At 45.3% G+C, this 144179-nt stretch overlaps 5 protein-coding genes and 2 pseudogenes across 5 annotated transcripts; 2 read left to right on the top strand and 5 right to left on the bottom strand.

The window, feature by feature from the left end:
- Positions 1–15492: 15492 nt before the first annotated feature.
- On the bottom strand, positions 15493–16491 carry LOC103307056 (olfactory receptor 6B1-like; annotated as a pseudogene).
- A 17766-nt stretch (positions 16492–34257) lies between these two features.
- LOC103307055 (olfactory receptor 11A1-like) lies at positions 34258–35241 on the top strand. The gene has a single exon (XM_008177073.3). It carries the CDS (start codon positions 34258–34260, stop codon positions 35239–35241), a length of 984 nt encoding a protein of 327 aa, XP_008175295.3.
- Positions 35242–55273: 20032 nt separating this feature from the next.
- LOC103307053 (olfactory receptor 5V1-like) lies at positions 55274–102212 on the top strand. Its single transcript, XM_065565182.1, has 2 exons — positions 55274–55607; positions 101581–102212. The coding sequence occupies exons 1-2, from the start codon at positions 55274–55276 to the stop codon at positions 102210–102212; spliced, it is 966 nt and encodes a 321-aa protein (XP_065421254.1).
- Positions 63486–65685, bottom strand: LOC101950190 (olfactory receptor 11A1-like). Its single transcript, XM_005313329.2, has 2 exons — positions 65678–65685; positions 63486–64443 (listed from the first exon to the last, which is right to left on the bottom strand). The coding sequence occupies exons 1-2, from the start codon at positions 65683–65685 to the stop codon at positions 63486–63488; spliced, it is 966 nt and encodes a 321-aa protein (XP_005313386.2).
- Positions 102213–106806: 4594 nt separating the features above from the next.
- On the bottom strand, positions 106807–107769 carry LOC101949902 (olfactory receptor 6F1-like). Its single transcript, XM_005313328.4, has one exon. It carries the CDS (start codon positions 107767–107769, stop codon positions 106807–106809), a length of 963 nt encoding a protein of 320 aa, XP_005313385.4.
- An 11494-nt stretch (positions 107770–119263) lies between these two features.
- On the bottom strand, positions 119264–120244 carry LOC135975129 (olfactory receptor 6F1-like). The gene has a single exon (XM_065565180.1). It carries the CDS (start codon positions 120242–120244, stop codon positions 119264–119266), a length of 981 nt encoding a protein of 326 aa, XP_065421252.1.
- Positions 120245–139100: 18856 nt separating this feature from the next.
- LOC135975128 (olfactory receptor 6F1-like) lies at positions 139101–139929 on the bottom strand (annotated as a pseudogene).
- Between the last annotated feature and the right edge of the window lie 4250 nt (positions 139930–144179).

The raw sequence follows: 144179 nt of genomic DNA, 5'->3' as shown, positions 1-144179 counted from the left end.
TATGAAAAAAATTGGGATCATCCTGGTTTGGCACACAGAGGTTGGCAAAGATGATATAGAATTGCCAATTTCAGCCATGAGGACAGTAACTCGGCCCTCACTGTGAGACATTATGCTCAGAATATTAACATTCTATTTTTTTAATCCATTAGTATAGCAACTCCCCTTGCTTTAGAATTAAAACAGCTAATAATGGAGAGGCCTTCCCAATCCCTGTTCAATTTACAAGCTTCAAGTACTGTTAGATGTCTGTCCTGGAGCAAGGCAATGCCAACATTCTCTTGTAAGCATCGAATATGTATTTTTTCTTTTCATATTGTTATAAAAAAACCAGAAATGATAGTGGAGCGAGAAATACACATCAGTACCATACAGTCAAAAAGGAGACTCTGTTGAAACAGTCCAAAAATACACACTTGACACCCAGATGGGGCAGCCAGATCAGGTGAAACTTTACGATCCTTACTGCACCTGGGCCCCCAAATGTTATATTACAGCTCTTTGAAATCCTCTTCCACTTCAGAAATTCTGGGTTCTGCTTCACCTATCCATCTGGATAGAGCTTGTAGCACACTCTGAATCTCAGTCATGGTGGTCTGTAGGGTCTGTAGATTTAATTTCAACAGAATCTGTGGCCACCAGTTGCAGAACAGCCATCAGCTACATTCCATTAGGCTCAGGTGCCATTTTGTTTGTAGAAGTGAGGTAGGCAGATCTCCTCTGTTTTTTTCATTGCTTTTGGATTTGGAGAGGAAGGTGCAGAGCATCGTGGGGGTTTCAGTAGATAGGAACAATATTTCTTGGGATTGGATGGTGCATTTTAGGCAACAAAGTTTGGGGATTCCCCAAGGCCATGTCAGGGCTCAAGCAACCTACATCCACCTCGGTCTCAGTGCCCACTGGTGTCTCCTTTTCAACCTTTTTTAAAACTAAGATAGATTTCCAAAGGAAACATTCCAAACGAATAGTTGAAATGTTTCTGTCTGAAATGATAGACAGAAACGCTTTTATTTTTTTTAAAGAAAATGCCATTTTTTGAGAGAAAACTATTAAATGAATTCAGTCTGGATTCATGAATACCTTCTGTGCTCTGAAAAAATGTATTTTTGAAAAAAATTCTGTGTTGAAATGAAATCACCCAGCTCTAGCTATGAGTTCTAGACTCCTTCAGATCTTTGCAAGATATCACTCTCTCTCTCACACACACACACACACACACAGGAAAACCATCATGATCTTCCCAGATACAAAGGTGTGCAGGATCTAGCAATCCAGAACATCAAGAAAAGGAGTTGAACCCATCCACAGCACTAGGTCAGTGCCTTGTAAAATTTGGAGTATCAGAACACAGAAGCAAAGGAAACAGGTAGCTGTTATTCCTACATTACTCAAGGATCATACAATTAACGTGATCTAGGGGCAACCTCGATGCTACCTCGCTTGCTGGCTAAACCACACAGGTTGACTCCCCTATCGGTCAATCCATCCGAATTTTTGTGAGTGCCGCATAGTTTGGATGACTTTCCTCATGGCTTCCTTGACCTCTCTATTTCTCAGTCTGTAGATGAGGGGGTGGGCCATTGGAGTCAGGACGGTGTAGAAGACAGAGAGCACTTTGTTCAGGTCTCTCAGTGTAGCAACGTCTGGGAGTATATAGACAATGATCAGGGTCCCATAGAAAATTGTTACAACCATGAGGTAAAAGGAGCAGGTGGAAAATGCTTTTTCCCTCCCGGTGGTGGAAGGGATTCTCAGGATGGTGGTGATGATTGAAATATAGGATGTTACTGTTAATATACATGTGGAAAGCACCTCTGTGGAGCAGAGTATGAAACTCACCAGTATGACCAGGTTGGTATCATTACAAGAAAGCTTAATCATTGGGGTGAAGTCACAAAAGAAATGGTCCGTTTCATTGGGGCCACAGAATGTTAATTGTGAAATCAAACATACAAGCAAAGTAGTACTAGCCACAAATGCCAACAGCCATGACCCAGCTGCTAGCTGGAGAAAGAAGCTGCCTTTCATAATGGTTGAATAATGCAGAGATTTACATATGGCTAAATACCAGACATAAGACATCACTGCTAGAAGACAACATTCTGCACCTACTAGAGAACCAGATAAATATAATTGCACAATACAGCCACCAATAGAAATGGTTCTGTCCCCAGTAAGGAGACTGGTCAGCATCCTGGGCAGGACGGTGGAGGTGTAGCAGGTCTCCAAGCAGGACAAGTTCCCCAGGAAGAAATACATAGGGGTGTGTAGGCGCTGATCAGCCACAACTAGCACAACAATGAGGATGTTTCCAGCCATGTTCACCACATAGATCACTAGAAACACCAGGAAGAGAAGAACCTGCAGTTCTGGGACATTCCCAAATCCTAGAAGGATGAACTTGGTGATGGATGTTCGATTTTCCCCTTCTCCTTTCCCCATGGGACGTATCTAGTAGGAGGAAGGAAACAAGAAACAGTGGAGATTTTTTTCTCTCTCACTTGTTAAATTCTATAAAGAAGCATCCATATGATTACAGAAAATTACCAACGGGACTCCGAGAAGGTCATTTACTGTCTTCTAAGGCTGAAACCTTTGAGACTTGGTAAGGGACATAGAATCATAGATCATAGAATCATAGACATGGGCATTGCCACACCAGAACAATCCATCTAATCTGGTTTCTTTCATAGTGTGCCTTTATTAGTGGGCAGTCTCGGATTCTACAGAGAAGCTATAAACTCCCATAATGGATACTGATGCAACAGCATCTACATGGAGAATTGTTTGGCCAGGCAATTAATTGTTGGCCTCCTGTCCAGTACTATGAAAGAGATACTATGTATCTCTTGTACATTTTTAACCGAGCTAGTGCAACTATGTGTATGCATTTATCTTAGGTCCTCATATGGCCCCCATAATCAAAGTATCTGACCACCTCGTGTTCTATAACGCACTTACCCTCACAGCACCTCCTGGGAAGTAGGAAAATGCCATTATGCCTTTTTTACACAAAGGGTCAGATGTTCAAAGGCATGTAGGCACTAAAGATGTAGGTAATTGCTTACCGGATTTTCAAAAGCCTCCGAGCATGTTAGGTACCAGAGTTGCATTGAAGTCACGGACTTAGGTGCCTAAACAGCTTAGATTATTTTGAAAATCCCATTAGTCGCGTATCTGCTGCTATAGGTTGTTAAACATCTTTGAAACTGTGGCCATAAGTGGGTTGCTATGGTCATACAGGTGTTTGTAATGGAGCAGGGAAATTATCCCCGGTCCTCCAAGGTCACACAGGAATTACTTTGGGGGCGTTCTATGGCCTAGAGCTGTGGTTTTCATTTGTGAACCTCTAAAAATTTTGAATGGAGTTGCGGACCCCTTTGGAAATTTTAGACATAGTCTGCGCACCCCCAGGGATCTGCAGAACACAGGTTAAAAACCACTTTCTGTGGTAACAACAACCTTTCACAGACCCCTTAGCCATAGTCTGCTGACCCCCTGGGGTCCATGGATTACAGATTGAAAACCACTGGCCTAGATGTTCAGAGTAACTGATCACAATGGTCCCTTCTGGCCTTGGCATCTATGAATCAATGAAGTTCTAAGTTAGTGCTCATGGCAAATCTATCTATCTATCTATCTATCTATCTATCTATCTATCTATCTATCTATCCCCTACACACCGTGCCTCATGCACAAGGGACACCCCAAGGAGACATGCACACAGATCCCTCACACTCTTATGAACTTCATGAGTCAGCTAGAAACCCTCACACACATTCTGTCCCCAGCTCCACCCAGCAGCCCAGCTGATGTGTCTGTGTCTGTCAGGGACGGGGAGGGACTGAAGGGGACATCAGTGCTGTGCCCTGCTGCAGTACAGCAGCCACAATGCCATCCCCCCAGCAGCGCTCTGCATTAGGAGCTGTGCTGAGACGTGTCAAGGAGGGAACAGGCAGTGCCACAGAGCAGTAAGTGCACGGTTACAGGGCGGGCCTGAGTGACTGCTCCGGCCGCTCTGCTTCCCAACATGCCGACTTTTCCTTCCTAACTGAACCCTCCAGCCCTTGTCCCAGGAATCATAGAATTGTAGAAGATTAAGATTGGAGGAGACCTCAGGCGGTCAATCGGAATTATCCAATTTACCTTTAATCCTCAGCATCTGGTGGCGACCTCTCCCTCAAGGGCACCCGCTGTCCTCACTGTCTCATGCATTCTCCTTTGCTCAGCAAAGCCACCTCATTTTTGCTGCTGGCCTGGGCTGCTCTTACTTGTGCGGATTACACAGAACCCCAATGTTTCCTGGGGTGGATTCTTACAGGGTTTATAGGGGAACTCCTGCTGCTAGGCAGGTCTCCTCCCAGATTGCTGATTGTGATCACTTTTAAATGGACCTCCGGGGGGAATTAACCCCATGTTCCTTGTTAAAACAGTGTGAATGCGGAGGTCAGTGCAACCCCATGGGAAGCCTCCCTCTTTGTCATGCCCTGTGTGTATCAGGAGCCCGGGTGAATGAGAAATACACATCCATTGCTTTACTAGGTGTACTTACACAGTGCGCAACAATTTTATTCCACACATTTTCAAAGTACTCATTACATGTCTGTGAATGCCAATTTCACAGACGGGAAAACTGAGGCTTGGGAAGGGAAAGTGACTTGCCCAAGGTCAGCCACAAGATCAGTGGCAGAGAAGCCATGTCTCCTTGTATCAAGGCACGTGGCAGATCCTCCGTTTAATGCAGCAAGTTAACTTCTCTTGTTAGGTGAAACAAGAGACAAACTTTGTCCTTTGTCCTCACCCACAACTATTTCACATTTGGGGACAATTTATACCTTCAAGTCAGCGGCACTGCTATGGGTACCCGCATGGCCCCACAGTATGCCAACATTTTTATGGCTGACATAGAACAACACTTCCTTAGCTCTCGTCCCCTAACGCCCCTACTCTACTCGCGTTACATTGATGACATCTTCATCATCCGGACTCATGGAAAAGAAACCCTTGAGGAATTCCACCATGATTTCAATAATTTCCATCCCACCATCAACTTCAGCCTAGATCAATACACACAAGCAGTCCATTTCCTGGACACTACTGTGCTAATAAGCGATGGTCACATAAATACCACCCTATACCGGAAACCTACTGACCGCTACACTTACCTACATGCCTCCAGCTTCCATCCAGGACACACCACACGATCCATTGTCTACAGCCAAGCTCTAAGATATAACTGCATTTGCTCCAATCCCTCAGACAGAGACAAGCACCTACAAGATCTCTATCAAGCATTCTTAAAACTACAATACCCACCTGCTGAAGTGAAAAAACAGATTGACAGAGCCAGACGAGTACCCAGAAGTCACCTCCTACAAGACAGGCCCAACAAAGAAAATAACAGAACACCACTAGCTGTCACCTTCAGCCCCCAACTAAAATCTCTCCAGAGCATCATCAAAGATCTACAACCTATCCTGAAAGATGATCCCTCACTCTCACAGATCTTGGGAGACAGACCTGTCCTCGCTTACAGACAACCCCCCAACCTAAAGCAAATACTCACCAGCAACCACACATCACTGAATAAAAACACTGACCCAGGAACCTATCCTTGTAACAAAGCCCGATGCCAATTCTGTCCACATATCTATTCAAGTGACATCATCATAGGACCTAATCACATCAGCCATACCATCAGGGGCTCATTCACCTGCACATCTACCAATGTGATATATGCCATCAGGTGAGCAATCGTTTCTCAGGTGAGCAATCGTTGCTCAGGTGAGCAATCATTTCCATGTTCTCTCTACAGGTACTAATGTGGAGAGTGGATTAGATGACCCATCTGAGGGAAGGGAGCAGAAGGAGACTCCACCGATTGGAAGGAAAAAGATGCACTGTCCTAGGGATGGGGGTTCCACAACCACCACCCCCAAGAGGAGGAGGGGGGTGGTGGTGGTCGGGGACTCCCTCCTCAGGGGGACTGAGTCATCTATCTGCTGCCCCGACCGGGAAAACCGAGAGGTCTGCTGCTTGCCAGGAGCTAGGATACACGATGTGACGGAGAGATTGCCGAGATTCATCAAGCCCTCGGATCGCTACCCCTTCCTGCTTCTCTACGTGGGCACCAATGATACTGCCAAGAATGACCTTGAGCGGATCACTGAAGACTACGTGGCTCTGGGAAGAAGGATAAAGGAGTTTGAGGCGCAAGTGGTGTTCTCGTCCATCCTCCCTGTGCAAGGAAAAGGCCTGGGTAGAGACCGTCGAATCGTGGAAGTCAACGAATGGCTACGCAGGTGGTGTCGGAGAGAAGGCTTTGGATTCTTCGACCATGGGATGGTGTTCCAAGAAGGAGGAGTGCTAGGCAGAGACGGGCTCCACCTAACGAAGAGAGGGAAGAGCATCTTCGCCAGCAGGCTGGCTAACCTAGTGAGGAGGGCTTTAAACTAGGTTCACCGGGGGAAGGAGACCAAAGCCCTGAGGTAAGTGGGGAAATGGGATCCTGGGAGGAAGCACAAGCAGGAGAGCACAAGAGGGGAGGACTCCTGTCTCATGCTGAGAAAGAGGGACGATCGATGAGTTATCTTAAGTGCTATACACAAATGCAAGAAGCCTGGGAAACAAGCAAGGAGAACATGACTGGAGTACTGTCATGGATGGATATAAACTGTTCAGGAAGGACAGGCAGGGCAGAAAAGGTGGGGGAGTTGCATTGTATGTAAGAGAGGAGTATGACTGCTCAGAGCTCTGGTATGAAACTGCAGAAAAACCTGAGAGTCTCTGGATAAAGTTGAGAAGTTTGAGCAACAAGGGTGATGTCGTGTTTGCAGTCTGCTATAGACCAGGGGGATGAGGTGGACGAGGCTTTCTTCTGGCAACTAGCAGAAGTTGCTAGATCGCAGGCCCTGGTTCTCATGGGAGACTTTAATCACCCTGATATCTGCTGGGAGAGCAATACAGCGGTGCACAGACAATTCAGGAAGTTTTTGGAAAGTGTAGGGGACAATTTCCTGGTGCAAGTGCTGGAGGAACCAACCAGGGCAGAGCTTTTCTTGACCTGCTGCTCACAAACAGGGAAGAATTAGTAGGGGAAGCAAAAGTGGATGGGAAACTGGGAGGCAGTGACCATGAGATGGTCGAGTTCAGGATCCTGACACAAAGAAGAAAGGAGAGCAGCAGAATACGGACCCTGGACTTCAAAAAAGCAGACTTTGACTCCCTCAGGGAACGGATGGGCAGGATCCCCTGGGAGAATAACATGAGGGGGAAAGGAGTCCAGGAGAGCTGGCTGTATTTTAAAGAATCCTTACTGAGGTTGCAGGAAAAAATCATCCCAATGTGTAGAAAGAATACTAAATATGGCAGGAGACCAGCTTGGCTTAACGGTGAAATCCTTGCTGATCTTAAACACAAAAAAGAAGCTTACAAGAAGTGCAAGATTGGACAAATGACCAGGGAGGAGTATAAAAATATTGCTTAGGCATGCAGGAGTGAAATTTGGAAGGCCAAATCACACTTTGAGTTGCAGCTAGCAAGGGATGTTAAGAGTAACAAGAAGGGTTTCTTCAGGTACGTTAGCAACAAGAAGAAAGTCAAAGAAAGTGTGGGCCCCTTATTGAATGGGGGAGGCAACCCAGTGACAGAGGATGTGGAAAAAGCTAATGCACTCAATGCTTTTTTTTGCCTCTGTTTTCACGAACGAGGTCAGCTCCCAGACTGCTGCACTGGGCAGCATAGTATCGGGAGGAGATGACCAGCCCTCTGTGGAGAAAGAAGTGTTTCAGGACTATTTAGAAAAACTGGACGAGCACAAGTCCATGGGGCCGGATGCACTGCATCCAAGGGTGCTAAATTGGCGACTGTGATTGCAGAGCCATTGGCCATTATCTTTGAAAACTCGTGGCGATCGGAGGAGGTTCGGGATGACTGGAAAAAGGCTAATGTAGTGCCCATCTTTAAAAAAGGGAAGAAGGAGGATCCGGGGAACTACAGGCCAGTCAGCCTCACCTCAGTCCCTGGAAAAATCATGGAGCAGGTCTTCAAGGAATCAATTCTGAAGCACTTAGAGGAGAGGAAAGTGATCAGGAACAGTCATGATGGATTCACCAAGGGCAAGTCATGCCTGACTAACCTAATTGCCTTCTATGAGGAGATAACTGGGTCTGTGGATGAGGGGAAAGCAGTGGATGTGTTATTCCTTGACTTTAGCAAAGCTTTTGATATGGTCTCCCACAGTATTCTTGCCACCAAGTTAAAGAAGTACGGGCTGGATGAATGGACTATAAGGTGGATAGAAAGCTGGCTAGATCGACGGACTCAACAGGTAGTGATCAATGGCTCCATGTCTAAAGTTGGCAGCCGGTATCAAGTGGAGTGCCCCAAGGGTCGGTCCTGGGGCCGGTTTTGTTCAATATCTTCATTAATAATCTGGAGGATGGCGTGGACTGCACTCTCAGCAAGTTTGCAGATGACACTAAACTGGGTAGATCATTCCCCTCTATTCAACATTGGTGAGGCCTCATCTGTAGTACTGTGTCCAGTTTTGGGCCCCACACTACAAGAAGGATGTGGAAAAATTGGAAACCGTCCAGCGGAGTGCCACAAAAATGATTAGGGGGCTGGAGCACATGACTTATGAGGAGAGGCTGAGGGAACTGGGATTGTTTAGTCTGCAGAAGAGAAGAATGAGAGGGGATTTGATAGCTGCTTTCAACTACCTGAAAGGGGGTTCCAAAGAGAATGGATCTAGACTGTTCTCAGTGGTAGCAGATGACAGAACAAGGAGTAATGGTCTCAAGTTGCAGTGGGGGAGGTTTAGGTTGGATATTAGGGAAAACTTTTTCACTAGGAGGGTGGTGAAGCACTAGAATGGGTTACCTAGGAGGTGGTGGGATCTCTTTCCTTAGAGGTTTTTAAGGTCAGGCTTGACAAAGCCTTGGCTGGGATGATTTAGTTGGGAATTGGTCCTGATTTGAGCAGGAGGTTGGACTAGATGACCTCCTGAGGTCCCTTCCAACCCTGATATTCTTTGATTCTATGAAGATAATGCAGTGGCTGATATGGGACTCAGTTAATAAAGAGTGAAATAGTAATGTAATGAATGCCAATCAACATAAGTTTATAAAAAAATATATCCCGTTAAAATAACTTGGTACCTTATTTTGATGAGATTACAAGTTTGGTTGATAAAGGTGATAGAGTTTACTCAATATACTGAGATTTCTGTAATGCATTTGACTAGATATCAGATGGCATTTTGATTAAAAAAAATAGAATATTGTAAAATTAACATGGCACACATTAAATGAATTAAAAACTGGCTAACTGATAGGTCTCAAACTGTAACTGTAAACATGGAATCATCATCAAGTGGGTGTGTTTCAGTTAGATCCCACAGGGATCGGTTCTTGACCTTCTTCACCTTACACTATTTAACATTTTTATCCATGACCTGAAAGTAAACAAAATCATAATTGATAAAGCAAGCAGAAGACAGAAAAATTGGGGGAGTGGTAAATAATGAAGTGGACAAGTCACTGATACAGAGCCATCTGGATTGCTTGGTAAACTGGGCAAAAACAAACAATTTGAGTTTTAATGTGGCTACATGGAAATGTGCACATTTAGGAACAAAGAATGGAGGCCATAGTTAGAAGAAAAAGTCTCTATGCTGAGAAGCAGTGACTGAAAAAGATTTGCAGGGTCGTGGTGGATAATCACCTGCACATAAGCTCACAGCGCAGTGCTGTGACCAAAAGAGCTAATACAATCTTTGGATGCATAAACATGGCAATCTCAAAAAGGAGTAGTGAGGTCATTTTTCTTCTGTGTTTGGCACTGGTGTGACTGCTGCTGGAAAACCATTTTCAGTTGTGGTGCCCACAGTACAAGAAGGATGTTGGTAATTGGAGAGGGTTCATAGAAAAGACACAAGAATGATTAAAAGATTAGAAAACAGGTCTCATGGTGTTTGACTCAAAGAGCTCAATCTATTTTGCTTAACAAAGAGAAGGTTAAGGGGTGATTTAATTGAAGTCTATAAGTATCTACATGGGAAACAAATATTTAATAACACATCCTTCCCATGGGACCGTCCTGCCTGGCCCTTGAGCTCCCAGCTGGGGAGGCTAGTCTCCAGCCCCTCCCCCGCCGCCGCACGGGCAGCACTCTGGGCTGTGAGCTCCTGCCGAGCTCTAAGCAGCAAGATAAGGGGGCCGGGACCGGGGCCAGGGGGCTTAGATAAGGGGCAGAGGTTTCCGCGGGGCAGTCAGGGGACAGGGAGCAAGGGCCGGTTGAATGGGGCTGAGGTTCTTGGGGGGGGGCGGTCAGGGGATGGGGAACAGGGGGGTTGGATAGGAGTGGGGTCCCAGGGGGCCTGTCAGGGGGCGGGGGTGTGGATAGAGGTTGGGTGACTGGGCGCAGGGGTTGGATATGGGGTGAGGTCCCGGGGGGCGGCTAGGGGTGGGAGTCCTGGGAGGAGGCGGTTAGGGGACAAGAAGCAAGGGGGGCTGGATGGGTTGGAGGTTCTGAGGGGGACATTCAGGGGGCGGGAAGTGAGAGGGGGCTGTTTGGGGAGGCCCAGCCTTCCCTACCAGCGCTCCATACAGTTTTTCAACCCCAATATGGCCCTCGGGCCAAAAGGTTTGCCCACTCCTGGACAAGATGATCACAATGGTCCCTTCTGGTCTTGGAATCTTTGAATCTATGAATCTAGTTTTAATTGATCCTGCCTAAGCACAGGGGGCTGGACTTGATCTCTTGAGGTCCCTTCCTGCCCAACATTTGTATGAATCTATGAAAAGGCTAGAAGGAACCACTGTGATCATCTCTAGTCTGACCGCCTGTGTCACACATTCCACAGGGCATCCCTGAGTTCATGCCTGTAAAACAAAGCATATTTTTAAGACAGATGTCCAATCTTGTTTTTAAAAAATCTCCAGTGATGGAGAATCCACCACGACCCTTGATAAATTGTTCCAATGGTTAATTACACTGGTCTACAATTTTTGAGAAATCGTCTGCTTCAGAGATAAAATATGCTATTTATTATGTATTTTGATGTGCTGAATTCAAATATGACAATTAAAACAACTGATTGGCTACTGTTTCTAAGATATTTAAGTTTTTACATGTTATGTCTATGTATATTGTGTAGATAGTAGAGTTCTAATCATAAATTGTAAACCTAGGTCTTTTCATGTGTTTATGGTTGCTTTACATGATAATATTTCACCTGTCCTGTTTATGTAACACTTTAAAAATCAGCAAAAGGGTTATATAAATACAATTTATTATGAAACAAAAGGCAAAAAACTATTATGTACGTAGTTTAGTCCTATTCAGTGTCTACTCGGCGCTTCTTGGCTTCTCTCTTGTATTCATTAAATGGAGCATCTCTTGTCACTGTCCAGCAATAGTCTGCAAGCATTGATGGCTCCATTTGCCCTGATAGCGTTTCTCTATTGTTGCAATGTCCTGGTGAAATCGCTCGCCGTGCTTGTCGCTCACTACTCCGCAGTTCGGTGGAAAAAAATCTAGATGAGAGTGCAAAAAATGTATCTAGATGAGAGTGCAAAAATGTGACATGTTGCAACCAAGGCTTTTGTATGCCTTGAGGAGGTTTTCCACCAACAACCTGTAGTTGTCTGCCTTGTTGTTTCTGAGAAAATTTATTGCCACTAACTGGAAGGCTTTCCATGCCGTCTTTTCCTTGCCACGCAGTGCATGGTCAAATGCATCATCTCGAAGAAGTTCATGAATCTGAGGACCAACAAACACACCTTCCTTTATCTTAGCTTCACTTAACCTTGGAAATTTTCAACGGAGATACTTGAAAGCTGCTTGTGTTTTGTTAATGACCTTGACAAAGTTCTTCATCAGACCCAGCTTGATGTGTAAGGGTGGTAACAAAATCTTCCTTGATTCAACAAGTGGTGGATGCTGAACGCTTTTCCTCCCAGGCTCCAATGACTGTCGGAGTGGCCAATCTTTCTTGATGTAGTGGGAATCTCTTGCATAACTATCCCATTCGCAGAGAAAACAGCAGTACTTTGTGTATCCAGTCTGCAGACCAAGCAAGAGAGCAACAACCTTCAAATCTCCACAAAGGTGCCACTGATGTTGGTCATAGTTTATACACCTCAAAAGTTGTTACATGTTGTCATAGGTTTCCTTCTTATGGACTGCATGACCAACTGGAATTGATGGCAAAACATTGCTATTAGGCAGTAAAATAGCTTTAAGCCTCGTCTTCGATGAATCAATGAACAGTCTCCACTCATCTGGATCGTGAACGATGTTGAGGGCTGCCATCACACCATTGATGTTGTTGCAGGCTACAAGATCACCTTCCATGAAGAAGAATGGGACAAGATCCTTTTGACGGTCACAGAACATGGAAACCCTAACATCACCGGCCAGGAGATTCCACTGCTGTAGTCTGGAGCCCAACAGCTCTGCCTTACTCTTGGGTAGTTCCAAATCCCTGACAAGGTCATTCAGTTCACCTTGTGTTATGAGGTGTGGTTCAGAGGTGGAGGATGGGAGAAAATGTGTGTCCTGTGACATTGATGGTTCAGGACCAGAAGTTTCATCCTCTTCCTCGTCTGACTCAAGTGAGAATGATTGTGGTGCATCAGGAACCGGCAGTCCTTCTCCGTGGGGTACTGGGCGTATAGCTGATGGAATGTTTGGATAATGCACAGTCCACTTTTTCTTCTTTGACACACCTTTCCCAACTGGAGGCACCATGCAGAAGTAACAATTGCTGGTATGATCTGTTGGATCTCTCCAAAACATTGGCACTGCAAAAGGCATAGATTTCCTTTTCCTGTTCAACCACTGGTGAAGATTTGTTTCACAAGTGTTGCAGCATATGTGTGGGGCCCACCTCTTGTCCTGATCTCCAATTTTGCAGCCAAAATAAAGTTGATAGGCTTTCTTAACCATAGTGGTTAGACTGCGCTTTTGTGATGCAAAAGTCACTTCACCACAAACATAGCGGAAGTTATCTGCACTGTTCACACTAGTATGAGGCATCTCTGCTCACTTTGGCTAAACAGAAATGTGTCCCTTTGCAAAATCAAACACTGACAAATAAGAAAGCACGACACTGTATGATTTCTAGAGCTGATATAGGGCAATTTGTTCAGCAGAGTGATGTAAGCTTCGTTATGATTACATCATCCATGACTTCTAGGAATAACATGATGCAATTCATATCATGTGTGATGCAATACCAGCTTCAGATTGCATCATTCATTGTTTTGCCTAAAAAGCAAGTACTGTCCAAACCCAGTCATAGATTTATTCATAGATCCAGTCAAAGATGTATTTTAGTCATTTCTGGTTTAAATTGAGATCCCTTCCCTTTATAACTCACTTATCCTCTGCCATTCCCAAGTCAAGGTCATATATACTGACCCAATAGCATATCTTGAAAACTAGAGGAAATCAACACTTTTAAGCATCATTTTCATTCTCAGTGACCCAGAATTAGTAAAGTTTAACTACATTTATTTCAGAAGCATTTTGGCTTTAGATCAGTGTTACCTTCTCTGATAAAAATGTGTTCCTTTAGTCTGTCACTCTAAGGTAGGTTTTCCAATCCCTTAAACATTCTCATTGCACTTCTCTGAACCCTCTCCAACTTATTAACATCCTTCTTGAATTGTGCTCAGCAGAACGAGACAAGTTATTCCAGTGGTGGTTATGCCAGTGACAAATACAGAGGCAGTATATCCTACTTACTCTTACTCGAGATTCCCCTGTTTATACAGCCAAGGATCATATTATCCTCTTGGTCAAAGCACTGCACTGGGAGCTCATGTTTAGCTAATCATCCAAATCTTTTTCCAAGTCTCTGCTTCCCAGGATGAAGTCCCTCATGCTGTAATTATGGCCTATGGTTTTGCTCCTAGATGTACCACTTTACATTTGACCGTATTTGAATGTATTTTTATTGATTGTGCCTAATTTACCAAGAAATACTGATTTCTCTGCATAGGCGGTCTGTCCTTTTCATTATTTACCCACTCACCCAATCTTTGAGTCATCTGAAAACTTTACCAGTGAAGATTTTATGGGTTTTTCAAAAAGGGTTAAACGCCTTAAGGCTTGCAGGGCACCTCTAGAAACACGCCCACTAGGTGATGATTTCCCATTTATAATTACATTTTGAGACTTGTCAGTTAGCCAGTTTTTAATCCATTTAGTGTGTGCCATGTTAATTTTGTATCAAGCTAGGTTTCTAATTAAAACTGAGCTGTGAAGATGTTATTTACAGGGGACCCTGCTCAGTTATATGGCTCTTCTGCCCAGGCTGGGAAAAGACAGATCAAAAAGACAGATACAGTTTAAAAAAGAGAGAGAGAGAGAGAGAGAGAGAGAGAGTTGTCAGGGGCTCTTTGGAGGTAAACAGACTGACACATAGGGCTTGTCTATACTTAAGGATAAATCGGCACTGCTGCGATCGATGCAGTGGTGTTGATTTAGTGGATATGATGAAGACAAGCTAAGTCGATGGCAGAATGGTCTCCCATGGACCTCTTTACTCCACCTCCCTGAGAGGTGGAAGGTAAGTCGACAGGAGAGTGTCTCCTGTCAACACAGCGTGGTGTAGACATCACTGTCAATCTACCTAAGTTACGTGGACTTAAATTACATAATGTACATAACTGAAGTAGCGTAACTTAGGTCAACTTACAGCTTTAGTGTAGACCAGTCCATAGACAGGCTCTTCCAGATGGGGCTAAAACAACTGGTGCATCCTAAGCTTTTCCGGAGATGGTAAGCTCTAGGTTAGACAGACAAGCCTATAGGATTTTGATTGTTTTAAAATCCACATTAGTTAAAGAAATAGGTCTGTATGATGCACAGTTGGTAAGATCTTTTCCTTCTTTGGGAATGACCATATTGGATACTTTGAAAACTCCTACCCACACTATCCAATTTTACATACCCTGCACAAAGTTTTATCTAACACAAAGAGCTGTTTGAAAAATGGTAAAGATTTCTCATAAAAACCCAAGCTCTTAATAATCATTTTCTTTCAGCATATTTTGAAAGGGACTACATTTTAATTTATCAAAAATTGTCATGACATTTATTATTGAAATATGGAGTTGAAGAAATCATTTACTATGTGGTCTGATGTTTGTTTCTTGCTTTTTCCACAATCTCTCTAGATTTTTCCCTTTCCTTTCCCCTTTATTCCCCTTCCCCATGTTTTTCTTTTTCCTATTTTGCCACTGAAAAGGGGGATTTAGGGGAAAAGGGGGAAGAAAAGGGAAAAAAAGAAGTGAAAAAGTGAAAAATAAAGATAAAACAAACAAACAAACAAACAAACAAAAACAACAAATTCTCATGGCAAGTTCCAATGGAAAAAAGAAAGAAGAAAATTTCAAAAACAAATGAACTAAATTTTTTCTGAACAATTTAGTTTCTGAAAAATTGTCATTTTTTTGTTTAAATATAAGCTGGGTTCTTTCAACTTGGTGTTATCCTGAATGGATTAGCTCTGATTGTCTGAATTCTTGGGAAAGCCAAAAACATACTGGCATATTTTTTCAGAGCCTGCTTTACATCTTTGTTTCTCAGGCTATATATAAGGGGATTGACCATAGGAGTTAAGACAGTGTAGAAGACAGAAAACAATTTGTTTAAATCTCTGAGTGTGTTTTTCGGTAACACATAGACAATTATTAGTGTCCCGTAGAAAATTGTAACAACTATGAGGTGAGAGGAGCAGGTGGAAAATGCCTTTTGCTTTCCAGTGATGGAAGAGATTCTCAGGATGGTGGGTATAATAAGAACATAGGAGATAATGGTTAATAGAAATGGGGGCAGAGTGAAAAAATAGGCAAATAGGAACGTTACAAATTCTACGACGTTGGTGTCACTTCAGGAGAGTTTTACCACTGGGGTGAGCTCACAAAAGAAATGGTCAATTTCATTGGGGCCACAGAAAGTTAACTGTGACACGAACCATACTATTATGCTCATAGCCAGTAATGCACTTATCCAAGACCCAGCTGTGAGCTGAAGGCAGAACCTGCCTGTCATACAGGTTGCATAATGCAGTGGTTTACATATTGCCAGATACCGATCATAAGACATTGCTGCGAGGAGGTAACATTCTGTAGCTGCCAAAGAACCAAAAAAATACATTTGTGTAATACAGCCCATGACAGAGATGGTTCTGTCCCCAGTCAGGAGACTGGCCAGCAGCCTGGGCAGGATGATGGAGGTGTAGCAGGTCTCCAAGCAGGCCAAATTCCCTAGGAAGAAGTACATGGGGGTGTGAAGGTGCTGAGCAGCCATAACTAGGGCGATGATGAGCACGTTCACGATCACGGTCACAATGTAGATCACTAGAAATACGAGGAAGAGAAGAACCTGCAATTCCTGAATATTCTCAAATCCCAGGAAGATGAATTCTGTGATTATCGATTGATTTCCCCACTCAGTGTTTGCCGCTGATTGCATCTAGGGGAAAGAAAATAATCTCAGCCATTTAAATTTAAGGAGATACTTTTAAATTTTAGCCAAGCATCTTTTATTTAATCCCAGGAATACCAAAATCCTCACCTTTCTTCTGGGATCTGGGTTCTTTACCCAAGTGCTGGGCTATTTACTTTCCCAATAGGTGGGTCAAGACCCCAGATCAGAAAGGTGAACTTCCCGTACCTTGACATTTTAACCAACCATGTATTTGGCTCCCAGCAGTTTGAATGTCTGATATTCCCACTATACAAATTCATTATAATTCTGGTAACCAATCTCCTCTTGTGAGAGTTCAAGCAGATGCTCTGTTTATCCACACACCTGGCTGGTGCCATCCAAACTCTTTCATCTTCTTTGGTGTCCTATCTCCTCACAGTGGAATATGAGTACTCAACTGCCTTAGACAATTTTTACAATCCCAAACTCTAAAGTCAATATTCATTTTTCCTTCCGTGACATTCCCCAGGGTACAATCCGGACTGTTGAACAGCTGTGTCCCCTCCATTCTCCAATCTGGGGTGCCTTTTACACTACTTCACTGTGAATGCCACCACACCTAGTCTGTTCACACACAATCTCCAGCATGTAAATCACTCCCAGCTATATTGTACGACTGCTATAACCAGCCACTCTTGAATTACACTTCAGAACACCTGCAAACTCCCAGTCCCTGACTTCCCCCCAGAAATGTGCGTCTTGTACAGCCCAGCTCTCTCCTTCTAGATAAGCTCATATAAAGTCTGTCACTTCATCAATAGAAAGGTGGAGGTGGTGGAATCTCCATCCTTAGAGGTTTTTAAGGCCTGGCTTGACAAAGCCCTGGCTGGGATGATTTGGTTGGGGTTGTCCTGCTTTGAGCAGGGGGTTGGACTAGATGACCTCCTGAGGTCTCTTCCAACCCTAATCTTCTATGATTCTATGAAACTGATACACTCAAATCCCGTTATCTAAAATGGAGTTGCCAAACACTTCAATCCAAATACATTGGTTTAGATAAAATAATAAAACAAATTTATTAACCACAGCAAGATAGATTTTAAGTCATTACAGATAAGGCTGTGAGTTGGTCATGGAGGTCACAGAAGTCATGGATTCCATGACTTTCCAGGACCTCTGTGACATCTGCATTGGCCGGTGCGACTGGCCTGGGGGCCGCATGAGTAGCTCGGGCAGCCCCGTGACAAGCCGCACCGCCCGCTGCTGCGGGAGTCTCGAGCCATCACGCTCCCCCTCCCAGCAGCAGCAGGTGTTAGAGTGTGGGAGGGGGCTCAAGGCTAGTGCAGGGGGTTGGGGCACGGAAGGGTTTGTGGATTCTGGGCAGCGCTTACCTTATGAGGATCTCTGGAAGCGGCGACATGTCCCTCCCTTGGCTCCTAGGTGGAGGCGCAGCCAGGCGGCTCTGCACACTGCCTCCCCCTGCAGGTGCTGCCCCTGCAGCTCCCATTGGCCATGGTTCCCAGCCAATGGGAGCTGCGGAGCCATCGCTCAGGGTGGAGGCAGCACGCGTATCCCCCTGGCTGTGCCTCTGCCTAGGAGCCGAGGGACATGTCACCGCTTCCAGGGAGCTGGAGCCAGGTAGGGAGCCCGCCAACCCCCCACAGCAGCAGCAGGGGTCCCTGGCTGGCACCCCCAGAGCACCCAGGCCATCCCCAGGCCACCCCCCCAGAGCACCCATATTTAGTCAGGGGTATATAGTACAAGTCATGGACAGGTCATGGGCCGTGATTTTTTGTCGCCCATGACCTGTATATGACTTTTACTAAAAATACCAGTGACTAAAATGTAGCCTTAATTACAAGTAATGAGGGATACAGCTCAGGAATGGTTACAAAGAAATAAATATCGATAAACTAGGCAAATACAATTTAGATGGGGCTACTATAAGGTGGGTGCATAACTGGCTGGATAACCATACTCAGAGAGTTGTTATTAATGGTTCCCAATCCTGCTGGAAAGGCATAATGAGTGGGGTTCCGCAGGGGTCCGTTTTGGGACCGGCTCTGTTCAATATCTTCATTAACGACTTAGGGTACATCTACACTACGGGGGGAGTCGATTTAAGATATGCAAATTCAGCTACGTGAATAGCGTAGCTGAATTCGACGTATCGCAGCCGACTTACCCCGCTGTGAGGACGGCGGCAAAATCGACTTCTGCGGCTTCCTGTCGACGGCGCTTACTCCCACCTCCACTGGTGGAGTAAGAGCGTCGATTCGGGGATTGATTGTCGCGTCCCGACGGGACGCGATAAATCGATCCCCGAGAGGTCGATTTCTACCCGCCAATTCAGGCGGGTAGTGTAGACCTAGCCTAAGATATTGGCATAGATAGTACGCTTATTAAGTTTGCAGATGATACCAAACTGGGAGGGATTGCAACTGCTTTGGAGGACAGGGTCATAATTCAAAATGATCTGGACAAATTGGAGAAATGGTCTGAGTTAAACAGGATGAAGTTTAACAAAGACAAATGCAAAGTGCTCCACTTAGGAAGAAAAAATCAGTTTCACACATACAGAATGGGAAGAGACTGTCTAGGAAGGGGTATGGCAGAAAGGGATCTAGGGGTTATAGTGGACCACAAGCTAAATATGAGTCAACAGTGTGATGCTGTTGCAAAAAAAGCAAACATGATCCTGAGATGTATTAACAGGTGTGTTGTGAGCAAGACATGAGAAGTCATTCTTCCGCTCTACTCTGCTCTGGTTAGGCCTCAGCTGGAGTATTGTGTCCAGTTCTGGGCACCGCATTTCAAGAAAGATGTGGAGAAATTGGAAAGGGTCCAGAGAAGAGCAACAAGAATGATTAAAGGTCTTGAGAACATGACCTATGAAGGAAGGCTGAAAGAATTGGGTTTATTTAGTTTGGAAAAGAGAAGACTGAGAGGGGACATGATAGCAGTTTTCAGATATCTAAAAGGATGTCATAAGGAGGAGGGAGAAAACTTGTTCACCTTAGCCTCTAAGGATAGAACAAGAAGCAATGGGCTTAAACTGCAGCAAGGGAGGTCTAGGTTGGACATTAGGAAAAAGTTCCTAACTGTCAGGGTGATTAAACACTGGAATAAATTGCCTAGGGAGGATGTGGAATCTCCATCTCTGGAGATATTTAAGAGTAGGTTAGATAAATGTCTATCAGGAATAGTCTAGACAGCATGTGGTCCTGCCATGCGGGCAGGGGACTGGACTTGATGACCTCTCGAGGTCCCTTCCAGTCCTAGAATCTATGAATCTATGAATCTATGAAAAAGGTAAAACAAAACTAATATTTAACTTAACAAGCTAAGTGAATTCAAAACAAAGGTCTCTCTCACCACAAGTTGCAACAGTCTTACTGGCTGAATCTTTCAGTCAGGATCCCTCCCCAAGTCCAATTCTGCTCCTTTGTTCTTCAGGTATTGCTGATGCTGTTGGAAGAGAGAAAGGGAGAGATGATTTTGGTTGTCTGCTCTCACCTTGTATTGTTATGTCTCTTGAACAAGAATCATCTCCCGTTCAGGTTCAGGAGACAGAAAGTTTGTGTGGACAAGAAGCTTAAGCTGCTTCTTTTTCAAAATGTAGTTTTTTTGCCGACATCCTCTCTCCTGCCAAAAAGTGGCCACTTAATCTGTTGATGGCCCATTTGATCCTGTGGTCACCTGGCTGAGCTCTTGGCTAGCCTTTTGTCTCTGTAACTGGTTTGTGACTGTCCTCCATAATATGTTGGAACATGTCTTGGTAACATCATACAGTGTAATCTTATAACCCTACATACAATGCTACCCCACATATTTTACCAAAACAATAATAATCAGCAGATTATGAGTTTACAAACAATACCTCACAAGGCCTACTTTGTACAAGATTTATCGTAGTCCTTTAAAAGGGGTCAATATAGGGTTACAGACTGTCATACCTTCCGAGTAGAGTTGGTCAGTTAATGCCATAAATCATGAAGTGCAACACATCCCCATGAGTGGTCAGTACTAGATGTTTCAGATGAAGAGCTTCAATGGAGTTACTCCTGATTTACACCCAATCCCATTGCTTCCTCTGAGCCAGTAAAAAATAGGTCATAGTTTCCAAAGGTGTTATGCACAGTTTTTAATGCACACACTTTCCCTTCAGTTTAAGTTAAAAAAAACCCAGTTCTCTGTCATCATGGCTATAGCTGTTTTGTATCAGAGAATCAGCGGAGAGTTAGGCTTGAGCAATTCTTTTCTTTCTTCAGTGAGGATTTGCAGATCTAGTTTCCTTCCTGCTAACACCACCCATTTGTTTCTTTCAGCCATTCTTGTGCCTGCCTTTTCTGCTTCAGGTGGGATATCAATGATTTCTCCCAGACATAATCAGAGATGTCCGAAGCTGAAAATTAGTTTGTCAGGACATAGATTCTACAGTGATTTGTATAATAAATAATAATAATAATAAAACAACCTAAAAGAGAAAGAGCATGAGAATGAGAGTGGAATCACCTAAATAAGTGACTAGATTTTCAAAAGTCTTCAGCCTCCAGGAGCAAATATTTCTCTCCCTGACTAGGAATTTCAAAGGAGCCTAAGGGAGTTAGGCTCCTATGGACAGCTTTTCAAATGTATTTAGGTACCTAAAGGGGCCGATAGGAGCCTAGTGGGATTGACAAAAATGCCTAAGCACATCATGGGCCTGACTCCCATTGAACAGAATGACCCAACTGTCTACAATGTGTAAGAAAAAAAAATGAATGATCACAGGGGACTCCAATTTGAGTGACATTTGCTGCAGGTCTCATGCTAAAACATCCCTTGAATTTCTAAACATTATAGATGATAATTCCCGAATGCAAAAGGTGTTGAATCCTATATTGGGGAATTCTATATTAGACCTTGTATTGACAGATAAAGAGGAACTGATCACAGAACTAAAAATTCATGGTAACTTAAGTACAAGTGATCATGACTTAACCACACATACAATGTGCAAAAAGTATAACGTTTAGAGCAGTCATATATATGTATACTTGGGGCTTTAACAGGGCCAACTATACAAAGTTGAAAACAGTTATGAGCCAAATCAGCTGGGAGGAATGATTTAGTTAGAAAAATGTGAATGATAATTGGGAATCATTTAAGGATGCTTTACTAGTCACCCAAAAAGACACACTTAAGGAAGAAATAGGTATTAGCTAAAAAAAAACCCTGACTTGGTTTAGAGGGAAGTGAAGACAGTTTTCAGCTTCATCAGTGGAAGAAAACATAAAATCTTCACTGAGAAAGTTTTCAGGCGAAAAAAAAATTGGGGGAGTGGTAAATAAGAAGAGGAAAAGCCACTGATACAGAATGATCTGGATCACTTGGTAAACTGGGCACAAGCAATTTGCATTTTAATATGGCTAAATGTAAATATATGCATCTAGGAACAAAGAATGGTGGCCATACTTACAGGATGTGGGGCTGTATCCTGGGAAGGACTGACTCAGAAAAAGATTGGAGTGGTGGTGGATAATCAAGTGCAGATGTGCTCCTAGTGCAGTGCTGTGGCCAAAAGGGCTAATGCAATCCTTGGATGCATAAATAGGGGAATCTTGAGTAGGAGTAGAGAGGTTATTTTACCTCTGTATTTGACACTGGTGTGGCCACTGCTGGAATCCTGTGTCCAGTTCTGTTGCCCACAGTGCAAGAAAGATGTTGACAAATTGGAGAGGGTTCAGAGAAGAGCCCTGAGAATGATTAAAGGATTAGAAAACCTGCTTTATAGAGATAGACTCAAGGAGCTCAATCTATTTAGCTTAACAAAGAGAAGGTTAAGAGGTGACATGATGACAGTGTGTAAATACCTATGTGGGGAACAAATATGTAATAATGGGCTCTTCAACTTAGCAGAGAAAGGTCTAACACTATCCAGTTGCTGGAATTTGAGCCTAGACAAATTCAGACTGGAAATAAGGTGTAAATTTTTAACAGTGAGAGTAATTAACAAGTAGAACAATTTACCATGGGTCATGGTGGATTCTCCATCACTGGTAATTTTAAAATCAAGATTGGATGTTTATCTAAAAGATCTGCTCTAGGAATTATTTTTGGGAAAGTTCTATTGCCTGTGTTATGCAGGAGGTCAGACTAGATGCTCACAATGGCCCCTTCTGGCCTTGGAATCTATCAATGCTTAAGGCTGAAATTTTCATTGGAGACTGAAGCCCTTTACAGCTGTTTACCATATAATCATATCTATCCAGGGCCTCAATATGATAAAATATGAAGGAAGTGCAACAATATGATAAAATCCTGCTCTGGGGCGGGGTGGTGGTAATGGATGAACAAGATCACTTAATCCCTCAATTTCATTTCCCTATCTGATTCTCATATTTGCAAATAAAAGGAGTTATTAAATGGTTACTTTACCTTTCAGAATGATGGACACAATATTTAAACCCTGATCTGACTCCTTCACTCAGTATCACATATGCCATTTCTGCAGGCTGTCTGGACTCCCCATCTATCTCATGTGCTTCAATTCTCTCAGAAATGAGACCTGATTCTCTTGTCCCATGTGGTATGTCTTGTGTTATATCCAGTGACAGCAAATGAGTGCCTTTCCTAACTCAATATTTATCCTTCCAATAGGAAGGTGCATCTTGACTCTTTTGCTGCTGAGTTTTCAAAATTAATGAGAAGGGGAATGTTAATAACATGCTTATTCGCTAGACTGTACAAACAGCCAAAGGAATAGACTTCAATCCTCAAAAGGAAAGTAAAGGAGAGAGGAGAACTGCTAAGATAAACATGTCCTTCTTTCCATCACCCTCACTCACCACCTGGTCAGTTTACAGCTAGTTGAAATGTTTGGAGTTTCACATTTTGTTACTGACATTTTCCATCAATTTGAAATGCCGATACAAAGAAATAGATAATTGTTCATGCTTGTGGGCATGAAAAATTTGTCCTATTTTTCTGGTTGAAAATGTTGTATTTCAAAACATTGATGAAAAAAGGTGAAATTCTGATGAGGGGAAAAAAGGTTAATTTTGTCACAAATTTGAAATGCTTTTGAAATTCTAATCCTCAAACACATAAATGAGGATTTAGGCGCCCACATGTATTTTCTTACTTTAGACATTTTTTGCCTAAGGTTAAAATTGTCCAAAGCAACTAAGTGACTTAGAATCCCAAGTCCCATTTTCAAAATTATCCTTGGACCATGTCTACAAAGGTATTTAGGTAGCTAAAGATGCAGATAGGCATGTAGGGCCAGATTTTTAAAGGTATCTAGGTGCCTAAAGGGATTTTCAAAAATACCTATGCACGTAACACCCATTGAAATCACCCATTGTTAAGCAGCTAGATGCTTTTGAAAATTTCATTAGGCACCAAAGTACCTTTAAAAATCTGGCCCTATATGACTTGCCTAAGGTCACAAGTGAATCTTTGGCAGAGCTGGTCTCTCAAGTCTCCTCCAAGTCTCCTGAACCACAAGACCATCCTTCCCTTGGTTAACTGAGGGAATGTGCCTACCAGTTGTTACCTGAGTTCAGAACTGGAGGTAGGGACCCCTCTTCTGAGCTGTGGACCCCTCTATAACTTGGTCAGCTCCAAAGCAGATTACTATGATGCACTCTATAGTGGGTCACAACTGAAATCTACTCTCAAGTTGAAGGTCATGCAAGTTACATGAGGCCAGTTGGTAAGCAGAGTAGCTCTTCCTGAGAACACTTTTCCTAGTTCATGTCTTTGACCATGTCACCCTTCTCTTTGCATCCGTTCATAGGCTTCCTATTCTCCATCACATCAAACATAATCTATTGGTCTTCATTTTCAAGACCCTTCCTGGCCTATCCCCATCTTTCTTTAGACTCATAGACTCATAGACTCAAAGGTCAGAAGGGACCATTATGATCATCTAGTCTGACCTCTCGCATGATGCAGGCCACAAAACCTGACCCACCCACTCCTGGAAGAATTCTCTCCCTTGACTTAGCTGTAGAACTCCCAAATCATTATTTAAAGACTTCTAGTCGCTCAGAATCCTCCAGCAAGTGACCCCTGCCCCATGCTGCGGAGGAAGGCGAAAAACCTCCAGGGCCTCTGCCAATCTACCCCGGAGGAAAATTCCTTCCCGACCCCAAATATGGCGATCAGCTGATCCCCGAGCATTGCGGGCAAGATTCTCTAGCCAGACCTTCTGGAAAAGTTCTCTGTAGTAACTTTTAATATCCCAACATTGACCATTGTTATCGACCTATTGACTAAAATCACTGTATCCCATCAAACCATCCCCTCCATAAACTTATCAAGCTTGATCTTAAAGCCAGAGAGGTCTTTCTCCCCCACTGTTTCCCTCGGAAGGCTATTCCAAAACTTCACCCCTCTGATGGTTAGAAACCTTCGTCTAATTTCAAGCCTAAACTTCTCGACGGCCAGTTTATATCCATTCGTTCTAGTGTCCACATTAGTACTGAGCTGAAATAATTCCTCTCCCTCCCTGATATTTATCCCTGTGATATATTTAAAGAGAGCAATCATATCCCCCCTCAGCCTTCTTTTGGTTAAGGTAAACAAACCGAGCTCCTCGAGTCTCCTTTCATACGACAGATTTTCCATTCCTCGGACCATCCTAGTGGCCCTTTTCTGTACCCGTTCCAGTTTGATTTCATCCTTTTTAAACATGGGAGACCAGAACTGTACACAGTACTCCAAATGAGGTCTCACCAGTGCCTTGTATAACGGAACCAGCACCTCCCTATCCCTACTAGAAATACCTCGCCTAATGCATCCCAAGACCGCATTAGCTTTTTTCATGGCCCCGTCACATTGCCGACTCATAGTCATCCTGCGATCAACCAGGACTCCGAGGTCCTTCTCCTCTTCCGTTACTTCCAACCGATGCGTCCCCAGCTTATAACTAAAATTCTTGTTAGTTATCCCTAAATGCATAACCTTACACTTCTCACTATTAAATTTCATCTTATTACTATTACTCCAGTTTACAAGGTCATCTAAATCTCCCTGCAGGATATCCCGATCCTTCTCCGAATTAGCAATACCTCCCAACTTTGTGTCATCCACAAACTTTATCAGCCCACTCCTACATTTGGTTCCGAGGTCATTAATGAATAGATTAAATAAAATAGGACCCAAAACCGAACCTTGAGGAACTCCACTGGTAACCTCCCTCCAGCCTGACACTATCAAGATGTCGACTCCCACCTCTGATCAGCCCATCAATGCCAGCCTCCATTGCCCTCTTGTTAAGTTTTCAAACAAGCAGCTTCATGTTTTCTCCCATGCTGCCCCTCATGCCTGGGGGAGCCCCCATAAACATCCACAAAGCAACCTCATTATCCTCCTTCACATTCCTGCTTTAAAATCTCCTTTACCGTAATATCTGCAAAAAAACGTGACGACAGTTAGGAAACTGGGGAGCTGAGACCACTACCTATGACGCTGACCAATATTATCTCATTGTTTCCTTGTACTCCCCTGCTGGTCTATCTGTATCCATCTGTTGTCTCTTGTCTTGTACTTACATTGAAAGCTCCTTGGGTAAGGATATTCTTTTTGTTATATGTTTGTACAGCACCTAGCACAATGGTGTCTTGGTCCATGACTGGGGACCAAGGTGCTATTGCAATACAAAACATCATCATCATCATCATCACATGTCAACATACCAGTGTTAGCTTTAATCTAGCTAGCATTAGTACCAAGGGAAGCCACAATAACATGCACTTCAGCGTGGTGCTGACTAATAGTACAGCCAATTGATTGAACACGAACATCTTGGTCAACTCTGAACTGAATCCGAACCAACTATGGTAGATGCAGATATCTAATGCACAAATGGAAAATCAAGGAGTCCCCAGCATGGTGGGGCAGATCCCCATGACAGACAATCAAACATATCACCACCTACTGCCCAGTTTATATATATATGAAGGAGGCATCACTGCAATAAATTCTGTCACTCCTGATGGTGCCATCTGGCTTGATCGACCTCAGGGGACATGGTAGTGCATGCTCTGCACCAGCCAAACAAAAGAAGAAGAAGATTGAACACATGTGTAGTTCATGATGATAAATGTTCAGAAGACCAAATAACCAACATACCTTAATTTATTGCTAAAAGTCAATAATAGTGCAGTACCTGAAAGAGTTACTATATTACTGATCCTTCTGGGAAACTATTCCATGTACCATGTTGGTTCATCTTGCACAGAAGGTACACTCCCAAAGTATGCCCCCACCCCTGAATTAGTTATATTGATAGATACCAGTTACAAGAACTCTATAGATCACCCAAGACAAGAATTCACCAATCAGCTTTTTATTTAAGAACATAAGAACAGCCATAGTGGATCAGACCAAAGGTCCATCTAGCCCAGTATCCTGTCTCCTGACAGTGGCCAATGCCAGGGGCCCCAGAGGAAATGAACAGAACAGGCAGTCATCAAGTGATCCATCCCTTCTCGCCCATTCCCAGCTTCTGGCAAACAGAGGCTAAGGACACCATCCCTGTCCATCCTGGCTCATAGCCATTGATGGACCTATCCTCCACGAACATATCTAGTTCTTTTTTGAACCCTGTTATAGTTTTGGCCTTCATGATTGTGACGGGTTCGGTCACAGAGACCTCCTTGGGACTGTCACCTGATGTGCTGAGACTACCTCTGAGCCCATTTTCTCTGCCAGTTTGGGACTCCAGAACCCTGTCTTGTTGAGCCAGACACGCAAGCCTGCTGCAACACAGACCCATGGTCTGAACCACACCCCCAAAGCTGCAGACTTAACTGAAAACAGCTTAACAAGTGCTCCTCTCTCCAGTACCCAGACACCCAGCTCCCAATGGGATCCAAATCCCAAATAAATCCATTTTACTTTGTATAAAGCTTATACAGGGTAAACTCATAAATTGTCCACCCTCTAAAACACTGATAGAGAGATAAGCACAGCTGTTTGCTGCCCCAGGTATTCATCACTTACTCTGGGTTAATTAATACCAAAAGTGAGTTTATTAAGTATATAAGGTAGGATTTAAGTGGTTTCAAGTAATAACAGACAGAACAAAGTAAATTACCAAGCAAAATAAAACAAAACATGCAAGTGTAAGCCTAATACATTAAGAAACTGATTACAGATAAAATCTCACCCTCAGAGATGTTCCAATAAGCTTCTTTCACAGATTGTACTCCTTCCCAGTCTGGGCCCAATTCTTTCCTTGGTACAGTTCTTGTTAGCTCCAGCTCAGGTGGTAACTAGGGGACTTCTCATGACTGGAACCCTCTTTCTTCTGTTCTATCACCTTATATATCTTTGGCACAAAGCGGGAATCCTTCATCTCTCTCTGGGTTCCCATCCATCTTTCTAAATGGAAAAGCACCAGGTTAAAGATGGATTCCAGTGATCACATGTCACTGTAAGACTTCATTACCCACTTGCTGGCACCCACGTATACAAAAAGGCTTACAAGTAAACAGAGCCATTTACAACCAATTGTCTTGGTTAATGGGAGTCATCAAGATTCCAAACCACCATTAATGGCCCACACTTTGCATAATTACAATAGGACCTTAGAATTATATTTCATATTTCTAGTTTCAGATACAAGAATGATACATGCATACAAATAGGATGAACACACTAAGTAGATTATAAGCTTTGTAATGATACCTTACAAGAGACCTTTTGCATGAAGCATATTCCAGTTCATTATATTCACACTCATTAGCATATTTTCATAAAATCATATGGTGTGCAACATCACAATGATATCCTCTGGCAAGGAGTTCCACAGGTTGACTGTGTGTTGTGTGAAAAATACTTCCTTTTGTTTATTTTAAATCTGCTGCCTATTAATTTCCTTTGGTAACCCCCTAGTTCTTGTGTTATGCAAAGGAGTAAATAACACTTCCTTATTTACTTTGTCCACACTAGTCATGATTTTATACTTTGTTTTTTCTGGTACCATGATGTACCCTATAGCTCTTATTTTTGAACACAGCATTCCAAACCAGTGAGGCATGAAGGCATTCCTTAACTTGTACCAGGGTAGAACACTCACATATCCTGATTTTGACAGGATTTATATTCTCTAGTGCCAAACACTCCATTTAGCCTTGCTGTGTATTATGGGACATATAGCTCTTGTCACAAGGGAGCAAGAGTGAACCTAATACAATGTAGCATAACTTTGTGCTAATGTTTATCATGTGATGTGTAATACATATAAATGTAGTGTGCAGTACGTATAACATTTCTCTTGGCCAACAGCAGGCTAACCACCCAAGTATGTACCCAGAGTCCTGGGCCAGGTTTGTACAGCCCATGCTGCCCCTGCTTCATGGCTTTTGGTCCTTAAGCTCGCTAGATAAAAGATAGAGTGGGTATATCTACCCCTGCTGCCGTCACTCTCTGTGATTGCAGTGTAAACATACTCTAAAATCCTCAGGCTTAAGGGGGAATGTGAGTGGGACATGAGTCTGTCTTGGCCATTGCTACAGATGAATTTCACTCTGTCTGTGACCCTGCTGCAGTCACGATCACAACGGTGGTGGAATGCTTGAAAATGTGACCACATACACCAAAAGGCTCAGAAACAAGAATGCAAATAAAAAGCACCCTGCAATTTCTGTTTGGCTTTTGTTTATCTCATGATTTTCAACCAACCTCATGCGATTTTTGGGGCTGACTCATGATTTTTGAATGGTTGGGGTTGGCAATCCTAGTGTGTGTGTGTGTGTGTGTGTATGTTTGTGTGTGTTTGTGTGTGTTTGTGTGTGTGTGATTTGTTGTGTTTCTTTCTGTGTGTATATGAGTGTGTCTTTGTGTCTGTCATTGGGTAGGATCTGCTGCTGCTTTATTTTTGGTTTTGGCAGGATGGCCAATCCCAAGTGTTAAAAATAAGTGAGTTAGGTCACAGAAAATAGAATCATAGGACTGGAAGGGACCTTGAGAGGCCATCTAGCCCAGTGCCTGCACTCATGCACTCAATAATAATTACATTATTTATTATTAATTATTATTATTATTATTATTAATATAAAACCATGGGGCTGCATAAAATTATGAATATCAAGCAAGATGTGGAGATGTTGTACATCCGATGATATGATACAGAGGTTCCCAAAGTGGGGTTCGTGAACCCCTGGGGGTTTGCAAAATGTTACAGGGGGTTCTCAGGAAAAAAATCCCTAATGGCGGACAGAGCTGTCCCTAGGGACCCCGGGCAGCACAGGGAAGGCAGCCCGGAGCCCCTAGACTTCCAAGAGCTAAGCAGATCAAAGCAAACATATCTATCACACTGAGGAGATTTAAACTTCAAGACTCCTTATAAGAAATGGAAAGGGAGGTGGATATTTTTTGCTGTTTTTAAAATTAAATAGGCAGCTAGTATTCTTTTAAAAATTATTATGAAGAATAAGTTTAAGCTTTGTTGTAACGTGCGTTGCTTGCCTGGATTGCTCAAGACCTGAATGCTTGTGTAGGAGGGACTCTTTGAGTTGGCTTTTTACATACCTTCATGCTGTTTTACACCTGATACTCCTTGATGAAACATAAGAGCCTTATCTTATAACAGGCTTATTCAAAGTGATACAAGCTATGAAAGTGAGATCTTGGAAGAGTGTTGCCATTTTCATAATGTTATACAAATACTGTAATGATAAATAATAAATAGTGTGTAATAAGCATGTCATAAAAACAACTTTTATATTTCCAAGATCACTGCTTTTATAATTTATACTCAGGTAAAAGAGAAAATCCCTGGAAATATTCATTTTTAGGAGGGGGGTTGCGAGACTTGACATTTTAGTGAAAGGGGTTCACAGGTTGTTAAAGTTTGGGACCACTGTGATAGAGGGAAAAGTCTGCTATCTGTGGAGGAAGCAATTAAAAATGAAGAATATAACATCAATTCTGTGAGGAGTCAGTCAGAGTGAAAGGTCATGATACCAAGCGATGGCCAAGTGTGCATCCCAGGCCAAGAAAGCATAAAGGAGAGAAGAAAGCAAATCTCTTAAGAAAGACTGGAAAGATTTACACAGAAATCAACACACGGTCTTGAGGAGCCTCCAGGTACAGACACATAACCTTCATGGATTTGCTGAGCTCTCGTCTGTGCCCACTGTAGATGTGATGGGTGGGAGGCACAGTTTGCCCTGTCCTATCTCTGCATTTCCCTTCTCATTGCTGCTCACCAGCTTCCTTTGTGACTTCTTGAGACTCCCATCTCCTGTGAGATGCTGTCAGGGACCCCCCCACACACACTGTTATGACCTTCCCACCTCGATGCACATGCTGGAAGGGGAAGGGAAGTGCAGAGACATGACATGGCACCAAAGGGGGTTGGGTAAAGGTCTGTTAATTGGCAGGGATGGGATGGGAGCTCTTCTTAACTGACATGCTGGCCAGGTGCTCAGGGAAGCCACTGAGAAAGTTACCTGAGCTGTCATCTCATCTACCTAATAAAAACAAAGACATCCTTTGAGTTAGAAGTTCTTCTCACGCCTTAATTTTCCCTTTGAGTTTAGAAGTTGACTCCATTCCCACCTCTGCTGATACTGTCTAGAGAGTATAGATATGATTAGCTTTTCCCCTTTGGCTTATTTCAAGCACCTATCAGCCGAAGTGCCAAGGGAGATGCCTCCTTCTCACATGAAGGATAAATAATGAATCACAATAGACACAGGCTCTTTAGTACTACATACAAGGCACAGAAAACCAAGCAGGCCATCTGGACCATTGCTGAGAGAATGAAGACAAGTGAAGAAGATGGTGACTGACTGCTGAGAATGCAATCTGCACCCGGCTCTCCAAAAGGCTGACTGAAGAGGTTATATCAGAGATTCAAGATCATGCAGATCAGTCTTAAAGGTAAAGCAATCTTTCCCCCCCTTCCTATTTGAAATGATAGAAACAGATCAGGAAATAAAAATACAACCATTCATAGATTCCAAGGCCAGAAGGTACCATGGTGAACATCTAGTCTGACCTCATGTAAAACACAGGCCTTTGGAACTTCCCCAAATTAATTTCTGCAGCACCCACTAATAAAAGAAAATGCTTCTGTGTGCAATACAGTGTCAGCCTGAAATATGTTCTCATCTGAAACTGAAATGTAGCTGGATTTCCAAAACACGCAGATATTTATATGGCCAGCAATACCAAATTTGCATTCACAGCGATACAGTCATGGTTTATGGCTGTGATGATTTGGGGAATTTATCTGTGCAATTTATGAATTCTGGTTGATGCTATGAAGTTGTTATAAAATGGATGTATCCAGGAATGCCTCTAAGTGGATGTGGACACCACTTGCTAACACTGGCAGAAGGATGTACCTACCGGGCAATGGAGAGTTGTTAACCTTAATGGGTGAACTCTGACTCAACAATTGGTATGCTGAGGAAGTGGGCTGGTGCTTGGAGAAACTACTTCCTCCAGATTGTTGCAGGGGGGCTGGTGATGAAGGATTTGGAAAAACACCAGGAGCAGAACAAAGGAACCAGGTTTTGGTAGGGGGACATATACATTCAAGACACTTGCTAAGACAGGAAGACGAAGTTTTGGGTAGGAGAGGAGAAGACACAGAGAAACTTTTGTAGTGGAGATCCTGTTTAGCTGCAGACTAGCTGTCATAACTATAAAGGGAAGGGTAATAGCTGTCCTGGGTACAGTACTATAAAACCCCTCCTGGCCAGAGACTCCAAAATCCTTTTCCCTGTAAAGGGTTAAGAAGCTCAGGTAACCTGGCTGGCATCTGACCTAAAGGACCAATAAGGGGACAAGATACTTTCAAATCTTGGGGGGGAGGAAGGCTGTTGTTTGTGTTCTTTGTTTGGGAGTGTGTTCGTTCTCGGGACTGAGAGGGACCAGACATCAATACAGGTTCTCCACATCTTTCTAAACAAGTCTCTCCTATTTCAAACTTGTAAGTAAATAGCCAGGCAAGGTGTGTTAGTTTTCCTTTGTTTTTCTCAACTTGTAAATGTACCTTTTACTAGAGTGTTTATCTTTGTTTGCTGTACTTTGAACCTGAGACTAGAGGGGAGTCCTCTGAGCTCTTTAAGTTTGATTACCCTGTAAGGTTAATTTCCATACTGATTTTACAGAGATGATTTTTACCTTTTTCTTTAATTAAAAGCCTTCTTTTTAAGAACCTGATTGATTTTTCCTTGTTTTAAGATCCAAGGGTTTTGGATCTTGATTCACCAGGAGTTGGTGGGAGGAAGGAGGGGGGATGGTTAATTTCTCCCTGTTGTAGATCCCAGGGGGGTTGGAACTTGATTCACCAGGAGTTGGTGGGAGGAAGGAGGGGGAATGGTTAATTTCTCCTTGTTTTAAGATCCAAGGGGTTTGGATTTGTTTTCACCAGGGATTTGGTGAAGGTTTTTCAAGGCTTCCCAGGAAGCGAATCCATTGAAATGGTGGCAGCCGAACCAGAGCTAAGCTGGTAGTTAAGCTTAGAAGTTTTTCATGCAGGCCCCTACATTTGTACCCTAAAGTTCAAAGTGGGGATCCAGCCTTGACACTAGCCAAGTCAGAGAAGGCTGGCTGGGGTAGAGAAGTCATGAGCCACCAACAAAGGATCCTGTACACCCAAGCCCAGAGAACTCTCCAGGGTGCGGAGAAAGCTGAGACAGGGAAATGTGGATCGGTGAGTTGATTGTTTTGTATAGCTCTGTGTATCTCTCGTGCTGTTAAGGAAAGAGCAATGGGGTTTTAGAATCCTGTACAAAGTCTGTCTGTGCATCTGCTGGCTCTCACCAGAGGGCTCACACCTTTAGTGGCATTGTGGGGAATGCAGAAGAGCTGCTGGGGAAGCCTGAGGAGCTGATGCTAGTTTCAGGGCCTGGGCAATTGGATCTGGCAAGAGGGGTGCCAGACAAAAGTTCTGAACCTGGAGTCCCAAAGCCAGGGACAGTGCCTAAACTTGGCCCAGCACCAGCAAGCTAAGAGCATATGTCATTCAGCATTTGGAACCCCTGACAACATTCTGACGTGTGTCCAACACGGGGAGCGTGACTAGATCCCTGACAATGGCGTTACACAGATGTTGGTGTTATCCTTGTCACTTCTATTCAGGTAAGTATCCCGCACCAATCACTATCATATCACAGCACCTACAAGAGTGAAAAACACTAAAGAGCAATAAGGAAATCCCCAAAAGTATCAAATAATAAACATCATCAGCAGTGGAGTCTTCACTGAAGGAAAGCATTTTTCTGCTCCTATATTTAACGCGTGACAGAAGGTGAGCAAATAATCTGAACTGTTATGACAACACTTAGGTCTCTGCATACTGCTAGGGAAAACTTTTTCACTGAGGTGCTTCTTTTGAAGCAAAATGGCTTTTTAAATTGAATGGAATATTTTGTGAAAATTTCCATATTCTGCTAAATTTCTGTTTTTTTTTTCTTTTGAAGAACCAAAACCCCAAACACTGAAAACAATGAGCAAAAATTGTAGATGAAAATTTTTTTTTTCTTTTTCAACTTTTTTTTCCCCAGGTAAACAACAAAACAAAGAAATTTCCCAACCACCTCTAAGTTGGGTAGCCTGAGCCATTATTTGATCTTTTACTGGTGGAGTTTGCATGGCAGAATATGCATGTTTTGTTCCGCAATGAGAGATACCAGGCAAATAAATACCATGGTCTGGGGTTTTGATCCAATTGTTGGAAAGGTAAATAGCAGGGAATGATGAGTTTTGAACATTTCTGGAATTTAAAAGAAGATATGGTTTAGATTTATTCTTTTCAAGTTGTATTTTTGGATTTGTTTGTGTTCCCTAGATATGACAATGACAAATGCAGAGTGGAGAAATCAAACAACCATCATAGAATTCATCCTCCTGGGATTTGGGGATCTCCCCGCATTGCAGATTCTTCTCTTCCAATTGTTGCTAGTGATCTATATTGTGACCTTGGCTGGGAACATCCTCATCATTGTGTTAGTTGTGGTTGATCAGCACCTTCACACCCCCATGTACTTCTTCCTGGGGAACTTGTCCTGCTTGGAGACCTGCTACACCTCCACCATCCTGCCCAGGATGCTGGCCAGTCTCCTGACTGGGGACAGAACCATTTCTGTTAGCGGCTGCTTGGTACAATTATATTTCTTTGGTTCTCTAGTAGGTACAGAATGTTACCTACTAGCTGCTATGTCTTATGATCGGTATTTAGCAATATGTAAACCACTGCATTATTCAACCCATATGAATGACAGGTTCTGCCTCCACCTAGCAGCTGGGTCTTGGCTAAGTGCATTTTTGGTTGTTACCATAATAATATTTTTAATGTCACAATTAACTTTCTGTGGCCCCAAAGAAATGGACCATTTCTTTTGTGATCTCACTCCAGTGATAAAACTGTCCTGTAGTGTCACCCACCAGATGGAACTTGTGACCTTCTTGGGCTCCTTCCTATTCACTTTACCACCATTTCTATTAACCCTGACATCCTACGTTTGTATAATAACTGCCATCCTGAGAATCTCTTCTAGCACTGGGAGGCAAAAAGCATTTTCCACCTGCTCTTCTCACCTTATTGTGGTGACTACTTTTTATGGCACGCTAATCATTGTGTATATTTTACCAAAAACCAAGGTGCTGCGAGAGCTTAACAAAGTGTTCTCTGTCTTCTACACCATCCTGACTCCCCTGGCCAACCCCCTCATCTACAGCCTGAGAAATAAAGAGGTCATGGAGGCCCTGAGAAAAGCTGTCAGGAACTCTGTGGCTTTCATGAGTTCATTTATAGAGGGTGACATTAAATGTAGTGTATGATCTATCAAATGTATTTGGGCCTAAGCTTTCATGGGCTAAACCCACTTCATCAGATGCATGGAGTGGAAAATACAGTAGGCAGGTATAAATACACAGTACATTAGAAGATTGGAGTTGCCTTACCAAGTGAGGGGTCAGTGCTAACAAGACAATTCAATTAAGGTGGAAGTGGGCTATTCTCAACAGTAGAATACCAAGGGAGGAAAAAACACTTTTGTAGTGGTAATGAGGCCAATGTAGTCAGGGTGGCGCATTTCAAACAGTTGACAAGAAGATGTGAGTAACAGTAGGGGGAAATTAGATTTGTAGTGACCCATCCACTCCCAGTCTTTATTCAGGCCTAGTTTGATAGTGTCCAGTTTGCAAATTAATTCCAGTTCTGCAGTTTCTAGTTGGAGTCTGTTTCTGAAGATTTTTTGTCGAAGAATTGCCACTTTTAAGTCTGCTATTGAGTGTTCAGGGAGAGTGAAGTGTTCTCTGACTGGTTTTTGAATGTTATAATTCTTGATGTCTGATTTGTGTCCAATTATTCTTTTGCGTAGAGACTCTCCGGTTTGGCCAATGTCCATGGCAGAGGGGCATTGCTGGCACATGATGGCATATATCATATTGGTAGATGTGCAGGTGAACGAGCCCCTGATGGTGTGGCTGATGTGGTTAGGTCCTATGATGGTGTCCCGTAAATAGATATGCGGACAGAGTTGGCAACAGGGTTTGTTGCAGGGATAGGTTCCTGGGTTAGTTAGAACGCCACTAGCCGTCACCTTCAGCCCCCAACTAAAACCTCTCCAGCACATCATAAAGGATCTACAACCTATCCCGAAGGACGATCCCTCACTCTCACAGACCTTGCGAGACAGGCTAGTCCTTGCTTACAGACAACGCCTCAACCTGAAGCTAATACTCACCAGCAACTACACACCACACAACAAAAACACTAACCCAGGAACCTATCCTTGCAACAAACCCCATTGCCAACAATATCAGCTACAGTGACTGTCAATACAGGGATTTCCTTTATAAATGATTTTATGTCCCATATCCCCCATGACTTTAATGAATCTTTGCTGGTTACTCCAGTTGGGGATTTGACCATTAAAACTGAAGTATAACTCCCCCTCTGCCACCATTTTCATTTGTTTTTGGAACTTTTTCACACACAAACCCCAATATTTTGATTTTAAAAGTTTTCAAGTTTTTGTTGTTTACAGAAAAACTGAGTTTTAAGTGACTAAAACATAAAAGGTTTGAAGATTTCACAAATTACAAAATTATTACAATTCGATAAATTGTGCAGGAAATTAAAGTTTTCAAAATTATTCATAGTTTTTAATTATAAATATATAAACTAGTTTTTTTAAAACTATATACTTTTAAAAAAAAAGATTTCTTTCTAAAATGTGAATGCAAATCTTATAAAATATTTGACAAAAATAACAAAAATAATTGACAGACTCAGCAGTTTTTGTTAAAACTTTTAATTTAAAAAAGGCCATTTGTCATTCGGGTGAGACACTTTTCCTTTGAAGAACGCTGACCAGCTAAAAAGTAAAGAAAATGGGAAAAGGGAGATTGTTAAAATGAAATGATCATTAACTTTTGTGACAAAGGTGCATGCCAGGTTTCAGAGGGTTAACGTGATAAATCTGTTCTTGTTTTCTGCGTCCTGGCTGCCGCACCTTGTAGGTTACTTCCCCCACGGGTTCAACCACCTCATAGGGCCCCTGCCATTGGGCCAGAAGTTTGCTTTCTGCCGTGGGTACCAACACCATAACCTGATCCCCTGGTTGGAACTGTTGCACTTTTGCCTGGCGATTGTAATGGGTTCGCTGGGCCTCCTGTGCCTTCTCCAAATGTTCCCGTACAATAGGGGTGACCCGGGCTATCTGGTCTCGCATCCGCATTACATGCTCTATTATATTTCTCCCCTCATTTGGTTCCTCTTCCCAGATCTCTTTGGCGATATCTAGTATGCCACGGGGGTGACGCCCGTATAATAACTCGAAGGGGGAAAACCCAGTTGAGGCCTGAGGTATCTCCCGGATAGCGAACATAAGGTAGGGTAGTAAGGTGTCCCAATCCTTCCCGTCCCAACTTACTACCTTCCTTATCATAGCCTTCAGGGTTCAGTTAAACCTTTCTACCAACCCATCAGTCTGCGGATGGTAGACCGAAGTTCTCAGGTTATGTATATGGAGCAGCGTACAGAGGTCCTTCTTTAGCTTTGACATAAATGGGGTTCCTTGGTCGGTTAATATCTCCTTCGGTAGCCCCATTCGGGCAAAGATCCCCACCAGCTCTTTGGCTATAGTTTTAGAGGCCGTGTTCTGCAGGGGGACGGCTTCTGGGTAGCGAGTAGCATAGTCCAAAACAACAAGTATATATTGGTGGCCCCGAGCCGTCTTCTCCAGGGGTCCCACTAGGTCCATGGCTATTCGCTCGAAGGGGCCCACTATGATGGGAAGAGGTACTAAAGGTGCCCTCAAGTGGGGACGGGGACTGTGCAGCTGACACTCTGAGCAGGAGGCACAGTACCGCCTCACTTCTTCATGTACTCCAGGCCAGGGTCTTCTCTACCCCCAAATGCCCCCCAAAAAGATGACTATGAGCAAGACTTAATACAGCGTTCTGGTGTTTTTGAGGTACTAGGATCTGCTGTACCTTCTGCCCCTGTACTGGTGCAACCCGGTATAAGAGATCCTTCTTCATTATGAAGTAGGGTCCTGGTCCCTGGGTTTTCCCTTCCACGGGGACCCCATCTATTTCAGTCACCTCCTTCCTAATGTTGTCATACCTTGTGTCTTCTGCCTAGTCCCGTCCAAAATTTCCTCTCCCGGGGCTAATCTGCCCAAGATCTAGGGGTCCAGTCTCTGTTGCCTCTACTGGTTCAGAAGCATTAGGGTGGGGCTCAGACTCAGGTGCTTCTCCCTCCTGCGTGGCCTCTTTTTCAGCTGCACGGGTCCGCCTACCTACAAGAGTGACCCTCTGGCTTTGGGTCAGTATTCGGGTTCCCAAGGCCTTAGCTGCCCTTCTTTCCCTTTTTGTCTTTCTACCCTGTCTGGGAGTGGAGAACAAATCTGGGGATATTTCAGAGAAGATTGGGGGTTGACAGTCTGCTGTGGATGCTTCACCAATTTTAGGGTCCCCATCTTTCTCCAATCCCCCTACTGGGAGTAAGTTTCCAAACCCTGGGATATCCCTCCCTATGAGCACCGGGTATGGGAGTTTAGGGACTACACCTGCTGCTACCTCAGTAGTGTTCCCTTGGATCTCGATTTTTACTGGGATGGTGGGGTAGTAACTTACTGTCCCATGGACACATGTTATCCCCGTACGTTTAGCCTGCAGCAGCTGACTACGCTTCACGAGCTTCCCTGAGATAAGCGTGATAGCACTCCCCAAATCATCCAGTGCTGTGGTCCCTACCCCATTTAGTTTCACTGATCTGGTATACATATGTGGGGTTAGTGAGACCCCCACAAGGTGGATTAGGGAGCATGGATCGGCCCATTTCCCCAGGTTACACTGCATAGGCTCCTCAGCACTGGGACACTGTGCAGCTATGTGTCCCCACTCCCCACAGGCATAACATCTGTATGGAGCCCTAGGCGTTCCCTGGTCTCTTGGTTTGGGCAGTCTAACATCACGATCCTCTTCTCCCTCAGTGCTCCGACTCTTTGTGGCCTCTGATGGGCCTTCAGCCTCTCTCTTTTTCCACCTGGGCCCTCCTGGTGGCCCAGTCACCCGAACTTTAGGACTTGGTGCTGCTAGTTTAACCTGGGGTGCCTCTTCCTTAACTGGTCGGGTCAGCTCCCTCGCTGACCTTCACCTCTCTACCAGGGCAACAACCTCGTCATAGGTGGAGGGTTCGTTCTGGCTTACCCAGACATGAAGGTCTGGTGGTAGTCCCCTCATGTATCGGTCGATGACCAGAACCGCTAGTATCTCTTCCGGACTCCGGGACTCTGTCTGCAACCACTTTCGTGTGAGATGGATGAGGTCATACAATTGGGACCGCGGGGTTTTGTCTTCCTGGTACCTCCAACCATGATACTGCTGGGCCTGCACTGCTGTCGTTACGCCAGATCTGGCCAGGATCTCTGCTTTCAGCTCGGGGTAGACCACTGATCTCGAGGCCAAGCCTCCCGTAGGGCTGTCCTCTCAAAGGCCAGAAGATATGCCTCTACATCATCCTCCCGTGTCATTTTCTGCAGCCAATGGCTGGCCCATATGAGCCGCGTCCCATCATGGCCATGATTCAGCTCTGTAAGGGACTTTATCTGGTTTACCAGTTCCCACAACATAGCTCGGTCTTGAGCAGCCTGGTCCATCAGCAGGCGATTAGTCTCTTGCTGCAGCCGTACTGCCTCCTGTTGGGCTGCTGCCTGGACACGGGTAACCTCCTGCTGGGCTGCCGTAGCTTGTATCAGTGCCCGCACTACGTCATCCATTGTGGGGGAAAAAAAATAAACCCTCTCCCTTTTTGTTTGTTCTTGTTGTTGTTGTTGTTTAAATCACCCTCCTTCTTCCGCCGCGCTGTGCACCCCAAGATCCCACCCCTGACACCAGTGTGACAAAGTTCCTCCTCTATCTTGGTGGGTCCTGCGCTTATTGGTGGATTTTCTTGCCTCAGAGATTCACCATGTGGGTTGTGGAACAGCCCAGAGACCTTCCCCTCTGGAAGAACCCACAGTCCAGGTCAATTGGGAGGTTTTGGGGGGAACCCAGGCCCGCCCCCTACTCCGGGTTTCAGCCCAGGGACCTGTGGACTGCAGCTGTCTATAGTGCCTCTTGTAACAGCTGCATGACAGCTACAACTCCCTGGGCTACTTCCCCATGGCCTCCTCCAAACACCTTCCTTATTCTCACCACAGGACCTTCTTCCTGGTGTCTGATAACGCTTGTGCTCCTCAGTCCTCCAGCAGTACAACCTCTCGCTCTCAGCTCCTTGTGCCTCTTGCTCCCAGCTCCTCACACTCGCACCACAAACTGAAGTGAGCTCCTTTTAAAACCCAGGTGCCCTGATTAGCCTGCCTTAATTGATTCTAGCAGCTTCTTCTTAATTGACTCCAGGTGTCCCAATTAGCCTGCCTGCCTTAACTGGTTCTAGCAGGTTCCTGATTACTCTAGTGCAGCCCCTGCTCTGGTCACTCAGGGAACAGAAAACTACTCATCCAGTGACCAGTATATTTGCCCTCCACCAGACTCCTGTACCCCACTGGTCTGGGTCTGTCACACTTTATAAGTTTCAAATATTTTAACTGTTTCCTTCCTTTTCTGCCTATATAGTAATATAATAAAATAATTGTTAATGGTCTTTGTTACAATGGGAATAAAAAAACAACAATGTTAATTGATCTGAATGGCAGGTCAGACTGAGCTGTTCAATATTTTCGCAATGAGCATGGTTTTTAAACCAATAATATTCACTTTTGAGTCTATGACACCCACCCTGAATAATACATCTGACCTTTCACAAGTTCTTGGAGCAAAGAGAACATAAGAACATCCATATTAGGTGAGACCAAAGGTCCATCTAGCCCATTATCTTGTCTTCTGACAATGGCCAATGCCAGGTGCTATGGAGGGAATGAACAGAACAGGCAGCAATCAAGTGATCCATCCCCCATTCATAGCTTCTGGCAAACAGAGGCTAAGGACAATATCCATGCCCATCCTGGCATGGACTTATTCTCCATGAACTTATTTAGTTCTTTTTTGAAACCTGTTAGTGTCCTGGACTTCACAACATCCTCTGGCAAAGAGTTCCACAGGTTGACTGGGTGTTGTGTGAAGAAATACTTCCTTTTGTTTGTTTTAAACCTGCTGTCTATTAATTTCATTTGGTGACTCCTGGTTCTTGTGTTATGAGAAGGAGTAAATAACACTTCCTTATTTACTTTCTCCATACCACTCATGATTTTATAGACTTCTATCATATTCCCCCCTTAGTCATCCTTTTTCCAAGCTGATAAGTCCCAGTCTTATTAATCTCTCCTCATATGGAAGCTGTTCCATAACCCTAATCATTTTTGTTGCCCTTTTCTGTACCTTTTCCAATCCCAGTATATCTTTTTTGAGATGGGGTGACCAGATCTTCACACAGTCTTCAAGATGACTGGACAATTGGAGAAAGGCAAATATAGTGCCCATCCTTAAAAAAGGGAAGAAGGAGAACCCGGGGAACTACAGACTGGTCAGCCTCACCTCAGTCCCTAGAAAAATCATGGAGCAGGTCCTCAAGGAAACCATTTTGAAGCACTTGGAGGAGAGGAAGGTGATCAGGAACAGTCAACATGGATTCACCAAGGGCAAGTTATGCCTGACCAGCCTGATTGCCTTCTATGATGAGATAACTGGCTCTGTGGATATGGGGAAAGCAGTCAATGTGATCTATCTAGACTTTAGCAAAGCTTTTGATACAGTCTCTCACAGTATTCTTACCAGCAAGTTAAAAAAGTATGGATTGGATGAATGGACTATAAGGTGGATAGAAATCTGGCTAGATTGTTGGGTTCAATGGGCAGTGACCAAAGGCTCGATGTCTAGTTGGCAGCCGGCATGAAGCAGAGTGCCTCAGGGGTTGGTCCTGGGGCCGGTTTTGTTCAACATCTTTATTAATTATCAAAGGGGTAGCCATGTTAGTCTCGTGCTGTAAAAGCAGCAAAGAGTCCTGTGGCACCTTATAGACTAACAGACGTTTGGGAGCATGCGCTTTCGTGGGTGAATACCCACTTCTTCGGATGCATGTCTGAAGAAGTGAGTATTCACCCACGAAAGTTCATGTTCCAAAATGTCTGTTAGTCTATAAGGTGCCACAGGACTCTTTGCATCTTTATTAATTATCTGGATGATGGGATGGATTGCACTCTCAGCAAGTTCGCAGATGACACTAAGATGGGGGGAGAGGCAGATACAGTGGAGGGTAGGAATAGGGTCCAGAGTGATCTAGACAAATTGGAGGATTGGGCCAAAAGAAATCTGATGAGTTTCAACAAGGACAAGTGCAGAGTCCTGCACTTAGGACCGAAGAATCTCATGCACTGCAACAGGCTGAGGATTGACTGGCTAAGCAGCAGTTCTGCAGAAAAGGATCTGGGGATTACAGTGGATGAGAAGCTGGATATAAGTCAGCAGTGTGTCCATGTTGCAAAGAAGGCTAATGGCATATTGGGATGTATTAGTAAGAGCATTGCCAGCAGACCGAGGGAAGTGATTATTCCCCTCTATTCAGCACTGGTGAGGCCACATCTGGAGTATTGCGTCCAGTTTTGGGCCCCCCAATTACAGAAAGGATGTGGACAAATTGGAGAGAGTCCAGCAGAGGGCAACGAAAATGGTCAGGGGCTGGGGCACATGACTTACGAGAAGAGGCTGAGGGAAATGGGCTTGTTTAGTCTGCAGAAGAGAAGAGTGAGGGGGGATTTGATAGCAGCCTTCAACTACATGAAGAGGGGTTCCAAAGAGGATGGAAATCAGCTGTTCTCAGTGGTGGCAGATGACAGAACAAGGAGTAATGGTCTCAAGTTGCAGTGGGGGAGGTCTAGGTTGGATATTAGGAGGGTGGTGAAGCACTGGAATGGGTTACCTAGGGAGGTGGTGGAATCTCCATCCTTAGAGGTTTTTAAGGCCTGGCTTGACAAAGCCCTGGCTGTAATGATTTAGTTGGGATTGGTCCTGCTTTGAGCAGGGGGTTGTACTAGATGACCTCCTGAGGTCTCTTCCAACCCTGATATTCTATGATTCTATGATTCTATGAGGGCGTACCATGGATTTATATAGAGGCAATGTGATATTTTCTGTCTTATTTCTATCTCTTTCCTAACGATTCCCTACATTCGGTTAATGTTTTGACTGCTGCTGCACATCGAATGGATGTTTTCAGAGAACTATCCACAAGGACTCCAAGATCTCTTTCTTGAGTGGTAACAGCTAATTTAGACTCCATCATTTTATATCCATAGTTGGGATTATGTTTTCCAATATGCATTACCTTGCAAGAGGATGCACGGAGGTTTCTGACTACGGTACTCCTCACGAAGGGCTAACTTTGGATAGTGAATCAGGTCAATAAACCCACCTGCCTATTCACTTGTGTCTCTAATAGAAGCTTGGGAACAGATTGCACTATACAAGTCTAATAATTTCACTAGCTAAATCAGCAACAAGGACTTAACCTAGAACATCTCTTGGTTAAAAGCATGAGCCTCTACTGTATGAGATAAAGGAACAACTGTCAGCTTGGAGCCTGGAGCGGACACAGAAATCTCTGTAATCAGTCTAGCCACTAAAAGGGAGCAGAGAGCTGCAATTTGCTAGCTTGTGTTAAACGTGTATGGGCAGTAGCACCGGAACCTGGGGGTCAGGGGCCATGGCCCTCCCACTTTTAAAGGGGACTGACCTAGTCCATCCACTTTTCGCCAGGGCGGATCCTGCCCCATTCCCCATCTCTTCCCCCTGAGGCCTTAACCCCCAGCCAGGCCAGTGTGGAGGTGGACCCTCCACCTGACACTGGTGCAGGGTGCCTGCTAAGAGCAACCCCTGGTCCATGTCCCTGCCAAACCAGGCTCCTTGCCTGGCCCAGGGCAGGTGCATGTGGAGGGTCCTCGACTCTGTTCTGTCTCCCCACAGCTGCCCACGTGGCTCCCCCCAACCCAGCCGCAGCCCAGCCATGTTAAGAGCTTCACAGATAGCTTTGGGAAGCCGCGGACACTCCACCTGCCCTGCGCAGCAGGCAGGGACACTGGATGGGGACTGTGCTCTCACCACTCGCAGGTGGAGGGTCCTCCATGGCTCCTCACAGCTGCCTGTCTGGCTCTTACCATGGCTGGGTTGCAGCTCCAAGGCCCCCCCAAGCCAGAGCCAGATTGGGGACAGCCATGCAGGCAGCTGTAAGGAGCCTGGGTCTCTCCACCTGCCCTGAGCTGAGGGCTCAAAGGGTGGTGACACAGGTTGGGAGCGGGGGGAGAGGGGATCCCTGATTCTTCACCAGCTTCTGTCTAGGGCAGGACCTCGGGGTGGGGAGGGCAGAATTACTTTTGGGAAGGCTCCGGCGCCCTTGAGTATGGGCCATAGACATCACTATCTTGCAGTTTACTTTTAATATAAAGAAGACACATCTTCTCCCACTCTGCCCTCCAGCTATTGGATAGAGCAGTGGTTCTCAAACTGTTTACCATTGTGGGCTGAATATGCAGCTCTCTATGTGTTGTGTGGGCCATCTCCACACAATATATCTATATAGGGTGACCATAATTACTGTTTTGGCTGGGACAATCCCTTTTTTTAAGTCCTGTCCCAACTGTGCAAACTTTTTTGACAAGAGCAAATGGGACAAATGCCCTTTTTTGCCAAAAAAGTGGGGTGCGGAGGAATGTGCGGGGGGAGGTGAGCAGTGATGCCAGTGAGCTAGCACTCAGGTGAGGGGCATGCAGGGCTCAGACAAGCAGCAACTATAGTCCCATACTGTTGTGGGGGGGCATGGACAAGCAGCTCAGTCCAGCCCCGTGTGAGGCGGGGGAGAGTTCGGGCTAGCCCCATGTGGTGTCCCATTTTCCCTTTGGGAAATATGGCCACCCTATATATATACTACCTGTATGGCCCCGAGGATGTCACATGGGCTACAGCTGTATTTTGATTGGGCCGCAAGTGGCCCATGGGCCGCGGGTTGTGAACCACTGGGCTAGGGAAACACATACTTCCTTAGAGTTGTCACAGATTGCCTCCAGCATTCAATGGGCAAGAAACACATGATCTGGCTTCTAAGCTGAACTTTTTGCTTTGGCAAGTTATTATTTCACAATCATAGGAAATCTCATCCCATCTCATCCCTGGAAAAGAGGAATATTTCTTATGTGTTCAGAAGCTTTCCTCTTTCTGTTAATTCTGTTTTGAGTTTTCACGTTGATTCCATTCCCACAGCTGCTTCCGCTGTCTGGAAAATAAAGATATAATTAACTTCCCCTGCCTCATTAGTTATAAGTTCCAGTCTGTCAAGGAAGTATTTCACCTTCTCACATGAAGGATAAACAACGATTCAGGAGAGACACCATGCTCCCTGGCATTCAATACAATGTTCCAAGCAGGACAGCACAACCAGATTTCTTCATTGACAGAACCAAAGCTCAGACAGAATATGGCGATAGAAGAACCTATATCCTGGCTTATGAAGCAATGAATGAAGGTTATGTTCAAGACTTGGGCTCTTGTGCACCCATCTTAAAGGTAAACCAACCTTTCCCACATGTTTACATAGATTGTTTTCTCTCTCTCTTAAATCGTTGTCATCTTGTGTTTACTGAGAAGTCTGTATTGGCATATCTCTTAATGCAGTTACACTAGTGTGAATTTTCCTCATCTAGATGAGCCCTCTTCCTTTAAGGACTTTCTTAATTGTCACTCCAGAATTCCTCTGACACAAACGTGGAGCAGAGATGTTGCTTGTACAATCTTTCAGTTCTATGAGGCTGCAGTAGTTAAAAAGTCAACAAACTCTTTTATGTTAATAGCCTTATTGGCACATCTGAAATGTCTCTTTGTTTTAGTATTAGTGTCAGTCAGAGAGAGAGAGAGAGAGAGAGAGAGAATGAATGTCTGGGGATAGATAGATAGATAGATAGATAGATAGATAGATAGATAGATAGATAGATAGATAGATAATGATCTCTGGAACTATAATGCATCAAAAGGTACCAAATAATTTTATAACCATAAAATAATATATTTCTTTTTGCCTCAAGGAGTCAACCTGAAAAAGCCCTCTTCCCAAATCCAGAATTATTTTATAACTTTATGGGCAATAATAAACTACGTACTGTCTGAGCCCATCACAAGTATTTATTTATTTATTTGCCATGACAACACACCTCTGAGCAGGAGCGCTGAAACAATTCTTATAGTGGGGGTGCTGAGAGCCATTGAACCAAACTGTAAACCCTGCACCTATGCCTCCGAGGTAGATCAGTATTTGTGACAAAATATGACCATAGGTATTAATGCATACTTCGATGTGTAGCCCAAACCATGATTTATGTCCTTGACTTCCAAGATGATGAGTTAGGCTAACAAAGAGGAACAGAGAGTTCCAACTCCCTCACCTACCCCAGGCTAATGTTTACACCCATAGAGACTGATGACCAAACAATGGTACTGCCATCATCATGGGGGTGTTCTTTTGGGTAGATCTTGGTGGATGCTATGGCTGGCTAGAAAATCATAATTTGACTAGCATGGGTCAAAGAGAAGAAAGGTGAGAGACCCTCACCAACTAGCGATGAGAAAGGAAGAACAATAGGGCAAGCTGTCAATGGGGAGTCAATGGGCTGGCCTGGTGAATGTAACATGGCCAAGATCTGTTCCTGTAATTTCAGAGGAAGCCTTAGTTAGTGCAGTGTAAGATGGGATAAGATTATATATGGGTAAAGGCTGTTCTCTGTTTTAAAATCCTTTTTCTAGCTGATAAATAAAAATATTGTAAGGCGGTGGTTAGTCAATATATTACCGTTCACAGATTCCCAAAGGGACGAAATGCAGGTGTCCAAAACCCGGTCAAAGCACACCTAACCTCCTCCTCCTCCTCATGGGTTAGGCATGCTTTGAGAACACCTACCAGATCAGGCGAGATAGGCAGGGGAAAGCTTTCTTTGTGAATCCCACCTGGGTTTAGGCGCCAGCTGCATCAAGACAGAGGTAGCTGTGCGCATGCCACCAGCAGATGTTTAGGGACTTTAGGTGCCTTTAGGGTTAGGCAGAGTGGGTTTCCAGATGATCTCAGTGGCACTTCAGTGTTGGACTTAGGCCCCTAAAGTGGCAGTGAAGGGTCTAAGTCCCTTAGTGGATCTACTTTCAAAGGCAACTTTGAAAATCCCAGCCTAAGTGAATTGTCCAAGGTAACGCTGTGAGCCTTTCACAGAGAAAGACGTCCAAACCCTGCTCTCCAGCTTACCAGGTTGATACCTTAGCCACAAAATCACCGTGCCCATATTATCCTCTCTCCCTAAAAAATGTAATCCCTTGTAAAGATAGATGTCACAGACTGAACAACAGTGTGTGCTTGCAGGAGGATTTCCTCCATATGCAGAACACTGACATATTTGTAATGAACATTAAAGTGCATCAAGGGTTGTTTAATTATATATGCACCCAATAAAACATCACCTGGTGACTACCAGAAGCTATGGAAACGCATCTGAAGAAGGGCATTTTTCAGCTTGGGAGGTAGAATATATAAGAAAATCAATAGCTGATGTAAAAATTCATGGCATTAGTCAAGTCTCTGATTAGCAAAGTGCTTGTTTTTTTGTTTCTTTCTTTTTTTTTTTTTTGGAGGAAGTAGGATACCAGAATTTTTAAAATCTACTCAATGAGTTGAAAGATGAGGAAGGTACATTTCCTAGTCTGAGTTCTTGACCTAATTTTGGGAAATATAAACAGCAAAGAATTGATATAGAAATATTGCATCAAAATATAACATGATGTTTTTTAAATTAAATTCAGTTTCTTTTATAACCCATAGATGCAGCACAAGGCAAACATGGATTGGAGGAATCAATCAACCAGCACAGAATTCATCCTCCTGGGATTCAGGGATCTCCCTGAACTACAGATTCTTCTCTTCCTGTTTTTCCTAGTGATCTACATTGAGACAGTGGTCGGGAACATCCTCTGTGTTGCGGTAGTTGTGGCTGATCAGCACCTTCACACCCTCATGTACTTCTTCCTTGGAAACTTGTCCTGCTTTGAGACCTGCTACAGCTCCACCATCCTGCCCAGGATACTGGCCAGTTTCCTGACTGGGGTCAGAACCATTTCTGTTAGCGGTTGTATTGTGCAATTATATTTCTTTGGATTCCTTGCGTGTATAGAGTGTTATTTTCTAGCTGTGATGTCTTATGACCGGTATTGAGCGATATGTAACCCCCTGCATTATGCAGTCCTTATGAATGGCAGGTTGTGCTTTCAGCTAGCAGCTAGGTCTTGGTTCAGTGCATTTCTACCTATTAGCATAATAATATTTCTAATGTCACCTTTAACTTTCTGTGGCCCCAATGAAATTGACCATTTCTTTTGTGCTGCCCAGTGCAGTAGTCTGGGAGCTGACCTTGTTTGTGAAGACAGAGGCAACAAAATTATTGAGTACATTAGCTTATTCCACATCCTCTGTCACTAAGTTGCCTCCTTCATTCAGTAAGGGGCCCACACTTTCCTTGACTTTCTTCTTGTTGCTAACATACCAGAAGAAACCCTTCTTGTTACTCTTAACATCTCTTGCTAGCTGCAACTCCAAGTGTGATTTGGCCTTCCTGATTTCACTCCTGCATGGATTTTACTGTTAAACCAAGCTGGTTGCCTGCCATATTTACTGTTCTTTCTACACATCAGGATGATTTTTTCCTGCAACCTCAATAAGGATTCTTTAAAATACAGCCAGCTCTCCTGAACTCCTTTCTCCCCCCATGTTATTCTCCCAGGGGATCCTGCCCATCAGTTCCCCGAGGGAGTCAAAGTCTGCTTTTCTGAAGTCCAGGGTTCGTATTCTGCTGCTCTCCTTTCTTCCTTGTGTCAGGATCCTGAACTCGAAAATCTCATGGTCACTGCCTCCCAGGTTCCCATCCACTTTTGCTTCTCCTACTAATTCTTCACGGTTTGTGAGCAGCAGGTCTAGAAGAGCTGTGCCCCTAGTTGGTTCCTCCAGCACTTGCACCAGGAAATTGTCCCCTACACTTTCCAAAAACTTCCTGGATTGTCTGTGCACCGCTGTATTGCTCTCCCAGCAGATATCAGGGTGATTAAAGTCTCCCATGAGAACCAGAGCCTGTGATCTAGTAACTTCTGCTAGTTGCCAGAAGAAAGCCTCATCCAGCTCATCCCCCTGGTCTGGTGGTCTATAGCAGACTCCCACCACGACCTCACCCTTCTTGCTCACAGTTCTCAACTTTATCCAGAGACTCTCAGGTTTTTTTGCAGTTTCATACCGGAGCTCTCAGTAGTCATACTCCTCTCTTACATACAATGCAACTCCCCCACCTTTTCTGCCCCGCCTGTCCTTCCTGAACAGTTTATATTCATCCATGACAGTACTCCAGTCATGTGAGTTATCCCACCAAGTCTCTGTTATTCCAGTCACATCATAGTTCCTTGACTGTGCCAGGACTTCCAGTTCTCCCTGCTTGTTTCCCAGGCTTCTTGCATTTGTGTATAGGCACTTAAGATAACTCACTGATCGTCCTGCTTTCTCAGTCTGAGACAGGACTCCTCCCCTCTTGCACTCTCCTGCTCGTGCTTCCTCCCGGTATCGCATTTCCCCTCTTACCTCAGGGTTTTGGTCTCCTTCCCCCGGTGAACCTAGTTTAAAGCCCTCCTCACTAGGTTAGCCAGCCTGCTTGCGAAGATGCTCTTCCCTTTCTTTGTTAGGTGGAGCCCGTCTCTGCCTAGCACTCCTCCTTCTTGGAACACCATCCCATGGTCGAAGAATCCAAAGCCTTCTCTCCGACACCACCTGCGTAGCCATTCGTTGACTTCCACAATTCGACGGTCTCTACCCAGGCCTTTTCCCTGCACAGGGAGGATGGACGAAAACACCACTTGCACCTCATACTCCTTTATCCTTCTTTCCAGAGCCATGTAGTCTGCAGTGATCAGCTCAAGGTCATTCTTGGCAGTATCATTGGTGCCCACGTATAGAAGCAGGAAGGGGTAGCAATCTGAGGCTTGATGAGTCTCAGCAGTCTCTCCGTCACATCGTGTATCCTAGCTCCTGGCAAGCAGCAGACCTCTCGGTTTTCTCGGTCGGGGCAGCAGATAGATGACTCATTCCCCCTGAGAAGGGAGTCCCTGACCACCACCACCCTCCTCCTTCTCTTGGGAGCGGTGTTTGTGGAACCCCCATCCCTAGGACAGTGCATCTCATGCCTTCCAATCGGTGGAGTCTCCTTCTGCTCCCTTCCCTCAGATGTATCATCTAGTCCACTCTCTGCATTAGTACCTGTGGAGAGAACATGAAAATGGTTGCTCACCTGTATATCCATCGCTGGTACATGGACGTTCCTCTTTCTTCTTCTGGAGGTCACATGCTGCCAAATTTCTTCACCGTTCCTCAGTCCCCTCTGAACAGCCTGCTCCGATTCTTCAGAACATTGTGCCCATAGAAGCATATCCTGACATCTGTCCAGGACATCTTAATTTTCTCGTATGCAACACAGGGTCAATAGTTGTTTCTCCAGACCTCAAACCTTTTCTTCCAATATGGAGACCAGCTTGCACTTTGTACAGACAAAGTCGCTTCTGTCCTATGGAAGAAAGACAAACAACCTGTGCAGGTTACAACAGCTGAACGCTCACCTTAAATAATTTCTTCCTTCTAAGAGCTTCCTCAGCTGTTGCAGCAACTCAGAGAAGCCTGCAAGATGAAAGCCTCAGTATGCTTTCCCCAGGTGAACTCCTAGCAAACTCCCTCTGTTAGCCTCCGCTGTTCGCCACTCAGCTGGTTCGCTGCTGACTGCCTTTTTATAACAGTCAGGCCCACTCAATGCCCACCTGGAACAAAGCACTCCCAATTCACACTGTTCAAACAAACAATCAAGCACACGGTCAAACTGACAAACTGTCCCCTGCAACAGACACTCAGATATTCACCAACACAGCCCCCCTAATGCAGCACTTCGCGTTCCTCCTCTCGGACAGCTCCCAGGCAAACTCCCTCTGTTAGCCTCCGCCATTCGCCGCTCTTTAGGTGCCCAAAAGAGACTAAGGGAGTTAGGTGCTCAACAATTGGAATTGGGTTCCTAACTCCCTTTGTCTTCTTAGAATAGCCCAGCTTCAGGCATGTTCAGATTCAGTGGCTGACGACCTTATTTGTGGCCTCTGACCTGGGTAAATGTCGCTCTGAGGCTGAGGAGGGTGGCACTAGCTGAAAATGTGCAGAGACTGGTGATAGAGTGAAAGGGTCTCTGATATTTGACACAAGGCAAATGTAATTAAGCTGCGGGGACGGATCCATGTGCATGTGACGGGGTAGGAATATCACAATAGCAAATTTAATAAAATGAAAAAAAAATTGACCAAATATGTCTAACATCCTTTTTGTGATCTTCCACCACTCTGTTTTTTTCTTGCTTTCTTAGACTGTATTTTCCCTAATACTCTTTGATAGGCATCTTTATGAGTTCCACTTCTACCTGTGGGTGTGTATACACAGCAACTGAGTTAGACATTCCTGCACTAGCTTTGATCAAGCAAACCAGCTAAAAAGAGAAGAGTAGCTTTGGCAGCACAGGCTAGCAGAATCCCACAGGGACCCTAGCAATGACCCTAGCAACAGCCCACCCTGTTGCTACACTAACACCTCCAGCTGCAGTGTAGACATTCTGTAAAAATGACTTAACTTTCATCTCTTCAAACTATCTACTTCTATGTCTATGCTTAACCTAGTGTTAGGGCATCCTTGGATGGGTCATCTTGGGAACTGATCATAAGACCTCTGGATCTAAAAACATGTATGTCTACTGATTGAACTAAAGTACCAGCCGTGCCAACTTGGAAGCAATAGCAGACTGGTAAACAGCTGTACATGGTCTAGCTCTTACGTGGAGGTAAAGGGCCCCCTCTGTTACACTAGGGTCTGCATGACTACTTTGTATTTATAAACATAACCCTACAATAAATCTATCCCTATATTACCGAGGGTGGGATTTTTCAAGGCCACATATGAGGCTCAACTTCTTTTAATTTCTAACAGGAACTGTGCAGTCAACACAGGTTGATTTCCCCTCCAGAGCCCCACAGTCTCAAGCATGGGTGGGAATTGAGTTGATAGCTCACATTCCCCTCTATTTGTCACTGGTGAGGCCAAACCTGGAGTATTGTGTCCAGTTTTGGTCCCCCCACTACAGAAGGAATGTGGACAAATTGGAGAGAGTCCAGAGGAGGGTAATGAAAATGATTAGGAGGCTGGGGCACATGACTTACAAGGAGAGGCTGAAGGAACTGGGGTTATTTAGTCTGCAGAAGAGAAGAGTGAGGGTGGAATTTATAGCAGCCTTCAACTACCTGAAGTGGGGTTCCAAAGAGGATGGAGCTAGGCTGTTCTCAGTGGTGGCATATGACAGAATAAGAAGCAATGGTCTAAAATTGCAGTGGTGGTCTAGGTTGGATATTAGGAAACAATATTTCTCACTAGGAGGGTGGTGAAGCACTGGAATGGGTTCCCTAGGGAGGTGGTGGAATCTCCATCCTTAGAGGTTTTTAAAGCCCGGCTTGTCTTGACAAAGCTCTGGCTGGGATTGGTCCTGCTTTGAGCAGGGGATTGGACTAGATGACCTCCTGAGGTCTCTTCCAACCCTAATATTCTATGATTCTGACACTCTTGCACTTGTAATACCAACAGATCACAGTCCTCAGCAGGCAGGATTGAACTTGGGACCTCTGAAGCTTAATACATGAGCCTCTACTGCAGGAGCTAAAAGCCATGCCCCTTTTAGCTAAGGTTGTAGCAAACTCATTAATCTCTAGATGGTCTAGGTGCTAGTAGACAGGGGCAAAGTGCCACACCAAGCAGGCAATGGGTTACTCACTCACTTGATAGGCATTTTTACTGACTCTTATGCATGTGGGGCATTTTATGCCTAAATTCAATGGGATTACTCATGTGTTAAGCTAATGACATGCATAAGTGTTTTTCACTAGTACAGCAGGAATACAGTGGGGTTGGCATGTTTCAGTGAGGATTTCACGCTGAAGACTACTCTCTGCATCCACTAGAGACCTCCCATAATGGACTAGTTATTGCAATACTGCTTCATCTGAGGTTACAATTATAATTAAAATTGCTGTTTACTCAATCTTCAAAACAAAACAATTATTAGCTCTCCAGCTCAGTAATTCTTATGCCGTTCAAGAGCATTAAGGGAGATCTTGCTGTCTGCTATAAATATCACATCATTATGTAGAAGGAGAGGTTACTTTTTTGTGTGTTGGCTACCAGTCAGAATGATACTTGAAGACAAGAGGTTCAAATCTATCCTCTTCATTCTCTCCTTCTATCTGCAATTCTTATGGAAAGAAGAGGAAACATCAGGAAGGAAAGGTGACTGATAACTGTCCTGAATAATTACTGAACATGTGACTCTGATCAGGGCCTATATAGTGCATTTCTACAAAGAAAACACAGGCCAGATTCTGATCTCATTTGCACTGGTGTAAAAATGAATTGCCTCTACTGGCGTTAGTGGATTTAAATTGGGTAAGAATCTGGCCAGGTATGACGGGAAGTTAAAGTATTGACAAACATTTAATCCTGATTTTTTTTTGTCCAAAAAACTGAAATTCAGAAAATGTCAACCAGCTCTAGTAAGAGTCCATGACTGCAGCTGAAGTAATTGGTATCAGCATCTCTAAAGCTCATAGCCCCACACTGCGATTTCCAAAGTGGATGAAGGTTGCATAAACAATGGGCCACTTGCTAAAGTCCTAGTTCAAGCAAACTTATGATAACTTCAGTGGGAATTTGGCTGTATAAACCAGGAGAAAAAAATAGAGTAACAGTTTCAGGCTTTGATCTTTGAGCTCTGCGAGTGGCTTTTCAAGAAAGGCTTCAATTTTGTCATCCTTTGTCATTTTGAATAGCACTTGGGACTAGTCATGGGGTAGAATATCACTCAGTGGATGAAATGATTGCATGAAATGGATGTGCAGATTGTCCAGCAAAAAGCCTATGCACTACAAAGTCCCAAGTTTAATTTAAATGATGCATAAATGTGTAACATACATGACAATTTCCTGCAATATCCTGGTCAAACCTTACTGAATTACGCTAAACCCTATTGAACTAAATAATTTTAGAAGTTCATTGTATTAAAAATGCAAATGTTTATGTATTATCGTGGGATGAATGTAACGTCTCTAAGGAGGAAACCTAACTAATGAAAATCTTGGGAAGTGTTATGAGCTTCAAAGAACTATTTGGAACAATGTGAACTTTTTAAGTTAATTGAGTTTCCCAGGAAATCTCTAGGCAGAGGTGTATGCTAATGTAACCCCCCACTCAGAGAAGAGGTGACCCTTTCTCTGCAGATCAGCTGTTATATGATGACAGGTCAAAGACCCAAACTGTATAGAGAAGTGACTCATATTTGCATGGGTGTACTTGTTCTGAGCCAAGACAGTTATGAATTTGTAAGCACAAAAAAAACCCCACAATCCCTCAGTGGTGTTTGAAGGACCAGCCAGTGCCCTGGTTGGAGTTGGGGTGGTCTCTAGTGAGGTCATTAGCAGGTGAGTAGCTTTGTTTTATGGGTTCAAAAAAGAACTAGATAAGTTCATGGAGGATAGGTCCATCAATGGCTATTAGCCAGGATGCGCAGAGATGGTGTCCCTAGCCCGTGTTTGCTAGAAGCTGGGAATTGGCGATAGGAGATGAATCACTTGATGATTACCTGTTCTGTTCATTCCCTCTGAAGCACCTGACATTGGCCACTGTCAGAAGTACTGGAGTAGATGGACCTTTGGTCTGACCCAGTATGGCCGTTCTTATGTTCTTAGTGTTTTTATATGTTTTCTCTGTAATGCTTTCACCTTCAGAATCAATGCACCTGCTTAGAAAGGGCGGTGTGGTAATTGAACAGTGAGCAATTATACTGTTTATAGCTTCTGAGGAATGAAAGCAAAGCAGGCCTGGTGAGGCAGATGGTCTTGCTGGGGAATTCACTGCACAGTCAGGGAACTGTGCAGCCTGGAAATATGCTGGGGGTCAGGAGGGTGGGAGACACGCGTCTCTGCCCAAGAAAGAGGAGCCAGGAGCCATAGAGTGGGTGCCCCCGCTGGACCACAGATGGGGATGAACTGTATCAAAGTGCACTTGGGGCTGAAGTGTAGAATAGCTCATATGCTGGCCCCTGTGCACAGGGGTGAATTTCACCAAACGAGTCAGGCCAGAATCTAGCCCTTACTGAGGAATGAGTAAAGACAGAGTAAGAACTTCATATTTGTCTCCGTAATACTTGCATTATCATGTTGTTTTTCTCCAGCTAAATCCTATATGGCAAAGCTCCTCCCATGGAATGAAATGTTGGTCACGGAGTTCATACTGTTGGGATTTTCAGAGAGCCATGAAATACAGTGCCTACTCTTTGCGTTGTTTTTACTTTTCTACCTCGTAGCCCTGGCAGGAAACATTCTCCTGCTCATCACACTGGCTGCTGAGTGGAGCCTTCATACCCCCATGTACTTTTTCCTGGGTAAACTCTACTTCCTCGAGATCTGCTACACAACCAACATATTCCCCTGTATGTTAGCCAGCTTCCTTTCTGAGGCAAAATCGATCTCTTTCAATGGCTGTATGGCCCAGTTTTATCTGTTCGGTTCCTTGGGTGGTACCGAATGTTCTTAGATCTGTCAATGAGTCACTGTGTGACCTTTGGTATTTCAAATAACCTCTCTATGACTCAGTTTCCTCCTCTATAATACTGCCTTATTCCTTTAATAGTTATCGGACACCTGTAACGAAGTGAGGGTGATGTTTTTAATGTTTTGTCTGACTAGTGTGTGTGCCTCAGTTTCCCCTGTGTGTTCCCCCAGTATCTATGTGGTGGGACAAGGGTGTGTTGATCATTGCAGAGATGCCTAGCGGACAGGTGTGACTGTCATCTGGCTGCCTGGGCACAGACAATGGCTGACACTCTGTATCCTGACAACTCTGCAAGAGTCAGCTGGAGGTGTTGGAGAACAAAGCAAGAAGTGGAAGCCAGGTGACCAGTTTGCCCGGGAAAGAGACAAAGGATGTAGGAGGGGCAACTGGACATGACTGAGGGTGGGCTGCTAGAAGTGAGTCAGTTTCCTTTTGGGACTCAGGGGAGAGCCCAGGGCTCTGGATTCCCCAAGATGGACTTTGCTGAGCTTCTGTGCTACCAATATCTGTTCTACGCTGTGTCCCAGTTGACTAATAAACCCTTCTGTTTTACAATGCTGGCTGAGAGTCACTACTGACTGAAAAGTTGGGGCGCGCAGCCCGACTGAGGGGGGTGTTGTAAGGCTTCCCCTGGTATCTCATTCAGGCAGACTCACTGTGTGGATCTTACAGTGCAAAAAGAAGAATACTGAACGCTCTGAGGTCAGACCCAGGAGGCGCTGAAAGCAAGGAGGCTTGCCCCAGTGAGAGTGTGCTCAGAGGGGTTATCACACTACACCAGAGGGGTCCCATCTGAACTTCATTCTAATGATTCCAAGAGCACCGAGGCTGCGCACTCCATGACAACACCACGATATAGGAATCTTAGTGCAATAGATAGATAGATAGATAGATAGATAGATAGATAGATAGATAGATAGATAGATAGATAGATAGATAGATAGATATTCAACCTGTGGAACTCTTTGCCAGTGGACGTTGTGAAGGTCAAGACTATAAAAAAGGGTTCAAAAAACAAACTAGGTAAGTTCATGTAGGATAGGTCCATCAATGGCTATTAGCCAGGATGGGCAGGGATGGCGTCCCTATTAAACCCTCTCTTGTCAGAAGCTGGGAAACGGTGACAGGGATGGATCACTCAATGACTGACTGTTCTGTTCATTCCCTCTGAAGCACCTGGCTGCTGATGGACCTGTGGTCTGATCCACTATGACCATTTGTTATGTTCTTTTATGGCTTTGTAGATTTACACCTCCCAGCTTGCTCAACACTAACTCTCCATATGGACAAGCCCTTAGGGTCCCTTTAGCCTAGAAAGTCACACTTTATTGCTTATATGTTGGGTGGAACTGGCTGAGTGGGGCTGGGAAGGGAGATGTGGGGAAAAGTTACCAGAAAAATTAGGAGAAGCCTGATTTTCGCTAAAATTCAGGCCCACAGAATTCCCCTTTAGCGGTCGAGGGAGAGAAGAAGCTCTCTGATCCTCTCAACCCTCCAGCCCCCAAGAACACTGAATCATAGAATCATAGAATATCAGGGTTCGAAGGGACCTCAGGAGGTCATCTAGTCCAATCCCCTGCTCAAAGTAGGACCAATCCCCAACTAAATCATCCCAGCCAGCGCTTTGTCAAGCCTGATCTTAAAAACCTCTAAGGAAGGAGATTCCACCACCTCCCTAGGTAACCCCCATTCCAGTGCTTCACCACCCTCCTAGTGAAAAAGTTTTTCCTAATATCCAACCTAACCCCCCCCCCACTGCAACTTGAGACCATTACTCCTTGTTCTGTCATCTGCTACCACTGAGAACAGTCTAGATCCATCCTCTTTGGAACCCCCTTTCAGGTAGTTGAAAGCAGCTATCAAATCCCCCCTCATTCTTCTCTTCTGCAGACTAAATAATTCCAGTTCCCTCAGCCTCTCCTCAAAAGTCATGTGTCCAGCCCCCTAATAATTTTTGTTGCCCTCCGCTTGACTCTTTCCAATTTTTCCACATCCTTCATTTAGTGTAGGGCCCAAAACTGGAAACAGTACTGCAGATGAGGTCTCACCAATGTCGAATAGAGGGGAATGATCATGTCCCTCGATCTGCTGGTAATGTCCCTACTTTATACAGCCCAAAAAAATGCCATTAGCCTTTTTGACAGCAAGGGCACACTGTTGACTCATATCCAGCTTCTCGTCCACTGTAACTGCCTAGGTCCTTTTCTGCAGAACTGCTGCCTAGCCATTCGGTCCCTTCCTAGTATGTATCAGTGCATGGGATTCTTCCATCCTAAGTGCAGGACTCTGCACTTGTCCTTGTTGAACCTCATCAGTTTTCTTTTGGCCCAATCCTCTAATTTGTCTAGGTCCCTCTGTATCCTATCCCTATCCTCCAGCGTATCTTCTACCACTCCTCCCAGTTTAGTATCATCTGCAAACTTGCTGAGGGTGCAGTCCAAGCCATCCCCTAGATCATTAATGAAGATATTGAACATAACCGGCCCCAGGACCGACCCTTGGGGCACTCCACTTGATACCAGCTGCCAACTTTAGACATGGAGCCATTGATCACTACCTGTTGAGCCCGATGATGTAGCCTGCTTTCTATCCACCTTATAGTCCATTCGTCCACTTCAGGCCCCTAATCCCTCTCCCTTTAAACCAGGGGTCGGCAACCTTCAGCACGTGGCCCATCAGGGTAATACATTGGCAGGCCCCGAGACATTTTGTTTACATTGCCCGTCCCCAGTCACAGCACCTCGCAGCTTCCCGCAGCTCCCATTGGCTGGGAACAGCGAACTGCGGCCACTGTGAGCTGCAGGAGGCCATGCCTGTGGACGGTCAACGTAAACAAAATGTCTTGCGGACCGCCAGTGGATTACCCTGATGGGTCTTGTGTGCTGAAGGTTGCTGGCCCCTGCTTTAAACCCTAACCCTGAGGACACTGTGCCTCACCCCTCTATCCAGATCCTATGTAAATCACATTGATTCAGATATGAGTGGAAATTAAAGCAGATTAAAAATGTTCAAGATGGAACATTTTTCTGACAGAAAAATATTGTTAATTAAAATGAAAACTTGCAGGTCAATTTCAGTTAAAGTTTGTTTTAAAACAAAAAAATATATAAATTAATAAAGAATGTATAAAAATGTATATGTATTTATTATATATATGATAAAATAAAACAAAAGAATACAAAACTAAAAATACAATAAAAATAAAGGACAAAAACTTAAAAAAAGAAAAATACATAATATTTTTTAAACAGTAAGAAAAAGTTTTTAAAAGTGTAAAAAACTAAAAAAAAAAATGAAATTGAAATGTCTTCAGAGTCTGTGGGACCTGTGCTCCCAAACACACGCCAGGAGCTTTGCTGTGTGCCCCCCCTCTCTCTGCCCCTTGGGGACGGAGCTAGACAGCAGTCTGACTCCGGCCATGCGGCCACCCCAGACTGGGAGTGAGGGGCAGCACCCTCCCGGGCTTCCAGACCCACAGACAAAGCCCGGGGGGAACCACTCCCATTTATACTTGCTGGACACAAGGCTCTTGCTCGTGTTGTACAGGAGGCTAAGCGACCCCCTGTTATACACTGAGCAATGAGGGCTCTCTCCGTGTGGGGCAGAGGCGAGACCTTGCACTCCAAGGACGAGGTAGCTGGTAGACAGACCCCGCCGGAGCGGGGAATGTCGGCAGGCGCAACTCTGCCTTGGACGGAGTCATCTCCACTTGAGCAAGCGAGACTCCCCGCAACCGCCAGGCACCTCTTCCGTCAGTGGACGGTGACCCTGACTCCGGGAGAGACCCCCGGGAGAGTGAGAGAGAGACGGGGTGTCCCTCGGCTGGGCTCCCTGGGGCGAGATTCAGCCCAGCCGCAACGGGGTACACAAGGAACTAGGTGGAGAGGGGAAGGAGAGAGAGAGCCAGGCTGGAGACCTCCGGGCTCAGCTCCTCTGTCTGCACCAGCCTGAGAACCCCCACTCAGGGCTTTTCCCAGCGTGTACCCAGCTCACACAACTTTGTGACACAGGTCCAGGCCAAGCCTTTGGAATGAGGGGAGAGAAAAGGGCAACGCTGCCTCTGCCCAGACTGTGCAGGGAATCACCCCGCCCTCCTGGAACTGCCCTCTGGGGACCCAGCTGGGATTGTAGCTCATTGAGTCTATGTCCTCACTACGGGGGGGAGGGGGGTCGTTTTAAGATACGCAAATTCAGCTACGCAAATAGCGTAGCTGAATTCAACGTATCCGAGCCAACTTACCCCGCTGTGAGGATGGCAGCAAATCAACCTCCGCGGCTCCCCCGTCGACGACGCTTACACCTACCTGCGCTGGTGGAGTACAAGCGTCGATTCAGGGATCGATTGTCGCGTCCCAACGAGACGCGATAATTCAATACCCGAGAAATCGATTTTTACCTGCCAATTCAGGCAGGTAGTGTAGACGTAGCCTGGGACCTCCAGAGCCTGGCCCCATTGCAGTTACACCATTAAAGTGAAGAGGAAAATGAGCCTTAACATAACATTTTCATTTTAAACAGCAGAAAACAAAACAAAAACCTAAAGTGTATGGGTTTACCTGAAAATTTTCAGTTTAGGGCATTTGGTTGAAAAGTCGAACATGTTCCTGGAAAGCAGGCAGCTTCTTTGAAAGTTTGTGTTTTCCGTTAAAAAGATGTCTAGGTGGACATTTTTTGACCAGCCTTAAACCACAGACAGAGTTTTTCTGTGCTTAGTTTTTTTTACAACGTGCCTATTACCAACATTACTGTGAATTTTTCTTGTCCTTTCTAACATACTCAGGGAAATGAGTTGTGGGGCAAATATTTTAAAGTAGAAAAACCTAAAGAGTTACAGCTGAATCCAGAAACAATATTGCCCAGTCACAGGGGAGACTGAGTCCTTAAAGCCCATTAATTGCCCCTCTAAGAGGACAGCTGGTCTCTATAAAGAGCCAGAAACGAACCAAAAAGAGCAAGTAGAAGTTGTAGCCAAGGTTGCTGGAGACGGGGAGTGAGTACAAGGCTCCTGCTGGAGACCCATGAGTAGGAGAATGGTTTGTGCTTCAAAGAACACTCCAGCTCTCAAGGGCTGATGAAAACCGGCACTGAAATTTTATAGAATCTCCTAGAACTGGAAGGGACCCTGAAAGGTCATCGAGTCCAGCCCCCTGCCTTCACTAGCGGGACCAAGTACTGATTTTGCCTCAGATACCTAAGTGGCTCCCTCAAGGACTGAACTCACAACCCTGGGTTTAGAACAGGCCAATGCTCAAACCACTGAGCTTATCCCTCCCCCCATCATTATTTTTATGACCATGAATGTTAAGATTCAAAAAGTTTAAAGCTTTGTATTTGTTAACACACACAGACTTGTCAACATCACACATCTAACTTTACAAAGAAAAGAAATATATCCCCTTAACTCAAATTCATAAGTAATTCTCAAGCAGCATTTTTCTTACTTTGCCTACCTGGAAATTTTGATTATTGATGATGGCATTTTCCTCACTGCAGTTTTGCATGTATGTGTATGATTAAATCAATGTTTATCAACATTCACTGATTAAAATCTAATCCTTACAAGCCTCTGTATATTTATGCTTTGTCTAGCAAATCCAGCATGGCTCCTTGTCTCCCACTTTGGTCAATTCCACCCAGCCAGGCCCTTCCCTTCCATGATGTTCTCCCCCACTCTGGCCATCCCCTCAAGCCATCCCCTTGCCCCACCGGTCCAGACAGTTCCTCCAACAGGGCCCCTACCCCTCTAGCCAGGCTCTCCACCCCACCGCTCCAGCCAGCCAGACCTCCTTGCATCCAGCTAGGAAGAGGGAATTGGACTGTCTGGGCAAGGAGACTGGGACTGGGATGACAAGCCTTAAGCAGTGGAGACCTGGGACTGAGTGGGCAAGTAGAATGGGACTGGGACAAGGAGCCAGGGGTGGGTTTTTTGGTCTGTTATCTCCCAATTTTTAAGTGCTCAGCCATTTAGACTTTCAGAATTACACTCATGTCACAGCATGTGCTTTCAGCTACATTCAGCCCAGGAGTCCTAGACTGTTGTGATATTGGAGGTATTTCAACCAACCACCACCCTACAGCTATTTTGCATGCAGCAATTTCATTGGCTGTACAGAGGATGAATTATTTGACTCAGCTGCCTCAGTTCATGACAGCATGGGCTCTCAGTTGCTAGTAAGTATATCTACAGTTACTCGGTACATCACTTCCATTGTACTGTAGTAGTAATTGTAACAACAAATGGGGGACCTGGGTAGTGCAAGTAGTTCAAAAGACTGTATTGAAATGTGCCAGACTGGCATGGACTTTTGGGAAAATATAAGCTCTAAGTGGGTTTCCTGGGGCATCCCTGGGGGTGGGTTAATGAAAATTGAACAATCCCAGCTATGCCCTTGATGAAGAACGGGTAACTGGCTGGTGATTACCTATTCCAAGGGGCCGGAGATCAAAGGCCATAGCAGCATCAAGAAACAGATGAACTGTCCAGTTGGGGTCTGATTCCTGGTTTAAAAACTGACATGTACTTATAATGAAGGGGACAAAACCAGTTGTGGGGGTTGCAAATCTGACACTTACCACAGCCTAGACAGGAGCATGGGGGTGACCTCTGATAAACTTTTGGCATGCATATAGATCAGTGGTTCTCAACCTATTTATCATTGTGGGACGCATATGTGGGCCACAATGTGTTATCTGGGCTGCATGTTGAGAACCACAGCGTGTCCCCCCAGCTCCGTCCCCCCACAGATCCTCTATGCCCAGTGCCTCCCAGCCAGAGATCCCTCCACAAAGTGGGGTCAGGAGTGCAGGAACCCTGGATCCCTCTGTGCAGGGTGCGGCAGCAGCCTGGACACTGGGATTGGCCACATGGGGCCAGGGCAGCCGGGCAGCAGCCTCGGATCCTGACCACGAGGACCAGCTGGCAGCCCCAACGCTGACCCCGGACCCTCTGTGGTGCCAGCCAGGCAGCAGTGCCAGACTCCGCCATTCGGCACTGGCTGGGCAGCAGTGCCAGAGCCTGCCATGTGGGCTGCAGGTGTGTGCTAATTGGGGTGCATGTGGCCTGCAGGCTGTGGGTTGAGAACCACTCATATAGACTCTTTTATTGTTTCTTATATGTTTTCTCTGTAATGCTTTTGCTCTAAGAATAAATGTATTTTGCTTTTTGAAGGCGGGTTGGCAACTCTGCTATACACTGTTATAGCCTCTGGAGAAAGAGTTAACCACTGGTTCTCGACACTGGTCAGACCTACTGAAGTGCAGGGGACTGCAAGTTTTAAACCCCCCAGTTTAAAGCAGTTACAGCTGGGAAGCCTTAATCCTTAAGTAGATGCCTCAAGGAAGGCTGGAGGTGTGGGGGAAGAGGGCCAATGTTGCATTTAACCCTGAAACTGTGACAACAACAACAATAATATTAATATATAATGTCCTCTCTATAAAGTCTAATACACAAGGATTTTAAAGCTATACATTACAGAGATTAATAACAATACATTTTACAAATATGGAAACTGAGGCACTGAGAAAGGAAGTGACTTGCAAAATGAGACTGCCAACTGAGTCAAGACCAGCACCAAAATCTCTTAACTCTCAGTCCTCTGTTTTAGCTACAGGGCCATTCTTAATTTACAATCAACGTCCCCAGTGTTTCTACCATTATAGCTCCAGAAATCCTCCACCACAGGTTCCTCACCAAATCTCCTAACGGTCAAGGTTTTCAAGGTCATTGAAATGTTTGTGGCTGATTTCAAGAGGGGTTAAAAAAGAAGGATGGTCACCCCCAGACATCATGGTGTAGGGGGTATTGGATAGATAGATTAGAGTAGATAGATAGAAGCTCCTATTCTTATTTGCATAATGGGATCTTCAATTTGCCGCCCTTCAAAACCATTGCTCTTAGGAGTTTCTTCACACTCTCTCGAACTTCCTGATTTCTGAGGCTGTATATGATGGGATTAAACATGGGAGTCACTGTGGTGTACAGCAGGGAGAAGACCTTGTTAAGAGCTGGTGAATCGTTTGCTGAGGGGGCCACGTACATGACAATCAGGGTCCCGTAGAAAGTGGTGACCACAATGAGGTGGGAGGAGCAGGTGGAGAAGGCCTTTTGCTTCCCGGTGGTGGAAGGGATACTCAGGATGGCCCTGAGGATGTGAGTGTAGGACACCAGGATTAAGAGAAATGGGACCATGGTTACAGCTGAGGACAAGATACAAACAGTGTTTTCGACTGAGTAGGAGTCCGTGCAGGAGAGTTTTACGAGAGGTTTGAAATCACAGAAGAAATGGTTGATTTCATTGGGACCACAGAATGTCAGATGGGACATCACAGATACTGTTATCGTGGGTATCAGAAAACCACATGCCCAGGAACCAGCTGCTAACTGGGTGCAGACCCTGCCAGTCATGACAGCTGCATAGTGCAGCGGATAGCATATAGCCAGGTACCGATCATAAGCCATCATACCAAGGAGCAAGCACTCCGTGGTTCCCAATGAACAAAAGAGGTAGAACTGTATCATGCAGCCAGGGAATGATATTATACTCTTCTCCAACAGGAAACCAAGTAGCATCCTGGGGACAATATTTGTGGTGTAGCAGATTTCCAGGAAGGACAAATTGCTGAGGAACCAGTACATGGGGGTATGAAGGCGATGCTGGGACAGAACTGTTACCACAATCAAGATATTTCCTGTGATCGTTGCAATGTAAATAATGAAAAAAGACAGAAAGAGCAGCACCTGAGACTCGCAGAGATCGGAGAATCCTAAGAGGATGAATCCGTCGATGGCTGTTTGATTTAGCCTGAGCAGTTTAACCATGTTTGGTTTAAGAGAGGCGTCCTTGAACCTTTGAACCTCAGTCCTGGGAGACATTGCAAGACACACTTTTGTGATCACCCTTTCATGATCAAATAATGTTATAATCATAGAATTATAAGACTGGAAGAGACCTCGAGAGGTCATCTAATTCAGTCCCCTGCACTCATAGCAGGACTAAGTATTATCTAAGCCATTCCTGACAGGTGTTTGTCTAACCTGCTCTTAAAAAATCCTCAATGATGGATATTCCACAACCTTCCTAGGCAATTTATTCCAGTGCTTAACCACCCTGACAGTTAGGAAGTTTTTCCTAATGTCCAAACTAAACCTCCCTTGTGCAATTTAAGCCTATTGCTTCTTGTCCTATCCTCAGAGGTTAAGAAGTACAATTTTCCTCCCTTCTCCTTGTAACAATCTTTTATGTACTTGAAAACTGTTATCATGTCCCCCCTCAGTCTTCTCTTCTCCAGACTAAACAAACCCAGCTTTTTTCAATCTTCCCTCACAGGTCATGTTTTCTAGACCTTTAATCATTTTTGATTTTTCCACATCTCACCAGCTAGTAGCTCCTCAACTGGCATCCTCATTCTCTCTAATGCATCATCATTCTTCTCTCTAACTTCCTTATCCTTTTCTCCCTCTTTTTCTTCTTCCTCATTTTCCTCTTCTTCTTCTTCCTCCTTATTAGTTTCCATCTCATACAGATTAAGATGTTAACCCAAAATTATTATCTAACTCTGCAATAAGATGACCCTAGAGCTAGTCGGAAAAGTCTGAAATTGGGATTTTCAAAGGAGCCTCAGAGAGTTAGGTGCTCAGCTCCCATTGAAATTAAGCAGAATTCCCATTGAATTCCTATGGTAGGATTTTCCAAGCAGCAAGGCAAATTAGGCATTAAACTGTCCTCATACTCCTTTGAAAATTCCAGCTTGAATATTTCAAAATTTTGATTAAAATTCAGGATAAATCCACTTTTGTTTTTACTTTTGTAAAAAAATAAAATCACTACAAAAAATGGAGCAGAGAAGGAAATTTATGTTCTTTTTTTTTGACCAGTTCTCAATTTTCCTTTTTCTTTTCCATATGAAATATTGACAAAATTTTTGGAGCAATTTGAATACTAAAGTCTAAACTTTTCCAGCCACTGTTGTTCATTCATATTGATTGAAGTTTTTGAGGCTACCTGAGTACTTATCTTTTGTTGTGGCATCCCTCACCCCTGCATGCACATAACCTGCTTAGTCTGAGCAGGGCGGTGAAAAGTTTTCCAATAGAAATTTTTTTAAAGGAAAATTGGACTGTCTCATTTATTTGATTTTCAGCCCAAAATTTCCAGTTTTCAGTTTGGGGATGAAAAGGACAAATTTTCTTCTGAAAATTTTGATGAAATTCCCCCCCCCCCATATTTTTGCAGAAAAAAATAACGAGCCATTTTTTGAACAGCTTTAACCTGAATAAGACCCAAATAAAGACCCCTTGGGTTTGACCCTACACGTTTTCTTTCTCAGCAACAAATTCAATCATATTCACCTTTCATGATGCTTTAGAACATCTTCCACTTTTCTTAGGTATTTGCTGATCACCGACAGGTATCTTTAGTTCCCCTTTTATTGCTTTTTCTTGTGATGCCTTCAATCTCTTCCCAGAGTCATGTATTGTCTGCTTTCTGCTATCGAGAATTTAGGCAGATAATATTTTCCCAGGTTTTGGGTCTTTTATAGGTTCTGACGCATCTTCCTGTACAAGCCTCACACTCTAATTTGCTTCCCCAAGGGCTTCATTAAAATGTTTCTTTTTCTAGCATGTGCAAGTCACCTTTGAATGCTGGTCCCTCTTCAGACAATGGAATCCAGATACATGGATGGAGTAAATCGGCATACATCCATTTACAACAGCTGGGGATTTGATCCATTGACCCAATGGAGCTATGGCTGATTTACCCTATCTGAAACAAGTTGGGGGTATGTGATGCAGAGCTGAAAGCTCTACTATCTATTCTGAAAGGTAGTTAGATGCGTAGTGGGATTTTCAGAAATATCTAGGCACCTAACTCCCATTGATATCAATGAGTTTTGGGCACATAGGTGCTTTTGAAAATCCCATTAGGTTCCAAAATGCCAGAACAATGATGCCTAGCAACCAACAATCAAGAAGGAGGTTTTTTCCCACTTCTCAATAGGGAAGTGAAGGAGAGACCCAGCCTGAGAACAGAGAGGTGACAGAAGGGAGAGGTACTTAGGTGCCTAAATCCCAATTTTCATCTCCACTATGAATCACAAAACTCCCAATGAGCCCTATAGGCACCGAAACTCACCCAGTGCCCAAGTTTTCTTAGTAGCAGTTCCCTTAGCACCTAAGTTTTTCACTCTGGTCATGTGCATTGCTGCCTCACCTCCCACATAAGCTCCAGAGGGATCCATGAACTGGGGGAAGATAGGCATTTATCTGCCCAACTTGCATAAGGGACCCAATCCATCTCAAAGACCACTTACCAGATTGGGCCTGTCTGTTGCTGTTTCCCTAATAGCTTTTCCTCAGTGGTTGGAGCATTCACCTGGGATGTGGGAGGTTCAATTCTCCCTCATCCAAGGTGGCTGTATTTTAAAGAAGCCTTATTGAAGGCGCAGGGACAAATCATCCCGATGTGCAGAAAGAATAACAAATATGGCAGGCGAACAGCTTGGCTTAACAGAGAAGTCTTAGGTGAGCTTAAACACAAAAAGGAAGCTTACAAGAAGTGGAAACTTGGCCCTGGTCTACACTACGAGTTTAGGTCGACTTTAGCAGGGTTAAATCAAATTAAGCCTGGACACGTCCACACGACGAAGCCCTTTCTTTTGACTTAAAGGGCCCTTTAAACCGGTTTCTTTACTCCACCTCCAGCGAGGGGATTAGCGCTAAAATCGGCCTTTGCGGATCGGATTTGGGGTAGTGTGTACGGAATCCGATGTTATTGGCCTCCGGAAGCTATCCCACAGTGCTTCATTGTGACCACTCTGGACAGCGCTCTCAACTCAGATGCACTGACCAGGTAGACAGGAAAAGCCCCGTGAACTTTTGAATTTCATTTCCTGTTTGCCCAGCGTGGAGAGCACAGGTGACCATGCAGAGCTCATCAGCACAGGTAGCCATGATAGAGTCCCAGGATCGCAAAAGAGCTCCAACATGGACAGAACGGGAGGTACGGGATCTGCTTGCCATATGGGGAGACGAATCAGTGCTAGCTGAACTCCGTAGCAGTAAACGAAATGGCAAAATATTAGAAAAGGTCTCAAAGGCCATGAAGGACAGAGGCCATAATAGGGACGCACAGCAGTGCCGTGTGAAAATTAAGGAGCTAAGGCAAGCCAACTACAAAGCCAGAGAGGCAAACGGAAGGTCTGAGGCAGAGCCGCAAACATGCCGCTTCTACGCGGAGCTGCATGCAATCCTAGGGGGTTCAGCCACCTCTACCCTAACCGTGTGCTATGACTCCGTCAATGGAGAAACACGCAACAGGGAAGCGGGTTTGGGGTACGAGAAAGATGATGATGATGATGATGATGAAGACAATGAAGATACCTCACAGCAAGGAAGCGGAGAAACCGGTTTCCCCAACAGCCAGGATATGTTTATCACCCTGGACCTGGAAACAGTAACCCCTGAACTCACCCAAGGCGTGCTCCCAGACCCTGAGGGCACACAAGGGACCTCTGGTGAGTGTACCTTTGTAAATATCACACATGGTTTAAAAGCAAGCGTGTTTAATGATTAATGATTAATTTGCCCTGACAATCGCGGCCAGTACAGCTACTGGAAAAGTCTGTTAACGTGTATGGGGATGAAGCAGAAATCCTCCAGGGACATCTCCAGAAAGCTCTCCTTCATGTACTCCCAAAGCCTTTGCAGAAGGTTTCTGGGGAGGGCTGCCTTGTCCCGTCCGCCATGGTAGGACACTTTACCACACCAGGCCAGTAGCACGTAGTCTGGAATCATTGCATAACAAAGCATGGCAGCGTATGGTCCCGGTGTTTGCTGGCATGCAGACAACATCCATTCCTTATCTCTCTTTGTTATCCTCAGGAGAGTGATATCATTCACGGTCACCTGGTTGAAATGGGGTGATTTTATTAAGGGGGCATTCAGAGGTGCCTGTTCCTGCTCGGCTGAACAGGAATGTTCCCCACTGTTAGCCACGGGTGGGGGGGGGGGAGGGGTGAAGAGATCATCCCATGGACGTGCACAAGTCCATGGGGCTGGATGCGCTGCTTCCGAGGGTGCTAAAGAAGTTGGCGGATGAGATTGCAGAGCCATTAGCCATTATTTTTTAAAACTCAGGGCGATCGGGAGAGGTCCCAGATGACTGGAAAAAGGCTAATGTAGTGCCCATCTTTAAAAAAGGGAAGAAGGAGGATCCGGGGAACTACAGGCCAGTCAGCCTCACTTCAGTCTCTGGAAAAATCATGGAGCAGGTCCTCAAGGAATCAATTATGAAACACTTAGAGGAGCAGAAAGTAATCAGAAACAGTCAGCATGGATTCACTATGGGGAAGTCGTGCCTGACTAACCTAATTGCCTTCTATGATGAGATAACTGGCTCTGTGGATGAGGGGAAAGCAGTGGATGTTATTCCTTAACTTTAGCAAAGATTTTGATACGGTCTCCCACAGTATTCTTGCAGCCAAGTTAAAGAAGTATGGGCTGGATGAATGGACTGTAAGGTGGATAGAAAGCTGGCTAGATCGTTGGGCTCAACGGGTAGTGATCAATGGCTCCATGTCTAGTTGGCAGCCGGTTTCAAGCGGAGTGCCCCAAGGGTCGGTCCTGGGGCCAGTTTTGTTTAATATCTTTATTAATGATATGGAGGATGGTGTGGACTACACTTTCAGCAAGTTTGCAGATGACACTAAACTAGGAGGCGTGGTAGATACACTAGGGGATAGGGATTGGATACAGAGGGACCTAGACAAATCAGAGGATTGGGCCAAAAAAAACCTGATGAGGTTCAACAAGGACAAGTGCAGAGTCCTGCACTTAGGACGGAAGAATCCCATGCACTGCTACAGACTAGGGACCGAATGGCTAGGTAGCAGTTCCGCAGAAAAGGACCTAGGGGTCACAGTGGACGAGAAGCTAGATATGAGTCAACTTGGCAAGAAGTGCTCTTCTTGCCAAGAAGGCTAACAGATTTTGGGCTGTATAAGTAGGGGCATTGCCAGCAGATCGAGGAACGTGATCGTTCCCCTTTATTCGACATTGGTTAGGCCTCATCTGGAATACTGTGTCCACTTTTGAGCCCCACACTACAAGAAGGATGTGGAAAAATTGGAAAGAGTCCAGTGGAGGGCAACAAAAATGATTAGGGGTCTGGAGCACATGACTTATGAGGAAAGGCTGAGGGAACTGGGATTGTTTAGTCTCCAGAAGGGAAGAATGAGGGGGGATTTGATAGCAGCCTTCAACTACCTGAAGGGGGGTTCCAAAGAGGTTGGAGCTCGGCTGTTCTCAGTGGTAGCAGATGACAGAACAAGGAGCAATGGTCTCAAGTTGCAATGGGGGAGGTCCAGGTTGGATATTAGGAAACACTATTTCATAGAATCATAGAATATCAGGGTTGGAAGGGACCTCAAGAGGTCATCTAGTCCAACCCCCTGCTCAAAGCAGGACCATTTCCCAACTAAATCATCCCAGCCAGGGCTTTGTCAAGCCAGGCCTTAAAAACCTCCAAGAAAGGAGACTCCACCACCTCCCTAGGTAACGCATTCCAGTGCTTCACCACCCTCCTAGTGTTTCCTAATATACAACCTAGACCTCCCCCACTGCAACTTGAGACCATTGTTCCTTGTTCTGTCATCTGCCACCACTGAGAACAGCCTAGCTCCATCCTCTTTGAAACCCCCTTTCAAGTATTTGAAGGCTGCTATCAAATCCTCCCTCACTGCAGAACTGCTGTGGGTGGGGGGGTGAGGGATCATTTTCCAGGAAAGGTTTAAGATCTACAAAATGAAGTAACTCCCTGCTCTCCATGTATCAGTATATAATGCCTGCATCTGTAACTTTCACTCTACGAAAGCTTATGCCCAAATAAATCTGTTTTTCTTTAAGGTGCCACCAGACTCTTTGTCGTTTTAATAGTGTTTCCCAGGCTGTAGCAGACTCATTAATCTCTCTCTAAGTGGTCTCGGTGCCACTACATGAGACAGAGCAACAAACCCAGGTTCTTACCCATGAAAGCTTATGCTCCCAATACTTCTGTTAGTTTTAAAGGTGCCACAGGACCCTCTGTTGCTAACGACAAAACTGATACACATATACAGATAGCATAATTATAATCAGCCAATCAGAACCTCTCCAGAGACCCCTTCCACGACAACCTTTATATAATATTGGCTGCAAATATATAACAGTGGTTGCAACGGTGATCTATACAGTTACAGATTATGTCAATAGTGTCACAGGAGGTGACACAGCATCAGTGAGACTGGTATTGGAATACTGCATCCAGTTTTGGTGTCCTCCTTTGAAAAAGATGTTGTGAAATTGGAGCTGGGGCAGCAAAGAGCCACTAAATGTTCTGAGGGCTGGAGAAAAATGCCTTCTAGTGAGCGATTGACAGAGCTCAACCTGTTTAGCTTATCAAAAGAAGATTGAAAGGTGACTTCATTGAAGTGTTGAAGTGCCTTAATGGAGAGAAAAGATTGGATATTAAAGGGCTTTTTAATCGAGCAGAGAAAGGCAGAACAAGACCCAGTGGCTGAAAGGTGAAAAGAAACAAATTCATATTACAAATAAAGCACAAATATTCAACAGCGAGAATGATTCACCACAGGAACAAGCTACCAAGGAAAGTGGTGGATTCTCCATCTCTTGATGTCATTGAATGAAGACTAGATGCCTTTCTGGAATGTGTTTGCCCCCAAAGTAGCTATGGTGTCATACAGGAGGCCTGTGACATGCAGGGGGTCAGATTAGTTGCTCTAATGGTCTCTTTTGGCCATCAAGTCTACTAATTTCTGAAAAACTGAGTGTAGCATTGGGAGCAGCGTCTGAGGTTTTACTGTCTAGTCGGCTTGCTTCCTAAAATGAACACGCCTTGAGTGGGGTGATCCACAGGGAGTAGCTCAAACCTCCCAAGTGCCTGGCCAGGGGCAGGACATTAGCACAGCAAGGGAAGGGCATGGCAGTGACATCACAAAGGCCTTTTGCGGGGGCGGCACGGCATGGCCGGAGGAGCCATGGGGGGGCCGAGGGGGTGGCATGGCATGGCCGGAGAAGCCATGGGGGGGGCACGGCCGGAGGAGCCATGGGGGGGCCGCAGGGGCGGAACGGCACGGCCGGAGGAGCCATTTGGGGGGGCCTGCGGGGGCGGCACGGCATGGCCGGAGGAGCCCTGGGGGGCTGCGGGGGCGGAACGGCACGGCCGGAGGAGCCATAGGGGGGGCGGCGGGAGCACAACGGCACGGCCGGAGGAGGTATGGGGGGCCGCGGGGGCAGAATGGCATGGCCGGAGGAGCCATTTGTGGGGCCGCGGGGGCAGCACGGCATGGCTGGAGGAGCCATGGGGGAGGCCAAGGGGGTGGCACGGCATGGCCGGAGGAGCCATGGGGGGCTGAGGGGCGGCATGGCATGGCCGGAGGAGCCATGGGGGGGGCCGCGGGGGCAGAACGGCACGGCCGGAGGAGCCATGGGGGGGCTACGCCACTGATCCCCACCAGTGACCTGGGCCATCCTTTGGGCTCTCTGGTGAGAACCCTCAGCCTCCCATCCTCAGCCTCTACCCTGACTGGCTGAGCAGGGGGTTATTGATAGGGAGGAGACTCAGGTCCTTGTTCTCTTTTAAGACTAAGTAAATAAGTCATAAGCAGTTTTAGGTTTGATGAATTTTGCTGCTTCTCTGCATTAATTGTCTCTGAGCAGCTCATGAGTCTCTCTACCATTGCAGTTCTCCTAAAATACTTGCTGAATAATTACTGTGCACTGTTGTTGGTCTGGAACTCATCTGAGAGCACTTTATTCAGGTCATTCAATGTATGAAATTCAAGATCCGATGGTTAGTTTGAAAATCAGGGCTCTTGGGTCCTAGTCCCAACTCTGCCACTGACTGGCTGTGTGACCTAAGACAAGTCAATTCTCCTTTCTCCGCCTTAGCTTCTCCCTCTTTCAAGTAGGGATAATAATGCTCCGCTCCTACCTACCTCACGGTGGGTGGAGGATGGGGATCCATTGGAGAGTGTCACTAGGAGCAGTGCATAAGATGAGGTGTCCTATCATGTTTACTCAGATCAGATTGTGACATAATAGAATAGCTGAAATAGTTGATTTTATTTGTATTTTTTTATTTTGAAATTGATAAGAGCAGCAACTACTTAGCTCAGACTGAGGCATCTTATCTTATTCTCGAGATCTAAGTGCCTCCTCTTGGTGTGCGAGGAGACAATTTAACACACTGTGACAAACAGTAGATGCTTTTGCAACAAAATCTTTTTGCAAAGAACTTTCATCCCACTTTTTATGAGTTCAAGAAACAAAGTGGTTTAGTCTGAATGGGATTTACTGACAGAAACGGTTTCAATGAAATTTCCCCACCATCTCGATTCCTGGGCTCTATCCCTGCCCAGGGGTGAAAGGAACTTAAAGGATTTACTGTTACGCCGGAGTCCTGAGCGGGGGTGTGGCCTCAACCGGAAGAGGCTGGGAGCCCCAGGGCCTTTAAATCACCGCTTGAGCCCAGCTCCGGCAGCGCTTTAAAGGGCCCGGGGCTCCCCGCAGCGGCAGGAGCTCCGGCCCCTTAAAGAACCGCGGGAGCCCGGCTGCCGGAGCTCCGGCAGTGCTTTAAAGGGCCCAGGGCTTCCCGCAGCGGCAGGAGCACCGGCCATTTAAATCACCGCTTGAGCCCAGCTGCCGGAGCTCCGGCGGTGCTTTAAAGGGCCCGGGACTCCCCGCAGCGGCCAAAGCTCCGGGCTCTTTAAATCCCCATCCGAGCCCAGCTGCCGGAGCTCCAGAGGCACTTTAAAGGTCCCGGGGCTCCCCGCAGCGGCTGGAGCCCTGGGCCCTTTAAATCACTGCTGCAGAAGCCAGTCCAGTCCGGCACGGCACACTGGCTCTTCCCGGTACGCTGTACCAGACCGGACCAGCTTACTTTCCCCTCTGCCGTGCCTCTGGGGTGTTTGTTTTCCATTAGAACAGGAGTCAGGACTGGTGGCTTCTCTTTCTGGCTCTGCCACTGCCTTGCTGTCTAGGCCCTTGGATAGGTCCCTTCCCTTTTCTGTAGCTCAGGCTCCTCCCCATCTGTCCAATGCGAACAGGGACAATTCTCAAACTCTGGGCAGTCCTGAGCCTAAGTGAGATAAGGGGCGTTAAAGCCTCTGTGAAGGAGAAAGGGGAATTTCTCAGTGTTTAGCACCAAGGAATTCTAAAGTTTGCTAAAATATCTAGTCTGCGGAAACAAGAAATGGTGGGGGCCAAATTTTTTAAGCATTGTCATTTTAAAAGCCCATTCAGGGATGTGAGGCCCTGTCTTTTAGGTACCTGGGGTTCTTTGCCAGCAGGAGAGAAGAGGTTCCTGCCTCCATTTTTGTGGCCTTAACAAAGCAGGTGCTGTGCCCCAGTTCTCGTCTGAGATCCCTGAAAAAGAACATCTTCCCATGCATTAACAAGACAGGACCTATCTGTAAAAGGGGAACAAAGAGAACCCTGGGACTTACAGACTAGCCAGCCTCACTTCCATAGCTGGAGAGAGACTGGACTACATCATTAAACAATCCCTTTGTCAGCACCTACAGGATAATTTGGTTCTTAGGACTAGTGAGCATGGACTTGTCAAGAACAAATCATTCCAAACCAATCCTAGCTCCTTCTTTGGCAGGGTTCCGGGCCTAGTGGAGGTGGGTAAACAGTAGATGTGATCTCTCTTGGTGTCACTAAGTTTTTGAAACAGTCCCATGGGACATTCTCACAAGCGAACGAGGGAAATGTGGTCTAGATGTAATCAGTGTAATGGGAGTGCAGAGCTGGTTGAAAGCCCAGACTCCAAGAGCCCTTCTGCATGTCTGGCTGTCCAATGGAGAGGGTGTACCTACTGGGTCTGGCAGGGATCCGTCCGGGGGCCGGTACTATTCAATATTTTCCTTAAGGATTTGGAAAATGGAGTGGAGAGCATGCTTCTACAATTTGCAAATGACACCAAGCACTTTGGAGCACAGGATTGGAATTCAAAACGCCCTTAACAAATTGGAGACTTGGTCTTCTTGAGCCAGACTCCATGGCTGGGCCCCTCTCTCTAGACTGGGCTGAAGTGAAACCCCAGAGCCAAACACTCCTCCTCCTGGGCAGTGCGCTCCCACCTTCAATGGCAGATGCTGCTTAGCGCTGTCAGAGCAGCTTTTGCTGGGGGCTTCTCCCAGCATTTTCCAATAGTGGGAAATTATTAAATCCCCATTTGACTGCTGGGGACAGAGCCAGATAGGGGGGAGCAATTTGCTCAAAGTCCCACAGGGAAAGGAAAACACGCAGCAGTGGAACGAACAGGAAACCCAGCAATGGAAGTCAGGAGTCCTGACTCCCAATCCCCTGGTCCAGTCACTCCAGCTGAGCACACTCCCTCTCAAAGCAGGGGGAGCGGATGTGAGGGCCTGGTTGTAATTGCCAGCTGTGGGAGGGAGTGTGCAGCAGTGGTTAGCGAAGGGGCCTGGAAAGAAGGCCTGCTGGGTCCCATCCATTCTTCTGACATTTGGTATGACTCGGAGCCAGTAACTTCCCCTCCCCAGGCCTGGTTCTCATCAGTGGGGTTGGGGTCGCAGTCCCGACAGCCCAGGGGAGTTGGGAGGCTCCAGGAAGGTGTGTAAAGTGCTGGGATGTGGGGATCCCGGACGCGCTGTCACCCCCGCACTAGGGCGGTGTCCAGCACCCCCTGCTGCTGGCCGAGTTTCTCTGTCCCTTGGCAATAAGACAGACTCTTGTTTTCACAGCCAGCCAATCGCCCCATGCCATCACCCTGCCTGCTTGCTGGGCAGGGTAACTCCTCAGCTCACCACCACCCTCTCCAGCCTGCCTTGGGCTTGGAGAGTGAGCAGAAGGGCAAGGGACGACCCTGAACATCCTCCATCCATCGCTCCATCACCAGAGGAAGTGAGTGGCATTAGGATTCCTCGGCGGCGTCCCCTGTCTGTCCGGGGAGAGGCAGAAAGAGGGGGAGAGAATCTCTCCCAAAGGAGATTGGATTTGCAAACAGCCCCCAGGAACCCGTTGCTCTAAGACCGGGGAGGGGCTTGTCCAGAGCCATCTCCAGTGTGTTTGGCAAGGTCCCAGCAATGCGGCTCCCAGCCCTTCCCTTGTGGGAGACTGTTCCCCAGGCTGAGAGTCTCTGAGCTGGGCCAGACCCGGTGAGCTGCTGAGCCTGGAAATCAATGGGAACCGAGGTGGCCCTGGCCTTGTATGCCTAGGGACTTTGAAGTGGGGAATGGTTTCCCAGAAGAAGTCCGGACTCCTAGGTTCAGGGCTGGCTTTAGCAAGTGCGGGGCCCGATTCCTGGGGATGCACTTCGGATTGCCGTCTGGGGGAGGGGGCCCCGCGGGGCTTGCCGCACTCCGTCTGGAGGTCTGGCTGGGCTCGTGGGGCTGTGACGGTCCAGCCGGGGTTGCGGGGCTGCGGTGCTGCTGCGGTCCGGCTGCGGTCGTGGTGGTGCTGCACTCCAGTCAGGGTCACGGGGACACAGTGCTGCTGTGCTCCTGCCTGGGTTGCGGGGTACGGGGCTGCCGTGCTCCAGCTGGTGCTCTGGCCAGGGGAGCGGGGCCCGGAAGACGACTGCCGCCGGGGTGAGTGCGCGGTGCCCTCTTAGGCGTGGGGCCCAATTCCGGGGAATTGGGCGAATCGTCCTAAATCCGGCCCTGCCTGGGTTCTGTTCCTTCTCTAGCCTGGGCCGGGGGTGGGGGGGTGTGAGTGTGGTCTGGGGTGGCAGGAGGGAGCTGCCTGTCCAAAGTGACCAGTGGTCTTTGTGACTGACCCCAGTGCTCGAAAAGGACGAGACTCCCCGGTTCTTGCAGCCCCAGGGATGACGAGGGGGAGCGTTGAGGGGGAGCAGAGCATGCAATGAACTCCTGCCAGTGTGTGTAGCTTGCCCTCCCTGCACCCCTGTGGGGAGAGCAGGAGCTCCTCCGGCTGGGGCAGGGATGGGGAGGGACCAAACAGGCCGGTTAGTGAGAGGCTGCCTTGACCCCAGACTCACGCCTGCTCCCCGCTGGGTTCCAGGATGGCCAGGCTCCTGAGGATGTTCAGGAAGAAGGCTCTGCAGGTGGCCCCAGAGCCTGAGGGAAGCAGCCACCATCTTCCCCAGGAGCGGAGCGGCCCCTCCATCCCCGCTGGCGGGGAAGCAGATCCCGGCCGCTCCAGGAGGTGGAAGTGCCCAGCCTTCTGGAGGAGGAAACCCACTCCCGGCACAGGTGCCGAGGTGGGAGCATCACCTCCCAGACCAAAATGGAGCTGGGCCAGGCTGCGGCTGGGCAGGCAGGACCCAGCCCAGGGGCGGAACTGGGCAGGGTGGCTCTGGGGCTTGTTGTTGTGTGGGCAGCAGCGGCCCCAGGAGCCCAGCCCCAACTTCCAACAGGGGGCATCGCCCTGCTCGGTCAGTGAGGACCTTCCAGCCTCCCCAGGGCAGGAGGTGGAGGATCCCTCTGCCAGCCCCAGCAGCTCGGGCCGCTCCCCATCTGACAGCAGCAGCGCCTGTGACTCGGACAGCAGCCTGGCCGACGGACGCTTCTGCTTCGTTCAAGGTGAGGAGCCAGGCTGGGTTCAGGGAGGAGTGAGGAGGAGGCTGTGAACACCTGGGCCCAGGCCCTCGAGCAGTATTATGGGGGTGGGTCTCCAGCCCAGGTGTCTGGCCTGAGCCATGTGAACCCCACCGACACTAGATGCTGCTACTTTGGTCCTTGGTGCTCCATTTTGCGTGGGAGTTGGGGAGGGGAGGCACCTCCAAGGGAGTCCAGGACAGTGGGGGGTCTCTTTGCTATAGGCTCCTGAAGGAGATGGGGGCTGACGACATCACTGAGAGGGGGTAGTGTGGGGCCCAATCTGCCCTATGTCCCGGAGGTGGGAAGGGGACACATTGTCCCACCATGCCCCTGTCCTTCCCCCGAGTGGCAGCAGGCGTCACCCTGTCCCCATCTCTCCCTGGTGCAGCATCCGACAGGCACTCCGAGGATGAGGAGGAGGAGGAGAAGGAGGAAGAAGAATGGATTGACTTAGTAACAGAGGAGGCTGCTCTCATGAACATCCGAGAGCAGCTCCATGGCCGAGAAAAGGTACAAATGTTCCCCAGCAGTGCTGAAACTGAGATTGTCCTGCTCCTTCCCAGCATCCCGACCCCCTGCAGAAGGTCTTGGCCCTAATGGAGACCTTTCTCCTTCATGATCTGGTACCCCCAAGATGGGGGTCTCCTCCCCCCACAGGCACTGTCCCAGTTCCTGACCCTTATTGTGGAGGAGTCGTGGGTGATTTGGACAATAGGCGGGTCCCCACTATCCCCCATTCAGGCCTAAGTCCTGCAGCTGGTTTGGCTGGGGCAGGGAGGTCCCTGGCTAACTGGCTCTCTCTCCCCTAACCCCACTCCTGGTGGGTGCAGGACCAGGCGCAGCAGCTCGATTTCCTGCACGCCATCTACCCCGCGTGCCTCGCTGCCCAGCAGAGAGGGGAGGACACATTGGAGCCACACAGCTCAAAGGCGGCTGTGGCAGAGAGGATTGTGGTGAGTGAGACACGGCGCCCGGCAGCTGGAGGGTGGATAGAGACATGGGAGGGGCAGGGGTCTCCCCGGGCCGATGGTTGGGGGATGGCTGGTGCTGGAGGGCAGCTGAGGGCAGGGATTGCTGGGGCTGAAGATTGGGGAGAAGAGACGGGAGAACTAGTGGGCAGGAATTGGAGGAGCGGGAGGCAGCTGGGAGGATCCTGCTGGCTGTGTAATCTCCTCCTTGGGGAGTGTCAGTGAGGCCCGAATCTCACCCGCTCCTTTGTCTCCTTTGCGTCTCACAGGAGCTCATTGAGGAGCTTCCTCCTGACTCTCCACCCAGCGCCGTCCTGGCCAACTCCCTCATTGCTGTGGCCAACCTCAGGTACCGAGACCCTCCCGCCCGGTTCCCCTAACCCTGGTGCTGCTCAGGCCCGTGACTGGGAGTCACTGCCCCTCCCACTCCCAGCTCACCTCCGAAGCTGGCGGGGGGGGTCCTCTGACAGAGGTGGGGGGAAGGGTCACTCCCACTCCTGGCTGCTGTGGTCTTTTCACTCCAGTCACATTGCAATGGCTTTGGGGAGAGGCTGACTCCCAGGATCAGACATAGGAGGGGCAGCAGGGTCCAGGGAACAGGCGCTATTCCTGCCCTGCCACTGTCGGTCTGGGAAACCTCGGCCTTATCATTCCCTGGCTCGGTGCCTCAGTTTCCATTCTCGCCAGCCTCTGCCTATTTCCCTGCAGTTTCACGTCCGTGTCGGTGCCAGTCCCACCCCCGCACTGCACAGTCTAATACCGGCTCCACTCTCTTGCCAGCACCATGACACCTGCTCTGGAGCCGGAGCTGGAGACCCACCTCCTCCAAGCCGCCCTGCATGCCGTCTTCACCCTGGGCATGGAGAAGGGCACCACTCAAGTCCAGGTAGATAGTTAAATCATGGATTGAAGAACCAGCTGTCATCCTGCCTGAATACTTGCTAATTGCCTGCAGTGGGATGTGAATGAGAGAGGCCAGGATATGTGTTTGGGGGTCTCACCAGTACTTCCCAGAGACCCCTCTTCCCATCCTGTGGCAGGTGTAGCCCCAGTTTCCCTAAGTCTGACCCATGGCTCTCCCTTGCTTTGCAGGATCTGCATAGGGTCATACCACACCTTCTGGACGCCATGCTGGGGAATCTGCTGGCAAACATCCCAGACACGGACAAGCTACACTACATCTTGGAGGTGAGCCCGATGAGCGGAGTGGGGGCAATTTGACCTTCACTCTTAGATCCATTTTCCAGTCTATCCTCCTAGCTGGGTCCCCAGTGGCCGTGCTTGGTCAGGGCAGTCAGTGCAATGCAGGATCAGGCCCTTCCTCCTTGAAGGACAGAGGAAGGAGCTGGGATTTCACCCAGAGCTCTGGCTGGTTGTGTCGAGCACTAAGCATAGGGCCGCTGGCTGGCTTGGGGAGTGAGAGTCTGAACCCCTCGTGGGAGATCCAGAAGATGGTCCTCAGAGAAGAGCCACAGCCTCATTCCTAGAGAAACAGGAGGGCCCCAGAGAATCAGCCCTTGTCTCTGATGGGCCCCGAGATTCCTGGGGGGATTGTGCTCACACTCAGTCCCTTCACCCAGCCAAGGACTTGAGAACCAGGGAGTGGGGAGGGGTCTGTCTCCTTCCTGGGGAGCTGTTCAAGAATCAGGAGTTCAGGGAGGATGGGACCAGCCCCGACACTGAGCATTGTCCCAATCTAGAGAGACAATGACAAGCTGTGACCTGCAGGATACAAGCATCGTCCTGGGGGCAAGAGTCCCCTTCTAAAGCTCTGCGGTGAATGAATCTGATATTCCACCCCCACCGCATACAATGTCTTAGCCCCCTTGGGATGGGGGCGGGCCATTAGCACTACACATGCACCCCCTCATCAATCCTGAGCTGCCTCCTTTCCCCACAGCACATTAACTACTGGACCGTGTCCAGGGTGCCACAAGAGAGAGCCAGGGACATCAGGAGCAGCGCGGCCCTGCTCATGTCCGTCATCACCCTCCCTGACTTTGACGTAAGTGGCCTCTGAGCCCAGCTTCCTGACTCCAGGCATAGGGGGGCTGGCTCCAACGGGCTGGAGGATCTGCTGCTGCAGGGGCTGTGGGCTAGGAGTGTTCCTCTTGGGGAGGCAGAGTCAGAGCAGAGAATGAGCCTGGCTTGAGTCAAGTTCTTCTTGTCCTGGTTAAGTGGCAACTCTCACTTGTAAGGGGAGCAGGCCCAAGGTTCTTGCCTTCTTGTCATTCTGGAGCAGCTGGGGAAGCAAATCCTCATGAAGGGCCCTGCCCGTATCCCTGTTCTCCGGGCTCCCTTGCGGGCAGAGATAATTAAGGATCCAGCTCTAGCTCCTATCCTCTAGCATCTCCTGCAGAGGGGCTGAGGGGAAGGAGAGTCCTGGCCCACGCGGGGACTGGGAGCTGACAGGAAAATGCTGATGGAGTCCCCTCTCCCTCTCCCTTCCATTAGAACTCAGCCGAATTCCCCAGGATGGGCCACCACGTGGCACAGCTGGCTCTGTCCATCAGTGACCCAGACCAGGACATCAGCCAGCAGGCCAGGGAGGGGGTTTACCGGCTCTCCCAGCTCCTGCTGCGCCAGAGGGGTAAGGAACCCGGCTAGATGAGTGAGACTGGGACCCCAGCCAATTTCTCTCCGAGTGACCCCGGCTGGCGGATAAGTCTCTCTCTATCTCTTTCTGTGTTCTCCACCACCCCTGCAGTTCTGTTGGGCTCTGCCCACTGTGCAGCCACCAATGGGATTGGAAGGACACAAGCCCTGCAACCAGAATGACCAATGTCTATGTGTCTCTCACTTTCCAAGACCTGAACATCCATGAGGTCGAAGAACTTTGGTGCTGGGACTGGCACCAGGACAGCAGGCTACTGGGCTATAAGAACACCGCCAGGGTGGGGGAGGTAAGGACACTCTGCCAGGGCACAGCACAGCTCTGCAAGGCAGGTGGCTGCCTCCTGGAGCCACGTGACGGAGTTGCCGTTCTAGGCCAGGATTTGGAGCCTGGTTCTGGGCAATCTGCTGAAGCCTCACATCTGGTTGGTTTCAGGTCTCTGGCAAATTCTTCTCCGAGGGGCAGAGAAGATTCTTCCTGCAGACAGCAGTGCTAGCCATGCACGACCCCCTGCTGCGTGTCAGCCAGGCTGGGCTGCTCCTCACTTACTCCCTCCTGGGGCAAGCCCAGCAGCTGATGGGGGCCAAGGTGAGCAGCTGCATTAGACTCAGGAGATTGGGGCGGGGCCCAGGCCTCATTCCCATCCTCTGGCCATTCGCCGGCCTGGCAGCAAGGCGACTGGTGGGGAATGAGAGTGAGAGCAGCTGCTCCTGGGAAGGGAGATGAATTCACCTCCATGAGCAGGAGGGAGCCAGGTTGTCCCCGGAGCAGTTCCAGCCCAGCTCTTTAGCAAGGCTAATGAATGACAAGCATTGCCTCAGCACGGACTTCTGTTCTTGGGAAGGGCAGCAGAGTCCTCTACGTGCCCTCTGCGAGCCTCTCCTGTCACCCGCGCCACCACCCAGAGTTGTTCCCGTCACTGGCAGCCTGGGAGGCCAAGGACTGAGGGGTGATGGCGACTGACTGGGCAGTTCTGAGGCACATGGGCGGGGGAAGCTCGTCCTGCTGCTGGCAAGGCTGGACTCGCTCTAGAGAGAACGGGAGGATTCAGTCAGCAGGGGCTGCCCCATTCACCAGGGCTGTCATCCTGTGGCTTCAGCCTCAGTGGCTGGGATGACTTGGGGAAAGGTCTCAAGCTCCCCACATCCCACTTCACTGCTGCCAGAATCCCTCGTCCGCCCCCGCGTTAGAGCCCCCTCCCTCCCCAACCTGGGTGGGGGTGGAAGAGAGGGGTCGGAGAACTTGAGCTGTGGATTGGCAGTGGAACAGCTGTCAGGGGCACTGGGCGGGAGGTGGCAGGAGCTCCCCCTACAAGGAGGGGGGTTGGCACTGGAGGTCCCTAGAAGGACTCCATTCTGGGGGTCAGGAGGGGGACTCCATCCCTCAGAGGTGCACGGGTGCTGGGTGGAAATGCTGCTGGTCCCAGGTGCCCTTAATTCCCCCTGATTCCGCGGGGCCTCTGAGTCTCTGACAGGTCCTCGTTCCCTTGCAGCAGGAGGACGTCACGGCCAACATAATGAACCAACTTCACATCATCCGGCACTTGCGCCAAGTGCCAGATGCGCTGCAGGAGTTCTGCCTCCAAGGCCACCAGCAACTCCCGCTCCCTCTAAACGGGGAGTGTAATGAGACTGAGTGGCCTCCCTCCGAGCAGGAGAGCGAGGGCCCCTCTACACGCCCCTTGTAGGGCGGAGCCTATATGGCCCTGCCCCCTTCGCCTATTGGACTGTTTGTCGCCCAACCACCGGGGCCTCTGGTACACTCTGTTGCGACTGAGTGGCCTCCCTCTCAGCAGGAGAGCGAGGGATCCCCTACACGCCTCTTGGAGGGCGGAGACTATATCGCCCCGCCCCCCTCACCTGGAGGACTGTTTGTTGGCTAGCCACCAGAGCCTCTGACGGACTCTCTGGAGACTGAGTGGCCTCTCTCTGAGCAGCAGAGCGAGGGATCCCCTACACGCCCCTTGGAGGGCGGAGCCTATATCGCCCCACACCCTCGCCATAAGGACCGGGGCGTGGGGCCGGAAATATAAAAGGCCGGCCCTGCACCACAGTTGGGGGACAGCCAGCAACAGAGGAGGACACTTGGCCTGTTCTCCAGAGGCCCTTAACCCTAACCCCAGGCATGCACGAGGACTGGCCCGGAGTACCCACTGCGGTTTACCCCAAGGAGCCAGAAGAGGCCTGGAGGCCACAGCTACGAAACCCCAGCCGGGGAGGCAGGAAGTAGCCCCGGGGCAGCCTGGGAGCTGCTGGCTGCAGAGCCCGGCGCGACTCAGTCAGCGTGTTGCGGCTGGATCCCCGCTGACGCAGGGGCAACCAATCCTGCCCCTGCCAGCGCCTTGGGTAGGGACGCGGGGGAGGAGGGTGGGACCGCGTCCCCCTGCCACTCCACCCCGGGTGGCTGACCCCCTACACGGTGCAAGGAGGCTGTAGCCCTGGACAGGAACTGTTTGTTGGCTGGCCACCGGGGCCCCGCCCAGGCTAGAGTCAAGTCTGTCTGCTTGCTGGCTGCCAGGGTTCCACCCAGGCCAGGGACCGCCCTTGAAGTTTGGTTGTTTGTGGGGTGCTTGGGCCCCACCCAGGCCTGAGCCACCCCCGATACACTGTGTTGAGGGGCTGACCACATGAGCGACCTCAGCCCAGCAGGGCTGGCTCATCCATTTTTGCCGCCTCAAACAATCCCCCCCCCAAAAAAACAACACTCGGACTGCCAAAGCGAGCAAAAAGAAAACCAAAAAAACCCCCACCACTTGGACTGCCGCCACCCGAACTGCCGAAACAGAAAAAAAAAAAAAAACCAACAACGCTCGGACTGCCGCCGCCTGAACTGCCGAAGTGCAAAAAACAAAAAAGTCACCCGGACTGTGCTGCCCCAAGAATGGACAGAATGCCGCCCCAGGCGTGTGCGTCCCCCAGTGGTGCCTGGAGCCGGCCTCGCACCCGATTGCGAGAGCTGATCGCTGAGGTGGGGCGGCTGCTCAGGCTAGCAGCCAGAGCGGCTGCACAGACTAGCAGCCAATCAGAGACGGGCCAAACGAGAGCCAATCAGGGCCGAGATTAGAGCCAGCCAATCAGGGCTAGGCTAGGCCCTAAATAAAGGCTGCCCAGGCGAGCAGCAGACAGTCTGTCCCAGACCTTTGTGGGAGAAGGTCTGTCTTCAGAGCAGGAGACCAGCATCTCCAAAAGAGCAGTGCTGGGCAGGCTCAAGGGAGCATACTACAGCTCCGGCCTAAGACCTGCCAGACTGCGGGCCCTGATGGAAAGGGCCTAGAGGACCCGGAATGGAAGTGGCCCAGGGACAGTTGGACAAGGGAAGAGCAGGGAGGCTGCCACTGGAGGATCCCTGGGTTGGGACCCAGACTAGTGGGTAGGCCTGGGTCCTTATCTTCTCTCTTGTACTGCACCTGGCCATCCGGTGGCTGAGTCAAACTGCTACTGGCCCATGAGACAAGAGGCTAGACTTCGGGGGTTGTGGTTGGCCACTGAGGCAGGTGTAAGGACTGTGGCTAACCTGATTCCCCCCTTCCCCGCTGGAAGGAGTTGAGGATGAAATAGAGGGCCCGGAGGGCAGTGGCCTGAAGAAGGACACTGTCAAGCGGACTAGGCAGATTGTGCCACACTGAGATACAAAATGATGGAGAAAAGAGACTTCTATTGGAGGGCCTGGGCGGCTCGGCTTGCCAAGCAGCAGATGGAGTTGTTCTGGCCGCTGTAGAGGGCGGCACCCAGATCAAACAAGAGATCCGGCATGAAGGGCGAGAGGCTGGGGCCGGGAACGCTGAACTGCTTTGCCTATAGGCGATGGGGACACTAAAGGAGGGAGAGTCCCTACTGGGAAGGGGCAGAGAGGCCCCACTCAGAAAAGGCACCCCCTGTGAGAGTAACAGGGGGGGGCCCCCAGCTTGTTGGGTCTGTGGGGAGCCAGGGCACCTGAAGAGAGAGTCCCCCTACAGGACTCCCAAGGCCCGGGCCAGCCCAGAAGGAAGGGCTAGGGCCCAAACAAGCAGGACTAGGGACGTGGCAGGGGAAAGACCCAGAAAGTGCTTCCACTGCCACCAAGGGGGACATTTAAAGAGGCACTGCCCCCTGAGGCAGAAAGGGGGAGTGTCCGAGACAAGGGCTCGGTCAGAGACCAGCCCCAGGGAAGAGGTGGTGAAGACGGAGGCCCCTAGAGAGAAAGGGGCTGGGGCAGAGAGGCCCTACCGAAATGAGGGAACCCATGTGTGACAATGCGGTTCTGGCGGAACCCAACTGAGAGTGCCAACTCAGGACAAATTGCTTAAATAGGGCAGTTACAGCCCAAGGCTGGGGTTTTTTCCACCTCTAAGGCAAACCAAACCAGCCAGACTAAGAGGACTTCGGTCTCACCCCACTGGCTAAGCGCAAGTCTCACAAGCAATCTCCTTAGACACTCCAGTTTCCCAGTATTACCACCAGTGCCACTCGTTATGGGGACAAATGGTTATGAAAACCAATACCCCAGTAAAAGAAAAAGGTTCTCCTTATCCCAAAGGACCAAGCCGCAGACCCAGGTCAACATACAAATCAGATCTTACCCACAAATCACGCTGTTGCCAATCCTTTAGAATCTAAAATCTAAAGGTTTATTCATAAAAGGAAAAAGATAGAGATGAGAGTTAGAATTGGTTAAATGGAATCAATTACATACAGTAATGGCAAAGTTCTTGGTTCAAGCTTGCAGCAGCGATGGAATAAACTGCAGGTTCAAATCAAGTCTCTGGAATACATCCCCCGCTGGGATGGGTCCTCAGTCCTTTGTTCAAAGCTTCAGCTTGTAGCAAAGTTCCTCCAGAGGTATGAAGCAGGATTGAAGACAAGATGGAGATGAGGCATCAGCCTTATATAGTCTTTTCCAGGTGTAAATACACCTCTTTGTTCTTACTGTGGAAAATTACAGCAAAATGGAGTCTGGAGTCACATGGGCAAGTTCCTGCATACTTTGCTGAGTCTCAAGGCATATTTGCCTTCTCTCAATGGGTCCATTGTATAGCTGATGGTCCTTAATGGGCCATCAAGCAGGCTAGGCAGAGCTAACACCAGTTTGTCTGGGATGTCACCCAGCAGCATAGCATAAGTTTGAAATACAGACAGTATAGAGCCAATATTTATAACTTCAACTACAAAATTGATACACACATATAGACAGCATAATCATAACCAGTAAACCATAACTTTGTCTTAGACACCCCATTTGACCCCCTTTATACAAGATTTGCATGCCACTACAGGACCTTGGTTGCAACAATGATCTATATGGTCCCAGATTATATCAATAACATCACACCATGTAGAAACCCAAACAGAAGTAGGAACCCACATAGGACCAGGGCATTCTACAGTGGGAACCCAGACCCTAGAGGTGGGAAGCAGGTGGTGCCAGACTTTGGAGGGCCTGCAGGAGGAAAGGGATGCCCTGCAGGCACCTCTGCAAAGGAAGCTGGGGCCATAGGAACCCTTCCCTCCCCTCCCCCGTGAGCATTTTTAAGGGGAGGGTTTGTGGTGGGGCAGGGTTTGTGGTGGGGCAGCTGCCCCACCCCTATGTGAGAGAGGGCTAGAGTAGGCCAGAATAGCTGTGCAAGCCAGCAGCCAATCAGGGAAGGGCCTACTGAGAGCCAATCAGGGATAGGCTAGGCCCTATATAATGGCTGCCCAGGAGAGCAGCAGGTAGTCTGTCCTATAACTTCATGGGGGAAGGTCTGTCTCCAGAGCAGGAGACCAGCACCTCGGGCTGGGCAGTACTGCACCTGGCCATCCGATGGCCGAGACAAATTGTAACCGGCCCTTGAGACAAGGGGCTAGACTTTGGGGATTGTGGTTGGCCACTGAGGCAGGTGCAAGGACTGTTGCTAACCTGCTTCCCCCCTCCCCCCGCCCCGGAAGGAGGTGAGGGTGGACTAGGGGCACTGCCGGAGAGTAGTGGCCTGAAGAAGGACACCGTCAAGCGGACTAGGCAGATTGTGCCATACTGAGATACAAAATGGTGGAGAAAAGAGACTTCTATTGGAGAGCCTGGGCGGCTCAGCTTGCCAAGCAGCAGATGGAGTTGTTCTGGCTGCTGTGGAGGTCGTGGTGTTCCCCGGAAGCATAGCACAAGTTTGAAATACAGACAGTATAGAGCCAATATTCATAACGTCAACTACAAAACTCAAGTATCAGAGGGGTAGCCATGTTAGTCTGAATCTGTAAAAAGCAACAGAGGGTCCTGTGGCACCTTTAAGACTTACAGAAGTATTGGGAGCTTTCATGGGTAAGAACCTCACTTCTTCAGATGCAAGGATAGGTGAGGGATCATTTTCCAGGATAGGTTTTAGATCTACAAAGGTTTTAGATCCCTCACCTATCCTGGAAAATGATCCCTCACTCTCACAGACCTTGGGAGGTAGGCCAGTCCTCGCTTACAGACAACCCCCCAACCTGAAGCAAATACTCACCAGCAACTACACACCACACCACAGAAACACCAACCCAGGAACCAATCCCTATAGCAAACCTCGTTGCCTACTCTGTCCCCATATTTACTCTGGCGACACTGTCAGAAGACCCAACCACATCAGCCACACCATCAAGGACTCATTCACCTGCACATCCACTAATGTCATATATGCCATCATGTGCCAGCAATGCCCCTTTGCCATGTACATTGGCCAAACCGGACAGTCCCTCCGCAAAAGAATAAATGGACACAAATCGGACATCAGGAATGGTAACATACATAAGCCAGTAAGTGAACACTTCAATCTCCCTGGTCATTCTATTACAGATTTAAAAGTCACTATCATTGAACAAAAAAACTTCAGAAACAGACTTCAAAGAGAAACAGCAGAACTAAAATTCATTTGCAAATTTAACACTATTAATCTGGGCTTGAATAGGGACTGGGAGTGGCTGGCTCATTACAGAAGCAGCTTTTCCTCTCCTGGAATTGACACCTCCTCATCTATTATTGGGAGTGGACTACATCCACCCTGATTGAATTGGCCCTGTCAACACTGGTTCTCCACTTGCGAAGTAACTCCTTGCTCTCCATATGTCAGTATATAATGCCTGCATCTGTAACTTTCACTCTATGCATCTGAAGAATTGAGATTTTTTACCCACGAAAGCTTATGCCCAAATAAATCTGTTCGTCTTTAAGGTGCCACCAGACTCCTTGTTGTTTTTGTAGATACAGACTAACATGGCTACCCCCTGATACTTGGGATACACTATTGTAGTCTCTGGGGAAAGGCTGACCACAGGTGCTTGACCCTGATCAGTCCTTCTGGGGAAAGGCCAGTGAGGTGCAGAGGGACTGCAAGCCTAAACCTTGGGTCTGGAGGGAGACAAACATGAGACCCCACTGCAGCGATGGCAGCTGGGAGTCTGAAACTTTAAAGAGGTGCCTGTGAAGAAAACCAGGTGTGAGGTGGTCAAAGGTGCAGTCAACTCTGGGTATGTCTACACTACGAAATTAGGTCGAATATATAGAAGATGGTTTTATAGAAATCGATTTTACACAGTCGATTGTGTGTGTCCCCACATAGAATGCTCTAAGTGCATTAAATCAGTGGACCGTGTCCACAGTACCGAGGCTAGTGTCGACTTCCGGAGTGTTGCACTGTGGGTAGCTATCCCACAGTTCCCACAGTCTCCGCCGCCCATTGGAATTCTGGGTTGAGATCCCAATGCCTGATGATGCAAAACCAGTGTCGCGGGGGGGGGAGGGGGGATTCTGGGTACATGTCGTCAGGCCCCTCCCCCTCCGTCAGAGCAACAGCAGACAATCGATTCGCTCCTTTTTACCTGGGTTACCAGTGCAGACAACATACCACGCCAAGCATGGAGTCCGCTCAGCTCAGCTCAGCTCACCGTCACCATATGTCATCTGGGTGCCGGCAGACGTGGTACTGCATTGCTACACAGCAGCAGCTAATTGCCTTTTGGCAGTAGACGGTGCAGTATGACTGGTAGCCGTCATCGGCTATCTGGGTGCTGGCAGACATGGGGCTGCATTGCTATACAGGAGCAGCTCCTTACTTTTTGGCAGTAGATGGTGTATTATGACTGGTATCCATCATCGTCGTATTCCTCAGTGAGTTCGGTCAGAGGCACCTGGGCAGACATGTTTTGTCTCCTGGAGACTCAGTCCTGCCAGCAGTCCTATTGAACCGTCTTGACAATGATGGCTAGCAGTTGTAATACAGCATCTTCTGCCAAGCACCCAGAAGATGCCGATGGCTGTCAGTCATGCTGCACCGTCTGCTGCCAGCATAAAATGTAAAAGATAGATGGACCAGATTTGTTCTGTATTCATTTGCTTCCCCCTCCCTCTGTGAAATCAACGGCCTGTTAAACCCAGGATTTTGAGTTCAATCTTTGGGGGGGGGGGCATTCTGTGTGACAGTTGTTGGTGTTTCTCCTTTGTTGATTTTAATTCCCTGTAAGCCATGTCGTCACTCTCCCCTCCCTCCTCCGTCAGACAATAGTTTTGCGCCTTTTTTCAGCCCAGACGCCATAGCACTGTGATCATAGAGCCCGCTCAGATCACCGCGGCAATTATGAGCACTATGAACACCACGCACATGGTCCTGGAGTACATGCAGAGCCAGAATATGCCAAAGCAAAATCAGGAGTGGAGGCGATTGCAGCGATTGCAGCGATTGCAGTGCGGCGACGAGAGTGATGAGGAAATTGACATGGACATAGACCTCTCACAAAGTACAGGCCCCAGCAATGTACAAATCATGGTTTTACTGGGGGAGGTTCATGGCATGGAACGCTGATTCTGGGCCCGGGAAACAAGCACAGACTGGTGGGACTGCATAGTGTTGCAGGTGTGGGACGATTCCCAGTGGCTGTGAAACTTTTGCATGTGTAAGGGCACTTTTTCATGGAACTTTATGGCTTGCTTTCCCCTGCCCTGAAGTGCCAGAATACCAGGATGAGAGCAGCCCTCACAGTTGAGAAGCGAGTGGCGATAGCCCTGTGGAAGCTTGCAATGCCAGACAGCTACCGGTCAGTCAGGAATCAATTTGGAGTGGGCAAATCTACTGTGGGGGCTGCTGTGATCCAAGGTGCCAGGGCAATCAAAGACCTGCTGATATCAAGGGTAGTGACTCTGGGAAACGTGCAGGTCATAGTGGATGGCTTTGCTGCAATGGGATTCCCTAACTGTGGTGGGGCAATAGACGGAACCCATGTCCCTATCTTGGCACCGGAGCACCAAGCCACCAAGTACATAAACCGCAAGGGGTACTTTTGAATGTTGCTGCAATCCCTGGTGGATCACAAGGGATGTTTCACTAACATCAACGTGGGATGGCCGGGAAAGGTACATGATGCTCGCGTCTTCAGGAACTCTGGTCTGTTTCAAAAGCTGGAGGAAGGGACTTTCTTCTCGGACCAGAAAATAACCCTTGGGGATGTTGAAATGCCTGTAGTTATCCTTGGGGACCCAGCCTACCCCTTAATGCCATGGCTCATGAAGCCGTACACAGGCAGCCTGGACAGGAGTCAGGACCTGTTCAACTATAGGCTGAGCAAGTGCCGAACGGTGGTAGAATATACATTTGGACCTTTAAAAGCACGCCGGCACAGTTTACTGACTCGGATAGATCTCAGCGAAACCAATATTCCAATTGTTATTGCTGCTTGCTGTGCGCTCCACAATATCTGTGAGATTAAGGTGGAGACATTTATAGCGGGGTGGGAGGTTGAGGCAAATTGCCTGGCTGCTGATTATGCGCAGCCAGACACCAGGGTGGTTAGAAGAGTACAGCAGGGTGTGGTACGCATCAGAGAAGCTTTGAAAATGAGTTTTGTGACTGGCCAGGCTACGGTGTGAAATTTCTGTTTGTTTCTCCTTGATGAACCCTCTCCCCCCGCCCCCCCGGTTCACTCTACTTCCCTGTAAACTAACCACCCTCCCCTCCCCCCTTTGAGCACCGCTTGTAGAGACAATAAAGTCATTGTTACTTCACATTCATGCATTCTTTATTAATTCATCACACAACTAGGGGGATAACTGCCAAGGTAGCCCGGGAGGGGTGGGGGAGGAGGGAAGGAAAAGGACACACTGCAGTTTAAAACTTTAAAACTTTAACACTTATTGAAGGCCAGCCTTCCGATGATTGGGCAATCATCTGGGGTGGAGTGGCTGGGTGGCCGGAGGCCCCCCCACCGCATTCTTGGGCGTCTCGGTGAGGAGGCTATAGAACTTGGGGAGGAGGGCTGTTGGTTACACAGGGGCTGTAGCGGCAGTGTCTGCTCCTGCTGCCTTTCCTGCAGCTCAACCATATACTGGAGCATATTAGTTTGATGCTCCAGCAGCCGGAGCATCGACTCTTGCCGTCTGTCAGCAAGCTGATGCCACCTATCCTCTTCAGCCCGCCACTTGCTCTGTTCAGCCCGTGATTCAGCCTGCCACCTCTCCTCTCGTTCATATTGTGCTTTTTTGAACTGTGACATTGACTGCCTCCACGCATTCTGCTGTGCTCTGTCAATGTGGGAGGACATCTGGAGCTCCGAGAACATATCATCCCGAGTCCACTGTTTTCTCCTTCTAATCTTCGCTAGCCTCTGCAAAGGAGAAACATTTGCAGCTGGTGGAGGAGAAGGGAGAGGTGGTTAAAAATGACACATTTTAGAGAACAATGGTGTCAAGGCTGTATCCCCACTTTGAACTTTAAGGTACAAATGTAGGGGCCTGCATGAAAACTTCTAAGCTTAACTACCAGCTTAGCTCTGGTCCGCTGCCACCATCCCAAGGCTAATTCACTTCCCTGGGTAGCCTTGAGAGACCTTCACCAATTCCCTGGTGAATATAGATCCAAACCCCTTGGATCTTAAAACAAGGAGAAATTAACCATTCCCCCTCCTTCCTTTCACCAACTCCTGGTGAATACAGATCCAACCCCCTTGGATCTTAAAACAAGGAAAAATCAATCAGGTTCTTAAAAAGAAGGCTTTTAATTAAAGAAAAAGGTAAGAATCATCTCTGTAAAATCAGTATGGAAAATAACTTTACAGAGTAATCAAACTTAAAGAGCTCAGGGGACTCCCCTCTAGTCTTATGTTCAAAGTACAGCAAACAAAGATAAACACTCTAGTAAAAGGTACATTTACAAGTTGAGAAAACAAAGTAAAACTAAGACGCCTTGCCTGGCTATTTACTTACAAGTTCGAAATAGGAGAGACTTGTTTAGAAAGATGTGGAGAACCTGGATTGATGTCTGGTCCCTCTCAGTCCCAAGAGCGAACGAACACCCAAACAAAGAGCACAAACAAAAGCCTCCCCCCGCCCAAGATTTGAAAGTATCTTGTCCCCTTATTGGTCCTTTGGGTCAGATGCCAGCCAGGTTACCTGAGCTTCTTAACCCTTTACAGGGAAAAGGATTTTGGAGTCTCTGGCCAGGAGGGATTTTATAGTACTGTACACAGGACAGCTGTTACCCTTCCCTTTATAGTTATGATAAATGGGTACATTCTTTCACATTAAATTTTGCTGTTCACATTACGCAGCACATGTGCTTTCGTTACAAGGTCGCATTTTTCCTCTTATATTGAGGGCCTGCCAGTTTGGTGTGAGAGATCACTCACGCAGTGCCAGGCAACAGAATTCGGCTTGCAGGCAGGCATGGTAAGCCACAGTCTTTTGGCTTTTTTAACCTTCATAACATGTGGGAATGGTTTCAAACAGCAACACTCTCATTTCCCACACCAAGCACCCATTGGGTTGGCCATTTAAAATGGGTTTGCAATGTTAAAGGAGGGGCTGGGGTTTCCGGGTTAACATGCAGCACAAACCCAACTACCCCCTCCCCCACACACCCAATTCTCTGGGATGATCACTTCACCCCTCCCCCCACCGTGTGGCTAACAGCAGGGAACATTCATGTTCAGCCAAGCAGGAACGGGCACCTCTGAATGCCCCCTTAATAAAATCACCCCATTTCAACCAGGTGACCGTGAATGATATCACTCTCCTGAGGATAACAAAGAGAGATAAGAGACAATGGATGTTGTCTGCATGCCAGCAAACACTGGGACCATATGCTGCCATGCTTTGTTATGAAATGATTCCAGACTACGTGCTACTGGCCTGGCGTGGTAAAGTGTCCCAGCATGGCGGACGGGATAAGGCAGCCCTCCCCAGAAACCTTTTGCAAAGGCTTTGGGAGTACATGAAGGAGAGCTTTCTGGAGATGTCCCTGGAGGATTTTCGCTCCATCCCCATACACTTTAACAGACTTTTCCAGTAGCTATACTGGCTGCGATTGCCAGGGCAAATTAATCATTAAACACGCTTGCTTTTAAACCATGTGTGATATTTACAAAGGTACACTCACCAGAGGTCCCTTGTGTGCCCTCAGGGTCTGGGAGCATGCTTTGGATGAGTTCGGGGGTTACTGGTTCCAGGTCCAGGGTGATAAACATATCCTGGCTGTTGGGGAAACCGGTTTCTCCGCTTCCTTGCTGTGAGCTATCTTCATTGTCTTCATCATCATCTTTCTCGTACCCCAAACCCGCTTCCCTGTTGCGTGATTCTCCATTGATGGAGTCAAAGCACATGGTTGGGGTAGTGGTGGCTGCACCCCGTAGCATGGCATGCAGCTCACCGTAGAAGTGGCATGTTTGCGGCTCTGCCCCAGACCTTCTGTTTGCCTCTCTGGCTTTGTGGTAGGCTTGCCTTAGCTCCTTAATTTTCACGCGGCACTGCTGTGCATCCCTGTTGAGACTTTTTCTAATATTTTGCCATTTTGTTTACTGCTACGGAGTTCAGCTAGCACTGATTCATCTCCCCATATGGCGAGCAGATCCCGTACCTCCCGTTCGGTCCATGCTGGAGCTCTTTTGCGATCCTGGGACTCTATCATGGTTACCTGTGCTGATGAGCTCTGAGTGGTCACCTGTGCTCTCCACGCTGGGCAAACAGGAAATGAAATTCAAAAGTTTGCGGGGCTTTTCCTGTCTACCTGGTCAGTGCATCTGAGTTGAGAGTGCTGTCCAGAGCGGTCACAATGAAGCACTGTGGGATAGCTCCTGGAGGCCAATAACGTCGAATTCCGTCCACACTACCCCAAATCCTACCCGCAAAGGCCGATTTCAGCGCTAATCCCCTCGTCGGATGTGGAGTAAAGAAATCAGTTTAAAGGGCCCTTTAAGTCGAAAAAAAGGGCATCGTTGTGTGGACATGTCCAGGCTTAATTCGATTTAACGCTGCTAAATTCGACCTAAACTCGTAGTGTAGACCAGGCCTCTGAAAGTGACACCTAGCTTCCCACCTTAGGTACCTAAGTCTAACATTTAGGTGCCACTGAGGTCCTCCAAAACCCTGCTAAGCTGCTGCCTAACCCTGCAGGCCCAAAATACCCCTTGTCACCTATGTTTGGCTGTTAAAGTCCCTGAAGGAGCTTAAATTTGTGCCATTGGGCATGCACCCTGCTGCCTCTCTCATACCTAAGCCCCAGTGGGCTCCTCAAACCAGGTAATACTAGATGTTGCACTGCCCATCTCACTTGATCTGGTAGGTGTTCTCCACCTCACGCCTAACTCCACATAACATGTCTGTTGGGGGCGGGGGGGGGGGGGGGGCGGAGAAGAGGTGTAGGCAATTTCCCTTAGGGAACTCACGTGGGATATGGGCAACCCCCAGTTCAATCCCTTTCTCTGCTTGATGAAGAGTGGGGATTTGAACAGGCAATCCACCTCAAAGGAGAGTGCTTAACCGCTGGATGGACACAGAGCCATTCTTATTCTCCCTTTGGCCCAAAGCATATTTATTTATGCATAGTGAAACCATTTCAACAGGAAGGACTAAGACACCCACCTCAGACTATCTCATATTCCAGTGGTTACAGCACTCACCTAAGAGGTGGAAGTGTTCCAACTTCAAATCCCTTCTCCACATCAGGCAAGGGAGGGAACTGAACTGATGTCTCTCACATCCCTATGTTTGTTCCTTAACCACTAGACTAGGGGCTATAAAGGGGCAGGACTCCTCATTCCTATTTCCCCCCAGTCACTTTGCTTGGGGTTAAATATGGGCTGAAGCCTTTCTTGCAAGGAACAGCCTTGTCACCTGACTCCAGGACAAGGTTCCCAGCTGGGGATCCCAAGCAGAAATAGATGCTTCCCTCTAGCTTGGACTTAGGTGCCTAACTCCCCAAAGGGGTGTGGTTTATGACATATCAGCATCTGCTATTTGCTAGTTTAGGGAGCGTGCTGCTCAGTGTGCTAATTTTTGTGGCTATCGTTGCTAGGTGTCTCTCTTTCCTCATGCAATGTATAGGTAGCCTGGGCACCTTAGCTACAGTTTGTGAATTCACTGGGTAGCTAGGTGCCTAAAAGTTAGGCATTGCAACAGTCAATGGTGCAACACCGAAGTCCCTTTGAGGATCCAGGCCTAACCGTTCTTCCTCCTCTTGCTCTGGGCTGGGTACATGAAATCCTTTTCAGGGATCTATATAATGTACTTTAATAACCTCTAGAAATGATAGAGAAGGAGAGTCTTTCGACACAGTTCCTAAACCATCCCGCAGAATCCAGTAAAATTCTATCCCCACTAAAGGATTCTCTTCTGTTCTATTTGGGTTCTTATAATCATGCTGTAATGGGTGTGGGGGTGCTGGATAACCAACATTGCTCTGGACCCCCAAATACTGGTTTGTGGACAGGATTCCTGAGAAGGAGATCTGGAATGTTGGGAGGAGAAGACAGTTTCAGCACACTCTTCCAGTCACAGGATGTGTGCCTGAAAGCCATTTAGGCCGAATGGGCCTAGTCACCAAACAATGGAGCAAGGGGTATTCTCCTATAGGGCCTGGTAGGCCAACTGGGAGGAACCCTTCTCAGTCAAAAGGAAGACTTTGCACCTAGGCCCTCTATCAAAAGATATTGAGATATGTGGTAGTTGTGCTCAGGTTCACACAGGCAGGGTGGGTCTTTGTGAAAAGGGAGTTTTCTGAGAGGAGGTAACAGTCTGGAGGACACACTGTCTGGGAGAAAACCAGAGACCAGGCTTGGTCCCAAGAGCACCTGGGCTTGCTAAAGAATGTAAGCTGGGACTGTTCTGTTCCTGTGATACAAAGGAAGCTCATGTATCAGAGGGGTAGCCGTGTTAGTCTGGATCTGTAAAAGCAGCAAAGAGTCCTGTGGCACAGGTGTTCAGTCAGATCCGCACAGTAATAAGCAGTTGGCATAGACCGGGTCCTGTACCCAGATCCGCTGGTCTAAAAGTGGGGGGAGTCTGAGACTCCACCCCAAGACACATGAGGATCCAACACCCAACACCTGAGGAGGTGCACATGGAGAGACCAGAAAGAGGATAGAGGTGCAAGCAACCTCGTAACTCTGACTCCAAACTGAACTGTTTTTCCAACAAAAAATTAGGTTTGGGACTAAATGAAAATGTTTTGCAAACTGTGTGCTTTCATCAAAAACATTCAAGTTTTGGTTGGAAAATAGAACACAAGAAAGCTTTTATGGAAGTTTTTGAACAACACTATTTTTCTTTTTCTATGATTTTTTTTGTATATTCAGTTTTATGCCAAAAAATTGTGTTTATGACTGAGAAAAATAGGCCAATGTTCAGTTTTTTTGGTTTTTTGATGCAAAGTTAAAATTTTCTGCAGAACAAACTCAGCATTTTCAGACCAGCATTAATTTTAAATCAATATTTTTTAACATTTTTGTTTCAGAATCAAATTGCGATTAATTATCTAATATTTTAATTTACCCAAAATATGTAAGAGTAACAATGATTATTTTAGGATGGGGAAAAAAAGGAAAATTTGGAAGAGGCAGGCAATTTTTCTGCTAAAAGGTAAGTTTCAGAATAAAATGGGCTTTTTTGTTATAAAAACATTGTGCGAAAAAAATCATCTATTTCATTCTGTTCTACTCTATTCTACTTGTTCATTTAAATGTCTTTTTTTTTCAGAGGTGGAGATTTTCAAAGACACAAATGGCAGCTAGTCACCTAGGAGCATTTGATTTTTCCTGGGAGTCAGGTGCTTAACTGCCATTTGTGCTTTTGAAAAATCTTTCCTGGAGTTGCTGTAGCTTTTTACTGAGCAATCATACACACTGTGCTCTGTCTCTCTCTCTCTCGTGTGAAGAATTGCTTTTATTTGCTTTCACTTTTTTCCCCTTTAATTGAAACTGAAAGCCATTTTGAACTGAAGGTGCATGGCTTGCTCTTTGTGTATAATAAAACGGAAAATGTTGCATGTTTCTTACCACCATCCCTGTCACAGACCAACCTTCAGGGCAAACCCCATGACCTGAACTGGTCCCAGAGCAATTGCATCACACTATGAGCCAGATTTTCAAATGAATTGAGGTGCCTAAAGATGCAGATAGGCATCTATGGCTGGATTCACAAAGGGATTTAGGCTCCTAACTGTACTTTAGATCCTAAATACTAGATTTAGGCTCCACTGGCATTCACTCTTCTCGGCTGGCTCCTCACCTCATAGGCATGTAAACTTATTCAGCACCTAAATTTTCACTGTAAAAGTTCCCTAGGTGCCTACATTTCTGACTTTAGGCATGCAGACTCCTATCTCGCTCTAGGTGTCTAGATGGCTTAGCTCCAGAGTGATCCACAAACCAGGGGAGATAGGTGGGGGACCACCAATCTCACCTGTGGGGCCCAGTCTGACAGGTGTACCAAGAGCAGGCCTACTGAATCTGTGCCCATTCACAGTCCAGCTGGAGGAGGAGCCACCTTATAACTTTTAGCTTTGTGGTGAAAACACTCACCCGGCATTCAGTCCCCCTCTGCCTGATGGGGATAAAGGATTTGGACAAGGAACTTTTACCGCTCAAACGAGCGCTCTAACCATTGGCCTATGGGGTAGCCTGATGTGACTTTCTCTCAATTCCTCCTGTAGAAGCTGTTTTACTCTGGGTTATGTACTCATTGAAGAAGGGGGACTGGAGCCTGGGTTTCCCACCATGGGGTAAACATGAGCTCCTCCATTCTATAAAGTCACTCTCACTCTCACTCACTCTCTTTGGCCCAATGAGTAGTCACGGATTTTATCCAAAGTGGAACAGCTTGGACAAGAGTTACTGAGAACCACCCACTCCAGCATATCCCATAGCCCAGTGGTTAGGGCATGCTTCTCAGAGGTAGGAGATCCAATGATTTATCTCTATTAGGCAGAGGAGGGAATAGAATCCATATCTCCCACATCCCAGGTAAAGGTCTAACCACTGGATAAAGTTATCAGTTACCCCCTCTCGTTCCCTGCTTTTGGCCCTGTGACCTTCACGCCGTCCTTGTTTTTCATTAGTTATCTCCTGAATTCAGTTGAGCCCTGAGTTCAGTAGCTCCACCCCTTAGGCTATGGGAGGGGCCTTCATCTTGTGCCCTCCCACCCCCTGGGAACTCAGTAGGTGGATAGAGTTATCAGGTGACCACCAGCAGCACCTGCTCCTCCTCCAGGGTTTCTCAAAGAAAATCACCTCCCCTAGAGTCAGCTTAAGCAGCTGACTCTAGGAGAGTGTTTATGGTTGTGGGTGCCGAGCAGAAATAGGTGCCAACTTCCCGGAGAGGGGTGGGGCCTAGGACACCCTCCTCTTGTCAGCATCTGGCTTAGTGGGGGAGCCACCCAGGTTGCTGGGTTTTGTGGATCCCATTATTAGGTGCCCATCTCTCTCCGTGCATTACACAGGCAGCCTGGACACCTAATTCAGGCTTTTTTGATTGTCTAGGTGCCCAAAGATTAGACATCATAATGCTCAGCAGTGTGGTTCCTAAGTTCCTTTGGGAATCTATCCCCTAGTGGGTGCGGCAAATGTGGGGAATTCCTGTATGGCTTCTGTACCAGTCCCCTTGGCATTACTACCTCTTAGGGGAAAGAACTGATGATCTCCCTGGGACATGGGAGAGCAGGCTACATGTTGGAGACATAGAGCCACTAGGACTGTCTGGGCTGGAATCAAGACATATCAATGGAGAATCTGGAAAGACAATGGGAAGCCTTAATGGCTGAAAGTTGGGTACTCTCCCCCTCACAGGGAAGCAGAGCAAAAACCCAGAGCTGGGGAGTAAAGGGAGAAGGTGTCAGGTGTCTGTGTTAAGAACTGGGCTCACCGAAACACAGACACTCAGTGGGAACTGAGAGACAAAGGGGATGGGGAGAGACCGAGCCAAAATACACCCTCCAACAGTATGGCTCAGAGGAGCCCTGGCTCTGGCCAGTATGAACTCTCTCTTAGCCTTTGCTTCATAATGCTAACCTAAGGACTTTCAGATGCTGTAGGCCACATGAATGGTCACCTTATTCTGAAAGGGCTGCCTGTTGACACCGCAGATACTGAGAGCATTGTGCTTTGAAGGGGCAGAGCAAATCTGGCTTGGCTGCACTCACTCAGGGAGTCACAGAGAGAGATGGGTATTGCTGATGCTTGCAGGCCCAGTTTCAGAGCGGTGGAGGCCAGAGGCTTTTCCCAGTGAGCCAGTGTGTGTCCTTAGGGTCCAGAACCCTAAAGGGCACTCCCAGGAGACTGGTTAAAGGTTGGGACATAGACCAGACCTTGTCAATCTGTGACAGTGAGATTTTTCATAGGACCTCAGCAAGGCAGTTATGCACTGTTATAAGGTGGGCTCCTCCTCTCATTTGTTATGCACCCAGCAGGATCTTGATCAGGTAAATACCATCAAAAATCTGGTCCTAAGTCACTTAGGGGTTTTTAAATTGTATCTAAATCTAATTGAAAGACAGTGGGAGTTGGGTGCATAAACCCCTCAGACCTCTTAGGAAATCAGACCCTACATTGACTTTAGTGGAGTTATTTCAATGGAGAAACAGTGTGAATGAGAGATCAGTTAGGTCCAGTTTGTTGCAAAACCACCTCTACTTCCCTCCTCAATGTTCCTCATTGCTCTGGAGTGTGGATGATGGGGAGGAATTTAGATAGATAGATAGATAGATAGATAGATAGATAGATAGATAGATAGATAGATAGATAGATAGATAGATGTAGGCACTTTACTATTTTTAAGGACTTTCCAATGTCTCTGAAGGAACGAAATACATGGAGAGCATCTTTGTTGACATCTAAGCATCCCCATCCATGTTGTAATACAGTGGGTTGGGGGAATGTAATCACCTTAATTCCCTTCACATAGCCCATTGTTAGGGTGCTAGCCATCTGCGCAGAGGTGAATCTGGCCTTCTGTAAGGAAGGTAGCCAGATCAAGCCAAAAGGGGAATAATTTTCACCTTTTAACCCGCCACAGCTTAGTGTCTGATCCAGTGGGAACCATTCCATTGAGTTCAAAGGGCTTTGGACCAAGCCCTGAGATATGGTGTCTGGGAGGAGAATATCCTCCAGGGGATCTAGCAGTCTGGTTTAAATAACACTGCTGATCACACTCTATAAATAGTGTAACTAGTCCCTTTTGGGTTATCAAATGAGACAATATGTCTTTATATATTTCTGAGTTGGGACTGCTAATATACAATTCACTGTGTGAAGGTCAAACATGGGGATGATGTATATTTTCATGTAACTCTTATTTACTTTCGAGGACAACATGCTGTGAAAAGAGGGAACCAGAGAAACAAGATTCTGATTGCTGGAGAGGTGAAAGCAAGGGATACAATTACATATAAAGGCCACAGTCAAATCAAAGGTAAAAGTGGCTTCAGTTGTTAATCAGGATAAATATAATCAGACTTTTCTGGCATTTGTGAACAAGAGGCAACTGAACCACAATACAAAATTACAGTAAAACTTTTGGGCTTGATTCTTTCCAATTTTGTATTCTGTGTTGTCATTTACACCTGTTCAAAGCAAATGCATCAGAAGTGTAAAGGGCCACCATGGGTGTAAATGGGTGGAGAATTCAGATTTGGTAGCATTTTACACCTCTTTTGTATTAATTTCTGCATTTCTGCATGGGGATAACTACCATAATAGTCTATATAATATTTAATACTATTGTCTGTATTTGTTTTTCAGTTTCTACTTCATCGTACTTACTGTAGGTATGATAGCTAGCTAGCTAGATAGATAGAGCTATCTTTTGGGTCTCTTCTTAAGCCCTATTGAAGTAGACAAACAATCCTACTAAACTTCCCCCATATTTTCTGATGCTATTGGATGAGCGTATGGGGTGTGTTGAGATTCTTTCTCTTTAATTCTTGTTATTTCTAGGGTTGGAGCTGGGGGTTTGGTTCAGATGAAGCATATTCTTGTCACCTGTACTTCCTTTAAGGGGATTGTAGTTGACTAGGTTCCATTGAATAATAACATTTATTTGAGATACGTTCTAGTTCAAAATGAATTATTTCATTGGTGGTCTCTGGCCTGTGTTAAACAAGAGATCAGACTAGATAATCACAATGGTCTCTTCTGACCTTGAAATCTATGAATCACTTAATTTTCCTTTGTATCCATTTCCTTTTCTTTAGATGGAGCATATGGGTGTAACTGAAAAAGAGAATCAAACAGCCATCACAGAATTCATTCTTCTGGGGTTTGGAGACTTCCATGAAATGCAGCCCTTACTCTTTGTGACATTTTTATTCATTTACACCATAACCATGTCTGGCAACATTGTAATTGTTCTGGTGATAGCAGCTGATCACAATCTACATACCCCCATGTACTTCTTCCTGGGTAACTTATCTTTCCTGGAGATCTGCTACACCACCACCATTGTCCCCAAGATGCTAAGAAGTTTCCTTACAGTGAGGGAAGTGATTTTATTCATGGGTTGTGTAGCCCAGTTGTACATTTTTGGATCTTTGGCAGTCACTGAGTGCCTCCTTTTATCAGTCATGTCCTACGATCGGTATTTAGCGATATGCCATCCGTTGTCTTATGCATCTGTTATGAACTTTAAGGTTTGCCTTCAGCTAGCAGCTGGTTGTTGGATAACTGGCTTCTTGACTCCTATAGCAATGATGGTCTTGACTTTTACATTGCCTTTCTGTGCTTCCAAGGAGGTTGGACATTTCTTTTGTGATTTCATGCCTCTGTTAAAACTCTCCTGCACTGACACCCATTTGGTTGAATTTCTGTCTTTCACAGTGTCTGCCTGTGTGACCCTGGTCCCATTTCTACTAACCTTGACTTCCTACTATAGGATCATCTTGACCATCCGAAGGATCCCTTCCACAACTGGGAAGAAAAAAGCCTTCTCCACCTGCTCTTCACACCTCCTGGTTGTTTCTATTTTCTATGGCACCATCATTATTGTTTATGGAGCCCCTGTAGGTAACCAGTCACCAGCTTTAAACAAGGCCTTCTCCCTGCTCTATACAGTCATCTCTCCCATGTTCAACCCCCTCATCTATAGCCTGAGGAACAAGGAGGTCAAAGGTGCCCTGCGAAAGGTTGGAAGCAAAGTGTTCACTTTCCTAAAGAAGAGCAATATCCCATAAGGTGACTCAAGTGACTGAAATCAGAGAGCAGTGTTCTGGAGGTTCAGTGGAGAGGAGGTCAAGAAGCCCTGAAAAAGTCTGCAGGTATAAGAAATGCTTTCAGAAATTTGATGTCTCTAAAGCAAAATTAGCAATGGATGTTAGCAATCAAGTGTGAATTTCAAAAAACAGTCAAAATGACCAGCTCATGAAAGAACAACCCATAGGCAAAAGAAATTGACCATCCAATTTATTTGGAAAAACATTCAAAGAAATCAACATATATTCACAAATAACTCAATGGAGGAAAGCAAGAACTCCATTCACAATTACCGTTGGATTGACTCTAATGAACCGCTGCGACATGTCTACATGTCTTTTTCAAGAGACCAGAAACTATCCTATGCATCTCTGAACATTTCCTTCTGTGAATACTACTAATATATTTTTCTTTTTTGAAGCTTTTTATTCAGGCAAAGTTGCAATAAAATCTTAACTTATTACATTATACATTACTTATTCAGGGTCAGGTTAATATTCAAAGAATCGGGCTCAAGATTCTGGCTTGCTGGCTGGGGAGCCCGTCTTCTCACAGAATCATAGAGCCATAGGGTTACAAGGGACCACAAGGGTCATCTAGTCTAACCCTGACTAGCCTCACTTTGGTGCTTCTCTTGTGTATGTACTTGGTGTGAAAGCTTTTCAATTACAAGGACAATCCATTTTTGACAATATCCCAGTTCCATAGGAGGAGACATCATATTTTTTCCAATATTGTGCAATATAGAGTATTACTGCTATCAATTAAATAACATAAATTAACATGTTGTTCTATTTAAAATGTAAAGCTTTTACTGGAGCATTAAGTAAGAAGTCCAGGGGATCTCTGGGAAGCTGGCATTTTGTCATAAAGTGAATCTCTTTAATTACTTCCTCCCAAAATCAGCTAATTCCTGTACACAATCATGACATGTGCAAGTATGTTCCCCTTTCCCTGCAACCTGTCCAACAGTGTGACTTCCTAGTAGCAAAAATGTGATGGATCATGACTGGAGTCAAATGCCATACACACATTAATTCATAAGCATTTTCTTTCTGAGCTACAATTGAAGATGTATATCTTCTTTCCTGTGTACAGACCCACTTATCCAGGTCAATTTCTGCTCAATCCAGGTCCAAATCCCTCTCCCATCATTTTATCTGGGTTGTTTTCTTATTAACATCCTTTTCAAACAAAATTGCATGTATCTTACAGATTAAACATTTTGTTCCGACTTGCTCCTGATTTAGCTCCTTAAATGTGGTTAAAAGGCTAAATAGACACGGATTGCACAGTAAAATGTTTGACTTGTAAATATTGAAAATACAGGATCTTTATGTTATTTACATTCTTACATAACTTTTGGTTTGATTTCAAATCAGGATTCAGGAACAACTGTCTGAATTGAGTAATCTCAACTCTTACACACAATGACTGGACTAGATAACCTCTAGTTCTATGATTCTATGAATGCTCACTTTGATATATTCTAGGGATAAATTCCTGATTATTAATGAAAGCCGGTAAGGGAGGGCCTTGGCCTCGGCAACAAAAATTTAAAACAAGTTTGGAATTTTTCCAAAGATGCTAAGGTAGTCTAGATGAATGGGTGATTTTTAAAAAAATGTTGATGACCTAAATTTCTTTTTAACCCAACAATTACTATAAATAGCTATAGTTGTGCTCCAGCCTTGTTTGATTTTTACCCAGTATTTGGCTGGTCTATTGTTAGCCCAGATGATCATGTCTTCGGAAAGGTAATCCACCCCTCTTTGTAGGTTTATACAGAACTTTAGAACTCCCCCTTTGTCTTTTATGTTTCCATATGAATTTTAATAGTGCAACCTGCCATCTTTTTAATGTCATGTCAGGCATACCAACAGGGATGTACTGAAACAAAAATAATAACTTATGGGGGGGAACATTCTTCATTACTGAAACTGCCCTGCCTAGCCAAAAAAAAATCATATTTGTTCAATTCCTGCAAATCTTTTATTATTTTATCCCATAGTGGAGGGTAATTTGCCTTAAACTGATTTTTATGTTTCTCCTCAGTTATTTATTCCTAAATTCTTTAAAGGCATGTTTAGCCATTTAAATGTATGTAGCTGACAATAGTTGCTTTTGACCCTTTCAGGAATATTCATTCCTAAATTTTCAGATTGCTCAGAGTATATTTTGATATCTGATCAATTTCCAAAGTCATCTTTAACAAGGCTTCTGGATCATCCTGCAAATATAAGACATGGCAGCATACAGAGCTATTTTGGGTTCTATACCAGAAGATGCTTTGATATCTGTTACCAAGGGGCTATTTCTCACATGTATTGCAAATGGCTCTATTGCCAATGCAAACAATACGGGGGTAAGAGGCAATCTGGTCTTGTACCCATAAACAATTAAAAGGTGGGGACTGATGACAATTAACCAAATCAGGTTGAATATACAGGACTAATGTGCCCTTAGAAAACTGATTTCCAAAACCAGATCTTACCAAAATATGTCCAAGATACTCCCACTCCAGACCATCAAAGGCTTTCTCGGCAATTCTTCTTTTCTTTTACCCCTCCCCCCAACTTTCCTGACATCTAGAAACTTTATCTGTGATGATTTTATGTTTTCTTCCAGCTCATTGATAAAAATGTTAAATAGTGTAGGGCTAAGAAGTGATCACTCTGGGGCAGGGCCGGCTCCAGGCACCAGCCTAGCAAGCAGGTGCCTGGGGCGGCCAATGAAGAGAGGGGCGGCACGTCCGGCCCTTTCGGCGGCAATTCGGCGGCGGGGCCGTCACTCCCTTTGGGAGCAAAGGACCTGCTGCCGAATTGCCGCCGTAGAATGAAGCGGCGGTAGAGCTGCCGCCGCGATCACAGCTTTTTTTTTTTTTTTTTGCGCTGCTTGGGGTGGCAAAAATGCTAGAGCCGGCCCTGCTCTGGGGACCCCATGAGAAACACACCCACTAGATGACAATTCCCCATTTACAGGTACACTTTGATACCTACCTATCAGCCAATTTTCAATCCATTTCTGTGCCAGGTTAATTTTATATTATTCTAGATTTTTAATCAAAATGTCTTGCAGTACCAAGTCAAACTCTTTAGAAAAGTCTAAGTATATTACATTGACAATATTACTTTTATTAACCAAACACTTTATACACACACACAAATATCAAGTTAGCTTGACTGTATCTATTTGCCATAAAGCCATGTAAATTAGCATTTGATTACATTACCCTCCTTTAAGTCTTTATTAATTGAGACTCATTTCAATCACTTCATTATCTTGCCTGAGACTGGTTATGTTGATTGGCCTATAATTACCCGGGAAATCCTGTTTACCCATTTAAAATTTGGCACAACATTAGCTTTATTCTAATCTTATAGCACTCACCCAGTGCCCTGAGACTTACTGAAAATAAATAGTAAGAGTCCTAAAAGTACCTCAGCCAGCTCTTTTAAAACTCTTGGATGCATGTTATCAGGATGTGCTGATTAAAAATGTCTAACTTTAGTAGCTGCTGTTTAACATCCTCCTGAGATACTAGTGGAAGAGAAAGAGTTTTTTCATGGCCATATGAAAAGACTATATAATGTGTTTTCCCCAAACAGAGAACAGAAATATTTATTGAACACTTTTGCACTTTCTGCATTATTTATTATAATTATAGCTTTTCTATCTAGAAAGAGACAATATCTTTTTGTTCCTAATAATTAACAAACAAACAAACAAACAAACAAACAAACAAACAAACAACTAGTATTGTCCTAAACTCGACTGGCCAAAGATTTCTCATTGTGTCCCTTATCGGCCCATATTAATTTTATACAATTCCTTACTTCTGATTTATACCCAATGCTATCAACTTCCCCTTTCTTTTGTTTGTTATATATTATTTTTTACTTTTTAATTTTTATAACTCCCTTCACTTCCGCTGTAAACCAGGTCAGTTTTTAACTGGTATGGCCTTCTTCCTTGAAGTTCTATGACATCATTTAAGTTCCCACTACTGGAAAACAAGGTTTATATTGTAAACATAAGAAGGGGTGCTCGAGTGTGAAAGATGGACTTTCAAAGCATCTAAGAAAGTTAGAAACCTAACTTCTATTGAAATTCAGTAAGTTTTGGGCAATTAATTCCCATGGGCTGCTTTGAAAATGGCAGCTTGATCTAGATCTAACAACCAATGAGAGTTGGGAACCTAATTCCTTTGGGCATAATTTAATTAACAAAGGGAGCATACACAGAGATCCTGCTAAGTGACACTGAAACCTAGCATCTCGGAATCTTCAGCATAAAACAAGTTGCCTCCTCCCACTTGAGCTCATCTGTGAGTGAATAGCCGGTTGTTATAGTAATTCAGGAAAGCTGTAAAACAAAGACACAGTGACGTACACTATAAGGAATTGTTTCATTTGGGTTTGAGATATGATGCAGGTGTCCACCTTCAATTGAAAGAGAAAAGGAGTGGGCTGTCCTTTGAAAATCTATAACTTAATCCTTTTGCCTCATATTCATTTATATCAATGACCTTCAGACATTTTATTTAATTTTTTGGTCCTTTGGATTACAATTCTACTAAATCCATGGTGTTTCAAAACCACTTAACATCCTTCTTAATGCCTTTCCCATTGCTTCCTTCACCTCTTTGTTTCTTAGAGTGTAAATGAAAGGGTTTAATAGTGGAGTTACAACCGTGTTAAAGATGTTGATTGTTTTGTTCAAATCCAATGAGTTCTGTGCAGAAGGCTTGACATACAGAAAAATGGTGGAGCCGTACCAGATAGTCACAACGGTGAGGTGGGCAGAGCAAGTGGAAAAGGCCTTTTGCCGGCCTTGAGATGATGGGATTCTCAAGATGGTGGAGATGATGTGAATGTAGGAGACCAGGGTTATCACGCATGAGATCACAACAACAATGATTGAGACAATGAACGTTGCAAGCTCAACGAAGCGTGTGTCTGTGCAGGAGAGCGCTATCAAGGCATCAATGTCACAAAGGAAATGATTGATGACTTTAGGGCCACAGAAGGACAATCTGGATATTAGAGCTGCCAGCACAGAGATAGCCAGGAATCCACACAGCCAAGAGAGGAGGGCCAGATGAACAGAGAAAGTTCTGTTCATGAGGGAGCTGTAGCGCAATGGGTGGCATATGGCCAGATAGCGGTCATAGGCCATGACGGCCAGGAGGAAACATTCTGTGGAGCCCATGGAGAGGAGAAAAAACAATTGAAGGAGGCAAACAGTGAATGAAATGGTTTTGCTTGTGCCCAGCATGATGCCAATGGCCTTGGGAACACATGCTGTGGTGTACCAGATCTCCAGGAAGGAGAGATTGCAGAGGAAGAAATACATGGGAGTGTGCAGGTGTGGGTGGGTCCTCACTAGGACTATGATGGACATATTCCCTATGATGGTTAGGAAGTACATAACTGAAAACACCACAATAAGGAATATCTGAAAATACCAAGTGCTGGGAAAGCCCAGGAGGATGAACTCCTGCATGCTGGTTTGGTTTCTTATTTCTGTCCCAGCCATGACATCCATCTGTAAAGACATGAGAGAACATAAGACATGTAAACATGTTGAACACATGTTTGGATGTGCTAAAGTGCAGACTCCAGAAATCTGGGACTAAAGCTAATAGAAGATAAGGGAAAACGGGTGCTACTCAACATCGTCCTTCCTTGTGCAACATTCCACCTCCACAATAGAGATGAGAGCTCCACTCAACAGTCCTCTAAGGCCCATGATGGTGCAGTGGGTGGCTGACAATATGGTATCTTTTCTTTCTTGATGATCTAGCCCATCCACCCCACTCCACTCACCCCTGAGAAAGCCTCAGGATTTGGCCCATTCTCTTCATGCCTCACCTTGACAATAATTCTGCTCTCTGCTCAGGACAGAGTAGGCATTTTTTTCACAAGTCCCATTGAAAGTTCTAGGATTTCTACTCTTAAGTCACATACACTCTTCTGACTTTCAGTGGGACTTATGTCACTTAGGCCTAGAGCTTGTAATTTTTTTTTTTTACAAAACTGTTTCCCATTGAAAAATTCCAATTTGTTAAAACTGAAATATTTACATAAGAACATAAGAATGGCCAGACTCTGTCAGACCAAAGATCCATGTAGCCCAGTATCCTGTCTTCTGACAGTGGCCAATGCCAGGTGCCCCAGAGGGGATGAACAGAATAGGCAATCACCAAGTAATCCATCCTCTGCTGCCCACTCCCAGCCTATCACAACCAGAGGCTAGGGACACCATGCCTGCCCATCTTGGATAATAGTCATTGATGGACCTATCCTCCATGAATTTATCTAGTTCTTTTTTTAACCCTGTTATAGCGTTGGCCTTCACAACATCCTCTGGCAAGCATATCAAGGAAACATATCGGGTTAAGCTGAAAATTTCATCAAGATGGTTTCTCAGTTCCAGCATGGAATTTCTGATCAAAATGAAAACCTGAAAAAGAAATTAGCTCTCTAGCCTAGTGGTTAGGGCACTTGTTTGGGATGTAGATTTTATGTTCTCTGGATTGGCTTACTAACATGAGGGCCAAAATCAGGGCAGACTGTGACCAACCAGGACACAAACGCCCAACTGGTTGTGTGTTGTATACTTAGATTTCTCCAACCAATTATCAAGCATGAGCACCTCAAGCATTATTACAGCCTTACCATGGAGTCACAGACAGTCCCCTTGCACACTCCAGTCTTTCTTGCCACCCAAGCCAGCTTGCCTTACAGCAAAAATCACAATAATATTCAGGTAACTCCCAGTCCCAAAGGATCAATCACTTACCCAAGGTCAATTGCACCTTAGATCTCACACCAAAGACAACACTTGTAGCCAATCCTATAATAAACTAACTATATATGTATTAACTAGGAAAAAGAATTAAGAGAATTATTTAAAAGGTTAAGGCAGATAAACATACACTCCAAATGAGCTACAGTCCTAGGTTTCAAAAGGAGATAGAAGCTGCTGTAATATGTCAGCTTTCTATGTCCTTTAGGGCAGTGGTTCTCAAAGCCGGTCTGACGCTTGTTCAGGGAAAGCCCCTGGCAGGCCGGGCCGGTTTGTTTACCTGCCACATCTGCAGGTTCAGCCGATCGCGGCTCCCACTGGCCGCGGTTTGCTGCTCCAGGCCAATGGGGGCTGCAGGAAGGGCGGCCAGCACATCCCTCGGCCCTCGCCGCTTCCCGCAGCTCCCATTGACCTGGAGCGGTGAACTGGGGCCAGTGGGAGCTGCAATCGGCTGAACCTGCAGATGCGGCAGGTAAACAAACTGGCCTGGCCCGCCAGGGGCTTTCCCTGAACAAGCAGCAGACCGATTTTGAGAACCACTGCTTTAGGGCCAACCCCAGGTAAGCAGCTTGGGGATCCCTTGCTTATGTTTAGAAATATTGTCCTCTCCAAATGCCATTCAACATAGTGATCAAGTCCCTTCTGGTCAGGGATTTTTATTCCCTTACTCCAAAGTTCAAACTGTGAGGGAACGAGGCTTTGTGCACCTCTCCTCTTCATGGGTGTGGGGAGAGCAATCAACAAAGTCTTTTGCCCACTGATGTTACACAATGGTTCATCTGGTGTCTACAGGCCTTCTTTTGTTGGGCAGGAAATGACACCTCTTGTGGTAAACTCATTGTTCACACTCGGTAATGCTCCTCTCCTGACTGTGGGGGTTTCCAGATTAATTGCAAACACTTTCATAGTTGCAAAGACTTAAATCCTTATAAAATGGGATTCAGATATTATAGGTGAGATTGAAGCATGCAGCAACTCACCAGCATTTCATAAAATCCAAACACTAAATACATTCTTATAAACTTAACATCTATTTGAACAATGTTAACACCCAGGTGAGCAGACTGGTTTCCAGATGTGCATTTGTCAGTGTTTAGGGAGGCCTAGGGACCTAGGCAGAAGATATCATCTGGTCCGCCATTGACACAGTAGGGGACCAAGTTTGATTCCCCCCCTTTTTTATATATTGCAATGACAATAAAGTGTGAAACTGTGACATTTTTCACAAAAGGGAATTCTTGTTTGCTGGCCAGCTCTCCTTAGTCCTTTCTGAGACCTTCACCCCAAATTCTCATTAGAAACTAGCAATTCTGTTTATTATTGATTATGTGTCTTCTGGTTGAATTTTATGGTCCCACCTATGGTTGGGACCTCATTGTGCTAGAAACTGCAACAATGTAGCCTAGAAACCATCCCTATTCCAAACAGTTTACAATCCAGAAGACAAACAAGTAGAGACATGCAACAAAGAAACAGCTTCCCAGATGTACAGTGCAATGGCTCTCAGTTTCCCTTTCACATAACAGACCCCCTTCCACTCACCTCCCCTGGGCTCAGCTCCATTCAAACATTTCCAGTCTGGGCTAGACCAGAACAATAGTTAGGAATCATGTTCCAAGCCCTGTCTGATACCAAATGCTTAAGAAACAACCTATAACCCACCCCACTATTGCATGTACTTTGCCACATTCTGCAAAGGCCATCTGTCCCTGAGCTGAGAGAAACATCAGTTTATAGCAGGAAGAATAATTGGTCGATCATCATTGTAGCCGGGTATTTTCAAAGAGGTTAAGGGAGTCAGGTACCCAGCTGTCGGGAACATTCAGTGGAAGTTGGACGATTAACTCCCTTAGGCTTCTTTGAGAATCCCAACTGCAATGTCCTTCCTCCAGTAGGTTAGTTTGAAATCATCCTCAGACAGATAATAATACTTAGCACTTGTGTAGTTCTTTACAGCTGCAATGTGTAAAGAATGGCTATTCATCCACAAAACACACCGGCATGCTAGAGGCCTGACTGAAGGCACAGTGGAGTGAATGGTTGACTAGGCAAGTATCATTGTTCCCATTGTACATCGGGGCAAGTAAGTCAGGGAGGTGAAGTGATTTGTCCAAATCACTTTACCTCCCTGACTGTGACAACTGGGCATAGAACATAAGAGTTCATACTCCCACTTCTGTGCCCTCTGCCCTGATCTCAGATATAGACATCCCAAAACCTCCAGCTGCTAGAAGCTGGGACTGGACAAAAGGGGATAGATCACTCAAAACTGTACTTTTCTGTTCATTCCCTCTGAAGCTTCTCACATGGGCTACTATCAGAAGACAAGATACTGGGATATAGGCTCCATTAGTCTGACCTTCTCGGAAAAGATGTTGCTAGCATACTAGATATTAGATATTTACATAAATATATTCCAGCTAGTACAGATACATCCCAATCTAGTACAAGCTAAGATGGTCTGATAAATCAATGAGTAAGGATGTTGGGTCTAAGATATTAGGAGCAAGGGGAGGTAACAAACAGATGACATTTAATACATAAGGTGGTGTGTAGGTTGTGTATGTTAGTTGTTTAGCTTAGTCTATAAATGTCAGGATACTTTGCCTTAATTCTTTGTGTGGCCTAGGGGATGACAGAAACTCCCACTGCAGACTGATCCATTCCTTGCTACTAAGCACTCATGTGTTAGTGTACTTGTAACCACAGAGCCAGGGCATTCATACTGTCCCTAAGGGGCAGTAAGCCTGGCTGAGTGCCTTTGTCACCGAACCGTGTCTGTGGTCTTTCTTTATGAGTAACATCGAGCTCTGCTGAACGAGGAGGCTGCCTTATCTGCTGTTAATAATAACCAAGGACAGAAGCACTGGGCATCCTGGACAGCGTTACTAAGGCAACGACGTTCCAGCCTTCAGAACTTAACCACACTGGGTAGTATTTTCGAGGTCTGCTAAACCAGTTCTCTGCGCAGAGCTGGAACAGCATCCCAAAAGAACACACACACAAGCGCCAGGTAACAACATATATATTCTTCTTTATTTGCCTCTGCTAAATTATTGACCCCGTAAATTTCAAGAGGTTAATTCATTACTGATCCTTGAAACATTTCCATATCCATTTCAACATTTTTGGATGGAAACTTGTCTATTTGATGACATGGAGACTTCAGCAAAAAAAGTATTTCCATGAAGCAATTTTAGGTTTTTTATAAACTGAAAAGTTCCATTTCTGGTAACTGAATCATAGAAATGTAGTGTGGGAGGGGACATCATAAAGTTCAGCTGGTCCAGCCCCTTGCACTGTTGGAGGGAGAAGTAAACCTAGACCAGCCCTGACAGTTGTTTGTCCAACATGTTTTTAAAAATCTCCAATGAAGGGGATTCCATAATTGCCCTTGGAAGCCTATTCCAGAGCTTAACTCCCCTTAGAGTTAGAAAGCTTTCCCTAATACCTAACCTAAATCTTCGTTGCTGCCACTTTCAGTGGACATGCAGAAAAATTGATCACCATCCTCTTTATAGCAGCCCATAACCTCTTTGAAGATTCTTAGGATGTTCCCCCTCAGTCTTTTCTCAAGATTAAATATGCCCAGTTTTTTTTAAACCATTCCTCATTGGTTAAGTTTTCTAAATCTTTTATCATTTGTGTTGCTCTCCTCTGGATTGTCTCCTATTTGTCCACATCTTTCCTAATGTGTGCCACCAGAACAGGACACAGTACTCCAGCTAAGGCCTCAAGTAGAGTGAGACAATGCCCTGCCATGTCTTGCATACCACACTCCTGTTTATATACCCCAGAATGACATTAGCCTTTTATGCCACTACATCACATTGTTGACTCATATTAAATTTGTGATCCACTATAACCCCCAGATCTTTTTCAGCCATGCTACCACCTAGGCACTTAACTCACATTTTGTAGGTGTGTATTCAATTTTTCCTTCCTAAGCGAAGTAATTTGCACTTGTCTTTCTTGAATTTCATCCTGCTGAGTCTGGACCAATTCTCTAATTTGTCACGGTCATTTTGAATTTTAATCCTGCCCTACAAATTGCTTGCAACCCTGCCCAGCGTAGTGTCATCTGCAAATTTTATAGGAATACTCTCCACTCCATTATCCAAGTCATTCGTGAAAACATTGAATATTACTGGACCCAACACTGACCCTTGCAGAGCCCCACTAGATACGTCCTCCCAGTTGACAGAGAACCGTTCATAACTACTATTTCATTACAGTGTTTCAACTAGTTGGGCACCCACCTAATAGTAATTTCATCTAGACCACATTTCTGTAATTTGCCTATGAGAATGTCATGGGGAACTGTGTCAAAGACTTACTTACATTAAGATATATGACATATACTGCTGCCCTCCATCCAGTAGGCCAACAACCCTGTCATAGAAATGTTTTGATTTAAAAATGAACATTTTTAGTTTACCAAAAATGTTTTTTATGAAAACCCCAAAAATGCACATGAAAAATTTTAATGAAAACTAAAATATTTTAATTTTTAGCCACATATTTGATGGAAAAAAATCAATTAGCTCTATTAATTATTCAGAGTACAATGAACACTATTTCCTTTTGTTCTTCCTAGACTTTATAGTATATTAAACAAGAGGGGTAAGCTGTACCTATTCTACCAGTATGGGTCAGCTGACTCCTCAATGAGGAAAAGTTTTGGAATGGCTGGAGGATTTCCAGCTAGCTCGCATTACCAAGAAAAGCGAAGTTATTTCACAATACAGTTACTTTTAATTACAATTCCAGCTGTATCTGGCTAGTGGGTCTAACTTACCAGCTCTGTTGACGGAGCTTGTCAATAAAAACTCCCTTTGTTCCCAATCTTTTTCTCTCAAAAGGACACACAGCAGTCATGGCTCCTGAAAAATGGTTCATTGTATGGAGGTATATCTTGCTTTTCCCAACACTAGATATATATCAGTTATAGGAAGATTTTTCACCTGATGCTCATTTCCATGAAGCTTACTCTACACCACTGTAGCAATGTCCAGGGGGCTTAAATTGTGCATGATGAGTCTAAATCACTTCCACTTTTTATACTGTTGGGATAGTGTGGGGTGTTGTTATTATAAATGGGAATCTGCCACTCCAAAACCGAAAGACTCTGGCAAAGTCTGTAGTCATCTGCATCGGTTAGAATCTCTTTCCATCACCACCCACCTGCTTTTAGCCCTACCTACCATATTAATGAACTGCAGCTCAAATTGGCTGCACGAGAGGGAATGTTTTGTACTCCTCCCTCACCTACCCATCACCCTGGGGATGTCTGATCAGAACAGAATTTCACAGAATTCCCTAGAAGGTATAACACATTCTGCTACGTCCGGCTCATCTCCTGGTTAAAGCACCAGTACTAACAGCTAGGAAACCGGCACACTTTTCCAAATGCTTCCCACACTTCATGAACGTCAGTGTCTTACTTGAGCTCCTCCTTCAGCCTCATTTTCCCCATCTGTGAAATAACAGGAAATGCCATAATTTGACTCCTCCCACTTGCTGGGCACAAAGCATTCTCAAAAAAAAAACAAAAAAAAAACCCCACCACAGCTATGAGTGTTATAAGTTATAAGTTATAACAAGGACTTCTGCTGCATATACTTGAGTGCAATCCACTAGCACCTGATCTAGTCACCATTTACAGATATACAGCTACAGAGCACTCCTGTAACAGGGGAAAGCACCATTTCATAAATCCATAGATTCATAGATTCCAAAGCCTGCATAAAATGGGCCATAGAATGTTCCCAAAAATGTCACCATACCGACAGGCACTCAATATAAAAGGCAAAATGCGACCTTGTACCTAAAGCACATGTGCTGTCTGCTGTGAATTGCTTGATTCACTGTGAAAGAGTCTCCCTTTTGTTCTCAGAAATGTATCATCTTATATTTTACTCTCCCTTTTTATCTCCCCCGAGGTGCAAATATTTCTATGTTCCCCTATCATCTCTGTCCCTGAGGTTATCGCAGATTAGAAGGTGAAAAAAACGCACTCACGATGACATGTTTTCCGAGCTCATGCAGTCCTCCCGCACTGATAGGGCCCAGCTTAATGCATGGAGGCATTCAGTGGCAGAGGCCAGGAAAGCATGAAGTGAGCACAAAGAGCAGAGGTAGGAGGTGATGCTGAGGCTAATGGGGGAGCAAACGGACATGATGAAGTGTCTGTTGGAGCTGCAGGAAAGCCAACAAGAGCACAGACCCCTGCTGCATCCATTGTACAACCGCCTTCTCTCCTCCCCAAGTTCCATATCTTCCTCGCCCAGATGCCCAAGAATGCAGATGGGGGGAAGCTCCGGGCACCCAGCCACTCCACTCCAGAGGATGGCCCAAGCAACAGAAGGCAATCATTCAAACAGTTTTGATTTGTAGTGTGGCTACAATAAGCAATATGACCTGTCCTTCCCTCCTCCCCCACTCCACCCCACCTGGGCTACCTTGTCAATTATCTCACTTTTTTTTAATGACTAAAGAAAGAATGCATGGTTTCAAAACAATAGTTACTTTATTTCAAAGGGGGGAGGGTGGTTGGCTTACAGGGAATTAAAATCAACAAAGGGGGCGGGTTTTCATCAAGAAGAAACACACACAGCTGTCACACCATAGCCTGGCCAGTCATGAAACTGGTTTTCAAAGCATCTCTGATGCGCAGCGTACCTAGCTGTGCTCTTCTAATCACCCTGGTATCTGGCTGCTCAAAATCGGACCCCAGGTGATTTGCCTCAACCTCCCACCTCGCCATAAATGTCTCCCCCTTACTCTCACAGATATTATGGAGTACACAGCAAGCAGAAATAACAATGGGAATGTTGGTTGCGCTGAGGTCTAATCTAGTCAGCAAACAGTGCCAATGAGCTTTTAAACATCCAAAGGCACATTTTCCCACCATTCTGCACTTGCTCAGCCTATAGTTGAACTGCTCCTTACTACTGTCCAGTGCTGGCGTCTCTTAGCCGGGTTCTGCACATACTCCAGGATAATGTGCGAGGTGTTTACAGTGCTCACAACAGCAGCGGCGAGCTGAGCGGGCTCCATGCTTGCCGTGGTATAGTATCTGCGTGGGTAACCCAGGAAAAAAGGCGCAAAACGATTGTCTGCCATTGCTTTCACAGAGGGAGGGAGGGAGGGTCGACTGACGATGCACTCTGCCTACTTAATGCTCTTAGTGGGGACATACACAATCAAGTGTATAAAATAGATTTCTAAAAATCAACTTCTATAAAATCGACCTAATTTTGTAGTGTAGACATACCCTAAGTTACGTATTACATCAATAGGTTGTTACCAGCTTTGTACCTTGTAGTCCTAACAAAATATTCTCCTCTATTACCCTGTCATCCTATCCTTCTTTTTACAAGGGGTCTGTGTGTTCCTCTACCACCCTGTTAGCAATGTATTTATGTAGTTACTTAAGAGTTCTGTGTGTTCCCACAACATGTTCTGTGGTCAGGAATGTGCTTATTTGTTTGGCTGATATTCTGACAAGATCTACTTTGGTTAAGAACACAAGAACAATGACCCATCTAGTCCAGTATCCTGTCTTCTGACAGTGGCCGATGGCAGGTGCTTTAGAGGGAATGTACAGAACAGGCAATCGAGTGATCCATCCTCTGTTGTTCACTCCCAGCTTCTGGCAAACAGAGGTTAGGGATATGCAGAACATGGTGTTGCATCCCTGCCCATCCTGGCTAATAGCTATTGATGGGCCTATCCTCCATGAACCTATCTAATTTTTTTTTAACTCAGTTATATTTTTGGACTTTACAATATCCCCTAGCAAGGAATTCCACAGGTTGACTGTGCTTTGTCTGAAGAAGAACTTCCTTTCATTTGTTTTAAACCTGCTGCTTATTAATTTCATTGGGTGACCCGTGGTTCTTGTGTTATGTGAAGGAGTACATAACATTTTCTTATTCACTTTCTCCACACCAGTCAAGATTGTATAGACCTCTTCATATCTCCCTTTAGTTTTTCTTTTCCAAGTTGAAAAGTCCCAGTCTTTTAAACCTTTCCTCATATAGAAGCTGTTCCATAGCCTTAATAATTTTTGTTGCCCTTTTCTGTACCATTTCCAATTCTAATATATCTTTTTTTGAGATGGGGCAATTGAAACTGAATACAGTATTCAATGTGTCGCCACACCATGGCTTCAGATAGTGGCATTATCACATTTTCTGTCTTATTATCTGTCCCTTTCCTAATGATTCTTAACATTCTGTTAGTTTTTTTGATGGTGTCTGCACATTGAGTGGATGTTTTCAGAGAACTATCCACAATCACTCCAAGATCTCTTTCTTGAGTGGTAACAGCTAATTTAGATCTAATCAGTTTGTATATGTACAGTTGGGATTATGTTTTCCAATGTGCATTACTTTGCATTTTTTAACATTGAATTTCATCTGCCATTTTGTTGCTCAGTCCCCCAGTTTTGTGAGATTCCTTTGTAACTCTTTGCAATCAGCTTTGAACTTAACTATCTTGAGAAATTTTGTATTGTCTGCAAATATTTCTTTCTCACCTTCTGCCCCATTTTCCAGATTATTTATGAATATGTTGAATGGCACATGTCCCAATACAGATCCACGTAGGACCCTGCTATTAACCTCTCTCCATTCTGAAAAATGACCATTTATTCCTTCTTTTTGTTTCCTGTCTTTTAACCAGTTACTGATCCATGAGAGAACCTTCCCTCATATCCCATGACCATTTAGTTTGCTTAAGAGATTTTGGTGAGGGACTTTTTCAAAAGCTTTCTGAAAGTCCAAGTACACTGTGTCCACTGGATCACCCTTATCCACATGTTTGTTAACTCCCTCAAACAGTTCTAATAGATGAGTGAGGCATGAGTTGTGTTGGCTGTTCCCAAACAAATCCTGTTCATCCACGTGTCTGATAAATTCCCTGATACTGAAATTAGGTTTACCAGCCTGTAATTGCCAGAATCGTCTCTGGATCCTTAAAAATTGGTGTGATATTAGCTATATTCCAGTCATATGGTACAGTTCCTTATTTAAATGATAGGTTACATACCACACTTAGTAGTTGGGCAATGTCCTATTTGAGATCCTTCAGAACTCTAGGTTGAAACCCGTCTGATCCCAGAAACTTATGATTGCTCAACTTAGCAATTTGTTCCAACATCTGTATTAACACCACAAACAGGGAAAGTTGCTCAGATTTGTCACCTAAAAAGCATGGCTCAGGTGTGGAAACCTCCCTCACATCCTCTGCAGTGAAGACTGATGCAAAGAATTCATTTAGCTTCTCTGCAATGGCCTAACATTGAATGCTCCTTTAGCATCTCAATTGTGCAGTGGCCCCACTAAGTATTTGTCAGGATTCCTGGTCTGATGTACTTAAAAAATGTTGGTGTAAGTCTTTGAGACTTTGGCTAGCTGCTCTTCAAATTCTTTTTTGGCCTGCCAAATTATACTTTTACAAATGACTTGCCAGAGTTGATTCTCTTTTTTTTTCCTATTTAGGAAATTTAGGATTTAATTTCCTATTTTCCTATTTCTTTTTGCTTCTAACTGCTTCTTTGACTTTGTTGTTTAGCCATGGTTGCACTTCTGTGGTCCTCTTACTATGATTTTAAATTTGGGTTACACATTTAATTTGAGCCTCCATTATGGTGTTTTTAAAAAGTCTCCATACAGCTTGTTGGCCTTTCACTTTTGTGACTGCTTTTTAATTTCTGTTTAATGAACTTCCTCATTTTTGTGTAGTTCCCCTTTCTGAAATTAAATGGTACTATGGTGGGTTGATTTAGTGTCTCTCCCCCTCCCCCGCCACAAACACATATGAATGTTAGCCTGCCTAGGGCCGCAGCAAGGCTTACAACATCCAATGGAAGTTGGAAACCTACCTCCCTTGGGCCTTATGCAATTAACAATGGATCCATCCATATAGATCCTGCTGAGTGACATTCAAACCTAGCATCTTGGAATCTTCAACACAAAAAAGTTTCCTCCTCTCACTGGAGCTCATCTTTCAAGGTTGTTACAGTAAATGAGGAAAGTTATATAGCAAAGACACAACAACATGCACTAAGGAAATGTTACATTAGGGTTTGGGGTATGCTGTAGGTCCAACTGCAATTGCAAAAGTAAAGGAGTTGGCTGTCCTTTGAAAAATCCATGACTTAATTCTTTTGCTTCCTATATCAATTACCTTCAGGACATTATGATTAAAGTTTTGGTCATTTTGATGACATTTCTACTTTTCTAAAACCACTTAGTATTCCACTGACTGTCTTTCCGAAGGCTTCCTTCACCTCCTTGTTTCTTAGAGTGTAAATGAAAGGGTTTAATAGTGGAGTTACAATAGTGTTAAAGATGTTGACAGTTTTGTTCAAATCCAGTGAGTTCTGCGCAGAAGGCTTGAGAAAAAGAAAAATGGCAGAGCCGTACCAGAGAGTCACAACGGTAAGATGGGCCGAGCAAGTGGAAAAGGCCTTTTGCCAGCCTTGGGCTGAAGGGATTCTCAAGATGGTGGAGATAATGAAAATGTAGGAGACCATGGTTATTGCACATGAGACCATGACAACAATGAACGAGTCGATAAATGTTGCCAGCTCAACGAGGCGCACGTCAGCACAGGAAAGGGCTATCCAGGAATCTATGTCACAAATGAAATGATTGATGACATTTGGGCCACAGAAAGGCAACCTGGATATTAGAGACACAAGCACAGAGATAGCCAGGAAACCACACAGCCAAGAGGCAAGGGACAGCTGAGCACAGAAAGTGCTGTTCATGAGGGAACTGTAGCGCAATGGGTGGCATATGGCCAGATAGCGGTCATAGGCCATGACGGACAGGAGGAAACATTCTGTGGCACCCATGGAGAGGAGAAAAAACAATTGCAGGAGGCAGACAGCAAATGAGATGGTTTGGCTTGTGCCCAGCATGACACCAATAGCCTTGGGAACACATGCTGTGGTGTACCAGATCTCCAGGAAGGAGAGATTGCAGAGGAAGAAGTACATAGGGGTGTGGAGCCGTGGATGGGTCCTCACTAGGGCTATGATGGACACATTCCCTAGGATGGTTAGGACGTACATCACAGAAAACAGCACAGCAAGGGACATCTGGAAATACCAAGTTCCAGGAAAGCCCAGTAAGATGAACTCCTGCACGCTGGTTTGATTTCTTATTTTTGTCTCAGCCAGGACGTCCATCTGTCAAGACATGAGAGATCATAAGGCATTTAAACACACTGAACACAAATTTGGGTGTGCAGAAGTACAGATCCTACAATCTGTTAATAAAGCTAAGATAAGAGAAGGTAAAAGGGGTACTACTCAACACCGTCCTGCCTTGTGCATCTTTCCATCTCCACAATGAAGATGAGATTTCAATTCATCATTCTTATAAGACCCATGAGGATGCATGTTCATGCTATGGTATCTTTCATGTCTTAATGATCTTGCTCAGCAACTCCACTCCACCCACCCCTGAGAAAGTTTCAGGATTTGGTCCATTCTTTTCATCACTAACCTTGGAAGACAACTTTGCTGTCTACTCAGGACAGAGCTGGAGTTTTTGCACAAGTTGCATTGAAGGTTGACAGGATTTCTCTTCCTAAATCCTTTGCACGCTTCTGACCTTCAATCGGGTTTGTGTTACTTGCGCCTAGAGTGGTAAAAAAAAATTCTAGAAAACTGTATCCCTTTGAAAAATTCCATTTTGTTGAAACTAGAATAATTCATAAAAACACACTAAGTTTAGCTGAAAATCTCATCGGGCTGGTGTCTCATGTTCAGAGTGAAATTTCTAATAAAAAAAAATGAAAAAAAATCAGCTTTCTATACCATTATTTAGGGCACTTATTTGGAATGTAGGGGACCCAATTTGAGTCTTATTTTTGTTCCATATTGGAATGAAAACAAAGTGCAAAACCATACCATTTTTCACAAAATAGAATTCTTGTTTCCATTTTTCATAGTATCTTTTGAAAAACCCAAATCAAATTCTCAGTAACAAGGAAAAAAATAGAAAATGGCATTTATGTTTATTATTTCTTGTTGTCTTCTAGTAGAATTTTACGGTCCCACCTGTGGTTGGAGACCCATTGTGCTAGGCACTGAATAAACATAGCATAGAAGCCACCCCTACTCCAAAAAGCTTGCAATCTAAAAGACAAGAGACACAAACCAGTAAAAACAAACAACAAAGATGCAACTTCCAAGATTTACATTTCAATGGCTTCCCCATTTCTCTTTCACATAACAACCCACTACTCACCTCCCCTGAAAATCATCTCCACTCAAACCTTAAAGTCTGTGATAGACCAGAACTATAGTTAGGAATAATGTTCCAAACAATGTCCAAGGCCAAATGCTTAAGAAACCTATAACTCACCCCACTATTGCATGCATATTTGCCACATTTTACAATGGTGATTGCTCCTGGAGCTGAGAGAGACATCAGTTTATGGCATGAAGAATAAATGTTCGATCATCATTGTACCCTGGTATTTTCAGAGGGGTCTAGGGGACTCAGGTACCCAGCTCTCTATAACATTAATATAATAGAATCATAGAATATTAGGGTTGGAAGAGACCTCAGGAGGTCATCTAGTCCAATCCCCTGCTCAAAGCAGGACCAACATCAACTAAATCATCCCAGCCAAGGCTTTGTTAAGATGGGCCTTAAAAACCTCTAAGGATGGAGATTCCACCACCTCCCTAGGTAACCCATTCCAGTGCTTCACCACCCTCCTAGTGAAATAATTCAGTGGAAGCTGCACCAGGAACTCCCTTAGGCTTCTTTGAACACCCCAGCTGCAATGTCCATTCTCTGTAGTGTTGTTTGAAATCATGCTCAGACAGATAATGATCCTTAGCACTTGTGTAGCTCTTTACAGCTGTATTGTGCAGAGAATGACCATTCATCTGCACAACACACCAGCATTCTAGAGGCCTGATTGAAGGCACAGTGGAGTGAATGGTTGACTAGGCAAGTATAATTGTTCCCATTGTACATCAGAGGCACCTAAGTCTCATAGATGTTAAGGTCAGAATGGACCATCATGACTATGTAGTCTGAGCTCCTGCACATCACAGACCATAGAACCTCGGCCACCCACTTCTGTATTAGACCCCTAACCTCTGGCTGAGTTTCCAAATTCTCAAATCATGGTTTAAATACTTAAAGTTACAAAGAATCCACCATTTACACCAGTTTAAACCAGCAAGTGACCCATGCCCCATGCTGCAGAGGAAGGTGAAAAAACCCCAGGGTCTCTGCTACTCTGACCTGGGGGAAAATTCCTTCCTGACTCCATATATGGCGATCAGTTAGACCCTGAGCATGTGGGCAAGACCCACCAGCCAGACCCCTGGGAAAGAATTTTCTGTAGTAACTCAGAGCCCTCCCCATCTAGTTACCCATCTCCAGCCACTGGGGATATTTGCCACTAGCAGTTGCATATTGGCTATATGCCATTGTAGGCAGCCCCATCATACCATCCCCTCCATAAACTTATCAGGTTCAGTCTTGAAGCCAGTTAGGTTTTTTGCCCCCTTCAAAGGCTGTTGCAGAACTTCACTCCACTGATGGTTAGAAACCTTTGTCTAATTCCAAGCGTAAACTTGCTGATGGCCAATTATAGCCATTTGTTCTTGTGTTCACATTGGTGCTTAACTTAAATAACTCCTATCCCTCCCTGGTGTTTATCCCTCTGATGTATTTATAGACAGCAATTATATCTCCCCTCAGCCTTCTTTTGGTTAGGCTAAACAAGCCTAGTTGTTTGAGTCTCTTGTCACAAGGTAGGTTTTCCATTCCTCGGATTCTCCTAGAGGCTCTTCTCTGCACCTGTTCCAGTTTGAATTCATCTTTCTCAAAAACAGGAGGCAGAATATTCCAGATGATATCTCACTATTGACTTGTATTATAGTACCAACACTAACCTGTCTCTAACAGAATACCTTGCCTGATGCATCCTAGGACTGAACTAGTCTTTTTCACGGTCTCAACACATTGGTAGCTCATAGTCATCCTGTGATCAACAGTACACCCAGGTCTTTCTCCCAGCTTACAGCAAAAAATCTTGTTGTTAGTCCCTAAATGAATGATCTTGTACTTTGCACTATTACATTTCACCCCATTTCTATTATTCCAGTTTACAAGGTTGTCCAGATCTTGTTGTATGATATTCTGGTCCTCCTCTGTATGGGTAATACCTTCCAACTTTATGTCATCGGCAAATTTTATTAGCACACTCCCACTTTTTGTGCCAAGGTCAGTATTAAAAATGTTAAATAAGATTGGAACTCCACTAGTAACCTCGCTCTCTCCTGACAGTTCACCTTTCAGTATGACCTGTTGTAGGCTCCTCTTTAAGCATTTTCTTATCCACTTTTCAGTTCTCATAATAATCCCCATCTTCTCCCATTTAACTAAGAATTTCCTATGTGGAACTGTATCAGATGCCTTACAGAAATACAGGTAGTGCAGATCTACTGCATTTCTTTTGTCTAAAATATCAGTTAGCTTTTCAAAGAAAGAGATCACTTTGGTCTGCCACGATTAACCTTTTAAAAAAACATGTTGTATTTTGTCCCAATTACACTTAACCTCTATGTCCTTAACTACTTTCTCTTTCAAAATTTGTTCCAAGACCTTGCATACAATTGAGGTCAAACTAACAGACCTGTAGTTTCCCAGATCATTTTTTCATATTCTTAAAAATGGAAACTATATTAGCAATTCTCCACTCATAGGTTACATCCCCCAAGTTTACAGATTCATTAAAGATCCTTGCTATTGGGCTTGCAGTTTTATGTGCCAATTCCTTTAATATTGTTGGATGGAGACGATACCCTTCCCCCTGCCCCTGATATAGCCCATTAAGCTGTTTGAGTTTGACTTCCACTTCAGACGTGGTAATTTCTACCTCCATTTCCTCGTTCCCATTAGCCACCCTGCCACTACTCCTAAATTCTTCATTAGCCTTATTAAAAACTGAGACAAAGTACTTTTTTAGGTGTAAATCCATGCTGAGATTATTTTTGATCTCTACCCCATCCTCAGTGCTTAGCAGTCCAACTTCTTTCCTTGTTTTCCTTTTATTTATATGGCAATAGAACCTTTTACTATTGGTTTTCATTTCCTCATATTCAATAGGGGATCCACTATAACCCCCAGATACTTGTCAGCAGTACGACCACTTAGACAGTTATCCCCCATTTTGTAGTTATGCATTTGATTTTCCCTTCCTAAGTTTTGGAAAATGCACTTGTCTTGCTTGAATTTCATCTTGCTGATTGTTGACCAATTCTCTAATTTTTCAGGGTCGTTTTGAATTCTAATCCTGTCCTCCAAAGTGCTTGAAACCCTTCCTAGCTTGGCGTCACCTACAGTTTTATTAAGCATAGTCTCCATTCCATTATCCAAGTTATTAATGAAAATATTGTGCAGTACTGGACCCAGGACTGAGCCCGGCAGGGCTCCACTAGGCACGCCGTCCCTGTTTAACAGTAAACCATTCATAACTACACGTTTGTGTACCCACCTGATAGTAATTTCTTCTAGACCAAATTTCTCTAGTTGTGTCAAAGCCTGACTTACATCAAGATATATCACATCAACAGCTTCCTCCCATCCACTAGACCAATAACCCTGTCAAACAAATGTTTTGATTTAAAACTGAATGTTTTTAAACAAAAAAATATCATTTTTTTCAATGAAAAAAATGCATTACAATTTTGGATGAAAATTAAAATATCTTTATGGAGGACATGTCCATCAATGGCTATTAGCCAGGGATGGTGTCCCTAGCTCTGTTTGCTGGAAGCTGGGAATAGGTGACGGGATGATCACTTGATGATTACCTGTTCTCTTCATTCCTTCTGGGGTACCTGGCATTGGCCACTGTTGGAAGACATGATCCTGGGCTAGATGGACCTTTAGTCTGACCCAGCATAGCCATTCTTATGTTCTTATGTTATGTTCTTATGTTCTCTATATATTAGATGCAAAAAACCCAACTGACTCTATTAGGTACACAATTTAAAATGAATGCTATTTCCTTTTGCTCATCCTAGACTACAAAATATATATTTAAAAATAAAGATGAGCTGTATCCATTCTTCCTATAGGTCAGCTGACTCCTCAATGAGGCAAACTTTTAGAATGACAGTGGCGATTTCCAGCTGGCTCACATTGCCCTGAAAGGTGAAGGTATTTCACAATACAGTTACTTTCTTTTACAATTCCAGGTGTGTCTGGCTAGTGGATCTGTCTTACCAGCTGTGCTGATGGAACTTGTCAATATAAACTCCCTTCATTCCCAATCTTTTTCTCTCCAGGAGACACACAGCAGCCTTGGCTGCTGCTAAGTGGTGCATTGTAGGATGGCGTAACTTGCTTTCCCCAAATCTATATATATACGTTGCAGGAAGATTTCTTAGGTGATTCTCATTTCTGTGACGGTAACTTTACACCACTATAGCAGTGTCAAGGGGACTTAAAGTCTTTGTGATTATTCTACAGCACTTCCCTTTTATGAACCTCGTAGACTGCTAGAGTGGTGTGCAGGGTAGTCTGTATAAATGAGAATCTGCCACTTCACAACCAGACAACTCTCTCAAAGTATGTAGATCTCTACATCAGTTAGCATCTCTTTCCATCACCATCCAAATGTCTTTACCCCTACCTACCTTCCTCATAAAAGGCAGCTCAAAAGGATCGCATGGGGGGAACTGTTTTGTACTCCACTCTCAGCTCCCCATCACCCTGGGGACATGTGAACTCAACAGAATGTCACAGACTTCCCTAGAGTGTGTAACACATTCTGCTAAGTCAGGCTGGTCTCCTGGTTAAAGCACAGGAAACCAGCACACTAGTCCTGCCTTTCCCAAATGCTTCTTACACTGTGAACTTCAGTGTGTTACGCCAGCCCCCTCCCCCAGCCTCATTTTTCCCTTCTGTGAAATAATGATAAATACCATAATTTGACCCCTCCCAGTTGCTGGGCACAGACAAAGAGATCCCAGAAGAAGCCACATCTATGAGTTTTATGGGTCCTAGAATAGTAAGGATTTCTGCTGCATGTACTGGAGCGCAATCCACTAGCACCTGTTCTAATCACCATTTACAGATATACAGCTACAGAGCACTCCTGTAACAGGGGAAAGCAGCAGTACACAAATCCATAGATTCATAGATTCCAAGGACAGAAGAGGCCATTGTGATCATCTAGTTTGGCCTCTACAAAATAATTCCTACTGCACTTTAAAAAAAAATCCCATCTTGATTTAAAAATTCCCACCACACATCTTGGTAAATTGTTCCAATAATTAATTACACTAATTGTAAAAATTAACATCTTATGCCCAGTCTGAATTTGTCTAGTTTCAACTTCCAGCCACTGGATTGTGTTAGAACTTTCTCTGCCAGATTGAAGAGTCCATTATAAATATTTGTACCCCATCTACCCATCTAGGAATTTAGAGACTTTGATTAAGTCAGCCCTTAACTTGCTCTTTGTTAAACTAACTAGATTGAGCTATTTGAGTCTATCACCTTAGGGCGTGTTTTCTAATCCTTCAGTTTTTCTTGTGGTGCTTCTCTGAACCATTTCCAGTTGCTTATCATCTTTCTTGAGTTGCAAACACCAGAACTGGACACAGGATTCCAGTAGTGTTTGCACCAGTGCCAGATACACAGAGAAAATAGCCTCTCTACTCCTTCTTGAGATTCTCCTCTTTATGCATCCAAGCATTGCATTAGACCTTTACACCACAGCATCTCACTGGGAGCTCATGTTCTGCTGGTTATCCACCATGGCCCCTGTCAGGTTCCCCCCCACACACTCTGAACTCTGGGGTACATTTGTGGGGACCCACATGAAAGACCCCCTAAGCTTATATTCCATCATCTTAGGTTAAAACTTTCCCAAGGCACAAATTCCTTTCCTTCTCCTTGGACGGTATTGCTGCCACCACCAAGTGATTTACATAAAAATTCAGCAAAAAGAACAGGAGTACTTGTGGCACCTTAGAGACTAACAAATTTACAACAGCCTACTTCTTCGGATGCATAGAATTGAACATATATTGAGGAAATATATATACACATACAGAGAGCATAAAAAGGTGGGAGTTATCTTACCAACTCTGAGAGGCCAATTAAGTAAGAGAAAAAAAAAACTTTTGAAGTGATAATCAAGTTAGCCCAATACAGACAGTTTGATAAGAAGTGTGAGAATAATTACAAGGGGAGATAGATTCAATGTTTGTAATGGCTCAGCCATTCCCAGTCCCTATTCAAGCCTAAGTTGATTGTATCTAGTTTGCATATCAATTCCAGCTCAGCAGTTTCTCATTGGAGTCTGTTTTTGAAGCTTTCTGTTGCAAAATTGCCACCAGCAGGTCTGTCATTGAATGACCAGACAGGTTAAAGTGTTCTCCTTCTGGTTTTTGAGTGTTATGATTCCTGATGTCAGATTTGTGTCCATTAATTCTTTTGAGTAGAGACTGTCCAGTTTGGCCAATGTACATGGCAGAGGGTGATTGCTGGCACATGATGGCATATATCACATTGGTAGATGTGTGGGCTCGTTCACCAGTAGGAGAACACTTTAACCTGTCTGGTCAATAAAACTACCTCTTTAGCACAGAAAAATTCACAAGCTAAAACAAAAGATAATCTAACACATTTCCTTGCCCTACTTGCAATTTTTGTGATTTTAGATGGATTATTCCAGGTATATTTTCAGGAGATGTACCTGCTTGGCTTCTCTCTCTGTCCGGAGAGGGAACAAACAAAAAGAAGAACAAACAAATCCCCCCCCCCCGCCCCAGATTTGAAAGTGTCTTTTTCTTCATTGGTCCTTCTGGGCAGGTGCCAACTAGGTTATTGAACTGTTTAACCCCTTACAGGTAAGGCAGTTCAGTACAGCTGCCAAGGAGGGATTTTATGCTACTCTTTCCTCTATATTTATGACAGCCCCAAAACCTTTTTCTGAGTCATTACTTCTCAGAATATAGTCTCCCATCCTGTGAGTATGGCTTGCGTACTTTGTTCCTGTAGGTATACGTTTACATTTAACCACATTAAAACATATATTATTATTTGCTTACATCCAGTTTACCACGCAATCCATATTTCCCTATATTAGGAACCTCACTTCTTCATTATTTACCACTCCCCCAATTTTTGCAATATCTGCAACCTTGTGATGATTTTATGCTTTAATCTAAGTTGTTTATAAAAACATTAAATAGCATAGTGCCAACAACCAATCCCTTCAGGACCATACCAGAGAGATACCTTCTAGATGATGATTCTCTATTTATAACTATATTTTGAGACTTATCAGTTAGCAAGCTATTAATCCATTTAATGGTTGCCATATTGATTTTATCTATGCAGTGCTGTTGTAGATGTGTCAGTCCCGGACAGTAAAGAGATAAGGTGGGTGAGGTAACATCTTTCATTGGACCAATGTCTGTTGGTGAGAGATACAAGATTTTGCACTTACAAAGAGCTCTTCTTCAGGTCTCAGCTCTGTGAACTCTGTCTAAACTCTAAAGCTTGTGTCATCAACAGATATTGGTCCAGTAAAAGATGTTGCCTCACTCACATTTTCTCTCTAATGTTGATATTATGTCATTCTAGTTTTTTTTTATTCAAATTGTCATGAGGTACCAAGCCAAAGGCCTTAATGAAGGCTATTACATCAACACTATTACCATTATCAGCCAAATTTATAATCTCATCTGAAAAACAGATATCCAATTAGTTGAAAGGGTCTATTTTCCATAAGAAGCAAGGATTGTTCCAAAATTTCTTCTCTTGACACCTCGATCTAAGCCAGGCCCTCAGAAGCCTAAGGAATTCAGCCTTCCCAGGTCCTGGGTTATCAGTGAAAAGTCCAACCAGTTTACAAAAAGTTGCAGTGATGGGGATTCTACAACCTCCCCTGGAAGCTTGTTCCAGAGTTGAACTACCTCTTATAATTAGAAAGTTTTTCCTAAGATGTATCCTAAATCTACTTTGTTGCAGATTAAGCCCATTACTTCTTGTCCTAACTTCAGTGGACATGGAGAACCATCAATTCCCACCCTCTTGATAATAACCCTTAATATATTTGAAGATTGTTGTTAGTTTCCCCTCACACAAGTCTTCTTTTCAAGTTTTCTAAACCTTTTATCATTTTTGTTTCTCTCCTCTGGACCTGTCCAATTTGTTCACATCTTTCCTAAAGTGTGGTGCCCAGAATTGGACACACTACTCCACTGGGGCCTCACCCTCACCCACAGTAGTGTGGACAATTACCTCCCGTGTCTTACATACCACTTTCCTGTTAATACACCCCAGGATGATACTTGCCTTTTATACAGCTGCATCACATTTCTGACTCATATTCCATTTGTGATTCCCAAGATGCTTTTCAGCAGACCTACCATCTAGCCTTTTAATCCCACGTTTTGTAGTTGTGCATTTGACTTCTCCTTTCAAAGTAAAGTACTTTGCACTAGCCTTTCTTAAATTTCATCTTGCTAAGTATGGACCGATTGTCTAATTTGTCAGGGTCATTTTCAATTCTAATCCTGTCCTCCAAAGTGATTGCAACCCCGCTCGGCTTGGTGTCATCTGCAATTTTATTAAGGACAACCTCCACTACATTATGCAAATCAGTAATGAAAATATTGGATGGTACTGAACCCAGGACTGACACCTGCAGGACCCCACTAAATTCACACTCCTAGTTTGCCAGTGAACCATTGATAACTACTCTTTGAGTACCATCTTTCAACAGGTCGTGTACCCGCCATATAGTAGTTTCCTCTAGATCTTATTTCTCTAATTTGCTTATGAGAATGTCATGGGGAACTGTATCAAAAGCCTTACTTAAATCAAGATAAATCACAGCTGCTGTTTTCTCCCCATCCACTACGCCAATAACTTATCAAAGGAATGTTTTGATTTAAAACGGAACATTTTTAGTTAACCAAAACATGTTGGTCTTTTGATGAAAATTGAAAAAAAAAATACATGAACATTTTTGATGAAAGCTAAAATATTTTTATTGTTGTCCACGTATTTGATGCCAAAGAATCAATTGGATGTATTAGTTATAGAATGCATAAAGAATATTATTTCCTTGTGTTCCTCCTAGACTATCCACTACATTAAAACAGAGGAATGAATTAAGTCCAGTCTTCCAGGACAGGTCTGGTAACTCCTTAATGAGGCAAACTTTTGGAACAGCAGGAGGAATTTCCAGCTGCTCGCATTACCAAGAAAGGTGAAGCTGTTTCAATTTTAATTTCAGCTCCAGCTATGCCTGGCTAGTGGATCTAACTTACCGGCTGTGCTGACGGAGCTTGTCAATATAAATTCCCTTCATTCCCAATCTTTTTCTCTCCAGAGGACACATAATAGCTTTGGCTGCTGCTCAGTGGCGCATTATAAGGTGGTATATTTTGCTTTTCCCGCACCTAGAAATATATCAATTATAAGAAGATTTCATACCAGATTCTCATTTCCATGAAGCTCACTTTACACCACTGTGGCATTTCAAGAGGATTTAAAGTCTGTATGATCATTCTAAATCACTTCCCTTTTATGGAGCCCCTACACTGTTAGAGTGCTGTGAAATACTGTCAGTATAAAAGAGAATCTGTCACTTCAAAACCAAAAGGCTCTGGCAAAGTTGTAGATCTCTACATCGGTTAGAATCTCTTTCCATCACCATCCAACTGTCTTTACCCCACCTACCTTGTTCATGAACTGCATCTCAAATTGATCGCATGAGGGAAACTGTTTTGTACTCCACCCTCAGCTCCCCATCACCCTGGGGACATGTGAACTCAACAGAATGTCACAGACTTCCCCCTAGAGTGTGTAACACATTCTGCTAAGTCAGGCTGGTCTCCTGGTTAAAGCACAGGAAATCAGCACACTAGCCCTGCCTTTCCCAAATGCTTTTTGCACTGTGAACTTCAGAGTGTTATGCCAGCCCCTCCCTCAGCCTCATTTTCCCCTTCTGTGAAATAATGATAAATACCATAATTTGACCCCTGGGTACAGACAAAGAGCTCCCAGAAGAAGCCACATCTTTGAGTTTTATTAGTCCTAGAAAAGCAAGGATTTCTTCCGCATATACTTGAGGGCAATCCACTAGCACCTGAGCTATTCACCATTTACAGACAAACAGTTATCGAGCTCTCCTGTAACAGGGAAAGGCACCAGTACGCAAATCCATAGATACCAAGGCCAGAAGGGAAGATTGTGATAATCTAGTCTGTCCTCCCATATAACACAGGCCATACAGCATCTGCAAAATAATTCCTGGATCCGGTATTTTAGAAAAAATATCCCATGTTGATTTGAAAATTGCCAGTGACAGCGAATTCACCACTAACTAGACTTGGTAAATGGATCCAATGATTAAATACTCTCCCTGTAAAAATAAGCACTTTATTTCCTGTTTGAATTCCTCTAGCTTCAAGTTTCAGCCATTGGATCACATTAGACCTTTCTCTGCCAGATTGAAGAGTTCATTATAAATATTTGTTTCTCATGTAGGAATTTATAGTCTGTGATCAACTCACCCCTTAACCTTCTTTTTGTTAAGCTAAATAGTTTGAGCTCTTTGAGTCTATCATTATAAGGCATGTTTTCTAGTCCTGTAACCATTTGCCTGGCTCCTCTCTGAACCCTCTCCAATTTATCAACATCCTTCTTGAATTGTGAACACAAGAACTGGACACAGTATTCCAGCAGTGGTCACACCAGTTCCAAACACAGATTAAAAATGAACTCATCTACTCCTATTTGAGATTCCCCATTCATGCATTAATTTTTTAGCCACAGCATCTCAGTGGGAGCTCATGTTCAGCTGATTATCCACCCTGGCCCTGAAATCTTTTTCAGAGTCACTGCTTCCCTCGATAAGGTCCCCCACCCTATAAGTTTGGCTGACAATTGTTGTTCCCAGAGCTATACATTTACATTTAACCATGTTAAAACACATATTGTTTGCTTATATACAGCTTATCAAGGTATCCATATTACTCTATAGAAGAGACCTTGCCTCTTCGTTATTTACCATTCCTCCAATTTTTCTGTTATCTGTAAACATTATCAGTGATGATTTTATGTTTTCTTATAGATCACTGATAAAAATGAAAAATAGCCTAGGCCAAGAACCAATCTCTGTAGGGCCCTACAAGAAACACACCTGCTCAATGATGATTTCTCATTTACAATGACATTTTGAGCAATCTGTTAATCCATTTACTGTTTGCTCCGTTGATTTTACATCTTTCTAGTTTTTTAATCAAAGTGTCTTGAGGTACCAAGTTAAATGTCTTATAAAAGTCTAAGTCTATTACATCCACACTATTACCTTTATCAGCCAAACTTGTAATCTCACCCAAAAATGATATCCAATTAGTTTGACAGGATCAATTTTCTATAAACCCAAGTGAACTGGCATTAATTATAGTACCTTCCTTTAAGTTCTTTATTTCTTGAGTCCTGTATCAGTCAGTCCATTATCTTGCCTGGAAGCCATGGCAGACAGACATGCCTATAATTACCTAGGTCAACCCATTTTCCCTTTTTAAACATTGGCCCAACATTAGTTTTCTTCAAGTCTTACGGAACTTCTCCAGACTCCAAGGCTTATTGAAAATCAATATTAACAGTCCAGTGATCTCCTCAGCCAACTCTTTTAAAACTCTTGGATGCAAGTTCTCCAGCCATTCTGATTTTAAAATTTCCCATTATAACAGCTGATGTTTATCATCTTTCAGAGATATTAGTGTAAGGGAAATTGTGTAATTATCATTGTACAATATCACTATGTCATCTTTCAGAGTAGCAGCCGTGTTAGTCTGTATCCGCAAAAAGAACAGGAGTACTTGTGGCACCTTAGAGACTAACAAATTTATTAGAGCATAAGCTTGTGCTCTAATAAATTTGTTAGTCTCTAAGGTGCCACAAGTACTCCTATTCTTTTTACTGTGTCATCTGTTTTTGATTTCCCAAATGCAGACCAGAAATATTTATTGAACACTTCTGCCTTTCTGCATTATTATGGATAATTCTATCATTTACATCTAGTAATGGCCCAGTAGTACTCTCATGATTATTTTTGTTTCTTATACTTTTAAAAAAAACATAATAATTGCCGTTAACTCCGCTGGCCATAAATATCTCCTTGTGTCCCTTTGCTTCCTGTATCAATTTTCCTAAATTCCAATATGTATATTTGTGTGTGTATTTAAATATATATAATGCCTTCACTTCCTCTCCAAATTAGTTGAGTTTTTTAAACAGTATGGCCTTTTTTTCTCAAGGATCCATGGCAATACTTAAATTCCAACTAGTGGGGACACAAATTTTATATAGTAAACATAAGGAGAGGACCTAGATTATGAAAGTGGGATTTTCAAAGAACATAAGAATGGCCAACTGGGTCAGACCAATGGCTCATCTAGCCCAGTAGCCTGTCTTCCAGTGATGGCCAGTACCAGATGCTTCAGAGGGAATGAACAGAACAGGGCAATTATTGAGTGGTCCATCCCCATTGTCTAGTCCCAGCCTCTGGCAGTCAGAGTTTAAGGGACACCCACAGCATAGTGTTGCATCCCTGACCATCCTATATACAAATGCGAGAAGTATGGGGAATAAGCAGGAAGAACTGGAAGTGCTAATAAATAAATACAACTATGACATTGTTGGCATCACTGAAACTTGGTGGGATAATACACATGATTGGAATGTTGGTGTGGATGGGTACAGCTTGCTCAGGAAGGATAGACAGGGGGAAAAGGGAGGAGGTGTTGCCTTATATATTAAAAATGTACACACTTGGACTGAGGTAGAGATGGACATAGGAGACGGAAGTGTTGAGAGTCTCTGGGTTAGGCTTAAAGGGGCAAAAAACAAGGGAGATGTCATGCTAGGAGTCTACTACAGGCCACCTAACCAGGTGGAAGAGGTGGATGAGGCTTTTTTCAAGCAACTAACAAAATCATCCAAAGCCCACGATTTGGTGGTGATGGGGGACTTCAACTATCCGGATATATGTTGGGAAAATAACACAGCGGGGCACAGACTATCCAACAAATTCTTGGACTGCATTGGAGACAACTTTTTATTTCAGAAGGTTGAAAAAGCTACTAGGGGGGAAGCTGTTCTAGACTTGATTTTAACAAATAGGGAGGAACTCGTTGAGAATGTGAAAGTAGAAGGCAGCCTGGGTGAAAGTGATCATGAAATCATAGAGTTTGCAATTCTAACGAAGGGTAGAAGGGAGAACAGCAAAATAGAGACAATGGATTTCAGGAAGGCAGATTTTGGGAAGCTCAGAGAGCTGATAGGTAAGGTCCCATGGGAATCAAGACTGAGGGGAAAAACAACTGAGGAGAGTTGGCAGTTTTTCAAAGGGACACTATTAAGGGCCCAAAAGCAAGCTATTCCGCTGGTTAGGAAAGATAGAAAATGTGGCAAAAGACCACCTTGGCTTAACCACGAGATCTTGCACGATCTAAAAAATAAAAAGGAGTCATATAAAAAATGGAAACTAAGACAGATTACAAAGGATGAATATAGACAAACAACACAGGAATGCAGGGGCAAGATTAGAAAGGCAAAGGCACAAAATGAGCTCAAACTAGCTACAGGAATAAAAGGAAACAAGAAGACTTTTTATCAATACATTAGAAGCAAGAGGAAGACCAAAGACAGGGTAGGCCCACTGCTTAGTGAAGAGGGAGAAACAGTAACTGGAAACTTGGAAATGGCAGAGATGCTTAATGACTTCTTTGTTTCGGTCTTCACCGAGAAGTCTGAAGGAATGCCTAACATAGTGAATACTAATGGGAAGGGGGTAGGTTTAGCGGATAAAATAAAAAAAGAACAAGTTAAAAATCACTTAGAAAAGTTAGATGCCTGCAAGTCACCCGGGCCTGATGAAATGCATCCTAGAATACTCAAGGAGCTAATAGAGGAGGTATCTGAGCCTCTAGCTATTATCTTTGGAAAGTCATGGGAGACAGGAGAGATTCCAGAAGACTGGAAAAGGGCAAACATAGTGCCCATCTATAAAAAGGGAAATAAAAACAACCCAGGTAACTACAGACCAGTTAGTTTAACTTCTGTGCCAGGGAAGATAATGGAGCAAGTAATTAAGGAAATCATCTGCAAACACTTGGAAGGTGGTAAGGTGATAGGGAACAGCCAGCATGGATTTGTGAAGAACAAATCATGTCAAACCAATCTGATAGCTTTCTTTGATAGGATAACGAGCCTTGTGGATAAGGGTGAAGCGGTGGATGTGGTATACCTAGACTTTAGTAAGGCATTTGATACGGTCTCGCATGATATTCTTATCGATAAACTAGGCAAATACAAATTAGATGGGGCTACTATAAGGTGGGTGCATAACTGGCTGGATAACCGTACTCAGAGAGTTGTTGTTAATGGTTCCCAATCCTGCTGGAAAGGCGTAACGAGTGGGGTACCGCAGGGGTCTGTTTTGGGACCGGCTCTGTTCAATATCTTCATCAACGACTTAGATATTGGCATAGAAAGTACGCTTATTAAGTTTGCGGATGATACCAAACTGGGAGGGATTGCAACTACTTTGGAGGACAGGGTCATAATTCAAAATGATCTGGACAAATTGGAGAAATGGTCTGAGTTAAACAGGATGAAGTTTAACAAAGACAAATGCAAAGTGCTCCACTTAGGAAGGAAAAATCAATTTCACACATACAGAATGGGAAAAGACTGTCTAGGAAGGAATACGGCAGAAAGGGATCTAGGGGTTATAGTGGACCACAAGCTAAATATGAGTCAACAGTGTGATGCTGTTGCAAAAAAAGCAAACATGATTCTGGGATGCATTAACAGGTGTGTTGTGAGCAAGACACGAGAATTCATTCTTCCGCTCTACTCTGCTCTGGTTAGGCCTCAGCTGGAGTATTGTGTCCAGTTCTGGGCGCCGCATTTTAAAAAAGATGTGGAGAAATTGGAAAGGGTCCAAAGAAGAGCAACAAGAATGATTAAAGGTCTTGAGAACATGACCTATGAAGGAAGGCTGAAAGAACTGGGTTTGTTTAGTTTGGAAAAGAGAAGACTGAGAGGGGACATGATAGCAGTTTTCAGGTATCTAAAAGGGTGTCATAAGGAGGAGGGAGAGAACTTATTCACCTTATCCTCTAAGGATAGAACCAGAAACAATGGGTTTAAACTGCAGCAAGGGAGGTCTAGGTTGGACATTAGGAAAAAGTTCCTAACTGTCAGGGTGGTTAAACACTGGAACAAATTGCCTAGGGAGGTTGTGGAATCTCCATCTCTGGAGATATTTAAGAGTAGGTTAGATAAATGTCTATCAGGGATGGTCTAGACAGTATTTGGTCCTGCCATGCGGGCAGGGGACTGGACTCGATGACCTCTCGAGGTCCCTTCCAGTCCTAGAATCTATGAATCTATGAATCTATGAATCTTGGTTCATAGCCATTGATGGTCTCATAACATTTCCTTATTCACTTTCTCCACACCATTCATGATTTTATAAACCTCTCTTGTATCCCCACTCAGTCGTCTCTTTTCCACTCTGAACAGTCCCAATCTTATTAATCTGTCCTCACAGGGAAGGTGTTTCATACCTCTAATAATTTTTGTTGCCCCTTTCTCTCCTTTTTCCTACTCTAGTATATCTTTATTGAAATGGAGTGACCAGAACTATTTTCAGTATTCAAGGTGATGGTTTATATATGGTTAATTCATTGGGATTTGGGCAATTAATTCCCACAGGCTTCTTTGAAAATGCCAGCTTCAAACTAGATCTGACATCCAATGGGAGTTGGGAACCTAACTCCCTTAGGCATAATGTAATGAATAAGGGGGCATATATAAAGATCATATATAAGTGTTATTCAATCCTAGCATCTTAGACTCAGACATTAAAATCAGAAGGACCATCATGATCATCTAGTCCAGTGGTTTTCAAATTTTTTTTCTGGGGACCCAGAAGAAAACTGTTGATGCCCACGACCTAACGGAGCTGGAGATGTGTGAGAGGTTTGGGGTGTGGGAGGGGGCTATGGGCTGGGGCAGGGGGTTAGGGTGCAGGTGGGGGTCAGGGCTCTGGGCTGGGGCTGCAGGCTTTGGGGTGGGGCCGGAGATGAGGGGTTTGGGGTGCAGGAGGGTCTCCGGGTTTGGGGGGGGATTCAGGGCTGGGGCAGGGAGTTGGGGTGTGGGAGGGGGTCAGGGTTCTGGGCTGGGGGTGCAGGCTTTGGGGTGGGGCTGGGGATGAGGGGTTTGGAGTGCAGGAGGGGGGTCTGGCTTTGGGGGGGGCTCAGGGCTGGGGCAGGGGGGTGCAGGCTCTGGGGTGGGGCCAGAGCTGAGAGGCTTGGGGTGCAGGGGGGGGGGGCTTTGGGTTTGGGGGGGCTCAGGGCCGGGGCAGTGGATTGGGGTGTGGGAGGGGTTCAGGGCTCTGGGCTGGGGTGCAGGCTCAGGGGTGGGACCAGGAATGAGGCATTTGGGGTGCAGGAAGGGGTTCTGGGTTTGGGGGGTTCAGGGCTGGGGCAGGGGTTTGGGGTGCGGGGTTGGGGTGTGGGCTTACCTCTTGGTGGCTCCCAGTCAGCAGCACGGCCGGGGTGCAGAGGCAGGCTTCCAGCCTGTCCTGGCACTGTGGACTGTGTTCCACCTCGGAGCCAGCCAGCAGCAGGTCCAGCTCCTAGGCAGAGGCATGCAAGCGGCTCCGCACGCCTCTCGCCCACAAGATCGGGTGTGGGGGCAGCGCGTGGAGCCCTGTGGCCCCCCTGCCTAGAAACCTGACCCACTGCTGGCCGCTTCTGGGGCACAGCACAGTGTCGGAACAGGTAGGCACTAGCCTGCCTTAGCTGGGCAGCACCACTGACGTGACTTTTAATGTCCCAGTCAGTGGTGCTGACCAGAGCCGCTAGGCTCCCTGGGTGCTGAGCAAGGTGACCCAGTGCCTTACATGCCGCGACTCAACGGGTAGTGATCAATGGCTCCATGTCTAGTTGGCAGCCGGTATCAATCAGAGTGTCCCAAGGGTCGGTCCTGGGGCCGGCTTTGTTTAATATCTTCATTAATGATCTGGAGTATGGCATGGATTGCACCCTCAGCAAGTTTTCAGATAACACTAAACTGGGAGGAGTGATAGATACGCTGGAGGGAAGGGATAGGATACAGAGGGACCTAGACAAATTAGAGGATTGGGCCAAAAGAAATCTGATGAGGTTCAACAAGGACAAGTGCAGAGTCCTGCACTTAGGACGGAAGAATCCCATGCACTGCTACAGACTAGGGACCGAATGGCTAGGCAGCAGTTCTGCAGAAAAGGACCTAAGGGTTACAGTGGACAAGAAGCTTGATATGAGTCAACAGTGTGCCCTTGTTGCCAAGAAGGCTAACGGCATTTTGGGTTGTATAAGTAGGGGCATTGCCAGCAGATCGAGGGATGTGATCATTCCCCTCTATTTGACATTGGTGAGGCCTCATCTGGAGTACTGTGTCCAGTTTTGGGCCCCACACTACAAGAAGGATGTGGAAAAATTGGAAAGAGTCCAGCGGAGGGCAGCAAAGATGATTAGGGGACTGGAACACATGACTTATGAGGAGAGGCTGAGGGAATTGGGATTGTTTAGTTTGCAGAAGAAAAGAATGAGGGGGGATTTGATAGCTGCTTTCAACTACCTGAAAGGAGGTTCCAAAGAGGATGGATCTAGACTGTTCTAAGTGGTAGCAGATGACAGAACAAGGAGTAATGGTCTCAAGTTGCAGTGGGGGAGGTTTAGTTTGGAAATTAGGACAAACTTTTTCACTAGGAGGGTGGTCAAGCACTGGAATGGGTTCCCTAGGGAGGTGGTGGAATCTCCTTCCTTACAGGTTTTTAAGGCTGGGCTTGACAAAGCCCTTGCTGGGATGCTTTAGTTGGGGATTGGTCCTGCTTTGAGCAGGGGGTTGGACTAGATGACCTCCTGAGGTCCCTTCCAAACCTAACATTCTATGATTCTATGACCCAGTACTGGGTCACGACCCTAACATTGAAAAACACTGTCTTAGAGTGTAAATGAAAGGGTTTAATAGAGGAGTTACCATAGTGTTAAAGATGTTGGTTGTTTTGTTCAAATCCAATGAGTTCTGTTTATAAGGCTTGACATACAGAAAAGTGATGGATAGTCACAACAGTGAGGTGGGCAAAGGAAGTGGAAAAGGCCTTTTGCCGGCTTTGTACTGATGGGATTCTCAAGGTGGTGGAGCTGATGTAAATGTAGGAGACCAGGGTTATCGCGCATGAGACCAGGACAACAATGAGGTGCTTGTCAGTGCATGAGAGCACTATCCAGGAAAAGTCTGATGATGTTAGGGCCACAGAAAGGCAACCTGGGTATTAGACACCAGCACAGAGACAGCCAGGAATATGCAGAGCCAAAAGAAGAGGACCAGCTGAGCAGAGAAGGTGCTGTTCACGAGGGAGCTGTGGCGCAATGGGTGGCATATGGCCAGATAGCGGTCATAGGCCATGACGGCCAGGAGGAAACATTCTGTAGAACCCATGGAGAGGAAGAAAAACAATTGCAGGAGGCAGACAGTGAATGAGATGGTTTGGCTTGTGCCCAGCATGATGCCAATGGCCTTGAGGACACATGCTGTGATGTACCAGATCTCCAGGAAGGAGAGATTGCAGAGAAAGAAAATACATGGTTGTGTGCAGGCATGGGTGGGTCCTTACTAGGGCTATGATGGACACATTCCCTATGATGGTTAGGATGTATATCACAGAAAACAGCACAGCAAGGGACATCCGGAAATACCAAGTGCCGGGAAAGCCCAGGGGGATGAACTCCTGCATGGTGGTTTAATTTATTATTTCTGTCCCAGCCATCACGTCCACCTGTCAAGACATGAGAGATCATAGGGCATTTAAACATGTTAAACACATTTGGATGTGCAAAGTTCAGACCCCAGAAATCTGGTGCTAAACCTGAGAGGATAAATAGGAAAATGGGTGCTACTCAACACCGCCCTGCCTTGTGCATCTTTCCACCTCCACAACAGAGAGGAGAGCTCCACTCATCATTCTTTTAAGACCCACGAGGATGCAGTGGGTGGCTGACCCTATGTTTTCTTTTCTGTCTTCACGATCTAGCCCATCAACCCCACTTCAAACACCCCTGAGGCAGCGTCAGGTTCGGGCCCATTCTCTTCATGGCTCACCTTGAAGCTAACTTTGATCTCTGTTCAGGACACAGTGGGAGTTTTGGCACAAGTCCCATTGAAAGTTGATAGGATTCCTACTCCTAAGTCACTTACAGTCTTCTGACTTTCAATGGGGCTTTTCTTATTTCGGTGTAGAAGTGTTCAATTTTTCCCCAAACTAACCTTTTTTTCCAATTGAAAAATACTATTTTGTTAAACCTGAAATATATCAAGGAAACATTTTGAGTTTGGTTGAAAATTTGGTGCCTCAGGCCTATCATGGATTCCGAATCAAAACAAAAAATCTGAGGAAAATTAACTCTCTCTTCTGCAGGTTTGTGCACTCATTTGTAATGTAGGGAAGAGAGGTTTGAGTCTTTTCTGGCTCAGGTAGAATGGGGACTATGAGTCTCCCTCATCCCATGGGACTGCCTTACCCATCTGCCTATTGTGGGGTAGATCTCTTTTTTTTTTTTTCTGAAGAAAAAAAATGAAAGGCCTCATTTTTGTTCCATATTGGAATGAAAAGCAAGTGTGAAACCTGGACATTTTTCACTAAATAGAATTCTTGTTTCCTGGTCAGATCTGCTTTGCCCCTTTTACCCCCTCCCTACCCCGACCTCCAATTCTCAATAATAAGGAAGCAACATTAGAAACTAGCAGTTACATTTTTTATTTATTGTTAGAATCTTAAGGTCCCACCTATGGATGGGACCCCATTGTGCTAGGAACTGTAACAACATAGCATGGAAACCATCCCTACTCCAAACAGCTTACAATCCAGAAGACAAGACAGACAAACAAGTAGAGGCAAACAACAAACAACTTCCCATACATTCCTCTTCCAATTCTAATATGCCTTTTTAAGATGAGGAGACCAGAATTGTGTGCAGTACTCAAGGTGTGGGTGTACCATGGATTTACATTGTGGTATTATGATATTTTCTCTCTTATTTTTTATCCCTTTCCTAATGGTTCCTAACATCCTGTTAACTTTATTCATTGAGGCTGCACATTGAGCAGACATTTTCAGAAAACTATTCACAATGACACCAAGATCTCTTTCTCAAAAGATAACAGCTAATATAAATCCTATCATTTTGTATGTACAGCTAGGATTATTTTTTCCAATGTGCATTACATTAAAATTATAAGCACTTAATTTCATCTACTATTTTGTTGCCCAGTCACTGAATTTTAGTGAGATCCCTTTGTAACTCTTCGCAGACAGCTTTGGATTTAACTATCGTAAGTAATTTTTTATTATCTGCAAATGTTGCCACTTCATTGTTCACCCCCTCTTTCAGATCATTTATGAACATGATAATAGCAGAGGTCCCAGTACAGATCCCTGGAGAACTCTCTCCCTATGTTGAAAACTGATAATTTAATCCTACTCTTTGTTTCCTATCTTTTAACCAATTATTGATCCATGAGAGGACCTTCCCTCTTATCCCATGACAGCTGACTTTGGTGAGGGACCTTGTCAAAGGCTTTCTGAAAGTCCAAGTACACTATAGCCACTGAATCCCCCTTGTCCACATGTTTGTTGCCCGCCCTCAAAGAATTCTAATAGATTGGTGAGGTATGATATCCTTTTAAAAATCTGAGTTGGTTCTTCCCCAACATATCATGTTTATCTATGTGTCTGATAATTCTGTTCTTTACTACATTTTCAACCAATTTGCCTGGTACTGAAGTTAGGTTTAACGGCCTGTAATTACCAGGATTGCCTCTGGAGTCTTTTTTAAAAATCAGCATTAAATTGCAGAAGGTGATGGACTATCCAGGAAGAGCTAGCTAATATCTTTCACACACACTGTTTTAACATCACAAAATATGGTTTCTTTGAAATCAAAATTTTCCATAGGAAAAATGTTAATTTTGACAAAATATCTTGTTTGTCTGTTGGAAAATCAAAACTATGTTTAATTTAGATGTGACATGAAAAAGAAAACAGCACTTTTGTTTCAAAACAAATTGTTTCAGTTTCAAATATGGATTTAAAATAAAAAGCTTTGTGGTTGTTTTTTTCTTTCCAAATTCACATATTGACTTAGATTGAGAGTGATGTGACATGTTTCAATGTAATTTTCAGTCAAAATGTCAGTTATAACTGATTTCTTTCATTATAAATTGACATTTTGAAATGAAAGGAAGCCCTCGGGTTGAGTGATTTTTTAAAGGCAAAGCTTGTTTGGACTAGTTTACTCTAGGCAAAAGGAAAACTGAGGCACAATCCCTGGATGGGATATTGAACAGTGCCCAAATCACATTGCATCCTAATATGAGTTGGGTGCCTAATTTCCGAAGGTGCCTTTGAAAATTCTAACTTAAGGCAATTAGGCACTCAGCTTCCATTGATTTTAATGGGATTGGAGTGCCCAACTCCCTTAGCCTCCTTCCAAAATCCCAGATAAAGCCTTTTGCTGGCTATCTGTGTGGGGGTGAATTTTACTCAGAGCAAAGACACCAGCATGAGATCTGCCGTATTTCCCACAGTAAGGTGAAAGGTAACACAAGATCTATGCAATATTTCAGTCCTACTTAAAGCGTTTGATTTAAAATTTCAGATTGGAATCTAAAGTGGTGTCAAGTGCTGGAATATGTTTGACATCATTGGCACTTCTCTCATTTACAGCTGCGTTCTGGACCCAGAGGCTGTCTGCCTTAGCTTTCCTGTATCCATAGGTCTCAAAGCTCTTTGCAAATAAAGGGCCGTATCATCGTCCTTATTTTATAAATGGGGAATCCCAGGGGAACCGAAATGAATTTGTTCACCTCAGTGGCAAAGCTGGGACTAGAAACCCCAACTCATGACTGACAGTCCCTGCCACAAAGCACTTGCAATTTAATTAGACAAGACAGACATAGGGAGGGAAGGTGGAAGGGAGGCACAGGGAGAGGGGAAGTGACTTGTGCAAGGTCATTCTGTACAGGGGTGAATTTCACCCACTGGGGAATAGATCAGACGGTGCAAACAATATACACAAGACTCGGTCTGGAGGCTGCTGGACTTCTCTGAAGCATCTGGTGCTTGCTGTTGTTGGAGATAACTAGAGCCTGACGATCTCAATGCTAGGAGCTTCTGCAATGTCTGCCTCTAGGCATGTGGGACAGCCAGTGTCCTAAAAAACAGGTAGGGGATTGGTGTAGCGCAAGACTGTACCCTGTAATCTTGATGTATGTGTTCCCAATTAATAGTTTAAAGCTAAGGGATAGAACCCAACTGAACTCTTGAAGAGTTGAGCCTCTAGGTCAATTACAGATCATTTGATTCAGCAGAGGACTGTGAATGATACAGTAAGTGGTACAATTGAAGATTGTATTTTAAATAAAATAATTAATGAAATCAAACAGGCATTACAATACAGCCATACACTGCATTTATACTCCCATTCCATGATGAAATGGTGCATATGGGGGGATAAGTCCCTGAGTATGAAAAATGGGTATAGACTCCTTCCTCAAATGGTACCTTGATGGTGGATAAGCGCACTAATCTAAATGTAGCGTACCTACCCCTTTACAATCAACTATAATAACCTAACTAACCTTAAATCCACCTTTGTACCATATCTATTCCTCTGCTACCATATCCAAACTTTCATACCCTCAAAACCAAGTATCTTGTACTTCTTTATTGGCTATTAATATCAAACTTTATTCTAATTATCATTTGCATCAATGCAAATGCTGTGGTTACCAATAGTTTAAAACATCCCCAAATCCCTGTACAACACCTGCTAAAACCAATTAAAACAAAAGCTTGTTGACTACATGATCCGAGGTTCTGCCTTGACTCACTTCTATGAATAACGCTCGCTCACTCATGCTAACAACTGAATTTTAGCTAATATGAAGCCTTAACTTTATCCTTAATGGCCTGCTCTCTACTTGCATTTCAAT

The sequence above is a fragment of the Chrysemys picta genome, chromosome 13 (assembly GCF_011386835.1).
Source record: "Chrysemys picta bellii isolate R12L10 chromosome 13, ASM1138683v2, whole genome shotgun sequence".
Classification (NCBI taxonomy): domain Eukaryota; kingdom Metazoa; phylum Chordata; order Testudines; family Emydidae; genus Chrysemys; species Chrysemys picta.
The sequence above is the reverse complement of the archived record's forward strand: the minus strand, read 5'-3'. Positions and strand labels throughout refer to the sequence as shown.

Bases quoted from the DNA above. Each gene is read 5' to 3' on its own strand.
- LOC103307055 (XM_008177073.3), top strand. From the start codon at position 34,258: ATGACAAATGCAGAGTGGAGAAATCAAACAACCATCATAGAATTCATC.
- LOC103307053 (XM_065565182.1), top strand. From the start codon at position 55,274: ATGGCAAAGCTCCTCCCATGGAATGAAATGTTGGTCACGGAGTTCATA. The intron at 55,608-101,580 runs GTACCGAATGTT...GATCTTTGGCAG, and splicing joins TCTGTTCGGTTCCTTGGGTG to TCACTGAGTGCCTCCTTTTA.
- LOC101949902 (XM_005313328.4), bottom strand. From the start codon at position 107,769: ATGGCTGGGACAGAAATAAGAAACCAAACCAGCATGCAGGAGTTCATC.
- LOC135975129 (XM_065565180.1), bottom strand. From the start codon at position 120,244: ATGGACGTCCTGGCTGAGACAAAAATAAGAAATCAAACCAGCGTGCAG.